At 43.8% G+C, this 144,179-nt stretch overlaps 2 protein-coding genes and 1 pseudogene across 7 annotated transcripts; 1 reads left to right on the forward strand and 2 right to left on the reverse strand.

Annotated features, from left to right (window-relative positions):
* Positions 1-46,324: 46,324 nt before the first annotated feature.
* Positions 46,325-67,039, reverse strand: LOC106567372 (pleckstrin homology domain-containing family N member 1). 2 transcript variants are annotated; one of them, XM_014136533.2, is made up of 16 exons: positions 66,796-67,039; positions 64,424-64,514; positions 63,608-63,769; positions 62,390-62,470; positions 61,351-61,441; positions 57,231-57,367; positions 56,451-56,600; positions 53,778-53,858; positions 53,327-53,402; positions 53,055-53,200; positions 52,342-52,560; positions 50,632-50,868; positions 49,791-49,964; positions 49,193-49,411; positions 48,399-48,459; positions 46,325-47,391 (listed from the first exon to the last, which is right to left on the reverse strand). In XM_014136533.2, the coding sequence occupies exons 1-16, from the start codon at positions 66,867-66,869 to the stop codon at positions 47,204-47,206; spliced, it is 2,187 nt and encodes a 728-aa protein (XP_013992008.1). In that variant the 5' UTR covers positions 66,870-67,039; the 3' UTR covers positions 46,325-47,203. The 2 variants fall into 2 exon arrangements, with proteins under 2 accessions (XP_013992008.1, XP_013992009.1); XM_014136534.2 differs by having other exon boundaries at positions 56,451-56,597; positions 66,796-67,014.
* Positions 67,040-73,294: 6,255 nt separating this feature from the next.
* Positions 73,295-110,275, reverse strand: LOC106567373 (kelch-like protein 17). Of its 5 annotated transcripts, none has more exons than XM_014136535.2 (13): positions 109,783-110,259; positions 98,445-98,709; positions 98,044-98,097; positions 95,884-96,005; positions 87,659-87,880; positions 80,526-80,642; positions 80,109-80,352; positions 79,631-79,775; positions 78,545-78,712; positions 77,872-77,960; positions 77,453-77,526; positions 76,942-77,123; positions 73,295-76,293 (listed from the first exon to the last, which is right to left on the reverse strand). In XM_014136535.2, the coding sequence occupies exons 2-13, from the start codon at positions 98,656-98,658 to the stop codon at positions 76,065-76,067; spliced, it is 1,860 nt and encodes a 619-aa protein (XP_013992010.1). In that variant the 5' UTR covers positions 98,659-98,709; positions 109,783-110,259; the 3' UTR covers positions 73,295-76,064. The 5 variants fall into 5 exon arrangements, with proteins under 5 accessions (XP_013992010.1, XP_013992011.1, XP_013992012.1 ...); XM_014136536.2 differs by having other exon boundaries at positions 80,139-80,352; positions 109,783-110,248; XM_014136539.2 differs by having other exon boundaries at positions 76,015-76,424; positions 109,783-110,275.
* Positions 110,276-133,722: 23,447 nt separating this feature from the next.
* LOC106567460 (nucleolar complex protein 2 homolog) overlaps positions 133,723-144,179 on the forward strand; it is a 52,712-nt pseudogene continuing 42,255 nt past the window's right edge.

Raw genomic sequence — 144,179 nt, forward strand, 5'->3', positions numbered from 1 at the left:
GTGATTGGTGGGTCGGGCTTGAGCCCTGTTTGACCCTGCTCTATATGATTGAGTTCTGGTTAGGCGCTGGGAGGGGGTTTCCCCAGGGAGATCCCCACTCAGGGCAACAAAGCAGACACCCACTCTCACCACCAGACTGTGACTCAAAGCCAGAGGGCAGGGATGGCAGAGAGAGATACACAGTCCGATTGACTCATGAGAGCTCCTAAGACAGATGCTGGGTGTGTAGTGTACTATGTGGTACTCTACTGCACTGCACACCTGGGTTCAAATAACATTGTTTCTATCAAATACTTGGAGCATTGGCTTGAGTCTGCCTGATGCCAGATGCCAGATGGGCTGGATTTGCACTACTGAGACGATCCCATTCATTCCATCCCGCCAGGCAAGCGCAATTAAGCGCAGCTGAAGTATTTGAAAGAAAACAAAATTTTATTTGAACCCAAGTCTGCTGTAGTGTACTAGATGTAGACAGACTGATTTAGTGGCTGGTTCAGACAGTGCTCCAGCCTATACGTCATTCTCTTTCCCAACTGTTAAGCAAAGCCATACAGTAGACTTCCTGAAAACATCACATAATGGTAATGTCTCAGAGTTTTGCCAGCCAGGCAGTTTTGCCCACACTCATGCCTAGGTGTTCAGTCGCAGAAGCCCTGATGTCGTCATGTCGGCGAATACATATCTAGGCTACACTCAGCTGGTTCACTGAAAACGTATGTATGTAGCCACTACCTACAACCATTAGTAATAACATGATTACCTCTGAAGAATATACAAAGCATTTAAACAAAAAAACTAGAAGAGAAAGTTAAGCAGTATATGAAGTATATATATATTTTAAAGGTTTTACCTACTAACACATGACTGATGTACCTGCATTTCTTGCACTCACATTTTTCTTGTCTTTCTAGCACATATTTTGCAGATAGTGGCTATTGTGAACAAGCTTACTACTTGAAATGATTGTGATATATGGTTGTTTTGCCTACCTTAGTTGAATGCACTGATTGTCTCTCGGGATAAGAGAATCTGCAATATGACAAAAATGTAAGTACAGTATATGTTACTTTTTGATGTTGTTACAATAATTTAACATAATCTGTCTTGTGTATTTGGTCCTTGAATCACACTGTTGGAATAACAGTTGGACAAGAATACCGAAACTCAGCATCTGCTCAAGATGATGTCATCAACAATAGACATTTGTCTGGTTTGAGGGCTTAGAATTTAGCCAACGATTTTGCATAACTCTTCTGTGTACAGTACAAGTGTCTGTCAGAGTGTGTGCATGTGTGAGGTCTTTTGAACATACAGTACTCAAACAGTCAGGACTCAAACAAAATTGATTTTCTCAAGTTTAAAGATTTGACTCGGGGGCGCTGGTGAGCAGCAACATGTGAAGACACGTTTTCTTGGTGCTCCTGTCCAGGGTGAACAACTTACTATTAATATTTGACCAACACTTTCCCTACCTTGTTCATTTTGTAACATTTAATTTGGCAATTTTTCTGTCATTTTTGGCCTTTTCATCGTAAAATGTCGAAACATACAACAGCCACGAGTCACAAAAGAGCAGGCCTCTACTAAAGCCTCGGGCTCACCGGACACGGACTCTGATCCCCCCGACCTAGCCAAGGTAATGGTGGCTATCATTAAGTCTGAACAGACGGTGCTGGCTAAGGTGGAGTCACTATCCACTGACCACAAATAGGCACTCTCGCCACTGAAGAAAACACAAAGATCGACTCTCGTTAAAGAAGACTTGGTGAAACAGGACACCCGTCTGAATAGCCTGGAAGGTGGCGCAAATACTTACTTCGACAAAGCGGTGACACTGGAAGAGCAAGTCACCCGGCTATCATCAGATGTCGTCAAACTTACTTCCAAGGTCGAGGACCTCGAGAACAGGCAGCGCCGGGGGAACGGTTGCATTTTCGGTGTGAGAGAGGGACTCGAGACCGTAGGTGGATCGTGGCCTACCCTGTTCATAGCCAACTGCTACAGAAAATTCTTGGCATCGATTACTCGCCCACCCTTGACAGTGCACTGAAGAATGAAGTGCCGCCCAGATCCATCGTAGTCAAATTTCACTACTTTCAGGAGGAGGTGGATGTCCCCCGTAAGGCATCACGACCGGCTCCCATCACACACGACGGCCAGAAGATTCGCATTTACCCGGACTACACAGCGGCAGTCATGAAGAAGAGGTCAGCCTCTGCCCCTGACCCTACACTAGCCATGCTAAAGCGGCTAAGAACTAACTAGTGAACTCATTTCTTGATTAGAAACATGCCTCCACCCTGATGCCAAAAAAGGACAATTCTTCCAAAACTTAACGTTAGGAACAATTTTTATTTTTTATTTAACTAGGCAAGTCAGTTAAGAACAAATTCTTATTTATAATGACAGCCTACACTGGCCAAACCGGGCCAATTGTTTCCCCGCTCTCTTTCCATGCCTTAATAAGATACCCTACTAACATACTGTGAGCATGTTTAATACCTACAAGTTTGTACTCCCAAAGGACCATGTGTATTATTTTTTATCAGGTATGAAGGTAAGACCCAGATGCAGACAACGTCAAATTAACAATAGTTTAATAATCCAACAGGGGCAGGCAATAGACAGGTCAAGGCACGCAGAGGTCAGTAAACCAGAGGTAGGGCAATGGTACCGGACAGCAGGCAGGCTCAGCAGAGGTCAATAATCCAAAGGTGGGGCAAAGGTACAGGTCGGCAGGCAGGCTCAGGATCAGGCAGAGTGGTCAGGCAGGCGGGCTCCGAGTCAGGACAGGCAAGGGTCAAAACCAGGAGGGTGAGAAAAAGAGAGACTGGGAACAGCAGGAGCTGAGAACAAAAACCCTGGTTGACTTGACAAACAAGGAAAACTGACAACAGCCAAACAGAGAACACAGGTATAAATACACAGGGGATAATGGAGAAGATGGGCGGCACCTGGAGGGGGGTGGAGACAATCACAAAGACAGGTGAAGCAGATCAAGGTGTGACAATTCTTTACTATTTGACTGGTTGGTATGCCTTTGTGCTTAGTGGCTGCTAGCACGGGACCGCAGGTTGTACAGCCGGTAATTAATACCGCAGGACGGGAATTAATTATCAAGCATTTGCCAGTCATTTTTCAGTGTTCTGGCTTGTTAGGATGTTTAACCCAGTGTTACATTTATACAAATATGCATATTGCATGAGATACATTAGAGAACTGAGGTGGTTCCCTCCAGAATCCCTTCGCTATGTGTGAACTTGATTATGTTCGCCCTGGATAGGTAGCCTAGTAGTTAGAGCGTTGAACTGACACGGTAAAAATGTCTCGTTCTTCCCCTGAACAAGGCCGTTAATTCACTGTTCCTAGGCCGTCATTGTAAATAAGAATTTGTTCTTAACTGACTTGCCTAGTGAAATAAAGGTAAAATAAAATAAATAAAAATAGAGCTCTACTGAGGTTCGGTTTAACATGGTAGTATTTTGCTCTAGTCTAGGAGAGGCAGATGCAGCCTTCCAACAGGGGGAAGGCCAGCATAGGGGTCCAAGGTTTTCTTCTGGGTATTTTGTTGTTTTTAGCTGTTTTTTCTTTACTTCATATTTTATTACTCTGACCGTTCAGCACACTGGCCATGTGATTGTACTAACATTAATTTCTAATTACTATGCCTAATTCACATACTCTAGGCTCCACTTGCTTTATCAGCTGGAACTTAGGGAATGAACCATATGGTCAAGAGTAGCCAAGTGTATGCTCATCTTAAGTCTTTAAGTCCGGACATTGTTTTTATCCAAGAGACCCATCTCCTGTCCAACGACCATGATAAACTAAAGAGAGGATGGTTAGACCAAATATTTCACTCCAACGTTGGTGCTAAGATGAGAGGGGCAGCCATCCTTATCAGAAAAGGCACCCCATTTGTCTCCTCCAAAGTAATTTCAGATACTAATGGCAGTTACAGTATATTATAGTGATGGGGAAATTGTATAGCGCACAAGTTGTTCTGGCTAACCTTTATTGTCCTCAATTTTTCTCAGACCTCATTGCAACACTTCCTGACCTTAACTCTCGTCATTTGATACTGGGTGGAGATTTCAATACATCTAAGTCTAGACAGATCCAGACCAATGTAATTTTTAAATCAGGTACAGGAATCAACTCATTTCGAGAATCCTATAACTTGTCTGATCCATGGAGGAAGAGCAATCCCGCTGCTTAACAGTATTAATTTTTTTCTCCAGTCCAGCACTCATACTCGAGGATAAACTTTTTCCTGCTGGAGAATAGAATTCTTCCTTTTGTAACTAATAGCCAATACCACAGCATCATTATCTCAGACCATAGCCCTGTCCAGCTATCTGCTTTCCGGACAGTACTGCGTCACAACGCGAGTGGCGACTTGACCCACTACAACTATCCTGTAATGCTCACATTGATGTATTTTTACAGATCAACTGCACCCCTGACATGTCTCATTCTACAGTGTGGGAGTCGTTAAAAGCATATCCAAGGGGCCAATTATTTCATACGCAGCGTATGACAATAAACAGTGCACTAAACGCTTATCGGAGCTATCTCAACTCATTCTAGATGTGGACAACAGATATGCCTCCTCTCCGACTCCTGAACTCTACAAAGAAAGACTGCTACACCAATTGGAATTTGACAATCTTTCCATTTTACTTTTTTTTTAAACATTTTAGTCATTTTTAGCAGACACTCTTATCCAGAGCGACTTACAGTAGTGAATACATACATATCATACATTTCATTTTTCATTTCATGCATTTAAAAAAAAAAAAATGTACTGGCCCCCCGTGGGAATCAAACCCACAACCCTGGCGTTGCACACACCATGCTCTACCAACTGAGCCACAACTTCTGTGTAAATTGAGGCAGACATTTTATGAACACGGAGAGAAAGCTGGCAAGTTGTTATCTCACCAGCTTTGCCAATCCGCTACTAGCAGCACCATACCTGAAATCTGTGTTGCAGCTGATTTAACTTCTACCAATCAACAATCAATTTAAGCAATTGTACTCTGCTCTTTACTCGTAAGAGGCTCATCCTGACACATCTCGTATGCATGTATTTCTAGACAATCTGGACATCCCCTGTCTCAAATCAGATGAACAAACCAACATGGATGCCTCAATAAGTGATGATGATCTACTCTGGCAATCCAGTCCATGCAGAGCGGTAAAGCTCCTGGGCCTGATGGCTTCCCTATTGAATTTTATAAAGATTTCTCCTCTAAAATATCCCCTATCCTCAGCCCAGTGTACAATGAAATCCTGTCTAGTCAGAAACTGCCCCAAACAGTTACACAGGTGACTATTTCAGATTTGCTTAAAAAGGACAAGAATCCCCTAGACTGTGGCTCATACCGCCCTACAAGCCTTTTGTGCTGCGATTATATAATTCTCAGTAAGGTCCTCTCGCACCGTTTAGAGACAGTGATGCCTAATATAATTAACTCTGACCAAGCCGGATTTATCTCATGTAGGTAATCTTTCTATAATATGTGGTGGCTATTTAATATTCTTTATTCTGACCACTCAACTCTACAGCCAGAGGTTGTCATCTCTCTTGATGCTGAGACGGCTTTCGAATCGGGTTGAGTGGGAATATCTATTTACAGTACTAGAGAGATATGGGTTTGGCCTGTCATTTCTTTCCTCAATCAAGATTTTGTACTCATCCCCAGTGGCTTCTGTTCACACCAACAATGTTACCTCCAGCTACACTTCCCTCTCCACAGGGGGGCCAGGCAGGGTTGCTGTTTATCCCCTTTCCTATTTGATATGGCTATTGCGCCTCTTGCTATCGCCCCGTGCGTGGAGGAGAGGATTAACCTCTCTTGGGTAGGGGGCAGTATTTTGACGTCCGGATGAAAAGCGTACCCGTAGTAAACTGCCTGCTACTCAGGCCCAGAAAGTAGGATGTGCATATTATTAGTAGATTTGGATAGAAAACACTCTGAAGTTTCTAAAACTGTTTGAATGATGTCTGTGAGTATAACAGAACTCATATGGCAGGTAAAAATCTGAGAAAAGAATCCAACCAGGAAGTGTGGAAATCTGAGGTTTGTAGTTTTTCAAGTGATTGCCTATCTAATATACAGTGTCTGTGGGGTCATTTTGCACTTCCTGAGGCTTCCACTAGATGTCAACAGTCTTTAGAACGTTGTTTCATGCTTCTACTGTGAATGGGGAAAGAATAAGAGCGCTTGGAATCAGATGACTGAGAAAATGACATGAGCTCAATCGCGCGCACTGCCGTGAGAGTTAGGTGTGTTCCTTTTCATTTCTGAAGACAAAGGATTCGTCCGGTTGGAATATTATGGAAGATTTATAATAAAAACATCCTAAAGAATGATTCTATAGATTGTTTGACATGTTTCTACGAACTGTAATATAACTTTTTTTACTTTTCGTCTGAACTTACTGCGCGAGCACAGTGCATTTGGATTACTCGACTGAACGTGCAAACAAAATGGAGATATTTGGACATAAAGATTAACTTTATCGAACAAAACAAACATTTATTGTCGAACTGGGATTCCTGGGAGGGCATTCCGATGAAGATCATCAAAGGTAAGTGAATATTTATAATGTTATTTCTGACTTCTGTTGACTCCAAAATGGCGGGTATCTGTATGGCTTGTTTTGATGTCTGAGCACTCTACTCATATTATTGCAAAGTTTGCTTTTGCCATAAAGCTTTTTTGAAATCTGACACAGCGGTTGCATTAAGGAGAAGTGTATCTATAATTCTTTGAATAACAGTTGTATATTTTATCAACGTTTATGATGAGTATTTCTGTCAATTCATATGCTCATTCACCGGATGTTTTGGGAGGCAAAACATTTCTGAACATTACACGCCAATGTAAAATGTTTTTTTGGGATATAAATATGAACTTTATCGAGCAAAACATACATGTATTGTGTAACATGAAGTCCTATGAGTGCCATCTGATGAAGATCATCAAAGGTTAGTGCTTAATTCTAGCTGTTGGTTTTTGTGACGCCTCTCCTTGCTTGGAAAATGGCTGTGTGGTTTTTATTGTCTAGGCGCTGTCCAAACATAATCTAATGTTATGCTTTCGCCGTAAAGCCTTTTTCAAATCGGACACTGTGGTTGGATTAACGAGAAGTGTATCTTTAAAATGGGATATAATAGTTGCATGTTTGAGAAATTTGAATTATGAGATTTTTGTTGTTTTGAATTTGGCGCCCTGCTATTTCACTGGCTGTTGGCGAGTGTGTCCCGCAGGTGGGATGCTAGCGTCCGGAATACTAAGGGGCGACATAACTCACAAGGTGTACTTATATGCAGACAATCTTCTTTCATACATCTTTAACCCTGTGGAGTCTATACCCTATCTCTTGGACATGCTATGTCACGTCCTGACCAGCAGAGGGAGTAATTGTATTAGTTTTGGTCAGGGCATGGCAGAGGTCTTTGTGTTTTGGTATGTGTGTCTACGTTCTGTCTAGCTGTGGTTTTCTATGTAGAGTTAATTGGGGTGGGACTCCCAATTGAAGGCAGGTGTGTTGAGTTGCCTTTGATTGGGAGTCCTATATTAGTAGAGTGTGTTTGTCTGTGTGTTTGTGGGTAATTGTTTTTGCACTGCGTTTGTATGCCTGCAAACTGTTCCTGGCATCGTGAGTATTGTTTTCCCTGTGGATGCTTTGCGTGTTTTTTCATTAAAGAACGATGAGTATCCACATTCCTGCTGCGCCTTGGTCTTCTCTCCACTACGACACATGTGACATGTTACAAGGTTTTGGGACATTAAACCTAACAGAAAGTTTGCTCCTCCCTATTAATCAGTTAGCAGAATTGGGTATGCCAATTTCCCATTTAAGGTGGAGCATCAGGTCTTTACTTATTTGGAGATAAAGGTCACACGCTCATTTTCATTTTTGTCTCTATTTAAACATAACTTCAAACACTCTTGGAGCGCACTAAGCAGGATTTCATAATGTAGTCATCTCTTCCCATTTCATTAGCAGGTCACATTAATTCTGTTAAGATGACTGTACTACCTAGGTTTTTGTACTCATTCCAAATGTTTCCCATTTTTTTGCCAAAATTGATGTTCAAACAACTGGATAGCTACATTTCCAACTTCATTTGGAATAAGTCAAATCCACGAATGAGAAAGGTGTATCTAGAGAGACCTAAGCCCCCAGGCCCATTTTTTTTCACTACTATTGGTCAGCAAATATATCTAAATGTGTCTATTGGGTTTCTACATTTGAAAACAAGGATGGTCTAACTTGGGCCATCATGGAGTTACAGTCAAGCCTTCCAACTTCTCCAGTCTTGCTCCCCATTGCTCATGAACCTAGGCACCCATGTTTTGAATCACATTGTCAAGAACTCCCATTAAAATCTGGTCCAAATTCTGAAATCTCTTTATCCTTAAACAAGCAAGTTGCATCTCTCCATTAACATCTAATCATCTCTTCCCAGCGTCGCAGATTGACACGGTCTGGTGTCTTTTTGTGACCTTTTTATTGATAACACATATAACAGAACATTCATCAACCTTCCTTGGCAAATGCAAAATCTGCAGGGGAGCAAGACATGGGTGGCGAGCTACCCGAAGATATATGGCAACACAGTATGCGGGTGGAGGCGGGTGGAGACAAGCACAAAGACAGGTGAATAATTAGTGCCCAAACTGTCATACTTGCTCATGAGGGAGCGACTCATGGCAGACAGCATGAGTCGCTCCCTCAGGGACAGCAGCATCCCCACAGGGGTAAGAGACAGTTTATTTATGTATTGCATAGTTTCACAGTATAAATAAAATGTGGAACGACATACAGGCTGCACTTTGGTCCGCTTCTCCTTTCGACAACCGTGACACAAATCCCCGTCGTTTGAGTGAAGAGAAGACGGAGAAAAGGTGGGCGGAGATCGGGCTGCCTTCTGAGAATTTGTAGGAAAGCGAGTAATACCCCACTGCCATCTGTTCTATTGGCAAACATGCAATCATTGTAAAATCAAATTGATGACCTACGAGCAAGATTAAACTACCAACTGAACATTAAAACTGTGATATCTTCTGTTTCACCGAGTTGTGGCTGAACAATGACATGAACATCATACAGCTGGCGGGTTTTACACTGTATCGGCAGGATATAACAGCAGCCTCTGGTAAGACAAGGGGTGGAGGTCTATGTATATTTGTAAACAACAGCTGGTGCACGATATCTAAGGAAGTCTCAAGGTTTCTCATGATAAGCTGTAGACCACACTATCTACCTAGCTTTCGTCGGTGTCTACATACCACCACAGACCAATGCTGGCACTAAGACGGCACTCAATGAGCTGTATACCGCCATAAGCAAACAGGAAAACGCTCATCCAGAGGTGGAGCTCCTAGTGGATAGGGACTTAAATGCAGGGAAATTTAAATCCGTTTGACCAAATTTCCACCAGCATGCTAAATTCAAATCGTACTACATCGGCTCCGCGCTCGTCGGATATGGCAGGGCTTGCAAACTATTACAGACTACAAAGGGAAGCACAGCCGAGAGCTGCCCAGTGACACGAACCTACCAGATGAGCTAAATTACTTCTATGCTCGCTTCGAGGCAAGTAACACTGAAACATGCATGAGAGGATCAGCTGTTCCAGACGATTGTGTGATCATGCTCTCTGCAGCCGATGCGAGTAAGAACTTTAAACAGGTCAACATTCACTAGGCCGCAGATGCAATCTCTATTGCACTCCACACTGCCCTTTCCCACCTGGACAAAAGGAACACCTATGTGAGAATGCTATTCATTGACTACAGCTCAGCGTTCAACACCATAGTGCCCTCAAAGCTCATTACTAAGCTAAGGACCCTGGGACTAAACTCCTCCCTCTGCAACTGGATCCTGGAGTTCCTGACGGGCCGCCCCCAGGTGGTAAGGGTAGATAACAACACGTCCGCCACGCTGATCCTCAACAAGGGGGCCCCTCAGGGGTGTGTGCTCAGTCCCTTCCTGTACTCCCTGTTCACTAATGACTGCACGGCCAGGCACGACTCTAACACCATCATTGTTTGCCGATGACACAACAGTCAACGACAACCGACAACGACGAGACCTGTGGTGCCAGGTCAACAACCTCTCCCTCAACGTGATCAAGACAAATTAGATGATTGTGGATTACAGGAAAATGAGGACCAAGCACACCCCCATTCTCATTGACAGGGCTGTAGTGGAGCAGGTTGAAAGCTTTCAGCTCCTTGGTGTCCACATCACCAACAAACTAACATGGTCCAAGCACACCAAGACAGTCGTGAAGAGGGCACGACAAAACCTATTCCCCCTCAGGAGACTGAAAAGATTTGGCATGGGTCCTCAGATCCTCAAAAGGTTTTACAGCTGCACCATCGAGAGCATCATGACTGGTTGCATCACTGCCTGGTATGGCAACTGCTCGGCCTCCGATCGCAAGGCACTACAGAGGGTAGTGCGTACGGCCCAGTACATCACTGAGGCCAAGCTTCATGCCATCCAGGACCTTTATAGCAGGCGGTGTCTGAGCAAGGCCCTAAAAATTGTCAAAGACTCCAGCCACCCTAGTCATGAACTGTTCTCTCTGCTACCGCATGGCAAGCGGCACCGGAGCGCAAAGTCTAGGCTTCTAAACAGCTTCTACCCCCAAGCCATAAGACTCCTGAACATCTAATGAAATGGCTACCCAGACTATTTGCATGCCACCCCTCTTTTACACTGCTTCTACTCTCTGTTATTATCTATGCATAGTCACTTTAATAACTCTACCAACATGTACAAATTACCTCAATTACCTCGACTAACAAGCGCCACCGCACATTGACTCTGTACCAGTACCCCCTGTATATTGCCTCGCTATTGTTATTTTACTGCTGCTCTTTAATTATTTGTTACTTTTATTTCTTATTCTTATTCTTATTTTGTATTTTTATTTTATTTTTTAAACTACATTGTTGGTTAGGGCTATTCCCCTTTTTTCTCCACTTCCTGCCTGAATGATGTGCCCAAAGCTCAGGCCCTGAAGCCAGGATATGCATATAATTGGTACCATTGGAAAGAAAACACTTTGAAGTGTGTGGAAATGTTAAAATAATGTAGGAGAATATAACACAATAGATATGGTAGGAGAAAAACCAACCAGCATTTTTTGTTGTTGAGAGAGACCATCCTCTTAGGAGAAAGGTCATATTGAAAATTAGCTCCCTGGATGCAATTCCTATGGCTTCCACAGGGTGCCAGCAGTCTATGTTCAAGGTTTCAGTCATGAAACTTCAAAAATGAAGTGGAAAAATATTTTGATGTTGTCACATCCTGACCAGTATTTAGGTATTATTTGTATTATATTTGGTCAGGGCGTGGCAGAGGTATGTTTGTTTTGTATGGTGGGGTTTTTTTGTGTGTGGTTTAGAGGGGTGTGTTATTTATGTGTTCCTGGGTTTTGGGTGGATGTTTCTGAATTAGTATGTTCTAGGTTAGTTTTTCTATGTGTAGGTTTGGGTGCTGGACTCTCAATTGGAGGCAGGTGTTTCTAGTTGCCTCTGATTGGGAGTCCAATAAGTAGGTGTGTGTTTGGTTTGTTATTTGTGGGTAGTTATCTTTTGCATTGCTGTCTGTTCAGCATGTCAAACTGTCATCTGTCGTGTTTATTGTTTTTTCCGTGTACATCATATTTAAATAAAATGATGTGGAGCACGCAACCCGCTGCGTATTGGTCTGACAGTGATTTCGAGATATCTTCAGATGAAGGTGAACATTATGACAGATGTGGGGCACCGTCCTCAAACAATCGCATGGCATGTTTTTCCTTTAATAGCTACTGTAAATCGGACAGTGCAGTTAGGTTAACAAGAATTTAAGCTTTCAGCCAATAACATCACATTTGCTCAGACCCACATGCTCCCACCATATTCATACCCATCCTATCCGTCTCACAATAACACCCCTTCCCATTTCTCATCTTTTAGATATCTCTAGTGCTTGTTACACTTTATGCCATATGGCTTGAAATTGCACAATTTTTCTACATTGAAACCAGTCTGTCTTTTTTTATTCTCCACTGCTTAACATTTTGGGAGTGAAATTAATATTTAATGACTTTGTAACCATTCTTTGCTTAATGCTTAGCCCTGCTACAGTACTGTAGTTCACTAACTAGAGTATATTGTCCATTGAAGTTGTCTCTGTCTCTTTTGATATCAGATTTAGAATGGATAATATGGTTTGTGATAGTTTGAAAGGGTTGGATCCACCTTAGTCCAGGAGTGTTTCCAATTCACATGACCTGACAAGAAAAAACCCAGCCCTATATTCTCTGGCTCCCAATTGTTGCAGCGGTCTAAGTCACTGCATCTCAGTGCTAGAAGCATCACTACAGACCCTGGTTCAATTCCAGGCTCTATCACAACCGGCTGTGATTGGGAGTACCATAGGGAGGTGCACAATTGGCCCAGTGTTGTCTGGGTTAGGGTTTGGCCGGGGAAGGGGAGTCATTGTAAGTAAGAATTTGTTCTTAATTGACTTGCCTAGTTAAATAAAAATAAATATTCATAGCACAGATGAAAAGTGAAGCTACAATAATCTTTCGTCATCATAGCCTATGAATAGTACTCCTCCAATGCATAGTGCCAACTGTAACATTTGGTGGAGGAGGAATAATGCTCTCCCTTAGTTCCAGTGAAGGTAAATCTTAACGCTACAGCATACAATGTGACATTCTAGACGATTCTGTGCTTCCAACTTTGTGGCAACAGTTTAGGGAAGGCCCTTTCCTGTTTCAAATTCACATGTATCAAATAAATAATTGTGTTTCTATCGCATTTTCAACTCTACTGATGGTTTTGTCAAAATAAATTATATAACCCACTGTTGTCTTGGCATGTGCACTCTAGCCAGCAGCTCACAGATACAGTGTGGGTAGGCTACCTACACGATGAGATTATTATGGAGCACAATCATTTTTATTTGTCAAATGGCAGCCAAGCATTGATCATCATGTCACCAGAATAAGACCCTCAATATTTATTGGAAAGGAGCATCAAGCCATCACTGTGCATTTTCACCACCCTGTGAAGTTCATCTCAACTTATTTCATCTGTACCCTAATAAACATTATTTCCCATAGTGGGAGGACCACACAAGATATAATTGCGTGACTCCGAGTTTACTTCGATATGATTGTTATAATATTTGCGCATTAAGGCATTTCCACCTCCATATCCCGTATCATTAATTTTACCTACACAAAAAGATCCCACCTTGTCTAGCATATATTGTTTTGTCGACATTTGGAAGGTTTACCTACAAATTTGCTGTTTCCATCAGGCATGTCATTACATTTTTTATTCGACATGTACTTTACTCGCATAAAATGGTTGGACAGAAACCTGGTTTATGATGTCCATCTAGCCTGGAGGAGGAAATTGTCCTAAAAAAGCTTTCCAGGAGCACGGACTCACTCAATGATGCACGACATCAACTCAATCAACAAGTTTGCTGACGACGCCATGGTTGTAGGCCTGATAACCAACAACGACGAGTCAGCCTATTGGGAGGAGGTAACTGGCATTGTGGTGTCAAGCCAACAACCTCTCCCTAAACGTCAGCAAAACAAAGGAGATGATTGTTGACTTCAGGAAGAAGAGGGAGGATTATGCCCCGATCTACATCAACGGGACTGCAGTAGAGAGAGTCACGAGTTTCAAGATCCTCGGCATCAACATCAATGAGGACTTGTCATGGACCAACAACACCACCACTCTTGTCAAGAGGGCACAGTGTCTCTCGCCCTGTGTCTCTCGCCCGGGTCCTCTCCAAATACTACCACTGCACCATCGAGAGTATCCTGACTGGTTGCATCATGGCCTGGTACGGGAATTGCTCCATCCATGACCGCAAGGCCTTCAGCGGGTGGTGAGGACGGTTCGTATTCTTAGCTTTTATAATTTCTTATGGTTGTTGATTTGTCGAGAAGGAACCTGCAAGTAAGCGTTTCATTGGACGATGTGTACAATGCTTATCCCGTACATATGACTAATACAATTTGAAACTTGATCAAGATTAAAATAAGAATGTTCCTCTGTGGCTAAATCATGCTATCTGGTGTGAAGGATTTTATTTATTTTGTATAGACATAATTTTGGCAAGTTGCCTGTGCCATTAAACCCCTACAACTCATCCAGAACGCCGCAGCCCGTCTGGTGTTCAACCTTCCCAAATTCTCTCACGTCACCCCGCTCCTCCGCACACTCCACTGGCTTCCAGTTGAAGCTCGCATCTGCTACAAGACCATGGTGCTTGCCTACGGAGCTGTGAGGGGAACGGCACCTCCGTACCTTCAGGCTCTGATCAGTCCCTACACCCAAAGAAGGGCACTCCGTTCATCCACCTCTGGCCTGCTCTCCTCCCTACCTCTGCGGAAGCACAGTTCCCGCTCAGCCCAGTCAAAACTGTTCGCTGCTCTGGCACCCCAATGGTGGAACAAGCTCCCTTACGACGCCAGGACAGCGGAGTCAATCACCACCTTCCGGAGACACCTGAAACCCCACCTCTTTAAGGAATACCTGGGATAGGATAAAGTAATCCTTCTAAAGCTATCTGAAGCTAGATAGCTTTAGAAAACCCTGAGTAAATCTACACTGAACAAAAATATAAACATAACATACAACCATTTTTAAGATTTTACTGAGTTACAGTTCATATTTGATTTTATATTTAACATTTATTTAACTAGGCAAGCCAGTTAAGAACAAATTCTTATTTACAATGATGGCCTACCCCGGCCAAACCCAGACGACACTGGGCCAATTGTGCACCACCCTATGGGGCTCCCAATCACTGCCAGATGTGATGCAGCCTGAATTCAAACCAGGGACTGCAGTGATGCCTCTTGCACTGAGAAGCGGTGCCTTAGACCGCTGCGCCGCTCGGGAGCCCCCTGAGTGTCTCAGCGGTGTAAGGAAATCAGTCAATTTAAATCAATTCATTAGGCCCTAATCTAAGGATTTCACAGGACTGGAAATACAGATATCCATCGATTGGTCACAGATACCTTTTTTAAAAAAGGTAGGGGCGTGGATCAGAAAACAAGTCAGTATTTGGTGTGACTACCATGCAGCGCAACAAATCTCCTTTGCATAGAGTTGATCAGGCTGTTGGTTGTGGACTGTGGAATTGTAATGCGATGCGTACTGGCGGCAGACAAGTCAGGCGAAGGAGAGCGAAAACTGATTTACAATGGTTGTGTTTAATAAACATAAACCACCGTCAACAGAACAATACAATAAATGGGTCAAACAAAACAAACAAACAAAACCCGGTAAATACCAGCATTCCGTGCACAAGCACTACAACAAACAATTACGGACAAGGACATGGGGGGGAACAGAGGGTTAAATACACAACATGTAATTGATGGAATTGGAACCAGGTGTGATGGAAGACAAGACAAAACCAATGGAAAATGAAAAGTGGATTGGCGATGGCTAGAAGGTCGGTGACGTCGACCGCCGAACGCCGCCCGAACAAGGAGAGGGACCAACTTCGGCGGACACCAGCCTCAGGGACGACCCGGAGGGCGAGGCGCAGGGCGATCCGGACGAAGAGGGTGGAACTCCTGCAGCATTGAAGGGTCCAACACGTCCTCGACCGGACCGTACCTCTCCCACTCCACGAGATACGGAAGGCCTCTCGCCCGACGCCTCGAATCCAGTATGGAACGAACAGAGTATGCCGGGGCCCCCCCCGATGTCCAGAGGGGGCGGAGGATCCTCCCGCACCTAAGACTTCTGGAGCGGGCCAGCCACCACCGGCCTGAAGAGAGACACATGGAACGAGGGGTTAATACGGTAATCGGGTGGAAGCTGTAACCTATTACAAACCTCGTTCACTCTCCTCAGGACTTTAACCTCTCTAGGGGATGTGGGACGAAATCGTCCCACACTATTCAACAGCCAGTGACAAATCAGAGCGCCAAATTTAAAACCACAAAATGTCATAATTCAAAGTTCTCAAACATAGGACTATTTTACACCATTTTATAGATACACTTTTCCTGAATCGAACCAAGTTGTCCGATTTCCAAAAGGTTTACAGCGAAAGCAAAACATTAGATTATGTTAGAAGAGTACATAGACACAAATAATCACACAGCCATTTTCCAAACCAAGCATATATGTCACATAAACCCAAACCACAGCTAAATGCAGCACTAACCTTTGATGATCTTCATCAGATGACACTCCTAGGACATTATGTTATACAATACATGAATTTTTTGTTCAATCAAGTTCATATTTATTTTAAAAACCAGCTTTTTACATTAGCATGTGATGTTCAGAACTAGCATACCCACCGAAAACTTCCAGTGAATTTACTAAATTACTCACGATAAACGTTGACAGAATACATAACAATTATTTTAAGAATTATAGATACAGAACTCCTTTATGCAATCGCGGTGTCAGATTTTAAAATAGCTTTTCGGCTAAAGCACATTTTGCAATATTCTGAGTACGTAGCCCGGCCATCACGGCTAGCTAATTTGACACCCACCATGTTTGGCCCTCACCAAACTCATATTTACTATAAGAAAAATTGGATTACCTTTGATGTTCTTCGTCAGAATGCACTCCCAGGACTTCTACTTCAACAACAAATGATGTTTTGGTTCCAAATAATCCATAGTTATATCCAAATACCGCCGTTTTGTTCGTGCGTTCAGGAAGCTATCCGAAGGGTGACGCGCAAGCGCATTTTGTGACAAAAATGTCAAAATATTCCATTACCGTACCTGGAAGCATGTCAAACGCTGTTTAACCTGTTATGGCTAGGGGGCAGTATTTTCACGGCCGGATAAAAAACATACCCGATTTAATCTGATTATTACTCCTGCCCAGAAACTAGAATATGCATATAATTATTAGCTTTGGATAGAAAACACTCCAAAGTTTCTAAAACTGTTTGAATGGTGTCTGTGAGTATAACAGAACTCATTTGGCAGGCCAAAACCTGAGAAGATTCCATGCAGGAAGTGCCCTGTCTGACAATTTCTTGGCCTTCTTGATTATCTCTATCCATTACAGGTGATCTCTGCTGTTACGTGACACTTCCATGGGCTCTCAGAAGGCGGCAAAAAGCTGAATCGTGGCTTTGCAGGCTCTGGCTGAAAAAAAGTAGCGCGTTTGGATAGTGGCCGGTAACAGTACTGTGAGACTCAGGCGCGTGCACGAGTGGACTCCATGTTTTATCTTTGAACGAAAACCACTGCTCCCGGTTGGAATATTATCGCTTTTTACGAGAAAAATGGCATAAAAATTGATTTTAAACAGCGGTTGACATGCTTCGAAGTACGGTAATGGAATATTTAGAATTTTTTTGTCACGAAATGCGTCATGCGCGTGACCCTTATTTACACTTCGGATAGTGTCTTGAACGCACAATGGATATAACTATGGATTATTTTGAACCAAACCAACATTTGTTATTGAAGTAGCAGTCCTGGGAGTGCATTCTGACAAAGAACACCAAAGGTAATAACATTTTTCTTATAGTAAATCTGACTTTGGTGAGTGCTAAACTTGCTGGGTGTCTAAATAGCTAGCCCGTGATGCCGGGCTATGTACTCAGAATATTGCAAAATGTGCTTTCACCGAAAAGCTATTTTAAAATCGGACACCTCGATTGCACAAAGGAGTTCTGTATCTATAATTCTTAAAATAATTGTTATGTTTTTTGTGAACGTTTATCGTGAGTAATTTAGTAAATTCACCGGAAGTGTTCGGTGGGAATGCTAGTTCTGAACGTCACATGCTAATGTAAAAAGCTGGTTTTTGATATAAATATGAACTTGATTGAACAAAACATGCATGTATTGTATAACATAATGTCCTAGGGTTGTCATCTGATGAAGATCATCAAAGGTTAGGGCTGCATTTAGCTGTGGTTTTGTTTTTTGTGACATTATATGCTAGCTTGAAAAATGGGTGTCTGATTATTTCTGGCTGGGTACGTTGCTGACATAATCTAATGTTTTGCTTTCGCTGTAAAGCCTTTTGGAAATCGGACAGTGTGGTTAGATAAAGGAGAGTCTTGTCTTTAAAATGCTGTGAAATAGTCATATGTTTGAAAAATTGAAGTTTTTGTATTTTTGAGGAATTTGTAATTCGCGCCACGCCTATCATTGGATATTGGAGCAGGTGTTCCGCTAGCGCAACGTCTAGATGTAAGAGGTTAAAATCAAATTTTATGCAATTTTTCTCGTAAAATAGCGATAATATTCCAACCGGGCAACGTTTTATTCATTCAAAGGCTGAAAGAAAAAATTTAGAATTCTCATGAACGCGCATCTCCAGTGTCACTGTTCCCAGGCATACCAGTAACAAAATCTCCTGCTGTTCCTCGCCCAGAGACAGCAGACACGTCATTCCACTTTCTGGCGCCTTCTGTGAGCCAATGGAAGCCTTAGAAAATGTCACGTTAACACAGAGATGCTGTATTTTCGATAGAGATGCAACAGAAGGACAAGAAATTGTCAGACAGTGCACTTCCTGTATGGAATCTTCTCAGGTTTTGGCCTGCCATATGAGTTCTGTTATACTCACAGACACCATTCAAAAAGTTTTAGAAACTTTAGAGTGTTTTCTATCCGAATCTACTAATTATATGCATATTCCCGTTTCTGGGCAAGAGTAGTAACCAGTTTAAATCGGGTACGTTTTTTATCCGGCCGTGCAAATACTGCCCCCTAGCCCCAACAGGTTAAATGTCCCCACAAACCGCGGATACCCTGATGAAGACAGCTTGGCTGTCAAAACGTTGGATATTCCATTTTTGCATCTGAGCTCCAAGAGTGTGCGGCTATCCCTTATTTTCAAGTTTTCTACTCCGCTAGCCAGCACCTCGCCTTAATAGGTGTGTGTTTCTTTTTCTTCTAGATCCCACAAACCGCAGACCCAGCTTCTGGCAGGGCAGGCGGAGGGGCAGGTTTCGGGTCGAGAGCCAAACCTGGTCTCACTGCGGTGGCGATCTGTGTTCTCCTTTTGGTGCGTCACGGCCTGCTGAAGGTGAACACGGACGGCTTCCCATGTCTCCTCCGTGCACCTGAACCAGTCGTCCACCGCAGGATCGTCGGTCTGACTCTGATGCCAATGCGCCAGAACCGGCTGGTACCCCAGTACGCACTGGAAGGGAGAGAGGTTAGTGGAGGAGTGGCGTAGCGAGATCTGTGCCATCTCGGCCCAGGGCACAAACGCCGCCCACTCCCCCAGCCAGTCCTGGCAATAGGACCGCAGAAACCTACCCACATCCTGGTTCACTCTCTCCACCTGCCCATTACTCTCGGGGTGAAACCCTGAAGTAAGGCTGATCGAGACCCCCCAGACGTTCCATGAACGCCTTCCAGACCCTAGACGTGAACTGGGGACCCCGATCAGACACTATATCCTCAGGCACCCCGTAGTGCCGGAAGACGTGTGTAAACAAGGCCTCCGCAGTCTGTAAGGCCATAGGAAGACCGGGCAGGGGGAGGAGACGACAGGACTTAGAGAAACAATCCACAATGGCCTGGATCGCGGTGTTACCCTGTGAGAGTGGAAGATCAGTCAGAAAATCCACCGACAGGTGCGACTAAGGCCGCTGTGGAACGGGTAAGGGGTGTAGGTTACTTCTGGGAAGGTGCCTAGGAGCATTATACTGGGCGCACACTGAGCAGGAGGAAACATAAACCCTCACGTCCTTAGCCAAGGCAGGCCACCAGTACCTCCTGCTCAAACAGCGCACTGTCCGACCGATCCCAGGATGACCAGAGGAGGGTGAAGTGTGGGCCCAATAGATCAACCGGTCACGAACTGCAGACGGGATGTACAGACGCCCAGCGGGACACTGGACGGGAGCGGGCTCTGCACGTAACGCCTGCTCTATGTCTGTGTCCAGCTCCCACACTACCAGGGCCACCAGGCAGGAGGCGGGGAGTATGGGAGTGGGATCCATGGGCCGCTCCTCTGTGTCATTCAGCCGGGACAATGCGTCTGCCCTCACGTTCTGGGAGCCTGATCTGTGGGAAAGGGTAAACACAAAACGGGTGAAAAACATGGCCCACCTTGCCTGGCGAGGGTTCAGTCTCCTCGCTGCCCGGATGTACTCCAGATTGCAGTGGTCAGTCCAGATGAGAAAAGGGTGTCTAGCCCCCTCCACCTAATGTCTCCACGCCTTCAAGGCCTTGATGACAGCCAACAGCTCCCAGTCCCCCACGTCATAGTTTCACTCCGCCGGGTTGAGCTTCTTCGAGAAGAAGGCACAGGGGCAGAGCTTCGGTGGCTTACCCGAGCGCTGAGAGAGCACAGCTCCTATCCCAGCCTCGGACGCGTCCACCTCCACTATGAACGCCAAAGAGGTATCCGGATGGGCCAGCACAGGAGCCGAGGTAAACAGGGCCCTCAGGTGACTAAAAGCCCTGTCCGCCTCAGCCAACCACTGCAAACACACAGGGCCCCCCTTCAGTAGTGAGGTAATGGGAGCCGCTACCTGACCAAAACCTCGGATAAACCTCCGGTAGTAGTTGGCAAACCCTAAGAACCACTGCACCTCCTTTACCGTGGTGGGAGTCGGCCAATTACACACAGCTGACATGCGGTCACTCTCCATCTCCACCCCTGAGGTGGAAATGCAATACCCTAGGAAGGAGACGGACTGCTGGAAAAACAAGCATTTCTCAGCCTTGACGTACAGGTCATGCTCCAACAAGCGACCAAGCACCCTGCGCACCAGGGACATGCTCGGCGCGTGTAGCGGAGTATATCAGAATGTCATCAATATGCACCACTACACCCTGCCCGTGCAGGTCCCTGAAAATCTCGTCTACAAAGGCTTGGAAGACTGATGGCACATTCATCAACCCGTACGGCATGACGAGGTATTCATAGTGCCCTGAGGTGGTACTGAAAGCCGTCTTCCACTCGTCTCTCTCTTGGATACGCACCAGGTTGTAAGCACTCCTGAGATCTAGTTTGGTGAAGAAGCGTGCCCCGTGCATTAACTCAATCGCTGTGGCTATGAGTGGTAGCGGGTAACTATACTTCACAGTGATCTGGTTCACACCCCGATAGTCAATACACGGGCGCAGACCTCCCTCCTTCTTCTTTACAAAAAATAAACTCGAGGAGACGGGTGAAGTGGAGGACCCAATGTACCCCTGACGCAGGGATTCGGAGACATATGTTTCCATAGCCTCCGTCTCCGCCTGTGAGAGGGGATACACGTGACTCCTGGGAAGTGCAGCGTCTACCAGGAGATTTATCACACAATCGCCCCGTCGAGGGGGTGGTAATTGAGTCGCCTTCTTTTTAGAGAAGGTGAGAGCCAAATCGGCATATTCAGGGGGAATGCGCACGGTGGAGACCTTGTCTAGAATTTCCACCGTAGTAGCACCAACGGAAACCCCTAAAAACCTCCCCGAGCACTCCCGCGACCACCCCGTGAGAGCCCTCTGTGGCCAAGAAACCGTAGGGTCATGACAAACTAATCAGGATAGGCCTAACACCACAGGAAACGCAGGAGAGTCAATAAGGAAGAGACTAATTCTCTCCTTGTGCCCCCCCCCCGCGTCACCATGCCCAGAGAAGCGATGGCCTCCCTGATCAAACCTGACCCTAATGGTCGACTATCTAAGGCGTGAACGGGGAAGGGCACAGCCACTGGAACAATGGGGATCCCTAAACTATGGACGAACGATCTATCGATAAAATTCCCAGCCGCGCCTGAATCGACGAGCGCCTTATGCTGGGAATGTGGGGAAAACTCAGAAAAAGTGACATAGACAAACATATGAGCAACAGAGGGCTCTGGGTGAGAATGGTGCCGGCTCACCTGGGGTGACGCCAGAGCGCCCTGCCTGCTGCCTTGATCCCCAGAGGAACCAACCCGGCACCGACCAGCAGTGTGACCTCTTCGGCCACAGATGGTGCACGAGCTGGAACACCCTCCAGTCTCCCTGCGCACCGCCCCTCCCAGCTCCATAGGTATCTGAGAGGGGGTGCGGGGGGATAGAACCACCAGACCCCGATCTGAATGTCCGCGGGTAGCCAGCAGGTTGTCCAGCCGGATGGAAAGGTCCACCAGCTGGTCGAATGTGAGGGTGGTGTCTCTGCAGGCCAACTCCCGATGGACGTCCTCGCACACTGCAGCGGTAATGGTCAATCAGGGCCCTGTCATTCCATCCCGCGCCGGCAGCCAGGGTCCTAAACTCCAGGGCGAACTCCTGGGCGCGCCTCGTCTCCTGCCTCAGATGGAAGAGGCGCTCATCCGCCGCTCTGCCCTCGGGCGGGTAGTCGAACTCCTCAAACTGGTCCAACGCCGCATCTCCCTCTCTCCACATGGCGTTGGCCCACTCCAGGGCTTTCCCGGTGAGGCACGAGACGAGGGCGGACACCCTCTCACGGCCTGATGGAGCCGGGTGGACGCTGGCCAGGTATAGGTCTAGTTGTAAAAGGAACCCCTGGCAGTTCGCAGCCTTCCCATCGTGTTCCTGGGGCAGGGAGAGACAAATCCCACTGGGACCAGGAGGAAGAGGGGAGCTCAGGGGAGACCCCGGTTGTGCTGGTGGAGGTGCTGGAAGAACTCCCTGTCTCTCCCAGCGGTCCATTGTCTGGACAACGCGGTCCATGGCGGTGCCAAGATGTTGGAGCATTGCTGCGTGCTCCCGGATGCGCTCCTCCACCCCTATGCCTGGGGTACCTGCTTCTGCTGACTCCATAGTTTTGGTCCATAATTATGTAATGCGATGCGTACTGGTGGCAGAGAAGTCAGGCGAAGGAGAGCGAAAACTGATTTACAACGGTTGTGTTTAATAAACATAAACCACCGTCAACAGAACAAAACAATAAATGGGTCAAACAAAACCCGGTAAATACCAGTATACTGTGCACAAGCACTACAACAAACAATTACGGACAAGGACATGGGGGGGAACAGAGGGTTAAATACACAACATGTAATTGATGGAATTGGAACCAGGTGTGATGGAAGACAAGACAAAGCCAATGGATAATGAAAAGTGGATCGGCGATGGCTAGAAGGTTGGTGACGTCGACCGCCGAACGCCGCCCGAACAAGGAGAGGGACCAATTTCGGCGGAAGTCGTGACAGGAATGTTGTCCGACTTCTTTTCAATGGCTGTACGAAGTTGCTGGAACACGCTGTTGTTCACGTCGATCCAGAGCATCCCAAACATGCTCAAAGGGTGACATGTCTGGCGAGTATGCAGGCCATGGAAGAACTGGGACATTTTCAGCTTCCAGGAATTATATAGAGATTTTAAAGAAATCCCATGCTTTTAAAACTCCCATGTTTGAGAAATATACCACAACATTTTTGCTCTGCTTCAGTGACATGTTTGAAAGATTTTCGTGATTGTGTGAGGTGATGGCGGCGGATGAATTGCACGACAATGGGCCTCAGGACCTCGTTGCAGTATCTCTGTGCATTCCAACTGCCATTGATAAAATGCAATTGTGTTCATTGTCCGTAGCTTATGCCTGCCTATACCTTAACCCCACCATTACCATGGGGCACTCTGTTCACAATGTTGACATCAGCAAACCACTCGTCCACACAACGCCATACACGCTGTCTGCCATCTGCCCGGTACAGTTGAAACCGGGATTCATCTGTGAAGAGCACACTTCTCCAGTGTGCCAGTGGCCAACGAAAGTAAGCATTTGCCCACAGAAGTCAGTTATGATGCCGAACTACAGTCAGGTCAAAACCCTGGTGAGGACTGGGAGCACACAGATGAGTTTCCTGAGACGGTTTGACGAACTGCCAAATTCTCTAAAATGACATTGGTAGAGAAATTAAAATGTTCTGGCAACAGCTCTGGTGGACATTCCTGCAGTCAGCATGCCAATTGCATGCTCCCTCAAAACTTGAGACATCTGTGGCATTGTGTTGTATGACAAAACTGACCTTTTATTGTCCCCAGCACAAGGTGCACCTCTGTAATGTGTTTTAATCAGCTTCTTGATATGCCACACCTTTCAGGTGGATGGATTATCTTGGCAAAGGTTAAAGGCTCACTAACACTGATGTATACAAATTTGTGCACAACATTTGAGAGAAATAAGCTTTTTGTGCGTATGGAACATTTTGGGATCTTTTATTTCAGCTCATGAAACATGGGACCAACACTTTACATGTTGCATTTATATTTTTGTTCAGTATAGTTGCTACAGTGACCATGTGCTACTTTGTTCACCTGTCTCCCCCACAAATTAAAGTCAATAAAACCATACCCAACATTAAATGGCATACTGGCCTATTTATGTGTGTTATGATCAATATTGGTTGAAATGTTAAACATATGAATTCTGATGTTAAATTCACAATCCTGACTTCATATTTCAGCCAAACTGCAGCCACGTCACTTTTTCTATAATGCCGAGGGATGGGGCTGGAGAAATGTAACCAGTCACAAATTCATAGACGGAGATATGGATGCAAGTACTGACAGTGCATGAGATCAACATTATTGTTCTAAACATATTGTTTAACACTGAACACTAAATTGTTGAAGTAAAAACCAAGGTTAAATGATGGGTTATGCGTTATGATGACAGTAGCCTACTAATGCTCAGTTATAGCACACGCATGTGCATTTATATTACATTGATCTTGAATTATAATGTCACCATTGAACAGCAGTAAATATTGCAGGCTGTACCTTAATTCCAAGGAACTGTTCAACTCATTTTGGCTTTTGGCTGATCTCGGTAAATCCATTCAGATTTTATGGCTCTTCTTCGCCATCTTGTGGTCACAATCGTGAAAGAGTTTAGGACTACTGCCCCAGCCAAAGGTGATTAAATCTTCACACTTGCAAAAGTATTGTAAGAATGGCCTATTCCATCCCACTGCCTAAAATAAAAAGTAGGTTACCTGGTTAAATAAGGGTAAAATAAAGCAAATAAGGATTGATTTACCCTATGGGCTACATCTCATGTTTACTCAATGTTGGTTCTTATCTAACCTACATCATAAATTAGATCCATGTTGTCAATTGATCCATGTTATCACTTTTATTACAAACATACCTTCTGCGAGTTCTGCTCATCACCGGCAGCTAAAATCAAATCAAACACTGTGTGTGTCACTCAACACTCTCTCTCCTCCTCCACTGACGATAATGTCTGCACGCGCTAGAGCGTCTAGTCTTTGAGTACCCCCAACAGCACATATTTTTATTGCACACCTGATTCAACTTGTCAACTAATTATCAGGCCCTCAATGAGTTGAATCAGTGTGCTGTTGGGGGTACTCAAGAAGTGTCGAGTGACACACACAGAATTTGATTTTGATTTTAGCTGCTGGTTATGAGGAGAACTCACAGGAGGTGCAGTACCAGTCAAAAGTTTGGACACACATACTCATTCAATGGTTTTTCTTTATCTTTGCTATTTTCTAAATTGTAGAATAATAGTGAAGACATCAAAACTATGAAATAACACATGGAATCATGTAGTAACCAAAAAAGTGTTAAATTAATCTAAATATATTTTAGATTTGAGATTCTTCAAAGAATCAATCTATGTATGTAACCTATTGATTCCTTCCATAAGCTTTCTCTATTCAAATCTTACCTTAACATTACAATTATTTCACAATACTAATGACGACGGATCAGCTCCTGGAGAGTTATTACCACCTATGGCTGCAAATGTTGAGGTGGCTTATTCTATTGCTTACCCAATAAAAATGCACTAAATCACTGATTTCGCACATCATTGCGCACATGTTAGGCTACACATCATAAAATATATTGCGAAAAATTACAGACAGTAGATTACAAGTAGTAAAGTAGAACTCAATTGATTGAACATAAAATGTATTTAAATAGGATTAAAATAGGCCTATAGCCTACTTTTTATTTGAATGCAGTTATCTCGGTTTTCATTTGAAGCATCTTTTTATACGTTGGTTGTTTGTATCGACTGCAAAGACAACTTTGTATTTGTAGTCAACTTTGTTCTGAAGTTATCAGTATCACAGAGAGAGATGAATATACCATGTGAGTCTATGTTTGGCGGCGATGTTCTGTGTCTAAAGTGACGTGGGAGGGCAAAGAAATCTTCTGACAGACTCAGCTGTGGTCTGAAGCAGGCGTTCGATTATGATCATTTTGAAGTGAAACTATAATAACGATGGTTTTGGGAAACAGCTCGGATATTTAACAATGCTCCTAAGAAGGTTCTAACGATATTCATGGATGTCAAAGTAAGCCAGCCTCCCCGTAAAAAATGACCAAAAACAACAAACAACAAAAAACATATTCAATAATTTTACTTTTGTCTCTCTGTGTTTCGTAATTTTCCTTCCTCCCTCGTCTAGAGGCTGATGGTATCTCACCAGAGAAAGAATCCTAGCCAGCAAAACAGCGCCCCTCTGTCTCTGTGTGTGTAGCGTATCTATCTGATGCTGTCTGGTCAAAAAGAGCATGACATTGTTGCCGCCCGTAGCATTGAATGCAAGGGAAGCCAGCAAGCATTTGGCCTCCCTTGATAAAAAATGTAATAAGTAAAATAATAGGCAATCAGCATTGAGCTAAACTGAGCGAGCTCAACTGTGAATGGTTCTGGCACACCAAACAAAAAAGTAAACGTAAGCCAGTTTGGATTTGGCGTCACACCAATCACATCACATCAAAAGCAAAACATAATTGACAGAAAAACTTGAATTGTTGCATCTCGTTGTGTCATTGTCCTCTGGTGGCTAGCTAGCTAGCTAAAATTGTTGCTTTCCTAAATTAGTCATGGATGGAGATAGGGATTTGGACTTGTGGTTTTACTTAATTCTTCGTACTGGCCAATAAATATATATAATGTTGATTCTGATCCAACCAACCATAAATTCATACATTGTGCCCCTGGCCAAAATGAAGGATGGAAATTCAATATGTAGCTAGATGTAGTAGGCTAATGTTAACTAGCTTGCTCATTGTTGCCCATGAAAATAAGTTAGGCTAGCAAGCAAGCATTTTAGCCAGGTAGCCTAGGACAACAAAAACTGAACTAACAGGTTATAGAGCAAACAAAGGAATGATCACAACACATAGGTTATAATATGGATTTTTTTCTGACTTGGCTTCCCCAGTGATTTTACTCACGCACCACTACTGTCTAACGATGAACTTAGCCTTAATTATGATGCTTTTTGGAAACTTTTTGCCTTGTTCACAAAGTCTCAAATGACAACAAAAACATAACGTCATATGAGTTGCACTCATCTTGCAAAAATTGTACAACTTATATTCGTCAAGAATTGAATAGGTATTAATAAATTAATTGAAATGACCAACCACTAATTGTTACAAAAACCTATTACTTGTGCCACGCAACTAAGAGCATTCTGCTTTGGCACTGCTTCAGTGCCTTAAAGTGACTGTTGCTGAACTTGAACAAACTTAATCCCCTAACAATAAAGCCCTCAAACACCCTGTGTAGCATTTGTAACACGTTCAGTGGTCAAAACAACAACCAAGACTCTGAAACTGCCTCTTTTGTCAAATGTTCTCAGAGCATGATCCAAACAAAGAATACAGTCCTCTCCCCAACTTGGTCATCATGAAAGCATTGCCGTTTGTGCCACCTGTGAGATGCTAAAGGTGACACCAACCAAGGCATACAGGCCAGTGCAGTAAAACCATACAAAACAGTCTCTGTGTAATCAACATCATGTCTCTCTGCCTGCTCTCTGAATGCCTCTGCTTACAAGGCTTTGTCTAATCAACACTGAAATTGCTGGAGCTGACACGGTGAAACAATTAGCACGAACCAACTGGGCATTAGTTACTGTTAAGCAGTCTAAACAGATTCCGATCTTAATCTCAAACTAACTTTGAGGGCCAAATCCTGTTGATGTCAACAGAATCCCACCCGCGTCAAAACGGCCTGCTGCTGTTGCCCCAGGTGCAGTAGTCACACACAGGCCCTGGCTTGTCTCTCTTTATGAAACCCGATGCATTGATAGATCCTTCTTGGGCACATGGCCCAGCCTGCAGTTTTTTAATTAGGCGGGATGCTTTCCCATAATTAGCCTTGGTGATAAAACTCACGGTGAATAATGTCCGTGGTGGCCGTGGAGAAATACAGCTTGTAAATGTGGAGTGTAGATGCAAGTGCTGAATGCTTTTTTAGATGCAAGTTCTGAATGCTTAACAAGTCTTTCCTCCATGAAAAGCAAACCCTGTGGATGAAAGTATTTAGAAATGTGGTGAAAAGCGTGAAGGTGCCTTGCATAAATGCTATACGTATGAAATCACTTATCTGAACAATTTTTTTACTGTCAATAGCCTAGTCATTACATTCATTTGCAACCAAGGCACATCAGCAGTCAGTTAAGCCCAGTTTAAGTGTTGATAATAAAGTCATGAATGATATGCCATCTTGATATCTGTCCCTTCAATTACATTTTGACAGTAGGGATGGCCCTGAAACCCCATTGTCCTCATTGAGTCCTCCTGGTAGCTGTAAACAAAGGCTCAAACCCACCACAGACAAAGCCTGACAGACCTTATGTTCCAAGTAACGTCAAGCTCATTTATTTTGACTTATCTAATTTATTATCGAGTTCCACAGGTGCTCGCACTCAAACCATATAACCCAAAGAGCCCAAGATAGGAAAAACAAAGGAGACCAAAATAAGAAAAACAAAGGAAACCAAGATAGAAAAAAACAAGGGATCCAATGTTGGAAAAACCAAGGAGACCAAGGTACAAAATAATTATCTTAATTTAATGCCATGCTCGAAAGACTACAAAAGAAGACATTGCTAAGTGCAGAAAATCTACTGACCATTTTGTTTAGCACTTTATTGCATTTTGCACTGTCACGTTCTGTATCCAGATGTCTCCCTTATGGAGGGATTAGATAGGGAGATTCTGGCTGCAACCTGGCTTGTGTCAGACTACACTTGCATCAATCGGGTCTCATTGTCTTCCCCTAGCCCCTCCGACACTCCAACTCCAATGACTGTTCATTGTGTCCAAGGGGAAAGATTTGGATCCTTTGTCGCCCTGTGACATCAAATCCAGTAATGCATCATCTGACTGACTGCCTCAGATGACCCTCTTCCGTGGGAGTATGGCTGTTGTCAGGAGCATCAACTGCTTCACAAGTATTTACTGCAGGAACATCGGGGACAGTTGTGGTATGCCTTGGCTGTTCCATACAGCCAATGTTAGAATTACTCATTCGACTATAAGGAAGATCTTTAAAGAACAAAAAAACATACATACAAAAGAGTGATTGTGACCGATACGGTAAACAACTAATACCACGAAGACATTGGTAGATCTTGTGAGTGCTTCTGAGTGTGGTGCCTATTTAAGGTTCTGAAATGTTATACCTCTGTTTGGAATGATGGCGAGCGCCAGGCTGGAGCATTAAATGTTTTACGTGATAAGAATCACCGAAGCACCGCTCTTTTATAATGAATAATAGGGCCTGGCACATTGCACTCTCATGACACAAGGACAGCCACCAGAGGACACATAGAGACAACCATTCCACTGCTGGGACTCCGGAGTACAACACTCTACTGTATATAGGACAGTGGCATTGTAGTAGGAGTTTTAACAGGTAGGACCCTATGGCTGCACACATGGACAATACACCTTTTGATACAGATGTATGGTGAATGCACACGTTTTTAAAGAGTTAGTAAATCTGTGACATGCATGAATTGCATGACAACTATAATTAAATCATTATTTCACAAATAACTATACTAATAACTATAGTTATTTAGTTGATTTAGTTTCCCCACCTAGACAGAGGGAGTTGAACATCAGGTGTGGGCTCACAGGACCCACAAAGCATATCATAATGCATTATTAGACATTATCTATAAAAGCTTTTTGGCAAAGCAGGTCTTAGATGCTCTCCTCAAACAAGTTTTTGCAATGCACTTGGCAAACGTAGCCAGTACTTAGTTGAGACGCATCATGAAGGCTAAACCGATGTCAACCAGAGATTAAGAGCTGAGATGTGTAGCCTAACCAAAGCAATAATCTACTGTATGCTTGTCTTTTGTTTCTATGACGAAAGACTTGCATCACTGATGGTAACTGTTGCTGGGCTTATATACTATATTGTCCTCTGTGCTGCAGGAAAGCTACACATGAATCATGACAGAATTAGGCATCAGCTGAGAGACATGGCATAAGTGGCTGGGAAATATCAACAGAAATACACAGTGTATCAGTAACAGCACTGTGACACACACTCCTGTTGGGGCATGTTATGTCTGCATCTAGGTGCAAAGATCAGATATTCATACATGGCAATTGTATATGTCAATCACAGTAACCTTTTCTGCCACATTTCTACAGTAATTTGTTGCAGTAGAACTTTTAAGAATCACTCTTATGTTAAACTAGTTTGAGACAAGTATCTGTATCTTCTCAGACATTACACCATGTTTGCAGTGACATTTAAAGCCATGTGTTGATTTATTTCATAGGTAGTGGTGAAACTGTTTTGAACTGTTCCTCACAATGGATGACTATGAACACAGTGTGCAAGTCTTCGAGCGTGACTCTGACTTCTTCTTCCAGGAGTGACTCTGACTTCTCCCCCCCCCACAAGATGGCTGGATGACTTCAGCATGAGTGACATCAATGATGCGGGAGGGTCCACTTTCTTAAACAGGGGTTTGCAAACTGACCTCAAGTCAGGTGCTTTGTAGGTTGTCTGCCGCATTGACATACCCTTGGATTATGAGGGGTCTCCCGTGGAACATTACCTCAGCAAGTAGGGCGTGGATAGCTTGGGGAATGTCCTCTCGGGTAGCGAGGATGAGGATGTGCACCTGGAGTTCATCAATAGGTTCTTTGAAAGGCTTAAAAGTCTCCCGGAGGCTGAACAGCTAATTGAGCACAGCCATGCAACAGTTGGAAAAAGCAGCAAGGCAGCACAGGGGGAGGTGTGTGGTGATGGACCACGAGCCAACGGCGGCTCTCTGCCAATAAACAACCCAGAGTTCAACTCCCTGTCTGCCCGTAGTGAGACAGCAACTAGCAAGTAAACCACAGAGCCAGACAACGCCAACTCCAACACAATAGATAAGCCTGACTCCAAGATGGCCCCTGAGCTCCCAGCCAATAATGCCTCTGAAGGCGAGATGGACAAATCAACCAATCTCAACGTAGAGTTGGTCATCAGACAGGAGGATTGGTCATTGGTGTCAGCAAATTAAGCAGGAAGGCAGAAGAGTATCAATCCTGTGACTTACTCAAAGCGGTATTGGAAATGACAGCCGACTCATTAAAGACACCTGGTTCTGGGAAAGTGCTGAACTCAGAATAAGCTGTATGTAAAAGTGTGGGTGACGAAAGACACAGAGATGTAATGTTAGATCAACCACTTCTTAAGAAAAGCTCTGACTCGTGCCTTAACCCTGATAGGGAGTCATCTAGTGATGCCACATGATAAATCAGCAGAAGGAAAATAAATACCTTGTCATATCACCAAAGAAAGAAGGATACGAGAGGCAGTTCCTAGTCAATCAGAGTAACTCTGAGGAGGAGAGATGTGCACAGGGAGCAGAAATGGATGCTCATGTACAACTATCAAGAGATTACACAGCAGTTTATGTGACTGAGGCAGTCTGTGAGCATATCAAATCCTAAGCTCTCCAAACAAAGAGTTATCAGTGTCCACCCACATATGCAGAAATACTCCAAGGGAGAACCAGAAACAATGTGCCACCTGGGCCGTCTGCAGTTGAACATTTATCGACTCCCCATCTAAGAGACTGTCAAAGTCCAAAGTTAACTGAGAATAATGAGTTGATTGAAAGACCAGTAAAGCAGGCTAACTGTAAACCAGCCGAGTCTAGCTTGCCTGCAAACAGTGAAGGCACTGATAGATCAAGCTCCCCACCAGGTCGAGCTGTTGACACCGGTTTGTCAACACCTAATTATTTTGTTAATGTGGCAACAAATTTACAGCCAAGCAGCTCATTAAAATTACAGGCATCAGCTGAATTGAAAGATTGTCCTGAGTTGCCAGTGTCGATGACCACCTGTGCTTGTAGTGAGTCTTCGTCATTCACAGAGGAAGGAAAGTTTGGCACAGACAACATCGCACAATATCAAAGAGAATCTGGCCCTCCACAACTGCAAGAATGAATAGAGAGACTCAAAACAGGGAGGCCTCATCTGAGGTTCTCAACACACCAGAATCAACAGAACATAACCCTGCAGTCGGAAAGAATCATTCATTTCAAAAGCTAGCAGTGCTGTTATTTATTCAAGCACATTGCAGCTGCCTCATGAAAACATAGTCCTTGAGATACACCAAGAAAATACAAATATAAAAATGGACTCATCCAAACTCTTGCTAGGAGTGGTCAACACTAACGCAACACTAAAACCTACCAAGACACCATTACCTAGCAAAATCAATTGTTTCAATGTGCCCTGCTGTTCAGAATCAGACAGTCAAAGAACATATGGGAACCAGACAGTAAAGCTGACTTTATTCTGCAACTGAGAATCCTGTATTAGCAATGTGTCTTTTCACTGTCTGTTACTCTGTTACTCCAAAGAGTGCTATGAACTCTCATCAGGCAGATTAAAAAAAAGATACTTGCATAAGTAATAATGTCACAGAAAACCACCCTGATCCCTCTACTCCAGAGAATGTTCCATTAACTCAATCAAATATTTCATTTCATTTCATTTCTAATTCCCCTGATTTGCAAATGGAAGGCAGACAAATTGTTGGGGTTCAGTCTTTTTATTTTATTTTATTTTATTTCAGCTTTATTTAACCAGGTAGGCCAGTTGAGAACAAGTTCTCATTTACAACTGCGACCTGGCCAAGATAAAGCAAAGCAGTGTGACACAAACAGCAACAAAGAGTTACACATAAACAAACGTACAGTCAATAACACAATAGAAAAATCTATGTACAGTATGTGCAAATGTAGAAGAGTAGAGAGGTAGCAATAAATAGGCCATAGAGGCGAAATAATAAAAATGTAGCATTAACACTGGAGTGATAGATGTGCAGATGATGATGTGCAAGTAGAGATACTAGGGTGCAAAAGAGCAAGAGGGTGAGTAATAATATGGGGACGAGGTAGTTGGGTGTGCTATTTACAGATTGGTTGTGTACAGGTACAGTGATCGGTAAGGTGCTCTGACAGCTGATGCTTAAAGTTAGAGAGGGAGTTATAAGACTCCAACTTCAGTGATTTGTGCAATTCATTCCAGTCATTGGCAGCAGAGAACTGGAAGGAAAGGCGGCCAAAGGAAGTGTTGGCTTTGGGGATGACCAGTGAAATATACCTGCTGGAGCACGTGCTATGGGTGGGTGTTGCTATGGTGACCAGTAAGCTGAGATAAGGCAGGGCTTTACCTAGCAAAGACTTATAGATGACCTGGAGCCAGTGGGTTTGGTGACGAATATGTAGTGAGGGCCAGCCAACGACAGCATACAGGTCGCAGTGGTGGGTAGTATATCGGGCTTTGATGACAAAACGGATGACAGACTACATCCAGTTTGTTGAGTAGAGTGTTGGAGGCTATTTTGTAAATTACATCGCAGAAGTCAAGGATGGGTAGGATAGTCAGTTTTTCGAGGGTATGTATGGCAGCATGAGTGAAGGAGGCTTTGTTGCGAAATAGGAAGCGATTCTAGATTTAATTTTGGATTGGAGATGCTTGATGTGAGTCTGGAAGGAGAGTTTTTACAGTCTAACCAGACCTAGGTGTCTGGTTAGACTGGGTATTTGTAGTTGTCCACATATTCTAGGTCAGAACCGACCAGAGTAGTGATGATAGTCGGGCGGGAGGGTGCGGGCAGCAATCAGTTGATGAGCATGCACTTAGTTTTACTAGAATTTAAAATCAGTGAAGGAGAAGCGGGGGGTGGCTTGGGCAAGTTGCTGCAGGGGGTGCTGAGATTTTTGGCCGGGGAACGGGTAGCCAGGTGGAAAGCATGGCCAGCCATAGAAAAATACTTACTGAAGTTATCGATTATCGTAGATTTATCGGTGTTGACAGTGTTTCCTATCTTCAGTGCAGCAGGCAGCTGGGAGGAAGTGCTCTTATTCTTCATGGACTTTACAGTGTCCCAAAACGTTTTGGAATTAGTACTACAGGAAACCAATTTCTGTTTGAAAAAGCTAGCCTTAGCTTTCCTAACTGACTGAGTATATTGGTTCCTGACTTCCCTGAAAAGTTGCATATCACGGGGGCTATTCGATGCTAATGCAGAACGCCACAGTATTTTTTTGTGCTGGTCAAGGACAGTCAAGTCTGGGGTGAACCAAGGGCTATATCTGTTCTTAGTTCTACATTTTTTTAAGGGGCCATGCTTATTTAAGATGGTGAGAAAAGCACTTTTGAAGAGCAACCAGGAGGAGGTCAATATCCTTCCAGGATACCCGGGCCAGGTCAATTAGAAAAGCCTGCTCGCTGAAGTGTTTTAGGGACCGTTTGACAGTGATGAGGGGTGGTCGTTTGACCGTGGACCCATTACGCAGGCAATGAGGCAGTAATCACTGAGATCCTGGTTGAAGACAGCCATCGGTGTATTTAGTGGGCAAATTGGTCAGGATGATATCTAAGAGGATGCCCATGGTTACGGATTTAGGGTTGTACCTGATCATTTCTGTGAGATTGAGGGCATCTAGCTTAGATTGTAGGACGGCCGGGGTGTTAAGCATGTCCCAGATTTCTGGGCGAGGAAGAATAGATTCAAGGCATAATATACAGACAAGGGTATGGTAGGATGTGAGTACAGTGGAGGTAAACCTAGGCATTGAGTGAAAATGAGAGAGGTTTTGTCTCTAGAGGCACCACAGCGATTCAGACAGCGAGCAGGGCTGGCAGGCTAGCAGATGGGCGTCGCAACGAGAGAGTCTGTTGAAACCCCCTCGAACGGCTACGTCGGCAGACCAGTCGGGATGGATCGGCGGGGCTCCGTGTCGGCAGCAAAGAGTCCAGGCCAATTGGCAAAAAAGGTATTGAAGCCCAGGAATCGTCTCATGGATCTCTTCGGCTAGCCGGGAGATGGGCCTAGCTCGAGGCTAGGTCCAGGCTAACTGGTGCTTGCTTCGGGACAGAAGTCTAACAAGGATCTACGATAGCACTTCAGATAAACTTAACAATGACTTAGATTTGCCAGTAAAGTTATTCGAAAGCTCTGGTATACCTGATATTCAAACCAGCTTCAATGGTCAGGAGGCAAAACTTTACCAAAACAAAGCAATGAGGGAGAAGGTGTTACGGCTGTCATAGTGAGGGGACCAAAGCGCAGCGTGTTAAGTGTTCATTATATTTATTAAACAATGACAACACTAGAACAAAGAAACAAACCGAAAAGCCAAACAGTTCCGTCAGGTAACGAAATACAAAACAGAAAATAACTACCCACAAAACACAGGTGGAAAAAGGCTGCCTAAGTATGATTCCTAATCAGAGACAACGATATACAGCTGCCTCTGATTAGGAACCATACTCGGCCCAACACAAAGAAATACAAAACATAGAATGCCCACCCCACACCCTCATCTAACAAAATAGAGAAATAAACCGTCTCTCTCAGGTCAGGGTGGGACAGTACCCCCCCCCCAAGGTGCGGACTCCCGGCCGCAAACCTGAACCTATAGGGGAGGGTCCAGGTGGGCATCTATACTTGGCGGCGGCTCTGGTTAGAGGCATAGCCCCCGCTGATCCCCCCGCTTCTGTGTCGCCGGAGGAACCAGACCGTGGATCATCGCCGGAGGCTCTGAACTGCCGACCGCCGCTGAAGACTCCGGGCTGCAAACCGCCGCTGAAGACTCCGGGCTGCAGACCACCGCTGAAGACTCCGGGCTGCAGACCGCCGCTGACGACTCCGGGCTGCAGGCCGTCTCAGGAGGTTCCGGGCTGCAGGCCGTCTCAGGAGGTTCCGGGCTGCAGGCCGTCTAAGGAGGTTCCGGGCTGCAGGCCGTCTCAGGAGGTTCCGGGCTGCAGGCCGTCTCAGGAGGCTCCGGGCTGCAGGCCGTCTCAGGAGGCTCTGTACTGGGCAGAGCCGCTGGAGGCTGCGGACTGGGGAGCGTCGCTGGAGGCTCCGGACTGGGGAGCGTCGCTGGAGGCTCCGGACTGGGGAGCGTCGCTGGAGGCTCCGGACTGGGGAGCGTCGCTGAAGGCTCCGGACAGGGGACCGTCGCTGCAGGCTCCGTGCCATGGATCATCACTACAGGTTCCGCGCCATGGATCATCACTGGAGGCTTCGTGCCATGGATCATCACTGGAAGCTCCGGGCCATGGATTATCACTGGAGGCTTCGTGCCATGGATCATCTCTACAGGCTCTGGGCCATGGATCATCACTGGAGGCTTCGTGCCATGGATCATCCCTACAGGCTCCGGGCCATGGATCATCACTGGAGGCTTCATGCCATGGATCATCCCTACTGGCTCCGGGCCATGGATCATCACTGGAGGCTTCATGCCATGGATTATCACTGGAGGCTCCGGACCATGGATTATCACTGGAGGCTTCGTGCCATGGATCATCACTGGAGGCTTCGGACCATAGATCATCCCTGGAGGCTTCCTACGTGGAACTGGAACCGGTCTCACCGGACTGGGGAGACGCACAGGAGACTGGGTGCGCAGAGCAGGCACAGGGTATACTGGGCCGTGGAGGCGCACTGGAGGTCTGGAGCTTAGGGCTGGCACAACCCGTCCTGGCTGGATGTTTAATTTAGCGTCGGCAAGGGCGGAGCGCTGGCACAGGACGAACTGGTTTGTGCTGGTGAATGGGGGGTACCGTGCGTAGAGCTGGCGCAGGATAACCTGGGCTGAAGAGACGCACTGGAGACCAGGAACGCTGAGCCGGCACACATGTTCCTGGCTGATGGCTAACTCTAGCACGGCAACGGTGAGGAGCTTGCACCGAGCGCACGGGCTGTGAGTGCACACTGGCGACACAGTGCGCATCACCGCATAACACGGTGCTTGCTCGGTCACTCGCTCCCCACGGTAAGCACGGGGAGTTGGCTCAGGTCACAAACCCGACTTCGCCAATCTCCCCATGTGCCCCCCCCCCCCCCAATTTTTTGGGCCGCTGCCTATCGGGCTTCCGTTGTTGCCGTGCTTGTTCCTCCCAGTATCGCCATTCCGCTTTCGTTGCCTCTATCTCATCTTGCGGACGGCGATACTCCCCAGGCCTTGTCCAGGGTCCTGCCCCATCCAGGATTTCCTCCCAGGTCCAGTCCTCCTGACCACGCTGCTTGGTCCTTTGGTGGTGGGTAGTTCTGTTACGGCTGTCGTAGAGAGGGAACCAAAGCGCAGCGTGGTAAGTGTTCATTATATTTATTAAACAATGAAAACACTAGCACAAAGAAACAAACCGAAAAGCCAAACAGTTCCATCAGGTAACGAAATACAAAACAGAAAATAACTACCCACAAAACACAGGTGGAAAAAGGCTGCCTAAGTATGATTCCTAATCAGAGATAACGATAGACAGCTGCCTCTGATTAGGAACCATACTCGGCCCAACACAAAGAAATACAAAACATAGAATGCCCACCCCACACCCTGACCTAACAAAATAGAGAAATAAACCGTCTCTCTCAGGTCAGGGCGTGACAGAAGGAAAGTTGATACAGAGGTCAAAACAGAGGACACTGTTACCACAGTCAAAACAGCAGAGTGTGAGGGAATTGAAAAAGCCCCTTGCGAAACACGTCCTGTGTACGCCATCTCCACTTTTTGGAATGAGTTGGAGAAGCTGACCCTTAATTACATTTTGCGACTGCGTATGTTCAGCGATGCCCAACAGTTCAGTGTTCTCCCCCAGCCACCAGAGAGCAAGGCAGCCGACACCTTCAATGCCTCAGACTCAGGCTACTTCACTCACCTGGACGACTCCAAATCTGACTGCTCCAGTGGCAACATCTTGATGAAGAATTCTCACAAAATCTAAGTGCTGATAATCCAAGCACTGATCCTATCACAAGCGATGAGTCACCCAACTCTATTGGTATCTTGTGGGAAAGCGAGCCAGACCCAGTTAGCATTGCGTCTGGTATATACCCTGAAAATGTAGCAATGCTAAGTTCTGCAAGTGACATCCCCCAACCATTCTTTTTAGGCAGTGCCCGACAGTATTATAAAACATTTTTGTTGCAAAAAACGCCATAGTGATTCAGTCCCTGAGTATGAGCATTTCTACTCTGAGTTCTACCCTGTAATGGAGGCGTCAGTCCAAAGCAAGGAGGAGCTGGTGTCCATCTTTTCTTGCGGCCGTTCAGCCAACAAGAATCTAGAGGCCTACGATCATTTATTCTCATCTGTCTCATCTGCGGACTGAGATGAGGAAGATAACCAAGTCCCCAGTCCGATCAGGGTGTTCACACAGTTTAACCGTAAGTCAAGTGAGACCGAAGGTACCATAGTGGGTCCGGACATATGTGAGGACTTTTTCACAGATGAGGGTCTGAGTGAGAACTTCTTCTGGAAAAAACGATTTCTCCCTAAGGAAAGTCTGGCTTAGGGGCTCCACCGGCAAAAGGCAGAGATCTGACTCCTGGTCTCTGGTTCCTGTGGACCAGATCAAGCGGTCATTTCTCAGAACCATCAGACTTCTATACACGCTGGGCATCCAAGACAAGCCTTTTCCTGATAAACTGCTGTACAACCTACAGGGCAGGATCTTCAAATAACTAGCAGAGCAGAGGAGGATATATCAGGAGCTGCAGATGGCTGTTGCTAATCCCCTGTACGGCCATTTTCTTCATTATTATCTCGTACACATTATTATGCACATTCACCACTGAGAGTCTTCGAGTAGGCTATTTCAATTTTTTAAAGGCATAACCCAACTGGGAAAACTGAAATATTTTCTTGACATCATGGCCAAGTTGTATACTGTCGTCCCCCCCCCCAATCATGAGACATCTTTAACTGGATGCAATCTGGTTGCCTTATGTCAACCAGAAAACCAGGTAAAAAACCGGAAATTACGTCTTCATGAAGTACCATGCCAACTTTTGCCAGCTGGGAAGAGGTAATTAGCAATAATCCATTACTCACTATCGTGATCTTAATTGACACCCTAAGTCCAGCTGTCAATGAACACTGACTAGACACACATAGTAGTGCTAAGCCAAATGCCAAAGGACTGATTGTACGTAATAACCCATCTTCACTAACAGTGGGTGACCTCTCAAGCTGCCCTGAGCCAAGCGTTATTCATGTTTGCCTTCGAAGGGCAAGTATGAATAGGCCCACATTGGTGGCCAAAAGAGCACCACTCCATCAAGCAAGCAGCTCTAAGAAGGAACTGTGACCTTGTCCATACATGTGATAAGCAACTTGTCTTTAACAAGCTAGTCAACAATGATTCAGATAGGCCTGAAGGTGAAGTTCAAAATCAAATACCTCAATAAGCAAAAAACATCCACAAACTGTCTTTGGGAGTCGACTACAGCCAAAGTAAGTGGAAAAGTCATGTTAGGTTGTGTATGGAGTGGAACATCGCTTAAAGCCAACAGAAATACTTGGGTGCCACAGAGCTGTCTCAGTGTCACACTGTAGATTGTTTGGAATCAGCCCAGGTATGTACCACAGTAGCTGGAACCTGATCAGGGCACAGTGTGAAAGAACAGGAAGTCCCCTACCTAATGTAATGAGAATTGCTCTGTCTGCAGCTGTTATGTGAGGTGAGGTCAATGATAATCACACTGATCTCCCCCTGGACATATTCCCTGTGTGAAGGTGTATTATCACAGTAAGCCCATTTTCTCTGTGCCCTGTGGGGACAATTGTACTCCTAAAACAGCCGAACAATGCCATATCCCCAAATGATCATTTTAATATTGGAGGAAAAGAGCAGACAAAAAAATACTCTCAGACCAGTTTCACCAGTGTTTACCATTTCATAGGTCCTCTCGATTTATCTATATTCTTATATTTACGTATCCACCATAGCTGCTGGAACAGTCCTGACGGTGTGAAAAATATATATTCAAGCCTGCACAGTACGGTTCTCGTTGGCACAATAATGTGAAAAGTAGAGAATGTTCAAACTTGAAGGGATACATTTCTTTTGACTGTTTACACAGTAACTTACAGTCTCCTCTGTAGAATTAGACGCCTCCCTTTTACCCCACAGTCAGTCAGACGTGTTGAAGTCAACTGACCCACAAGCTGGAGATGCCTGTAATAATACATTTTTAAGATTATTATTATGTTCTAGTCTAGTGTGTGTAAAATGTTTGTGAACAGCCTATTTGTTCTTCTTAGTTTATTATATGATTACATTATACAATATGTCTCAAATGTTGAATTCAATAAGAAGAAGATATCATTGGCATTGGCTCATGTGATATTTTTTACCACACAATGTTACACAGTTTTCCTGGCCAACATAAGCGCGCTGTCTGCCATCCGATACCTGCAGAGGAGAGGCAGGGAAAAAGCAACTTGAGAGAAGCCGTTACGTCAAACACCCTCCGTCTGATACAAAGACAATGAATCAGCCTACACCGCTACGACAGTGAGTCAACCTGCACAGCTACGACACTCCAAACCTGCTTTTTCCATGGAAAGGGATACTGAATACTGTATGTTTCGGACCCTCTGACATCATGTATCTGACATTTGTCCCCCAGGGTGAAATCTGTGGTGTCCTCTTGTAAAAATGTAAAGGCCCAAAATCTGTGTTTTGCTGTAACTGAAATGTTTGCACTATGACGTATGAATATGATAAGGGCTCATATTGCCCTAATCTTGAAGTTAGAAATTCATTTTATGGTCCATTGCATTGAAATGGTTGAGCTAGTGTGTATGATAATAGTATTTCTGTATGTATGCCATTTGAATAGTGTTTTGAGGTCAGTTGATGTCATTTGGCTATCAATTATTTTTTTGTAGATAAATATAGCCCGTAATAAGGGTTTAAATGACCAAATCCTTAGCCAAGAGATGTATGACTAGTTTTCATGCACATTTTTTCACTTGAGAAATTCTGCACCAAACATCATAATTAGATGTGCATTTACACGTCTAAGACTTCCTCTGCAAAAAATGTCCAAATTAATTACAGATTTCTTGATTTATGTGTTAGGACTATGACGTTGCGACAGTGGCTCAAGAGGGACAAACAACAGTAATATTGCCGCTTTTTTCAATTTTTTTAAGACATTCGCTTCGCCTAGCTGAGTTCTGCTAGGAGCAAAACAAACCTATGTCTGCGGACTCCTTTAGAAGGAGGTCATGAATATGGCATGTAAGTTTTGGGATTCAATGACAAATATTTGAAATTAAAGGTACTGAGGGAATATAATTGAGAATAACTTAGATGTTTGAATATTCAATCAACTTCATAGTATTTTTCTATATGAATTCATCACATATCCTCTTGCAAAACAAATGTGTATAAAGCACTCATTCAAACCAGATTTCTGTGGCTAGGAGACTAGGACTGTTCCAGTGTATATTTCTACACATTATGAAGGCTGTTCCATTTTGATTACCTCTATTAGATGACTCTGTCATTGTATGGTTTGTTCTGCATATGTATTACGTTTCAAACATATTTCTGAGTTGACGGCTGTTTGTCTAATGTATTCTGTCCGATTTTATACACCAGAGGGCAATATAGTATCATGTATAAACTACTTCCAAAATAATATCAATACTACCAGATTATAAACCACTATGATGTTAAAACAACACTTAAAAATTGCAATCCCAAACAACACAAAGAACACCTTTAACTCCTACTCCTCCTAAGTTTTTGTCACATGCACAAGTACAGTGAAATGCCTTTCTTGCTTGCTCTTTCCCAACAATGCAGTACTACTATAATTATTTTTGTTGAGTCAAGTAGATCAAAAATACATGAGAAATAGAAATAAGAAGAACACGAGAAAGTAAATAAGGGTCAGTTCCAGGGTCAGTGCCAATACCATATTTACATTGTGCAGGGATACTGGAGTGGTAGGGTTAGATATTTACACTGAACAAAAATATAAATACAACATGCAACAATTTTACTGAGTTACAGTTCATATAAGGAAATCAGTCAATTTAAATAAAATCATTAGGCCCTTATCTATGGATTTCACATGACTGGGAATACAGATATGCATCTGTTGGTGACAGATAAAAATGTAGGGGGCGTGGATCAGAAAACCAGTCAGTATCTGATGTGACCGTTTGCCTCATGCGGTGCGACACATCTCCTTCGAATAGATTTGATCAGGCTATTGATTGTGGCCTGTGGAATGTTGTCCCACTCCTCTCTAATGGCTGTGCAAAGTTGTTGGATATTGGCGGGAACACGTTGTCGTACACGTCGATCCAGAGCATCCCAGCGGCCATCAAAGGTGAACATTTGGCCACTGAAGTCGATTATGACACCGAGCTGCTGTCACATCAAGACCCTAGTGAGGATTACAAGCACGCAGATGAGCTTCCCTGAGACCGTTTCTGACTGTTTGTGCATAGATTTTCGGTTGTGCAAATGCAATTTCATCATCTGTCCAGGTGGCTAGTCTCAGACGATCCCGCAGGTGAGGAAGCTGGATGTGGAGGTCCTGGGCTGGTATGGTTACACATGGTCTGCGGTTGTGAGGCTGGTTGGACGTACTGCCAAATTCTCTGAAACAATGCTGGAGGTGGCTTATGGAAGAAATTAACATTAAATTATCTGGCAACAGCTCTGGTGGACATTCCTGCAGTCAGCATACCAATTGCATGCTCTCTCAGAACTTGAGACATCTGTGGCATTGTATTGTGTGACAAAACTACACATTTTAGAGTGGCCTTTTATTGTCCCCAGCTTAAGGTGCACCTGTGTTATGACCATACTGTTGAATCAGCTTCTTGATAAACCACAATGCTAGTCAACCCTATCTTCTGCATTTGACCACAGGTTCTCATTCACATCACATCCTATGTCATCTTGGGCAATACACATAGGAAAGAATCTTTTGGCATGCCTGGTCCATCCCTGGCAATCTTCTGCAAATATGTCCAGGCATCCAGCATTCTATGTGTCCAGGATGGACATTTGATCATGTGGATGTAGGTCATAAACCTTCCACCTCCATGAGGAAAATAATTCCTCTATGGGGTTGAGGAATGGAGGGTAAGGTGGGAGGAAAAACGTGACACCATCCTGGGATGGGCTGCAAACTACTCTGTGACTGCACGGGAGTGGTGAAATGCCACATTGTCCCATACAATTACAAACGTTGGCCGATTTCGCATCACTGCAACCCTTTCCTCACCTGGCACCACCCTTCCACAGAGGTTACCCAGGAATGAAATGAAACGCTCGGCCCAATTAGCGGTTTGTGTAACAGCAATCCATCAGAGGATATTGCTGTACACATTGTGATGTTGGCACCCCTCTGGCCCGGGACATCCACTGTGGCTCTTTTCCCAATCACATTCCTTCCTCGCTGCCAAATTTTGGCAAGGTTGAAACAAGCCTCATCACAAAGATGATTGTGTGGGGTGTTTGCCTGGCTTCAATCTCCATGACTCTCTAAAATAAATCCACAAGGCAACATAAGAGTTAGGCTATTACGGGAGTTTACATTATACCTAAAAACATGCCATTGTGTACCTCTGCCCTGTTTGGTTTTGTTCAAAACCAGTTGTGTATTTTATAGTCATCTTACCTGGACAAATTGTTTCCTGAGTTGCTTGACTCCATCAGAGTTCCTCTCAAAGGGGACAGTGTACAACTGCTTCATCCTGACTTGATGTTGTTTCAGGAATCTAGAAATAGTTGTTATGCTTACATTGTGAATATTTCCAAATGTAATGTTGTCTGCCAACAATCTCTGTGAGTTTTATGTCATTGTTTCTGATGACCATATCAACGATTGCAATTTCCTGCACAGCAGTGAAAATCATACCTCTCCCGCCTGTGGGAGGTGACCGTTGGGTCCTAAGCAGAAATACAAAAACAATTACACACAAGTGGGTTTGGAGGCTTTGCAGAATGCACATCTTACCTGTTGTTTTGCCAGACATTTCTCACAGATGCCACTGTTGAGCGTTGCAGATTTGGCTGCACTCTCAGACCAGCCTCCTTCATTGATAGACCATGATTTATTACATGATCAATTATAGTAGCCCTAATCTCATCTGGGACTACAGCTCTTGATCTTCTTCTCAGTCTTCTTCCACCACGCATGCGTACTCCTCTCCCTCTCCCAGCCACTCTTCTTCCTCTGTCAGCCACTTCTCTATCTCTGGCTGGGTCCATGTTTACATTACACTACAGCATTATTCCTAAGATGTCCCCTTTTGTATAGATGGTAATGAAATTGAAAGACTAACACCTAGGTAGGTGTTCAGCTACAATGGGAATCAGCTGTGGTTGGTCTAATTGTTTTGATAGTATTTCATTTTTTAGATTTGGAATATATTTCAATACGGTATTACTGTAGAAACGTAGTAAATTGCTGTCTTATTCAATTTTGTGTTATTTTAGGATTTTAACTTAAGTTTAACAGTTTTGAAAACAGTATGCAAACATATGCAAATTGTATTTCAGCCAAATTACTGCCACGCCACTTGTTCTATAACACTGTTCAGTGTATATGGGTAAGGTGACACTAGGCATTAGGATGTATAATAAACAGTGTATCAGCAGCATATATGATGATTGTGTGTGTGTGTGTGTGTGTGTGTGTGTGTGTGTGTGTGTGTGTGTGTGTGTGTGTGTGTGTGTGTGTGTGTGTGTGTGTGTGTGTGTGTGTGTGTGTGTGTGTGTGTGTGTGTTGGAGTGTGAGTGTGTAAAGTGTGCATAGATGGGCACACCATAAAGCGTGATTCCATTTCCAATACAATTAAGTTTTTCACCAGCAGACGGCGAGGTTGGGCCATGAGCGAGAACGAGAGAGAACAGCAGCGTCACAGATTTAAGGTCCTGGGTGAAATAACACGTCTACTGGAATGTGCTCTTTTTGCAAAGTTTATTTATTTAATTTTATGAAAAAGAGCCTGACTAATAAACATTTATTGAAATGGCTGTACTGCATTCCTCAGTACGGTTGAAAATATCAGATTTGAAGTCAATCTACCTTATACATCTATCTGATCCATTGTCTTCTTTTCGTTCAAAGGAGCTTGTCTGTTGTACAGTGGTACTCTACTATCATCGTAACCCGTATTCAAATGTAATTCTTTGACTTTTATTAATGAACCATTATAAATTCTTAGAAATGTTCATAAATGTTTAAAATGCTTTATTGATTATTATACATACTACATAACATGCTAATGAATTGTAATGCTTAAACACATTTATAAATCGTTTTCTAATGCTTGTTCATGAAAGTGTTACCTATGTACATAAGGTCTTAGTTTGTTTCAGGTCATAACTATACTGAACAAAAATATAAACGCAACATGTGAAGTGCTGGTCCCATGTTTCATGAGCTGAAATAAAATATCCCAGAAATGTTACATACGCAGCTTATTTCTCTCAAATTTGGTGCACTAATTTGTTTACATCCCTGTCAGTGAGCATTTCTCCTTTGCTAAAATAATCCAGCCACCTGACAGGTGTGGCATATCAAGAAGCTGAGTAAACAGCATGACCATTACACAGGTGCACCTCATGCTGGAAGCAATAAAAGTCCACTCTAAAATGTGCAGTTTTGTCACACAACACAATGCCACAGATGTCTGAAGTTTTGAGGGAGTGTGCAAATGGCATGCTGACTGAATGACTATCCACCATAACTGTTGCCAGATGTTCATTTCTCTACCATAAGCATCGTTTTAGAGAGTTTGGCAGTACGTCCAACTAGCCTCACATCCGCAGACCACGTGTAACTACGCCAGCCCAGGACCTCCACATCTGGCTTCTTTACCTGCGGGATTGTCTGAGACCAGCCACCGGGCCAGCTGGTGAAACTGAGGAATATTTCTGTCTGTAATAAAGCCCTGTTGTGGGCAAAAACTAATTCTGATTGGCTGGGCCTGGGCCTGGCTCCCCAGTGTGTGGTCCTGGCACCCAACTGGGTGGGCTTATGCTCTCCCAGGTCCACCCATGGCTGCGCCCCTGCCCAGTCATGTAAAATAAATATATTAGGGCCTAATGAATTTATTTCAATTGACTGATTTCCTTATATGATCTGTAACTCTGTAAAATTGTTGCATGTTGCGTTTATGTTTTTGTTCAGTTTACTTACTACTAAACATCACTAAAAATAATAAAAGTATAATCAAGAAAATATTATCAGTCCAAGTTGATATTAAAAGCATTTGGCAGGAATAAGAGAAATGTAATGTACTTTTTATTGTAAATAAACACCTCAAACAAAGTAGAAGAAACAAGCCACACAAAGAAGAGCAACATTTGGCAGAGGTAGTAGCACAATGCAGAAAGTCCTTTTAAGCCCTCAAAGTTTGCTTTGTGATTTCATAACATTGAATAAATAATACAGATGTTGCTATTTTTTAGCTTTGTGGAATGCTTTTTACAGCTTACAACCAAAGACAAGTCGTCTGAGGATAGAATATAATAATTATATAATATACTAATCAAAAAGTTAACACAATAAAAAGCATGGAAACAGGACGGTATTCAAGAAAATGTTCATAAATAGTACAAAAAGTCACAAAATGTAAAATATGAAGCCCAATGCAGTGCACAGTAGCCTACACACAGTAGTGGAAAAAAATACATTTTCAAGCGCCCAGGGTTAAAAACTATGTACATTTTGCACTTTCATTAATGCTACAATATCAGGCAGTGGTAGGCTGTTTCCTACCTTTTCATACTGTTATGTGGGAAAGTGATTTTGCTGAATCATGTTTATCTGCATTAACATACAGTACAGTAGTGCAGCTTAAATACAAATACCGTACTCTTATCACACCCACATAAAGCATTCTTCTGACTACTGAATATCTAACAAATACATTGTTTATGAGGTTTGTGGATGATATGGTGTGTCTCAGATGGCACCCTATTCCCTATACAGAGCATGACTTTTAAACAGAGCCCAGTGCACTAAATAGGGAATAGGGTGCCATTTGGGACACAAGCATAATATGCAGTAGTGAGCTTCCACAGTGGTTTTTTTATGTCTCTCTGATGGGGATCTGTTGTTTGCACACGTCCAGACGAGCGCAAGTCCATTGTTTGGTTTTATAACCATCTCTGCTGGTTGGTAGCCATGGCACCCAGGCCTCTGGCCCCGAAGTCTAATCCCGTCCGGTGTGGCGAAATTCCAGACATGGGCTGAATCATCCCAGTATTGCAGTCGTACTCCCAAATGTTGTCATAGTCCATTTGCTGGTCATCTGGCTCAGATGGTTCAAGGTACGAGTTGTGATCTGTGGGGGCAAGAGAAACGATTCCCAGGCTTTTAGTTTTATAGCAGTAGAAGAAGAAGAATAGAAGACCTCGCCCAGATTGGGAAACAGTTTTGGACCAGGTCCAATGTATATAACTCTCTCATGGTGTGTGTGAACTGCCTTATTCGGCTTAACATATAATCGTACTGTACTGTAAAACCAGTACTGTGGCATGCCTATACAACATCACCCACGTTTGTCCTCTGTTTTCCCCTGGGAATTGTGCAAAAACATACAGTTTGAAATTATCACCTGGAATGTCCTAATATCCAATTATATAGTGGGTTATATTTGGAGATAACCTCTTAAAACTCATCCTGTTTTTATATTAGATAAAAGGACCCATAGATATGAGCTAGAGAGAGTAGCCCTTGCCCAGTTGTGTGCTGTCAATCACAGCTAGTAGTAACCCAGTCTGGAACAGTGTTCTCTTACACTGGATTTCCCCCCCATGAGACACCTGCACACATGGCATTTAAAGCTGGCCTAAGCTCCATTTCATTGGCACATCTGTGCATTTCCTGCACTTTTCTCTCTGCAGAGATAGCCTGTCTGACTGCATGCTGACAGTGACAGACACACCCAGTCCAATAGTCTAACGTTCTATACTATACCGGCCTATACTGTATGTGTAAATATGCCCTGTTTTTCTTGGAAGTGGTAAAACTACAGTCCCCCTATGAATAGACTTCTGTGTCATTGAGGATTTTGAAGCAAATTGTTACCAACTAAGGGTGATTTTAGTGGGATTTAAGTGTGTGATTGACAATGTGACAATATCATAGAGAGGTGAGCATTCCTTTTTTTTGTCAGAAAGAAATGCTAAATACATAGTAAGCTAAAGGTAACCAACTTATTTGCTGTTTCAGTTTTAAAACATAGCATAACATAGTATAATTTTCTGGTCCTAACAGTACAAGGTGAAGAATGTTGTTCCATTGTGAGTGCAGTGTGCAAGTTTACATGAGCATGCTTGACATTCTTACCTGATGAGAAACCATATAGCATCTGGGTGGTGTTCATAGCAGGCATCACGGGGAAGACCCTCTGTTAAAAGATGAGGACACAAAGTTGCTTCACATGTACAAGAACAACAAATAGTACTTTAGAGAGGATTATTATAGAGTACAACAAATGGAGATTATACCCACAGTATTCCAAATAAATATGATTGATCCATAATGCATTAACTATGGCCGGAATTGAAACCTTACAGCGCTGTCAACAATGTGCCTTTTAAAGGCAATGTTCCTGTGTTTGTGGAGATTGCATTCAAGGTAAAGGCTGCAGATGTCGGCTTAATTCGAGAGCTTGGGAATACAAGGTTATATCTGCACAAAGATGATCCTGAGATAATTGGCTTTAAAGTTCCGAACCCTCATTGGTTTGAATGGTGTCAGCATTCTTTATCTTACATTCTTTTTATTTAACAACATGAATTGGGATATTTAGAGTACTACATACTGTAGGTAGATAACATTGTACAGAACAAGGCTATGTCAATAACTATAATTTTGACAAAAATGAAGATAAAACCTTATAGTCCCAAGCTCTCATTAGAAATTACCTTTGAATGTCAAGCGCTACAATGCTACAACACAGTATGGATTGAATCCCGGCCACATGCTTACCATACATACAACGTTAAATAAATATTGCATTTACAACTCCACACTGTAAGTCGCATTGGCCCGTATAAATAAAGTGTCTCAGAGTAGGAGGGATCTAGGATCATCATTCACGCTTTGTGAATGTGAGTCAATGAGTTTCAGTTTCTCACCTCCTCTTGCACTGCTTTGGGTGCAGGCAGCAGCCTCAGTCTGGAGACGGCCTTAGCTTTCTGGTCTGGCCCCTGAGGGCCCTCCATCTCCAGCCCCTGGCCCTGGGTGAGTACGAGACTCCTCCGGCAGCGCTTGCCTAGGGGAGGGGTGCGCAGCTGGAAGGAGGAGGGTAAGAGATGAGGGTCCTGCTGCTGCTGTGGTGGTCCTCTCACACACTGCTGTTGAGGGTCGGAGGAAGAGAGCATGAGAAAGCTATCAGGTCAAATTGGTAGTAGCAATAGAAGTAGAATGCAAGTAGTAAAGTACTTTGTGGTAAATGTTAAAAGGGCCACATAGATTTGATTGATTGAAAGGAATTGAATTGAACATGGAAAATGTTTTGAAATTAAATGTCCCAATTTACATTACTAGCATTTATTAACTGGATGAAGTATCTGTCCAATGACAGTCATGCATATAAATCCACTGAAGAGAAATGGATCTCAACCCTGCCAATGTGTCAATACTGAGACTAGAGTCTAGACACAAAACTTAAATTCCCGGGTGCGCTTGTGGTGTAAACTGAGACGTTTGAATCCAGTATCATGACCCACTTACCGCTGGCTGCTGCCTGAGCCGGCTCTCCTCCTCCTGGGCATAGATGTCGGGGGTGCAGGGCTCGTCATACAGGGGCGACAGGGGCTGCCGAGGGGCGCACATGTCCGAGTGCCGTTGGGGGGCAGAAAGCGACGCGTACTTCAGGGACGTCTGTGGAGTGCTCCAGCTGTTGGACTGATCACACAGGGATTTCCAGCGGTTATCATTATTATTCCGTCACTCACAGTCAGTCTTTGCTCTCAGCACAGTACATGAATGGCCATTCTCTTTACTAGCGCTCTCACGCTCAGGGACTAGCAGACGCTAATCATTTAAGCCACACTTAGTGCTGGGATTTAGGGTAGGGTTACCAAGCGGAGAGATGGGGCTAATCTCAGACATGATCTACAGAGGGGTCGGGGGAGTTGGAGGGTGTAGTCTACTAGCGTGACAACTGTCTGAGTTCGTGTGCAGTGTGTGACTCGTGGAGTGTATGCCGCTAGCCTGCTACACTGATCTGTCTTTAGTGTCTTTAGTGGGGCGGAGTAAAATAGGCTGCTCTCCCTGAGTGCTGTCTGATTTAGTTTAGGAACCCAATGATAGCCGAAGGTTACGGAAAGTTGTTTCCTGTCCAGCACTTATGGGGTAATATCTTCCCTAAGACATATCTACTGAATTAAGCTGGAGAGGTACTGTAACATATCGTTTTACACCGTTGGCAACTATCCTTCTGCTCCTTTAACTGACAGCCCTGTTGTTTTGTGGTAGACTGTTTCGGTTCTAGCACATATGATGAACAGCAAAGCATAGTCCCAGAGGGAATATTCCATAATCAAGTTAGCGACCAGGCTGAAGTTAGTACCTTGACGAGAGGGGCCATCTCCAGATACTGTTGGGTGCTGGCGCGGTCACAGTGCAGGCCTGAGTAGGGCATGTTGTACACCGGCCCCTCAGGGGTGAGGTAGGAGCAGCGCTGCGGGGAGGAGTAGCGCTGCGACAAAGGTCGGAGGTCGCGCTCAGGCCTGGTGTGGGATGACACGCTGTTGCTGCAGCTTCCCAGTCGAGCCATCTCGGTGGACGTGGGCCGACTGGAACTGTACTGTAAGGACACACAGACAGAGGGAAAAGGTCAAGTATGCTCAGTAACATCAAAACTAACAGGGGTGATGCGAATTAACACAAAAGGGTGGTGTCCCGGACCCAGACTAAGTCTCGTTCTGAACTAAAAAGCACCAAGATATTCTCCATTGAGCATGCTTTTTAGTCCAGGGCTTAATTTGGATCTGGGAAATCAGCCCAAAGAGTTCAAACAAATCTGTAATCTGGCGAACCTGTTATGACGCTATTGTTCCTATACCCGCCCTGAAAAGTAAAGTTGTATTCCTGCTTTGCTTGAATAGCACCCAAAGTCTAGCTGATGTTATTCGTTGCCAAAGTCTAAGCAAGGAAAGTTGAAGATTTCAAATCATCTTAATATGTACCGGGGAGGTGCAGTTCAGTAGCTACAAGTAGGCTACACACGACATGTTTTCTGGGCAGAGAGCTTTTCCCGCTATAAGCTAATTGGATGAGCGACCAGTCTGCAGGGTCCTTCGTTCTTTAGGGAGACCGATCAAGGTCTTGATCGCATACGGCACTTCTGTTGATTCTTGAGATCTTTCTGTTCTCAGGTAAACTGTTGATTGCTAAGGCAGCGAGTAAGTGCCCCTAATTTTTTTATGGTCAAATGTGTCTTTATGGTGAAAAAACAAATATGTTTTGATCTCGTTTTCGGGAGGCTTCAGGACTTCAGTGTTGGCTTGGGTTGTAACAGGAGAGGCATGGTCTAGACCTTGGTTAATAATTCACCTTTGGAAACGAAAAGTGCTCCTACTGCTCTGCCCAACTCCACCAAAACAAACAAGCTCTTTCATGATAGAGTCCTGTGGACATCAGATACATGCTTTATACCAGCTACGTAAATACCCCCACCACAGAGCAGAGCCTTACAACACCACATGCCGTAGTGTAAAAGTACATAAATTAACTTTACGTGGGCATACCAGTAGTACACACTCAAATTTAATCTAGTTTCTTAGTAGAAAACAGACCTCGGTCAAATACTTTTGAACACTGTTTTTGAGGTGTACTTCATTGAGCTTGGAGTTCGCAATTTCATGTTAATTTAATAGTTTTATTTTGCTAATTGTGGGCTGCTGTCTGTAATTGTTGCCTAATATCTCTCTAGGAGCTGATCCGTCGTCAGGATTGTGGAATAAGTCGAATGTTAAGGTAAGATTTGAATGGAGGAAGCTGATCCAAGATCAGCGCTTGCCTTTCTTTTGATCCTATCAGTATTGACACATGCTCCAATGATGCACTTGTGAACGCTCTCTTTACGTGGTGTTCTGGGAAGCACATGACAATTCTGGCCGTTATAGGAACAATGCATCGTTAAAACACTCGTAAGTTCCATCGCTATCAGGAAACCAGGCCCTGGACAACCTAAACCAATTGCAGCTTGAGTATCTGAATGTATTTGACCTATGTATTTGATCCAGGTCTGGTAGAAAGTGTTCAAATGCAGACTTACACACAGGGGTTCTGTGTACCCTGGGGACAGAGGGTTGTCCTCGTGTCTGGGGGGGAACTGGAGGTGGTGGGATCCAGACCCTGACCCCCGTCCACTGTGGGACTGGCCCAGCATCAGAGACTCACTCCGACCCTGGCTGTTCCGACCCTGGCTGTTCCGACCCTGGCTGTTCCGACTCTGGCTCTGGCTGTTCACACTCCACCTGTCAAACTCTGGAGCCTAGTTGGAATAATACAGCACGACGTGTTAACAAATGAAACCAATCAAACGTACAGTTGAACACAGGTAAAATTGAGGTGGAATATGGTTTGAGTTGCACATTAATGGATCATAAATAAGACAACGTGCTTGCACCAAACCAAAACAAGGTAACTTAGAATGGGTAAATTAATGCAAGATTCATAGCCTTGATATGGCAATAGCCTCCAATATAATGCTGTCCATAGGGGTTCCAATAGAATAGAATGAGGCTATAGTCAAATCAGGGCTACCAAACATATTGCTGCTCTCGGATCAGTTTTGCCTTTTAGATCATAATGAATATGAATAGGAGGAAACTGATCCTAAGATCCTAAGTGTCCTACTCTGAGACACTACATGGATAATTAAAGATAGAGTCCTTAGTTGCTCCATCCATTTTTGGACTCCAACTCTTATTGTTCTAATCTAGGATGGTCCTGAGCTAACGATGGGGGTTGGGGGGGGTGTCTCACCTCTCTTGGCGTGGGGGTGTAGATGATGTCATATACGGGGGGCGGGGGACTGAGCACGGGGACATCAGAGGCTTTGAAGTACTGGATCCAGTCGCAGAACTCACTCTTATCAAGACAGGACACCACGATAGGGTTTATCAGCTTGCCTGGGAAAGCAGAGCCAGTTAATGGATTCAGCCACTCATTGGAGTGTGCATGAGGCAATTTGCACTTAAGTGAACTTAATTTGCAATTTACATTTAAAAATTAGTGTAGCTCAGCGATCAAGTTACCTTCGATCATGAAGGTGTTGGGCTTGACGTCCTGGCAGGGTGTGGTCACAGTGATCATGTTGAGTGGAAGTTTCCCCTGCGATCACACACACACACACACACACACACACACACACACACACACACACACACTGTTACACACACTTCTGACACACAGACAGATCAGAGGGAGACGATAGCAAACATGACAAAGTATGTCCTTGAGTGTAATCAAGGTGTCATAGGCTATGAGTCACTCATACGAGCTAGAGGTGAGACTAGGTTCAGAGCTGTACATCTACTGTATGCTAAATATCTATACTGCAGCTAAGAGTAAGCCTGAGTACCAGTCTGTTTATGATTTCACTCCAACTCCTTGGCATGACAAGGATTTGACATGATGCCACAAACAGATCTGGGACCAGGCTAGCTAAGAGTCTATCCATGGTTCAGCGGGACGTTTTAAAATTACCTTGTAGAACAGGCCGTGGCACTCTTCTGATAGGATGATCAGAGTGGTGGGGTACATCACCAGTAGTCTGTCACTATGCTCCTATAGTGGACACAAAAGCAACAATCAACTCTCACTGCATTCAATAGCTAATTCAATGTTCAGTATCTTGCCATGGTGCGGATGTTTGTCTCTCAGGCTGATACAGAGAGACTCATCCATGCTTTCATTACAAGCAGTCTTGACTACTGTAATGCTCTCCTGTCTGGTCTACCCAAGAAAGCCATTGGTCAACTGCAAAACATACAGAATGCTGCAGCACGGGTACTGACCAAGACCAAACGGAGAGAACACACATTATACCGGTTTTAAGGTCTCTGCACTGACTGCCTGTGAGTTTTAGAAATAATTGTAAGATTCTTCTATTGGTTTTTAAATCAATCCACGATTGTGCACCCCAATACATGAGACATGCTTTAAGTTATGTACCCAGTAGGTCCCTCAGGTCCTCTGGCACTGGCCTTTTTAACTATTCCAAAGCCTAAGACCAAGAGGCATGGAGAGACAGCCTTTAGTTATTATGCCCCCAGCCTCTGGAATAGCCTGCCAGAGAACCTGAGGGGTGCCGAAACGGTGGACATACTTAAAAGAGATCTTACAATATAACTTTTTAGCTTTGCTTTTCCTTAGGGTGCTTTTTAGTAATTCCGTTTTTGTTATTCTTTAGTTTTTTTATCCTCTTATGTTTGTTGTGTAGTAAATATTTCAGTTTTTATTTTAATCGTTTTTTATTCGTTTTTTCCTGTGAAGCACATTGCTTTACATTCCATGTCTGAAATGTGCTGTGTAAATAAAGCTTGATTTGATTTGATTTAGATTGTATCTTGTGTTCAGTGTAAGATGAAGTGCTATGTCTTCGAGCTAATGTGTGTTCAGGTCAGAAGCAGTGTTGCTGTTACACAGTTCTACTGGGCTTTCTGTGTCAAATATTAAAGGCCCTTACAATGAAACAGTAGCTAAATGCAAGTGGGCTGTTATCTCCCCGACCGTGTGTGAGCGCGTGTGCTTGCATGTGTGCGTGCCTGACAGACAGCTGACGTTACAGCTGTGAGGTGAGTCAAGTTGTTGCTTTAGCCAAGCAACTGCCTTTCACACACCCAGTTTACGAGCCCTCAAACTCTTCTCCCGGAGACTTCAAGCAGCCTACTGCTATTTCCCACCAAACATTAATTTGCAGATTTACCCGCAGGCTACATGAGTAATGTTTTTTGATAGGATTAAGCCTAGTCAGCAATGGCCTTTATGTATTTCTTTGGCTGCTGTCCTGTTTGGCTAGCAGAGTAACATGTTTTGTAGGAGTCTCAGTAACTGTAGTAGACTCCTGTACTGCCCATACCCTTCTACAAGGTATGGGTCACAGCAGACAACACAGCCCACTCCTTATGCACTATGTAGTGTGTGTGTGTGTGTGTGTGTGTGTGTGTGTGTGTGTGTGTGTGTGTGTGTGTGTGTGTGTGTGTGTGTGTGTGTGTGTGTGTGTGTGTGTGTGTGTGTGTGTGTGTGTGTGTGTGTGTGTGTGTGTGTGTGTGTGTGTGTGTGTGTGTGTGTGTGTGTGTGGACGTGTTTTATTATACTTGTGGGGACCAGAAGTCTCCATAAAGAATAGTAAACGAACAAAAATTTTACTAGCCGTTAGTCCTCACAAGGTCAAATGCTATTTCTAGGGGGTTTAGGGTTAAGGTTAGAATTAGTGTTAGAATTGGGTTTAGGCTTAGGGGCTAGGGTTACGGTTAAGGTTAGGTTTTCAGGGTAAGGGTACGGGTTAGGGGTTAGGGGAAATAGGATTTTGAATGGGACTGAATTTGTGTCGCCACAAGGTTAGTTATACAAGACTGTGTGTGTGTGTGTGTGTGTGTGTGTGTGTGTGTGTGTGTGTGTGTGTGTGTGTGTGTGTGTGTGTGTGTGTGTGTGTGTGTGTGTGTGTGTGTGTGTGTGTGTGTGTGTGTGTGTGTGTGTACATTTTGTTAGTCCCCACAAGGTTAAATGCGATTTCTAGAGGGCTTAGGGTTACGGTTAGAATTAGTGTTAGAATTAGGTTTAGGGTTATGAGCTAGGGATAGTTTTAGGGTTAGGAGCTCGGGTTAAGGTTAGGTTTAGGTTAAGGTTAGGTTTTGGGGTTAAGGTTAGGGTTAGGGAAAATAGGGTTTTGAAGGGGACTGAATTGTGTGTCCCCATAATGTTAGTTATAGAATACTGTGTGTGAGACAGTGAGCTCTGCGGTAAATGCTATTGATTGATGATGTTATTTTTACTCATTCTCAGATCCCTGCTGTCAGTCTGATAATGGGTAGGAGTCATAACTGTCTACTGGACAACTCCACGAATCGTCTAGTTTCGCAAAACATCTTAGCAACAGTCAAGACCATGAATACACTATCTTATTCATCTATCTTAATATGTTTTCTTTTTTTATGCGCAAGTGGATTGTGCGCATTCAGGGTTCTTTGTTTTAGTGATATCTGAATATTAATGTCAAACTTCCAGAGAAGATGGACAAATGTTCACATTTTTTACTGACACGTCATGTTTTAGTGGCTATAATGTTTCAGTGGCAGGTTCTTACGTTTCAGTGACTGGTTGTAATGTTTCAGTAACATGACAGGTTATAACATTTCAGTGAGGTGGGTGTTGTACCTGGCATGGGAGGTGCTGAAGGTGGACTTTGGTCACATAGGTGATGGGCCCCAGACTCTCACGCTGAGAACCCTCCCACTCAAAGATGGGCTCTTTACTGATGGAGTTCCTCAGCTCCTCTCTCCCTTCCGTGCTCTCCTCTACTTTCTGCTAGAAACAGGTAGACATGTTTACATTAGCGAGGCATGGAAATAATCAACTTTACCCCACCAGTTATGAAGGATAAACATTAAACACATAGCAGAACTTCTCCACAGTATGAGCTATTACTGCCATAATTTTGGGGCTTTTCCTAATTTAATAGTGGCACAATCATACGTAAATAATATCGTATACAACTGTATAATGAAACAAATTGTTCCTACACCAGCTGTTACTATTGGAGGTGGTACAGAAGCAACATAGCATTCATTATTTTTTGCTTTTGTTTTCATTCTCAGAACATTGCATTGCTGAAACGTGCCCTTATACTTGTATTTCATCACCTATTTAATATATGTGATCAGCCTTTTCCACACACGTGGGTGTAGCCATACTATGACCCAGTGCAGATGTGAGTCTAGTGATGTGGTCGTGGTGCGGTCACAGTCAAGACCGCTCCCTGGGATCATGATGCCCTCAAGGAGAGACAGCCATGACTCAACACATCCTGTTGATGGATGACTTTTTAACATCAGGATCAACCCAGGGTGTAGCTCCTACGTTGGCCTACTTAACTGGTTTTCTTTCCTTCAATTCCATCTGACCTGCCATACAAATGAAACAGTATTATTTGATTACCTTAACCCTGGTGTAGGTCTCGAGAGGTGCAATGGGGGTGCCCCCGTTGATCTCGATGTGTTCTTTGAGCAGGCCAAACCACAGGTCCATCTCCTCCTGGTTGCAACAGTAGACAATGATGGGGTTCAGGCTGACACCTGCAGGGGTCAAAGATCATGGGGTCAGAGGTGTCAAAAGGGAAGTGGCTGGCCACCAATGCTTCCAACTGAAGCCCTACCCTATTTATTTACAAATAGAAAGCTCTACGTTATGCCAATGGCAGCTTGTCATCGCCGGTAAATCATGCTTTTGGGTTTCCCGCTATTTCAGAAAGAAACTATGTAAAAAAATATTTATAAATAAGTAGAGCTCCCTGTCATTACACATTCTGTCAAACTTCCACAAAATATCCCCTGTAGCGTCAAAACAGGTTCGGTTACGTGTGAAACCACTGACTTACAGTGCATTCGGAAAGTATTCAGACCCCTTGACTTTTTCCACATTTTGTTACGTTACAGCCTTATTCTAAAATGAATGAAATTGTAATATTTTCTCTCATAGATTTACACACAATACCCCATAATGTAAAGCAAATAAATGGTTTTCAGAATTTTTTGCAAATTTATAAAAATAATTTAACGGAAATATCACAGAACGATGGAGGCCACTGTGTTCTTGGGGACCTTCAATGCTGCAGAAATCTTTTGGTACCCTTCCCCAGATCTGTGCCTCGACATAATTCCTTCGACCTCATGTCTTGGTTTTTGCTCTGACATGCACTGTCAACTGTGGGACCTTATATAGACAGGTGTGTGCCTTTCCAAATCATGCCCAATCAATTGAATTTACCACAGGTGGACTCCCATCAAGTTGTAGAAACATCTCAAGTATGATCAATGGAAACAGGATGCACCTGAGCTCAATTTCGAGTCTCATAGCAAAGGGTCTGAATACTTATGTAAATAAGGTACTTCGGTTTTATTTTATACATTTACCAACATTTCTAAAAACCTATTTTCACTTTGTCGTTATGGGGTACATTGACGTGGGAAAAATGATTAAATTCATTTTAGAATAAGGCTGTAACGTAACATAATGTGGGAAATGTCAAGGGGTCTGAATACTTTCCGAATGCACTATACACGTAAACCATTACAGGAGAGCGTGTGTGACCTGCGCCAGTATTCATAAAGCATCTTAGATCATGACTGCTGATCTAGGATCAGTTCCCCCATGTCCATGTGATCTTATTCATTATGATCTAAAAGGTAAAACTGGTCCTAAATCACCACTTCTACTTTGAGATGCTTGACACATATGGCCCCTGCCCTCTTTAGCCTCCTAACAGCTCGCCTAGCGGAGACCTAAGCCCACCTTCCTCCGGACTGCCTTCCTTCCCAAGAGGAATGTAGCCTACAGATCCTGATGTTAAAAGAGCTGGAATCTCCCTTTATCAGCCCTACACATACCAAAGATAACAGGCGAGATAGCCTCTTTCATTCCATTCCCACGCCTTTGTCATTGTTAGCAGGGCAGGCCCCAGGCATAAGTGACATAAGCGATTGCTTAGGAACTGCTCTCAGCTTACTTTGGAGAGTTGGAATAGTAGAATACACAAAGTGCAAGTTCAAAATGTGGTTGTGCATTAGCTGTTTTTCTCTTGTTATGTCAGTTACTGACAATCACTCAATATCATTAACATGGCATTACTCATGGCAAAATCTTTAGAATATCGGGAAATTAGCTTTAAAACTGTACAAATTTCTCTCCACCCTATGGCAAAATGGGAATAATTGCAGGTATTGTGTTATAAAATTGCAACATTTTCTCTCCGCCCCATGGCAAAAAGTGTAGAACTGCAGGATATTTACTTTAAAACTTAAATATTTCTCTCAGCCGTCAAGAGGAGGCCACTAAAAGGTTTTTCCCCCTTCCACCAAATCTTGCCTTGGGCCCCCAAAAGGCTAGGGCTGGCCTTGATTGTCAGGAACGCTTGCCTTGCCAGCTGACTGTTCCCTAATCGGCAGCCTTGCTGCTCTTATTTGTAGATTTTCTTTCTATTCATTCCAGCTTTAATTTTTGCCCTTGAACATGACACTCCCTCGATTTAGGCATTTTTCCACGGGTCAAGTGAGGTCGGAGAAAGCCTGACAGAGGGTATGACAGGTTATTTCTGCAGTCTAGGCCTATTGTTCTGACCTGTCCACCTCATTAGTGGTCTGGCTGATGTTAATAAGTGAAATTAGCAAACTTATAGGAGTGCGAGAGTCCGGACTACGGGTAGCGCTGTTGACTCCGGACTTCTGAGCCCATTGTGTCCAGCTCCCACTTCCTTCCCTTCGCCACACTTTCCTGGCTGTGTTGCCCTCTCATCTGTCTCATCCCCCTCTCATTTCAAATGTATCTCTATCAGAATACAAAAAATATGAAAAAACAGACTTACTCAAGTTATGACTGTTGCGACATGACCCTAACTAAACCTTTGTAGGAACTTCCCGGGACTTTCTAGGGAGTGTACGTGTGCCTATCCATCATGCTAAGTCAACTCCTGTTGGGGCTTACAGTAAAGCTGATTCATCAGTGTAGCAATGAGGAAGATGTGAAAGATTTTCATTCCGCGATATCGCTGCTGAACACAATCTCTCACTTGACTCAGAGTTTCGTCATGCTAACTCTACATGTGTTTCCAGTCAAGTGCACTGCAGCCTCCCTCTAGGTAAATAAAGGCTCTCTCAGAACAGGGAAAACATCTGAAACACAATATTTAATTAAATCAGTTTGTTCCAAGAAGTATCTCTGAATGTGAAGTATGTTTGGCCATGCGTAACAAAGAAAACATTTTGGGAATTATAAAGAAATACAAATAAAGAGACTTCGAATTCTCCATGACTTGAGCTGACTTCATGTGTCTACAAAAAGTATCATATTAGTGTCATGTTGAATTCAGAGAAACAACGAAGATCCCATTATCAAACACACTTCAATCCCAAACCATTCCAATTCTAGCCCAGTTGCCAGGTATGTCTGTGCTTTAGCCAACTCCTTTGACCTTCATTGTCATGCCATAGAACAGACAATAGAGAAGCTGACTAAGGCATATCAGATATGGCAACCATGCTCAAATTAAGCTTACAACTATTTTTGGTCATCATTATCAAAGACACAGTGAAGTTGATAATGAAGTCCTTGAACATTTGGAGATCAGGGCAAAGCCTCTGATCTAGGATCAGTTTTGCCTTTAAGGTAGTAATTAATAAGATTACATGGACAGATCCTAGATCAGCACCTCTACTTTGAGATGTTTGTGGATACGGGCCCAGATCCCAAGAGTCCAAACTAGTAGGCGTTAATTAGGGTGCCCCTGGAATGTGCTATAGATTATATGTCTTCACAGGGCTGAGAGCGGGCCCTGGCCTTTCTTCCTCGACAGCTGAGAGAGTTCAGGGGCACCTGTTGTATAACAAGTGGGGCCTTCAAGAGAGGCTTGGCCCCCTGACCGAGAGCAGAGAGGGGCAACTCTAGTTAGTTTTGGTGGTTGAGGGGAGGTGAAAGGGGTCATGGCACTTTTGAATCACCGGAACGTCGGAACATAGGAAACGCCACCAGTTGAAAATAGCATGTGATGTTCGGCTTGGGATCGTGAAAGTGAATGTGGGCTCTGTCTGTCTTTGCTGAGAGAGAAACGAAACTTGAGAACCGTGCGCTTTACGTCATGTTTATGCACACGTCATCCATTGACAGCAATACAAGATTTCCGTGACAGTCGAGTTATGTGCTCGCATCTCAAGTAACTTTGAGACTGGTTGAAAGAAGACGGGCATTTAGACACTACAATATTGGTGTTTTTATGCAAATGTGAACCAACATTCCTATATTTTTGTCTCAATTGTTGAGAATAAAACCTTGTCTAGCACACCACTGAGTTACAGAGTAGCTTGAAGCTTGCCTGTGAATCATAAACAACTATAAACAGCCTACAAGACGATTCAATGACAACTCAACACAGACTGATTGGCTATAGTCAATAGAAAATATAAAACAGACAAGTGCAACATCTCAGCGCTCCATGCTGTCTCAGTTCTGAATACCACTAGCACATGAAGTTAATCGTTTTTTCCTTTCAAGTAAAAGGCCAACTCACCGTTGATCTGTAATGCAAATTCCTGGGGTTGGCTGTAGTTACAGTTTTGCTGCAGGTTGCAGATGGTGAGCTCTTTCAAAGGAAGAGTCCCCTGCACAGCACAAAACACAAGTCAAATCTTAGTCATTCAATCATTCCATTTCATCATACAGTATCATTGTCGGGACCATGGCAATATACTATATAGAAAGGATGGGGTACACTGTTTTTCAAGCGTACTGTACATCATAACTTCATTTTTGCCAAATTTGATATTTTTTTCCTTTCTCTGTAAACTTATGGAACATTAACATTTTCGAACCTATATGAATTGAAATCAGTCACTCCCCTTTATGTACTCTGAACATTTTATGACTCTAGGACCGAGAAAATGTTTACAAAATAGCTTCTGAAGTTTGGTGATTTTATGATCATAATTTGTTTCAGTTTTGGAGATTTTTTCATCCAATAGTGACGATATCGTAGTCCGGTCTTGTGTTTTCCTTTCGTAAAAGATTTCAATCTAATTACATTTCTAATTTCCGCAAATATCACTATTAGTTGGCTTGAAACTAAAGCCAGCCAGGTACATTTATGATTGTATCAGGCCTTACATTTGTCATCATTTACTCAATGACTAATATCCAATATCCAGCAGCTTCCCATCCTGTCACTGAGTCTGGTGCGAGTCTAGAGCTAACAAAACATAGACACTGTGCCACAGTGATTCATGACTGCTCATACTTTGTGAGACAGGTTTAGGAGACAGAATCATACTCACTATGTTTACCAACACATAAGCCGTTGGCAAGGAACGTATGTCTAGAGGCATAACAGAGATTGAAAACGATGTAGCCTTTACAATTTAGTCATTTAGCGGATGCTCTTATACAGAGGGACTTACAATCACTGCACGGAAACTACTGTGTCATAGTAAACATTTCCTCACCATTTCAGTGATTTGCGATCATCACTCATTCATTTACAACATTTTGACAGCAATATATCCATAAATAACATAATGGCAGCCTTTGAAAAACAGTTGGTTGGAAAGCCTCACCTGGTAGGTGAGTCCAGTGGTGTTGTTGGAGACAAAATGAAGGTGTGTCTGGAAAAGGTCCAGGTAGCAGTCATGCACATCCTGCAGAGAGAGAGAGGTCATAGCCGATATCGTCAAACCAATCTATGCAGGATTTAAGGTCTGGAACTTGAAGCGAGAACAGTATAACACCAGAATCCCATAATCTACTTTCAGCTTGTCTAATAACACCATCTGGAAAATCACGTTATGACTATATGTCTATTACGGTGGTCCTGAGGGGCAACATAGTCTTTGTTTCTACCCAGACCTCCGCACTCTTTTTCTCTGATGAGCAAAAGGAGTGGCGTCTTGACCCAGTGCAATTGATGTGTCCTAAATGGCACCCTATTCCTTATAAATTACACTACTTTTGACCAGAGCCTAACATCCTGTTGACAGGATGTTATCCTGTCAACAACATCCTGTGTTTCTAACGGGTTGGTCTTATTCTTAATGATCCAATAATGCTGTCAACGTTGATTGGACTGTCATTTTACACCTATAGGCAGTGGTGTGCTCGGACTTGGATTATAAGGACTTGTGTTATTATGGTTTGTCAAGATCGGTGTGGAAGAACTTGACTGGCCTGCACAGAGCCCTGACCTCAACCCCATCAAACACATTTGGGATGATATGGAACGCCGACTGCGAGCCAGGCCTAATCACCCAACATCAGTGCCCGGCCTCACTAATGCTCTTGTGGTTGAATAGAAGGAAGTCTCCGCAGCTATGTTCCAACATCTAGTGGAAAGCCTTCCCAGACGAGTGGAGGCTGTTATAGCAGCAAAGTGGGGACCAACTCCATATTAATGCCCATGATTTTGGATTGTTCAACGAGCAGGTGTTCACATACTTTTGGTCATGTAGTGTATATAAAGTGATATAAGTGTGTGTGTGTGTGTGTGTGTGTGTGTGTGTGTGTGTGTGTGTGTGTGTGTGTGTGTGTGTGTGTGCGTGCTCGCATGGCCTGGCCTCAGAGCCATACGAAACATACTTTACATATTTCTGAGCACCTCCAAGGGTATGATACCTACTAATGGTGTAGTTACTTCGGGCCTTATTGCTTAAACATAACCTACCGTAATGTAATATATCATACTAAATGGAGTGTCACTGATTTACGTACAGAATAATACGAATTGCCCTGAGACCAAGTTGGTGCGTGTGTGCATGTCTGTGTGTGTAGGTGTGTCTCACCTGGCAGTGGAGAAAACGGAAACGGACTTTAGAATGGTGGACCATTCTGCCGTAGTTCTTGACATTGATGCTGCTCTTCTTCCAGCCGTGGACCGGGTCGTAAGGGAACGGAGGGTCCCACTTAACGTTCTCGATCGTCTGCAGGTCTTTATGGGTCATTTCCTGCAACCGACAATCACGTCAATGAACATTAGACCACTGTACACAACAAAATAACGTAGCCCTTTCCTGTAGTCAAAAAACAAAAGTGCCCTCTTTGGCCCCATGGGTGGAATGTTATTAATATTTTTCATATTTACATCATTAATAAAGTGTTTTCTATGTCAAACAGTTTTGTAATATTTCAGTCTTCTGTGATGTATATAAAGTGTAATATTGGGATGCAAACTCAAAATGTAATACATTTTAACTCTACATCTGACATGGTCCAGGTGTCTCCTTATTCAAAAGCCCTTAACCATGTGTGTGAGGTTTGTACTTTTGTTTCAAAGTAGACTTGTTTAAGATGACCAAGAATCACTCTGTGTGACCTTGATTTAGCCCACTACAGTAAAAGGTTAAATAAGTTTGGTTGTTAAGACAAGACTAACATAGAGGTAATGTGTTTTCTTAAAGGGTTATTTGGTTGTCCCTGTAGGAGAACACTTTTCTGGTTCCAAAGGTACAGGGACAGAAGGGTAGCTCATTGTAGATAGATATATACTGTATACAGGTACGGACATAGTAAGTGTGTTGTCTGATATGGTGAGATGAGACAATATGACATGAAATATGTCTACGGTAGAGAGAGAGATGCATATTTTCAGCAGCCCTTACCTTCCTCGGGGTGACAGTGCAGAGGATATTGATGATGCTGTTGGACTTCTCCTGTCCTTCCTGGGGATAATTTTTACGGAACAAGCGGCTGCTGCTCGGGAGGAGAGGGAGGGAGGAGAGTGAGGGGAGGGAGGAGAGAAGCATGTGTTAGAACTTGCTCTCCCATGTTTACCATACAGGCATGTAGCCTAGCCTATCTGCTTGCTGTGCTACCAGTTGGGTTCCCAATGGCAGATAAAAACAATGAGTTCAAGACAAATGTGTTTCTTTCTGAAGAGTTCTCTTGTCTGGTTTTTGTTTTGAAAGTGTGTGGAGTGTAAAAGAACTGCTTGGTTTCGCATTGTAAATCTGGCCTTTTTTTCCTCTAAGTTCCCATTCCAATCCAACCTTTGCCCTTTTTTTTTCTTGACAGCTTAATGACGTCCGAACATGGTTTGCGTCTCATCGTATCATCTCAATTGACCAGGAACCCCCTTGTTTGTTCCGTTCAATATCACCAATTGAAATGAGCAGAACAATCGGGGCTTGTGTCTGAGATAGGCAGGGCATGAATAGATAAATCAGGCTTCAATGTCTTCCTTTGTCACGACTGACCCCTATCTGTTATCATTAGTGTCACGTCTTTATAACGAAGCTTTTCCGGTGCATTGATAACAGAGGGAGTCAACTTTTACAATCTCCCTCGAGTCTATCTCCCTGTGTCCAATCTGAATGTAGTTAGCATAACAACAAAGATATTGTTCGCGCTATGTGGGAATCAACTTCGGATCAGTATCTGATAACTGACTAACATGACTGGCAAGCATCAATCATCAAATAAAGAGATCACAATTTTGCAGGTTCCTGTTCTTTGAGTTCTGAACAGAACAATATGTTGTGTACACTGACTGTCTGACGCAGTCCAGAAATGTAAATTCGAAGAGGAATGCAGATAATCGATAGGTAGCTGCGAACCTAGCATTCTTTGTGTCACTGGATTGGCATTCACATTCACTCGCTTGGCTCTGTATGGAATACCTGAACTGAACCTGGCCTGTTTCCCTAACACACAGACAGCAGGACATAGAGGAAGTGAGAACACTGATGTTATTGTTCCAAGTTGAACAATCCATTCACCTGTGTGTGTGTGTGTGTGTGTGTGTGTGTGTGTGTGTGTGTGTGTGTGTGTGTGTGTGTGTGTGTGTGTGTGTGTGTGTGTGTGTGTGTGTGTGTGTGTGTGTGTGTATCTGTGTACACGTGCGTAGAGAGAGAGAGAGTGAGAGAGAGCCCACTCTGGAATGTTGATGTACTTGTAGAGTATATTGTTCCAAACAATGTCTTAAAATGAACAAAATCAAAAAGGGTAGTTTTGAGATATTCCTATTAAATAAATGAATGTGAAAATGTGTATTTCAGAATCTAGACATTCTCCATATTTTAGAGCACACTGCAAGGAGTATAATGACACCAATAAGTTGTGTGTATCATGTACGATTCCCAGATCATAAGGTCTTACAGGAGGCATGTATACAGTAGGTCTAAAAAGGGCCTAAAATGGACACACTGATCATGATGAAAAATAAATAATGGTTCGGGATACAAATGTAAAAAGCATGTCAAACATCCTTCCTCCCAATGAGGTTTCTATGTGAGAATTACCAGATCAATCTGAGATACCAAAAATATGTTCCGCTCCCGCAGGCGTGGAATCGCCCATAAGATAAATCCTTTCTCTGAGGGTCAGAAAGTCTTGATTTATTTATACTGATAGTTCATTAAAGTAGCATAGGAAAGTCTTGATTTATTTATACTGATAGCTCATTAAAGTAGCATAAGCTTACAGCACCGTTAATCAATACTTGAGCAGTCGTCCAACCCATACAAGATAATTCTTTCATGACCAGGATGTTGACACTTCATGTTCCGGCAGTGTTCCTATTCTATTCGAACCAGTCTATTCTATTCTAATGGGGCTTAGATCCTGATAAGAGAAAGCAACCATATTATCTGAGAACCGACACATCAGCTTAGATGCAAATAAGAGGCAAATGGTAACTGCAGTACACATACACTTTTAAACACAGTTGTAATTATGGTAAGTGTTCACACAGTCATAACAATATCACTGCTCATGTGCTCTCATGTACCTATGTGATCCTAACTCTGACCCCATAAACCTCACAACCTCCATTTAAACCATACAGCTCAAACGCTGTGAAATACCAGGATTCCCTCCAGCTGAAACAGCGAGTCTAAAATAACACACCACAACGAATGAGCCAGACATGTATGACATTTAGGCTCCGTCTTGAACAAACACCAGAAGTACAGTGAAAAGACAAAGTTGAGTGTTTTGTGAGGGATTTTGTGAGGGATTGTTATTCCATCCTTACCTGTTCCTGCGTATGAAACTCTTGCTGGAGAACCTGAAGTTGTGTTGAGGAACACATGACATGCTGCTCCCCATGTTGCTCTACTGTTGTTGGGGCGGTAACCTCCTCTGTAGACGTCCTGTATTTTATTCCCTGTGTGATGGTGAATGTGTAATCCAAATCGTGGTGTGCTCCTTGCTGAAGTCAGGCAGATACTGAGGGAGAAGTGGGCAGGGCGAGTGCTGTATAGACAGACTGGTGTGTGAGAAGGAGTGAGAGTGTGTGTGTGCAGGGGGAGGGGCTTTGAGTTGTGACAGGGTGTGTGTGTGTGTGTGTGTGTGTGTGTGTGTGTGTGTGTGTGTGTGTGTGTGTGTGTGTGTGTGTGTGTGTGTGTGTGTGTGTGTGTGTGTGTGTGTGTGTGTGTGTGTGTGCGTTTGTGGGGTGAGGGATTTCACACCATGCCTGGGATCCCTCTGTTAAAGCCATTCCACAACAAAGACGTGGCCCTGCGAAATGTGCCATTTCACACTTTTCACCAGCCAAATGGCCTCGTCTCAATGTTTGAAGGCCATCATGAGAAGATACAGGTCACTCTGAATGATGGTGGTGTCAGACTGGGGCATGTCTGAGCATGAAATTGCCTGTGGCGCAAAGGAGTGTTTATTATCGCCCCACATACTTTGAGCACAACAAATTCATTCTGAAATGTAAGTAATGTTAATTTATTTCACCTTTATTTAACCAGGTAGGCCAGTTGAGAACAAGTTCTCATTAACAACTGCGACCTGGCCAAGATAAAGCAAAACAGTGTGACAAACACAGAGTTACACATGGGATAAACAATCGTACAGTCAATAACACAATAGAAAAATGATGTGCAAGTAGAAGTAGAAATACTGGTGTGCAAAAGAGCTGAAAAACAAAAACAAATATGGGGATGAGGTAGGTAGTTGGTTGGTTGGATGGGCTATTTACAGATGGGCTACGTACAGGTGCAATGATCTGTAAGCTGCTCTGACAGCTGACGCTTAAAGTTAGTGGGGGAGATATAAATCTCCAACTTCAGTGATTTTTGCAATTCGTTCCAGTCATTGGCAGCAGAGAACTGGAAGGAAAGGCGGCCAAAGGAGATGTTGGCTTTGGGGATGACCAGTGAAATATACCTACTGGAACGCGTGCTACGGGTGGGTGTTGCTATGGTGACCAGTGAGCTGAGCAAAGACTTATAGATGACCTGGAGCCAGTGGGTTTGGTGACGAATATGTAGCGAGGACCAGCCAATGAGAGCACACGTCGCAGTGGTGGGTAGTATATGGGGCTTTGGTGACAAATCAGATGGCACTGTTATAGACTGCATCCAGTTTGCTGAGTAAAGTGTTAGAGGCTATTTCGTAAATGACATCACCGAAGTCAAGGATCTGTAGGATAGTCAGTTTTACGACGGTATGTTTGGCAGCATGAGTGAAGGAGGCTTTGTTTGCGAAATAGGAAGCCGATTCTAGATTTAACTTTGAATTTGAGATGCTTAATGTGAGTCTGGAAGGAGAGTTTACCATCTAGCCAGACACCTAGGTATTTATAGTTGTCCACATATTCTACGTCGGAACCGTCCAGACTAGTGATGCTAGTCGGGTGGGTGGGTGCGGGCAGCGATCGGTTGATGAGCATGCATTTCGTTTTACTAGTATTTAAGAGCAGTTGGAGGCCACAGAAGGAGTGTTGTATGCTGTTGAAGCTCGTTTTTTGGCCCAGCGTCGTCCGGGTTAGGGTTTGACCGGGGTAGGCCGTCATTGTAAATATTAATTTGTTCTTAACTGACTTGCCTAGTTAAATAAAGGTTAAATATATATATATATTTTTTTTTTAAATGTGCGCAGCCCTATGGGACTCCCAATCACGGCCGGTTGTGATACAGCCTGGAATCAAACCAGGGTCTGTAGTGACACCTCTAGCACTGAGATGCAGTGTCTTAAACTGCTGCGCCACTCTGGAGCAAAGGTTGTGATATTGGAACAGACAGGTAATTCTCTTGTGGTTGTTATATATAATAAATGGCAATAAAGACAGTCAAAAATAAATCATAAGGAATAAGGTTTTGAAGTGTCTGTCCTATATCTAGGAGATATAATAAAGCTCAGGATGTATTTTTGGAGACATATTTAACCCCTTATTTATGTTGGTACAAAACTACCTCCATACTTCTAGCTTAAATTGACAGATTTTGATGGGGATTTTTTATTATTATGTTGATTAGATTGAAGCACCCTTGTGTCAATAGGCTCTTGAGGATTTTAAGTCATTTAGCAAACGGTCTTATCCAGTAGTTACTTAAATACTGGACTGCCGTGGGAATCGAACCCACAACCTTGGTTTGCAAGCACCATGCTCTTCCAACTGAGCCACATGGGCAAAGAAAGGAAAGAAACGTGTTATTATAATCAGTGTTGGGAAAACTATATTTTTGAAATCATCACTTTAAACCAAAAATTAACTTAAATTAGTATATTACATGACATTTTACAAAATGAAGATATCATACTTGTACAGCAGACCATGAGAATATTATGTGATTACTGTATTTTACCTATGTGTCTCTAATATGTGTACACTGTTTAAGCCTTGTATGATTTTTGCATATGAAATATAATCCCACATTTAAATTAAATCCATCCTCACAATCCACTGCTGAAGCAGTTATCTGTCAGTGTGGAATAGGGGGATTTTACAGTTTCTGCAGGATGCAGTTTGCTATACACAAGCTCCTGTTGACCTAAAAGAACACATTAGACAAATAATATCCTGTTTGATTATGACATATAGTTTTATATATAGTAACACTGCTACTGTTTTATCAAAATAACCAGTCAGGTGAATTTCATTGTCATTCACACTAATGTGGAACAGAGGAAAAGTGAACAAAAAAGCGAAACAAACTATCTGCTATATAGTACTTCAGAACTAAGAGCGATGCAACTGTTTTCCGGATTTCATAAAAGCATAATTAGAGGTTATTATGAGTAGAGAGGGCACATCTTTGTAATACCGAAAAACCTAAAATCTTCCATTCAAAATTATACCCCAAAACAACATTTCTTAAATAGACGGTAATTGTTTCTCGGGTAAATCAGACAGTGAGTCAAACTAATGATCGCCTGTGGGTCATCCCACATCCCAAGGCTTTAATTCCAGTTTCTGTCCATGACTGGGCTTTAAATGTCATGGCAATGGATTCACCCCAGGCACAAATCAGTCATCATTCTAGTTAAACACACTATTGGGAATCTCCACTCTTCAAGATGGCAATCTAAAGCCTGTCTGAAAAGCCACATTTACCATAACAAGGTTATGTGCTGCTCAAGCAGAATCATTTAATCAAGGTGGAATGTGGAGTATAGCTGTAATTTGATAGAGACAAGCTGCCATGGTATGTTTCAGATGTAACATTGAGTGAGAAAAAAAACTTGAGGCTGTCCATGACTTTTCTGATGTAGCCTAATTGTATTGATTTATTTTATTTAACCCTTATTTTACCATGTAAGTTGACTGAGAACACATTCTCATTTTACAGGAAGGAGCTGGGGAATAGTTACAGGGGAGAGTGTGGATGAATGAGCCAATTGTAATGATGTTGCATACAATGACTGCCAAGCCACATAAGTACCCTAACACATAGTGCCCTCTATTCTCTTATTCCCTTATCTTAGTATGAATAAAAATGAATCATGTATGAATAACTGCAAAAAATAACTTGAAACTGTCAAACAAAAAATAAAGTAAAAAGGATTTTCTAAAGGACAATACAATTGATGAGGCAGTGGAGTTTGTAAAAGTGTTTCACATACATTACAGCCTTTTATAGTTATAACTCCCCCGGAGCAGACAAGCCAACCACGAGTTGGCAGGTATATACCAAAATCTGAAGCGATTTATTGACTGTGTAGTCTAGTGTGTGTGTGACAGATGAGTGAGTCTATCATAGGATGTCATGGAAAAATAAATGTGCGCGCAGCAACTGCACACCAAATGGTGACTCACCGCGCGCACTCCAGTCCCACGTGCATATCCCAGAAGGAAGCAGCGCTCCTTACGAAAACGGACAGTTTGGGAAAGTTCTCTGCCGTCACTCGTGTCTCTGTCGGGTTTCGGTTGCATTTCTGATGAAGTGCATAGCCTGTACTACACAAAGACGTGATTCCCGTGAAAAATAAAATAAAATCGGCAAGTGCCAAAAAGCATTCCAAACCCTGATAAACAGGCCTACATATTTTCTGTTCATGTAGGGCACTGGGCACACCTAACAGCTACCCAATCATCATATCAAACTTCTAAAACGAAACGTAAATAGTAGTATACAATCATTCAATTATGTCAGTTTTGTGAAGATAAATTACCTACTTAATGTGATATCTTTCAAGATGACAGTCATTAATTTCATGCTTGTTGGATGGGGATTTTTTTCTAGTAGGCCCTAAATGAGATACCATCTCTTTATTCCCAACAAGGATGGATTTACACAACTTGGTCCTATGATTATGTGTCATAGCATGCTCAATGGGTAGAGGCAATAGGCTGCTTTGCCACAATCAATACCACATTGTAATAATAACAAGCCATTCAGGTCTTTTTGGCCATGTAGTGTATGATCCATATCAAATCAAATTTTATTGGTCACATACACATGATTAGCAGATGTTATTGTGGGTGTAGCGAAATGTTTGTCTAGGCCTATAGTGGTAGTAAACATATGAAATAATCTACTTCACTTAATTTTGGCACCCAGGTATACTAACATTATGAAGATATGTGTTCACATAACCTTTTAGTCCACTAACTGAAGATGTGTCCCGGTCCCCACATATTGTGTCTCCCAATATGTTGTTTTGAGTTTAACTTTGGGCCTACCCGGGAAGCCACCCGCCTGTGTTTATTCAGACTCAGTGGGTGAGAGCAGGGGTGCTAAAGTCACACCAAGGACCTTTTAAAATGGAGTCTGGGTAAGAGGCCCCCCATCATCAGGTGTCAAAGAGTGAACCGTTCGGGCCAAAGTTCTCCCACACAGGAGAACAATAAAGGAATCTTAATTGGACTTCAGACTGTCTTTGAAGAGAAGATCAATCAGTTTAGGTGCTTATGAATCTATGAAGATGTTATAAGATATTTGAAAGGTTCCATGGCTCACTTCATACATGGCCCTCAAAAAAGTTCTAAAACAAAAACATGAACAAAGGGGGGTGGGCTCAAGGAAGGGGTGTGATGTATCAGTGTATGTATCATGGCAGGTAATACTGCATTTTGGATTATCCACATAAAACACGGAACAACAGATTTCCACAGATCAAGAATGTGAATCACAATGTTTTGTTGTGACAAGTCTAATGGACATTCACGCACACATGTTCCCCTTTCAGTTCTGAACCTATAATCAGGTTGCCATATCTTTTTTCAAGAATGATGACTGCATTCCTATTCCACACCTCAAATTACCTATATTACCACCAAGACCAAGTTCATAAACTAGTTTGACAAGGACTTTACATGAATTCCTATCAAACTGGTTTAACCCTCCTGAACCTAATCAGGCTGCTGCATCGTTTTTTAGAGAACATCAAATAACCAATATTACCTAAATAACAACATTTTCATAAACCAGTTAGACAAGGAGTTTACATTGATTTATTAGGATTTGTGATGTTTTCAGAAGAAAAAAGGCCCCTAAGCTTAGGCAACAGCCCCAAAAGCATATGGGTCCCACCCTTTCATGTTGTAGCACAGTTGACACTCCAACCTTTCCAGGGACGGTGGCTTCATCACCATAGACAGATAAGGGCTGTTTGGCCACCGACACCAGTACAGGAATGTCGGTGGGTGACAGTCACAGAGGGACCATGGAGGGGTGAAGGGGGTCTGGCTGTCTCTGATCCACTGTGTGACTGGCTACATAGCTGTGCCTGCGTTTATGGGCCCAGGCTGTAAACTCATTACCATCCACCTACCAGCACAGGGGACAGATGGACTACAGGGCAACCATTCATTTACACCCCCCCCCCAAAAAGACATGAGTAGGCTTCCATTTTACTCTTTACAGCATACTGTTGTAGTATACCAGTTCTTTCTGATGGCTCACAGTAAGCTTAATAAAAAAATGACCAACACTTGCACTTTCATATCAGTGTGTGCATTTATATTCACATTGTGTATGTGTTTTAGTGTATTTGAGTGAGTGTGATCTGTGCATTTTATGTGACCGAGGTCATGAGGGGTAAAGTGAGAGTGCTCAGCTGTCCACTCAGATTAGTGTGAAAGGAAAGCATGCTGGGACGATACTAAATGGATACTGTAGTGGGCATAGCAACACACATGCTGTTAGCAACGCAACCTTCAACTGAACTAGCGCCCATTGAGCAAAATTGGTTCAAAGACGTCTTTTAACGCCTTTTTAACAAAGAAGACATTTTTTCAACATATTGTGCTTAGTGGGCTGTGTGTTCAAAATATACTCCATAAACAACATGGGTCCTCACACCGGAAAACATGCATTTATTTATTTTCTATACAGTGTATTGCTCCATTTTCACAATAGTGCAAAATTACTTTACAAGTTTCCTCATAAATATAACAAACATAACATATTATAAATAAACAATGCATGTGACAATGTGTTAACAGAAAAAGCTACAGTCTCATTGACATTGCACAAATGTTTTAATGCAAGAAATTGGGTCATTTCTGATTTACATTTGAATCAACAAAATGGAAGCCAAGGTCTTGTGTGGTTGAGTGTGGATTTCACTCATGGTACATAAGGAGCTCACACAAACCCAGAAGGCTAAATGTGCAATGGAACGTTATAATGAGTTATTATTCTGGTTGTAAATGTGTTTTCTGGTTGTATGGTCAGATACCAGATTACAACTAGTTAAAGATGTCCTTTTCTGGTTGCTAAAAAGACATCCAATCACTATACAACCTTACCATGATATCACAAAAACATCAGTGCAACCACTTTTGCCCTTTGGGAACAAGACACTTCACCATTGCAGGAAATAATCTGTTTTAGACAAACAGAGCTTTGTTTTCTAAGGGGGCCTTTCTACAACTAACCGATATTGGGTTGTTTTGGAAAAACAAACTAGAACAACAAAATCCTTCTAAAAAAGTTTGACATCTTATCACACTGTGCTACATATTTATTGAACCTAGTTAACCATGACTGAGTCAAGAACTCAAATTAGGACCCGTTGTAGTCTATTGTAACCTTGGCTGACACAGCTCTTTCACCTCAGGTAAAGAGTCAGTATCAACTTTGTACAAATAGGTTCATTATTTTAACCCCTCCACCTTTGAACTTCCAAAGAATCCTGGTATTATCTTACGTGTTTCAGAGTATTCATTCAAGCTTAGAGTTATATTACATGTTGTCACACGTTTACTACATCAACCCTGCGGTGGTACATTTGTATCCTTTTCAACAATACATGGATGAGGTATGGGTGAAAGTACAAACTGAAGTGTACGTAAGACAAAATGACAGCACAGCACCATGGGTGTTCTACATTGACGTGACTGTCGTTAGTGTCAAGTGTTCAGATTGGTGTCATTTGTGTTAACTTGCTAACTTGAACTTTACACACTTAAGCCGTTTCAAAGCTGCCAGAAGCGTGATACCACTGTGTGTGTGTTTATGAATGATAATGATCTATACAGCAAATTAGGGTCTTCTAATTAGCTAGTGGACAAGCAAGCTTGCATACCATCGCCTTCCACACAACAATATTGGACATCAGTTGTCCTAACTATTAATGACATTGGTGGTGTCATGCACGTGGCAGTGACAAGGCAATAAAAAAACATTAAAAAAAATATACTTACATTTTCAGTCAAGGTACCAACACATAAAAGAATATCCATGAGGACCTGTAAATACATCAGCTACTTTCTCTCATGGTTACATGAACCACTGCATGAACACAAACAAACCTTTACATTTTAACTGTTTTCCGTTACAAATAATACAGAGACATTTCAGTTGACCGGGGTCCCATATGTGTTAAGCGTCTCAGAGTAGGTGTGCTGATCTAGAATCAGTTTAGGATTTTAAATCATTCAGAATAAGAGGGATGACCTGATCCGGGATCAGCATTCCTACTCTGAGATACTTTATGAATACGGCCCTGATATTGTCTTCAGTTTAAGACATCCTTATCAATCCTCTCTACACTCTGATACACTCAACTCTCAAGCACAAACTGAATGACTAACAGTTTTACACTTTGACATTCTCCCTGACACACTTCCATCCATGATATGCACAAAGTCAACGCAACAAAATAAAAACAATACGTCTCTCTTGAGTTGTAGCAGTGGTCCATTTGCTTTTCATAAAGCATCTTTGAAATTGTCTGAATATATTAGCGATAGATTGTTTTACATTTAATAAATAAGAAATAGAATTCAACGTAATAGTTTTTTATATAAAAAAAGGGATTTAAACAAATCTAGTTTCGAGTAGCGATAGATCTAGTATCAATAGATCTATTTTTCAGTGTGATGTTCCCCTAGGTACAGATCTAGGATCAGCTTCCCCTTCCCCAATCCTAACCTTAACCATTAGTGGGGAAAATGCTAAACTGACCCAAGATCAGCGTCTAGGGGTAACTTCACCCTCCTCCCCATGTGCGTCTGTGGGGTTGGACGGTAAACAACATTGGCCGTTACTGCCACCTAGTGTGAGACATTTAGCAGCACTATACATTTTATTCCTGCCGGCCAGGACACGATAAGCATGCATGGCAGAACCAGTCTATAGCTGCATTCCTTAGTTAAAATAATTAATTTCAATATATTTATATATATATTATTGCAAAAATGGTGATAACAAAAAAAATGACATTTAAAATACACATGATACACAAAGTGACTGTCTTCAGAGACAGTGTTTCAAGCGTTGGATTGCAAAGGGAAAGAGAGATGAAGGAAGGATGTTTTTTAGTTTTTTTAATCTTTATCCAAGGAAAACTCTACCGTGTTCTTCAAGAGACTAGGAGCTGGTATCTTTACGGTAATACAGCGAGACCTCAGGAAACGAGACCTCAAAAGATCCACCAGCAACCTCTCCTTCGCTCTTCCAACCTCTCACGCTTCTCATCACCTCTTCTCTGTTTAACTGCACCCCCTCCCTTCCCTCCCTCCCCACCTCACACAGAGCAGTTTCGTCTCTTGCTTGGGCCTGGCTGTGCGGGGGCAGCAGTGACCGAGGCGGGGGCTGAGGTCAGCCGGAGCCTAGCCCCGTGTCAAAGGCTGGTGGAGGAAACGGAGAGCGTGGGCGACGAGGGCGGCGGGAAGTTGAGCAGCTCCAGGACGGCCACGCCCACGCTGCTGCGTCGCGTGAACATGCAGGAGGCCGCCACCCACTTGTTGCTGCGCGGGTTGTACTTCTCAATGGAGTTGAGGCTGGAGCTGCCGTCGTTGCCGCCCACTGCGTACAGCCAGCCGTCCATGGCCACAAGGTCATGGGTACTTCTGGGAAAGGGGTGCAGCATAACATGCAGACTCAGTAAGGCAGGTCAAATTCAGGTAGGTCCCTCCCTGTTTCAGCCTGTTTGCTTCCGTTTGGTTGTAGTGAATACGACCTTGCTGTGACTAGATGGAGCCTGTTTTTAGATGAATATGAGCCACACAACAATGGTTTATTTATGGACTGGAGCATCCATTGTCATCAGGTTTCCCTGGTCAATTCCTTTCCTGTTGACTCTGTCTATTTCCCTGTGTGTGTGTGTGATCTTGTGTGTGTGATTGTGTTCATGTTTGTGTGTGGGTGTGCATGTTTGACTCTAATTCAATTTAAATCTCCCAATCCTGGTCTCTAAGGCCCACTGTTTGTGCAGGGTCCAGAAACCCTAATCATTAGGTGAGTAACGGCTGTAATGAAAACCTCATCACACTCTGAGACTACTTTCAAATACTCTTATATAACAGAATGGCATCAAGTATTGTGTACAACATAACACCTTAAAGGCACTTGTGGGATACATTCTAAATGCATTCACAGCCTTTATGTACATATAAAGGCATTTATGAGGAGCGAGAGAAGGCTCTATATATGCACTGGTAATGAAGTTATAGCCACAGGTGGTTGGTAGCGATTGTGACGTGGGTGGCGGTGCCCACCTGCGGATGTTCATGGGCGCCACGCCCTCCCAGGCATTGGTCTTGGGGTTGAACCGCTCCACTGAGTTCAGGCAGCTGGTGCCATCATTTCCCCCGGCAACGTAGAGCATGCCCTCCAGCACAGCCACCCCGGCACTGCTGCGCCGGCTCAGCATGTTGGCGATGGCCATCCACGCGTTGCTCTGTTCCGACCAATCATAGGTTGTTAGGAGTCACATGGTCAGTTGAGGGACTCATTAGTTTTGGTTCTACATTTTGATCTGGGCAGAAGTTCAGTTTATGGGCCGGTTTTAACTAGATTAAGCATATTAATGGACTGAAAATATAGCCTGGTGGGACCAGCCTAATCGCTACGTTCACCATTCTATTTAATAGGATGGTGAACACAGCGATCAAGTTGGTTCTACCAGGCTACTGAAAATCATGCTCAGTTGAGATTCTTCTATAGGCTTAATCTGGGTCCAGGAAACATGCTCAAATTGATAGAGATGTCATTGTTTTGTTGTTTTACCTGGGGTTCATATTTCTCCACTGTAGCTAGGTGTGAGGAGCTGTCATACCCTCCTACTGCATACAGACTACCATCTAGAGAGAGAGAGAGAGAGAGAGAGAGAGATGGTAGAGTGACAGAGAGGGAGAGAGAAAAGAGAGAAAAGTGAGAGATGGTAGAGTGACAGAGAGAGGGAGAGAGAAAAGCGAGAGAGGGAGAGAGAGATGGTAGCGTGACAGAGATGGTGGAGAGAGAACAGAAGAAAAAGATAAAAAGAGACTGAGAGCCACGTGATGACAAGCTCCAAATGCCAGATTACAGCTCGCAAATGTTTGATGAGGCCCATAACCAGGAACCCAGTAGGAAAATCACTCTAGCCTACATTATATCCGTGCTCAATAGATGACATAATCACACCAAGGTGGACATCACATGCTCACCCAGAGTGGCCACACGGACATATCTCCTTCGGGTGCTCATGGCAGCGATGGAGGTCCAGTTACTGGTCAGAGGGTCGTAGCGCTCTGCACTGTTGGGGTGGAGGGGGCACTCATTGCATACATGGATGGAGTACAACAATCTCAGCTCGGTATTTGTATATGTGAGTGAAAATCTGTTGAGACAACCAGCCTTCCCTGTAGCTCAGTTGGTAGAGCATGGTGTTTGCAACGCCAGGGTTGTGGGTTCGATTCCCACGGGGGGCCAGTACAAAAAAAAATAATGTATGAAATGTATGCATTCACTACTGTAAGTCGCTCTGGATAAGAGCGTCTGCTAAATGACTAAAATGTAAAAAATGTTGGATTTATTCACTGACATTCAAGGAAGTCTCCTTTAGACAGCGGGCTAGAGGTACATTCATATTTGTAACACTTTATGGAGGTACACATGCTAACGTTCTAACATTTATGACAGTGTCCCTTAGTTATTATGGAGGAGTCCAAGTCCTCAGAGTGGGTAGATAGTACAGTAAGTAGAAGATAGGAGAAGTTCCAAGTCAAAAGGCACGGGGCTAGATTTTAACCCAACCTCAACCCGGGCATATGTGTTCCCGCGGTCAGCAGCACTAACCGCTACACCACACATGCCTAGTGAGCAGCGACAGAAGTGAACCTGTTGAGGCAGGAAGCTCCGTCGTAACCGCCGGCCGCGTACAGGAGGCCGTGCAACACCGCCACACCCAGACAGCTCCGCCGCGTCCCCATGGAAACCTCGGGTTGCCAGGAGTTGGTGACCGGGTCGTAGGACTCCACTGTCGCTAGATCGGAAGTACCGTCATACCTGAGGGAGAGAGAGGCCAGTGAGTGGGCTTAGGGGTTGTGTACCGGACACTGGTGGCAGAGCCCATCCTCCTATGGTTGGTCTACGATGGGTCCCAAATGGCACCATATTCCCTATATAGTGCACTACTTTTGACCAGAGCCCTATGGCCCCCTTTTCCCCATAAGGTTCGGGTCAAAAACAGTGCACTATATTGGGAATAGGGTGCCATTTTGGACGTATCCTAGGCCAACCATAGGAGGATGGGCTCTGACAGTAGTGGTGTCTGGTACCTCTTCAGGTTTCGTTCTTTAATCTCATTAAGGGATTCTTCACAACTGTATTTTGTAAACAGTTTAAAACACAATAAACCTTCTTGAAATAAAATGGATTTTAAATAAGGTATCATCTGTTTATTTATTGGACAGGGGATATTTGTCATAGCTTGATTCCATTAGTAGCACCTGGATGAGACTCTGACATTCCAGACAGTGATAGTAGTGCGTCAGACACTACTTTGTTCTACCTTTCACTTGATGTACAAAAGCAAAAGGTATTTGTTCTGTTTCCCTCTCTTGGATAGAGGGGACGTGCTTTGGCATTTTGAATAATTACACTTTAAGGGCAACGCTCATGTTAGTCCTGCTGCCACAGGCAACTGTTTATCTTATCATACAAAATAATATAATTCAATGTGTTTGGTTAAATAAGATTACAACAAGTTATCTCCCATAATCCTAGTCTCACTTTTAAGACATTCATATAACCTAACCGAGCTAGCTAGCTAGCTAGCTAGCTAGCTAGCTAGCAAAACTACCACTAGCATACCAGTGTTAAACAGTCCTATTTCAGTTAGCTAGCACGACATTGGTTAAGACTTACTAACCACATCCAGACTATCTAGGGGTCAAAGGTTGGTCAGATGAGTTCATCTCTTACCCTCCCACTGCGTACAGCTTGTTTCCAATGGCCGCCACGCCCACCCGTGCCCGCCGGGTGGACATAGAGGCCACCATGTGCCAGCGGTCTGTCCGCGTGTCGTAGGCCTCGCAGTCGCCGTGGATGGCAAACAGACTGCCCCCACCTGGGCACAACACACACATACAACAACCACATAATCATCATGGCTACCAACATGCACAACCAGTGCTGAGGATGGTCCTATTTCAGTTATAATACGAACAAATATTCTACAGAACGTAGTCGCGAGCAGTAATATTCCAAACTCATTTTGGATAATTGCCAAATCACATCTATTTAAAATGTTATGTGTTTTGAATGTTACCCAGTATCTGTGAACCGGTTAGCCTTTAACCAAGGGCCAAATTCAGGATCCCTGTTTAAACAATGGAACTCTATAGGTAGAAACTACTTTATATAAGTATGTGTACGCGCATGTGTGAATGTGTGTATGTACCCTGGTGGGTAACCTCTGGGGCACACTGACCAACGGCGAAGAGCACGGGGCTGGCGCCCTCGCAGCGGCGAGGCCGGGTGCGGCTGTTGCTCAACACGCCCCTCTGCTCGGGCATCAGGTGGTACTTGAGGGCTTCGATGAGCAGGTCCTTGCACTCCGAGTGGTGGCGCACCAACTGCTCCGTGTCCACGTTGCTCATGAGGAAATCCCTCCGCAGTAGGGGCAGGCGTACACACTTCATCAGCTAGAGAGGGGAATGGGAGGTGGGAGGGGGCAGACACTTTTATCCAAAGCGACTTACAGTAGTGAGTGCATATATTTTCGTATAGGTGGCCAGCGGGAATGAAACCCACAATCCTGACATTGTAAGTGCCATGCTATGGCAACTGAGCTACACAGGTGCATATTTGATCTTACCCAGGGAACGTGCTGCCTGCGCCCGTCAATGTCGTGTTTGACCCAGCTCAGCACGGCCCGGTATACCTCCTCTTCCGACGGCACGTTCAGGTTGTCACTGGAGATCAGGTCCAATACCTTCACACAGAGAGGGGGGACAGAAAGGAAGGGGGAGAGAGAGGAGGGAGAGAATGGGTGTGGGGGAGAGAGAGAGCAGGTAGGCATAGAGAGAAGTAGAGAAAAAGAGGGCAAGAGAGAGTATCATTTTACACAAGAGTTACAAACACAACAGTCTCTACACCTCTTGACAGTTGCTAACGATTCTCTTACATCAATGAAAGAAGCTACTCCCCCAGAGAGGCGTTCATCCCACGTGGGATGCGTCACAAAAGTTGTCACGACAAGAAATTATAACATGAATTCATTCCCATTTATCTGAAAGGAATGTTTATTTTGGAACATCTTGAAAAAGGTCAGCTTGACTGAAATGTCCCCAAAAAATATGTGTGTGTGGAATCAATTTCCATGAAGAAAATGGTTTAGAATCATATTTCCATTAGCACCACAAAGACATTGTGGTGGTGTATGCTTGCTGAATCGCCGTGTCTCCAACCAGCCTCACTACTCACTGGACCCTTTGTAGCTCCCTCCAGTAACCACGAGCACAACCGTTCCTTGATTTTAACTGGCGGCTTTATTCTGTAGTTTTAGACAGAATTATCACCTTCCGTGAGAACTATAAAGTAAATGAAAATACAGTTAAGCACACTCTTACAACCTTCTTGTCTTACGAGCGACTTATTAGCTTGGTATAACTCTGAAGTGCTTACATACATAAACAGTTTAGCCGGAGCTATAACAGAATCAGATTAAACACATTAATAAAGGAAAAATACCTCATTGGCTGCTTATTACAGAAGGGAGGAAATCAAAACTTCACACTTATTATTCCTGGCATGAATTCACGCTTCATCCTTAATTATTAGTGAAATAATACCATCCTAACATACACACTTCAACCTTTACGAACTACACCCGAAGACATGAAAATGTAGCTAACACAGCGCGGGATTGCCTTCTCTCCAAAGGTGTGTTGCTACGATAATGATCCCCGTTACAACAGTTATTAACCACGTAGTTCCGCTTGTCTTACCATTTCTCCCGCATAGCGAACACGTAAACAATTCAAACAAAAAAACAACGACATAGACTTACAGGTTAATGGTCAGTTACACCCTTAAGATCACTCGGCTACGCATGCCTCTACTTAATGTCAAAATGCCTTATCCATTGCTGTTCTGGTTAGTGATTATTGTCTTATTTCACTGTAGAGCCACTAGCCCTGCTCATTATACCTTATCCAACCTCTCAGTTCCACCACCCACACATGCGATGACATCACCTGGTTTAAATGATGTTTCTAGAGACAATATCTCTCTCATCATCACTCAATGCCTAGGCCTACCTCCACTGTATTCACATCCTACCATACCATTGTCTGTACATTATGCCATGAATCTATTCTATCGCGCCCAGAAACCAGCTCCTTTTACTCTCTGTTCTGGATGTACTAGATGACCTTTTAGCCTTTAGCCGTATCATTACCCTACTCCTCCTCTGTTCCTCTGGTGATGTAGAGGTTAATCCAGGCCCTGCAGTGCCTAGCTCCACTCCTACTCCCCAGGTGCTCTCATTTGTTGACTTCTGTAACCGTAAAAGCCTTGGTTTCATGCATGTTAACATTAGAAGCCTTCTCCCGAAGTTTGTTTTATTCACTGCTTTAGCACACTCTGCCAACCCGGATGTCCTAGCCGTGTCTGAATCCTGGCTTAGGAAGACCACCAAAAACCCTGAAATCTCCATCCTTAACTATAACATTTTCCGACAAGATAGAATGGCCAAAGGGGGCGGTGTTGCAATCTACTGCAGAGATAGCCTGCAGAGTTCTGTCTTACTATCCAGGTCTGTACACAAACAATTCGAGCTTCTACTATTAAAAATCCACCTTTCCAGAAACAAGTCTCTCACTGTTATCGCTTGCTATAGACCACCCTCTGCCCCCAGCTGTGCTCTGGACACCATATGTGAACTGATTGCCCCCCATCTATCTTCAGAGCTCGTGCTGCTAGGTGACCTAAACTGGGACAACACCCCGGCCATCCTACAATCTAAGCTTGATGCCCTCAATCTCACACAAATTATCAATGAACCTACCAGGTACAACCCCAAAGCCGTAAACCCGGGCACCCTCATAGATATCATCCTAACCAACTTGCCCTCCAAATACACCTCTGCTGTTTTCAATCAAGATCTCAGCGATCACTGCTTCATTGCCTGCATCAGTAATGGGTCGGCAGTCAAACGACCACCCCTCATCACTGTCAAACGCTCCCTAAAACAGCGAGCAGGCCTTTCTAATCCACCTGGCCCGGGCATCCTATTCCTTTTCAGGGAAGTTAGGAATCAATATACACAGGCAGTTAGGAAAGCTAAGGCTAGCCTTTTTAAGCAGAAATTTGCATCCTGTACCACAAATTCAAAAAAGTTCTGGAACACTGTAAAGTCCATGGAGAATAAGAGCACCTCCTCCCAGCTGCCCACTGCACTGAGGCTAGGAAACACTGTCACCACCAATAAATCCACTATAATTGAGAATTTCAATAAGCATTTTTCTACGGCTGGCGATGCTTTCCACCTGGCTTCCCCTACCCCGGTCAACTGCCCTGCACCCCCCACAGCATCTCGCCCAAGTCGTTCTGACTTAGAATATGTGGATAACTACAAATACCTAGGTGTCTGGTTAGACTGTAAACTCTCCTTCCAGACTCACATTAAGCATCTCCAATCCAAAATTAAATCTAGAATCGGCATCCTATTTCGCAACAAAGCATCCTTCACTCACGCTGCCAAACATGCCCTCGTAAAAATGACCATCCTACCGATCCTCGACTTCGGCGATATCATTTACAAAATAGCCTCCAACACTCTACTCAACAAATTGGATGCAGTCTATCACAGTGCCATCCGTTTTGTCACCAAAGCCCCATATACTACCTACCACTGCGACCTGTACGCTCTCGTTGGCTGGCCCTCGCTTCATACTCGTCACCAAACCCACTGGCTCCAGGTCATCTACAAGTCTTTGCTAGGTAAAGCCCCACCTTATCTCAGCTCTCTGGTCACCATAGCAGCACCCACTCGTAGCACGCGCTCCAGCAGGTATATCTCACTGGTCACCCCCAAAGCCAATTAGTCCTTTTGCCACCGTTCCTTCCAGTTCTCTGCTTCCAATGACTGGAACGAACTGCAAAAATCACTGAAGCTGGAGACACATATCTCCCTCACTAGCTTTAAGCACCAGCTGTCAGAGCAGCTCACCGATCACTGCACCTGTAAATAGCCCATCCAACTACCTCATCCCCATACTGTATTTATTTATTTATTTATATTGTTCCTTTGCACCCCAGTATCTCTACTTGCACATTTACCATTCCAGTGTTTAATTGCTATATTGTAATTACTTCGCCACCATGGCCTATTTATTGCCTTACCTCCCTTATCTTACCTCATTTGCACACACTGTATAGACTTTTTCTACTGTATTATTGACTGTATGTTTGTTTATTCCATGTGTAACTCTGTGTTGTTATTTGTGTCGAACTGCTTGGCTTTATCTTGGCCAGGTCGCAGTTGTAAATTAGAAATTGTTCTCAACTGGCCTACCTGGTTAAATAATGGTGAAATAAAATAATAATAATAATTTCATATATGCTGTGTACCCAAATAACTGAAGCTAAATGGGGAAGGGCGTGTCCTGATATATTACAGCGTGACTATGTAGTGCGTGGGTGTACACTAGTGTGTGCGCGTGCGTGCGTCCGTGTGCGCCTCTTTTAGGGCGGTGCGCACTGCAGAGAGGGTGGCACAGCTCCTAGTCAGGAAGGGCAGGGCTGGAGTTGCCAGCTGCTGCTGAGATCAATAGAATAGCAGCAGTTTCAGATGAACAGCACCAGCTCATCCACATGAACTAGAGAGCCATAGAGCACAGAGCCAGCACAGTACAGAGCCAGCACAGTACAGAGCCAGCACAGTACAGCACAGAGCCAGCACAGTACAGAGCCAGCACAGTACAGCGCCAGCACATAGCCAGCACAGTACAGAGCCAGCACAGTACAGAGCCAGCACAGTACAGCACAGTACAGAGCCAGCACAGTACAGAGCCAGCACAGTATAGCACAGTACAGTACAGAGCCAGCACAGTGCAGCACAGTACAGAGCCAGCACAGTGCAGCACAGTACAGAGACAGCACAGTGCAGCACAGTACAGAGCCAGCACAGTACAGAGCCAGCACAGTACAGAGCCGCAGCAGCACAGTACAGAGCCAGCACAGTACAGAGCCAGCACAGTACAGAGCAGCACAGTACAGAGCAGCACAGCATGAACAGCCTCCTCTCCTCTAGTACTACTTTTGCCCCGCCCTGTAGCACCCTCAAGACAACACATAGGCTCCTGCAATACATACAGACACAGAGACATAAAAGGAATAGACAGCCAGACAGACAATGTGTCTGTGTCTGACATGTAAAGTGTACCAGTACAAGCATGTTTGAGAGAGCTAGCAGGGAACAGATACGAAATGTATATTTAAAAACATGTATAAACCAAATGTCTGTGTATGTGAGCGATAACGCCGTGTAGTAGATGACCATAAGGTCTAGTCAAAACTCCAGTTGCCAGTGTTCGTGTCTAAAACAAGAAAATGTGGGGGCGATTTTCATTGCTCGGTGAGCTCAAAAACACTTAGAGCAGGTAAATAAATCCTGCCCCTGTGCAGATCTGTGACTGGCACACTACAGCTGCAGAAGGAGAAAGGAAGAAAAAGAGAGGCAGAAAATAGAGAGCGATACAAAGAGAGAGAGAGAGAAAGAGAGGGACAAAGAGAGAGAGAGAAAGGAATACAAAGAGAAAGCAAAAGAGAGAGCAGAGTCACAGCTGGCTGCCCTACAGCTCTGTTTCGGATGTCACTAAGCCTACTCATTCTACTCTTGGCTAATGGATAGTGCCCAATTCATTTGAATTTGGCGAGTAACATTGAGATGGAAGAGAATTAAAGAGCAATCAAATAGTTAGTGTAGTGTTTCAGTCAGGAGGAAAGTCCTAACAGCTGGTGCTGTCACAGCTGTCACATAGCTTAACCTGTTCTGTCTCTGATATTGTCTCTAAACGTATGTTCACCAATGCACCTAGGCACGCTGTTAACCCCAACTCAGACCCTAAAAGAGACTATTGACTCCAACCCCTCAACTCTGACCAAAGGATTAAATGAGCGTTCACATCCGTCCACATGCTAGGTAGCTACATTCCCATTCACTTTTCATGGACACTGATTCCTTTTGATTTTTCAGTCTCTTGGCAACACATACACCATGGCCGTGTTCCAGGCTTGAAGACGCATGCCAGATCTTACAACGCCTTGATAGGTGTTTAACGTATCAGCTAAACATTATGATATAGGGCGATTCCGTGCCAGGATAGCCCAAAAAATTTGGGGTATCATATTGTTCTGGCAATTCTCACATAGAAACTTAATTGGGAGGAAGGATGTTTGACATGCTTTTTACATTTGTATCACAAAGCCTTTTTTTTTTAAATTCATGAGGAAGTGTTCATTTGAGGACCTTTTAGACCTGTACATGCCTCCTGTAAGACGCTATGATCCGGGAATCGTGCACGATACATGCAACATCTTGGTGTCATTACGCTCTAACATATGGACTATGTCTACAATCTGAAAAAAATAAATGCTTATATTACTATCTCAAAAGTACTTCTGAATTATTGATATATTTTATGTTAAATAAATGTAATTGTATTTTGACAGAACCTCGACATACTCCATATGTTTGAGCACAATATAGGGAGTACAATGACACCAAGATGTTGTCCGTTATGCTTGAGCAAGGCACGCAACCCTAAATTGCGTTTGTAAATCGTTCTGGATAAGACAACTAAAATGTAAATGTATCATGTACGGTTCCCGCATCATAGGGTCACTTTCATCAAGATTTTCTCCAAAATAGTTTGTGATAGAAAAAAAACGTTAAAGATCCTTCCTCCTAATGACGTTTCTATGTGAGAATTGCCAGAACGTTCGGATACAAAAAAATATTTTATCTGTATCCTTTCGTGGAATTACCCACTAGAAATCTGATTCCCGACTGCGCAGTTGATGATGTGGAAAGCAACCATTGGTCGATGCAATGCAACATCTGCAACATCTGCAATGTAAGCCTTCCCCGTAGCTCAGTCGGTAGAGCATGGTGTTTGCAACGCCAGGGTTGTGGGTTCGATTCCCACGGGGGGCCAAGTACGAATTTTTTTTTTGAAATGAATGAAATGTATGCATTCACTACTGTAAGTCGCTCTGGATAAGAGCGTCTGCTAAATGACTAAAATGTAAAAAAAATGTAAAATGTACTCGTTCTGGAACATGACCCATCTTTGGCAGTGCTCTGCCTAATTATCACTTCCAGGTCATACCCCTAAACTAGGTTGTCATTGGACAAGTCCAGACGATGAACAAGTGACTGCTATGCTGAGCTGCTATGAGAGAAAAACTAGACGGAGAGCATGATGAGTAAAACACCAAGAGACATTGATTGACAAGGAGCTGAGGATGGAGATATGTCTTCGTCTAATGAGTGTTCAAAAGGCAACTACACACTCTTGTCTTTGCTGCTTGCGCTATGAAGGACCTTGAGGGGGTTGAGGAAAGGATAGAACATGACCAGATGTTCTCCTCTTTTTGCAGGAAAGAGAGGGACAGTCAGAATGGAAGGAGACTAATGCTAAACTATTCTATCTCAGTACAGCTGAGCATCTTTGTCTGTCTTTACCAACAACTGTCAGACGAGTGGATAGCACTGTATATCACCTTGATTAATTAAGAGGTGAAAGGGTTTATACTCCGTGTGTGTCTAGAGATTGCAGGCTCCCAACATCAGCGCACAAGTCATAAGCCACAGTGCCACGATAACTTTAAACAACTCCAATGCAAAACAATTACAAAAATAAGATCCCATTGCTGTCACATCACGTCATGTCATTCTGTAAGGAAAGGCATATGACATGCTAGTTCAGTATTCTGTCTGACCTGTTTCAGCGGCAGCAGCATGAACTCCTCGGTCTTGGACACCTCCACAAAGTGCTGCAGGACGTACTTGTGCGCCGACTTGAGTAGGTCGCTGCAGGAATGTGTGTCTGCGAAGCCGCGGATGCCCAGGCAGTTAGAGGGGTCCAGCTGGCTGAGGAGGAACTTACAGCAGGCGTCCCTCACCCCGTTGAGCTGCAGCAGGCTGGCCGCTGGGAGTAAGGTCTAGAAGAAAAAGAGGACGATCGGGTGGAGCCATAGACGCCTGAGCGATGGAGCAAACGTAGCAGCTGCAGTTTTTGCACTCCCACTTTTTTTTAACAGAAAAGTATCATGATACATTGGGTAATTTCTCATTTTCAAATGATTAGTAATGTTTTGAGCTAGTCTGTATTAAAATACATAATCATTATATAATATATAAAATGGAAGTAACAGATTCATTTTGCACCCCCTCCCCTCGTTGCCTCAAGATGAATGGTTTTGCCCACTTGAAAGTGATGCTTCACTCCCTTGCTCCACTGTTTTGGCTCAGTGCAGTTAGAAAGCACTAGTTGCTCCACTGTGTTGGCTCAGTGCAGTTAGAAAGCACTAGTTGCTCCACTGTTTTGGCTCAGTGCAGTTAGAAATCACTAGTTGCTCCACTGTGTTGGTTCAGTGCAGTTAGAAAGCACTAGTTGCTCCACTGTGTTGGCTCAGTGCAGTTAGAAAGCACTAGTTGCTCCACTGTGTTGGTTCAGGGCAGTTAGAAAGCAAAAGTTGCTCCACTGTGTTGGTTCAGTGCAGTTAGAAAGCACTAGTTGCTCCACTGTTTTGGTTCAGTGCAGTTAGAAAGCACTAGTTGCTCCACTGTGTTGGCTCAGTGCAGTTAGAAAGCACGAGTTGCTCCACTGTTTTGGCTCAGTGCAGTAGAAAGCACTAGTTGCTCCACTGTTTGGCTCAATGCAGTTAGAAAGCACTAGTTGCTCCACTGTTTTGGCTCAGTGCAGTTAGAAAGCACTAGTTGCTCCACTGTGTTGGCTCAGTGCAGTTAGAAAGCACTAGTTGCTCCACTGTGTTGGCTCAGTGCAGTTAGAAAGCACTAGTTGCTCCACTGTGTTGGCTCAGTGCAGTTAGAAAGCACTAGCTGCTCCACTGTGTTGGCTCAGTGCAGTTAGAAAGCACTAGTTGCTCCACTGTGTTGGCTCAGTGCAGTTAGAAAGCACTAGTTGCTCCACTGTGTTGGCTCAGTGCAGTTAGAAAGCACTAGTTGCTCCACTGTGTTGGCTCAGTGCAGTTAGAAAGCACTAGTTGCTCCACTGTGTTGGCTCAGTGCAGTTAGAAAGCACTAGTTGCTCCACTGTGTTGGTTCAGTGCAGTTAGAAAGCACTAGTTGCTCCACTGTGTTGGTTCAGTGCAGTTAGAAAGCACTAGTTGCTCCACTGTGTTGGTTCAGTGCAGTTAGAAAGCACTAGTTGCTCCACTGTGTTGGTTCAGTGCAGTTAGAAAGCACTAGCTGCTCCACTGTGTTGGCTCAGTGCAGTTAGAAAGCACTAGCTGCTCCACTGTGTTGGCTCAGTGCAGTTAGAAAGCACTAGTTGCTCCACTGTGTTGGCTCAGTGCAGTTAGAAAGCACTAGTTGCTCCACTGTGTTGGCTCAGTGCAGTTAGAAAGCACTAGTTGCTCCACTGTGTTGGCTCAGTGCAGTTAGAAAGCACTAGTTGCTCCACTGTGTTGGTTCAGTGCAGTTAGAAAGCACTAGTTGCTCCACTGTGTTGGTTCAGTGCAGTTAGAAAGCACTAGTTGCTCCACTGTGTTGGTTCAGTGCAGTTAGAAAGCACTAGTTGCTCCACTGTTTTGGCTCAGTGCAGTTAGAAAGCACTAGTTGCTCCACTGTGTTGGCTCAGTGCAGTTAGAAAGCACTAGTTGCTCCACTGTTTTGGCTCAGTGCAGTAGAAAGCACTAGTTGCTCCACTGTTTGGCTCAATGCAGTTAGAAAGCACTAGTTGCTCCACTGTTTTGGCTCAGTGCAGTTAGAAAGCACTAGTTGCTCCACTGTGTTGGTTCAGTGCAGTTAGAAAGCACTAGCTGCTCCACTGTGTTGGCTCAGTGCAGTTAGAAAGCACTAGTTGCTCCACTGTGTTGGCTCAGTGCAGTTAGAAAGCACTAGTTGCTCCACTGTGTTGGCTCAGTGCAGTTAGAAAGCACTAGTTGCTCCACTGTGTTGGCTCAGTGCAGTTAGAAAGCACTAGTTGCTCCACTGTGTTGGCTCAGTGCAGTTAGAAAGCACTAGTTGCTCCACTGTGTTGGTTCAGTGCAGTTAGAAAGCACTAGTTGCTCCACTGTGTTGGTTCAGTGCAGTTAGAAAGCACTAGTTGCTCCACTGTGTTGGTTCAGTGCAGTTAGAAAGCACTAGTTGCTCCACTGTTTTGGCTCAGTGCAGTTAGAAAGCACTAGTTGCTCCACTGTGTTGGCTCAGTGCAGTTAGAAAGCACTAGTTGCTCCACTGTTTGGCTCAATGCAGTTAGAAAGCACTAGTTGCTCCACTGTTTTGGCTCAGTGCAGTTAGAAAGCACTAGTTGCTCCACTGTGTTGGTTCAGTGCAGTTAGAAAGCACTAGCTGCTCCACTGTGTTGGCTCAGTGCAGTTAGAAAGCACTAGTTGCTCCACTGTGTTGGCTCAGTGCAGTTAGAAAGCACTAGTTGCTCCACTGTGTTGGCTCAGTGCAGTTAGAAAGCACTAGTTGCTCCACTGTGTTGGCTCAGTGCAGTTAGAAAGCACTAGTTGCTCCACTGTGTTGGCTCAGTGCAGTTAGAAAGCACTAGTTGCTCCACTGTGTTGGTTCAGTGCAGTTAGAAAGCACTAGTTGCTCCACTGTGTTGGCTCAGTGCAGTTAGAAAGCACTAGTTGCTCCACTGTGTTGGCTCAGTGCAGTTAGAAAGCACTAGTTGCTCCACTGTTTTGGCTCAGTGCAGTTAGAAAGCACTAGTTGCTCCACTGTGTTGGCTCAGTGCAGTTAGAAAGCACTAGTTGCTCCACTGTGTTGGCTCAGTGCAGTTAGAAAGCACTAGTTGCTCCACTGTGTTGGCTCAATGCAGTTAGAAAGCACTAGTTGCTCCACTGTTTTGGCTCAGTGCAGTTAGAAAGCACTAGTTGCTCCACTGTGTTGGTTCAGTGCAGTTAGAAGGCACTAGCTGCTCCACTGTGTTGGCTCAGTGCAGTTAGAAAGCACTAGTTGCTCCACTGTGTTGGCTCAGTGCAGTTAGAAAGCACTAGTTGCTCCACTGTGTTGGCTCAGTGCAGTTAGAAAGCACTAGTTGCTCCACTGTGTTGGTTCAGTGCAGTTAGAAAGCACTAGTTGCTCCACTGTTTTGGCTCAGTGCAGTTAGAAGGCACTAGTTGCTCCACTGTTTTGGCTCAGTGCAGTTAGAAAGCACTAGTTGCTCCACTGTGTTGGTTCAGTGCAGTTAGAAAGCACTAGTTGCTCCACTGTGTTGGCTCAGTGCAGTTAGAAAGCACTAGTTGCTCCACTGTGTTGGTTCAGTGCAGTTAGAAAGCACTAGCTGCTCCACTGTGTTGGCTCAGTGCAGTTAGAAAGCACTAGTTGCTCCACTGTGTTGGCTCAGTGCAGTTAGAAAGCACTAGTTGCTCCACTGTGTTGGCTCAGTGCAGTTAGAAAGCACTAGTTGCTCCACTGTGTTGGCTCAGTGCAGTTAGAAAGCACTAGTTGCTCCACTGTGTTGGCTCAGTGCAGTTAGAAAGCACTAGTTGCTCCACTGTGTTGGTTCAGTGCAGTTAGAAAGCACTAGTTGCTCCACTGTGTTGGCTCAGTGCAGTTAGAAAGCACTAGTTGCTCCACTGTGTTGGTTAAGGGCAGTTAGAAAGCACTAGTTGCTCCACTGTGTTGGTTCAGTGCAGTTAGAAAGCACTAGTTGCTCCACTGTTTTGGTTCAGTGCAGTTAGAAAGCACTAGTTGCTCCACTGTGTTGGCTCAGTGCAGTTAGAAAGCACTAGTTGCTCCACTGTTTTGGCTCAGTGCAGTTAGAAAGCACTAGTTGCTCCACTGTGTTGGTTCAGTGCAGTTAGAAAGCACTAGTTGCTCCACTGTGTTGGTTCAGTGCAGTTAGAAAGCACTAGCTGCTCCACTGTGTTGGCTCAGTGCAGTTAGAAAGCACTAGTTGCTCCACTGTGTTGGCTCAGTGCAGTTAGAAAGCACTAGTTGCTCCACTGTGTTGGTTCAGTGCAGTTAGAAAGCACTAGTTGCTCCACTGTGTTGGTTCAGTGCAGTTAGAAAGCACTAGTTGCTCCACTGTTTTGGCTCAGTGCAGTTAGAAAGCACTAGTTGCTCCACTGTGTTGGCTCAGTGCAGTTAGAAAGCACTAGTTGCTCCACTGTGTTGGTTCAGTGCAGTTAGAAAGCACTAGTTGCTCCACTGTGTTGGTTCAGTGCAGTTAGAAAGCACTAGTTGCTCCACTGTGTTGGCTCAGTGCAGTTAGAAAGCACTAGTTGCTCCACTGTTTTGGCTCAGTGCAGTTAGAAAGCACTAGTTGCTCCACTGTTTTGGCTCAGTGCAGTTAGAAAGCACTAGTTGCTCCACTGTGTTGGTTCAGTGCAGTTAGAGAGCACTAGTTGCTCCACTGGTGTTAAAAATGAAAAGGCATATGCACATTTAAAAAAAAAAATCTATTCTGTTGTGCGTCTACATTTGTATCATTGTTTCATGTCAGGGTGTTGTTACATATCATTTGAGAGGCGGCACCACAAGCAAATTTTGTCATTTCACTTTGCCTGTAAGAACCTTGATGAGCACGAGCATGTCTGATAAGGCTTTGCTGTATCGCAGCCCCTGAAAGAACCTCAATTGCTGGAGTCCTCTCTCCTTCACAAAACTCATTGGAGGAGAAGGTCAGGGGGCGGGACCTCTGGCTTTCTCATCCAATGGGTTTTGAGAAGGAGGCGAGGAGAGAGGACATGAGGAGTTTACACTTGAGATTCTCCCATTGACTGAGTAGCCTTCCAGCAGCCTTTGCAGAAAACTGCATGTCCGGTAGCTTGCGGGCTGTCAATGAGTAGCTCACAAGTAGATACTAGAAATAATCAGTAGGCCTAATATTACATGATTAAATCTGTGAAATAACTTTTCTCCCCAAGCTGTTTACAGGTATTTAGCACCATTCTGCATTTTTGCCATCCATTTTCCCAACATAAATTGGTTTAAATCACATTGTTAAAATGTTGTTTTCATTCATTTCCAAAAGTAAACAGCCTGTCTGAGCCCCATGAGAGTACACCATGGCCGCTTCACGGTTACAACGTAGCCAAGCTGTGTTTATATGTGCCTATGCGCAAATTGAAAAAGCACAGGATAGTTATACCTTGATGAAACAGCTCTGCTTTGCTTGGTTGGTAATATCGACCAAATAAGTAATTTCTACCCTTGTTGCATCAAATATGTATGCTGCTGAGACAAGTTTTAAACATTTTCATGGTGACAGTAGCTAGGTTTCCATCCAATTGGCAACAGATTTTCATGCGAATATTCGAAAATATGCATGAAGAAAATGTGAATTTTTTTCACCAGTGGTGTGTTTCCACCAAATGGACTTGTTGCCGATAAAAATCAGTTCGTTATGACATAGAGCACACAAAATGTACTTTTTTGCTTAAATTTACATGTACTGAATAAAAATCTAAAGTTCAATGTGTTTCCATTGCATTTTTGACTACACCAATAGTTTTGTCAGAAAAACTGTTGGGTTAAATAGCAAATGTGCCAACTCTGGTCTTGGCACGTGTGCTCTAGCCAACAGCTCGAAGATAGTCTACAGTGTGGGTAGGCTAATCTACATGAGATTATTACTGATAAGAGCGAGAACAGCAGTCAAGCATTGATCCTGTCACCAGAATATAACCCTCAATATTTATTGGAAAGGAGCATCAAACTCATCACCTTGCACTTTCACCACCCTGTGAAGTTCAGAATTTATTTAAACTGTAACCTAATAAACTGCATGGTTTCCCAAACTGCATGGTTTCCCAAGTCATAGTGGGAGGACCACACATCATATCATCAAGTTTACTTCGACATGATGGTTATTATATCAATATTTGCGCATAAAGGTGTTTCCACCACCATTTCTCACAGAATACATTTTAACCAACACAAAAATATCCCACCATGTCAGACATACAAATGATCTTTAGGCATTTATAAACTTGTACCAAACCTTCCGGTTTCCATCAGCTTATATGGTATACCTTTATTCGCATAAAAACAACAGGGCCAAAAAGGCAGAACGGAAAAGTAATGTGCTTGCTGAGACTACACTTTGTTATTCCTCATTCTTTTCATGATTATTCTGTTTCTTCAATATTCGTTGTCAAACATGTATCCTACTCACTGTAGTGTGTTGTTTAAAAGGGCACTATAAAACTGAATGACAAATGAAAAATCATTGGAAAATAATTTAGTAGCCTAGTCCTGTAACTGTAAAACACTTTAAAAAAGGCAAGATTCTTAAGGTAGGCTACAGTAGAATGATTTTTGTTCAAAATGTGTGGTTAAGAACCAAAACACAATTACATTACGTATGCAGTGCTGTTCACTGTTTCTCTTAATCAAATCAGGCCTACACAATAACACAAATTGCATGCTGTATATGAGTAGCTGGCGAAAGTATTTTTTTTGTATGAAGTAGCTTTCATGAAAGAAAAAGGTTGGAGACCCGTGATCTAGCAAAACTGCTCAAATATGACCCCATATTACCTGAGCTACATTTTATTATTTATATTGCAGATTCGGTCCGCAATTTATGGATATATATAGCTGCCAAAACATGCAAATGTGATCATGATAAATTAATAATACATTTGCAATATTATTTTTATGTGAACATAATCTATGACCAAATTGAAAGGCAAAACTACAGTTTGCATTTTCAAGTTGACCGTTCTTGGTCAATGCCCTACCAGATAACACTGCCATATTGAGAAAGTAAATTGTTCAAAGACACATTTAAATTCACATTTGTAATTGTACTACATTATTGTGATCACATGACAAAAAGAAAATGAAAACTTAATGTCCAATTTAACAACGCTTTTTCTTAACCTACCAAGTACAAAATTCTTATTCTTATTGGGTAAAACAATATTATTCTTCTATATTATTTTTCGATTTCATTTCCTCATTGACAAGCGTTACCCGGACCACATTCTTAACAGTTTGACGTGTCAATCTATCACCGTGGGTGGGATTGTCAGGGGAGGAGCAGGATATTTGTGAGAGTCACAGGGTTGTTGGGTTTCAGACCTGTCAATTATTTATTGGGGGTGAGATTTTCAGGGAAGGTAGTAGATTAGTAATCTAGTCATTAAAACACTAAATGGTTGTGTTCTGTTCATAAATCTGGATTTCCCCTGTGAAGAAAGTGTAGAAATGCAGGTAAGAAATACTTTGACGAAGTAATGTAATCATCAGTATCAGTATGTTTTCGTGCAATACTTTTACGGTTTTTACTTTAGGTTACTAAATGTATTAGTTCCAGAGGTAAGTATACAAAGCTATTAAAACAAGAGTCAAATACTTCTCAAACCCTTTCAGATTTCGTGATCTCCACGAACATCAGAGTACAGAACTCTCACGTTATTACTTTGATAGCGGTCAGAGAAGTTTACAAACTTTGAGTGTTCGAGACCACCATTTAGAATAATGATGGTACATTAGGAGCTCATCCCAAATGGCCCTCTATTCCCTACATACTGACTACATAGTGCACTACATATGTAGTTTTATCTCAATCTCTTCATTCAAAGACTCAATCTGGACATTCTTACTGACAGTTGTGGCTGCTTTGCGTGACGTATTCTTGTCTCTACCTTCTTTCCCTTTGTGCTGTTGTCTGTGCCCAATAATGTTTGTACCATGTTGTGCTGCTACCATGTTGTTGTCATGTGTTGCTGCCTTGCTATGTTGTTGTCTTAGGTCTCTCTTTATGTAGTGTTGTGTTGTCTCTCTTGTTGTGATGTGTGTTATGTTCTATATTTCAATATTCTTTTTTAAAATCCTAGCCCCCGTCCCCACAGGAGGCCTTTTGCCTTTTGGTAGGCCGTCATTGTAAATACGAATTTGTTCTTAACTGACTTGCCTAGTTAAATAAAGGTTAAATACAAATAAATAAATAAAAGTAGGGAATAAAGTGCTATTTGAGACGCAGTCAAGGAAAAGAGCAGTAGTCTTGTCTTCTTACCTGCACGTTGCCTTCCCCAACCACGATTTCTGCCGTGTAGGCATACTGAACCAGCTGTTCCAACGCCTGGGGGTCAATGTCATGCAGGGTCACGTGGGTCTGGCGACTCTCCGACATCTCATCTGCATGACCACAGACAGACAACAGAATTTTCCAGTTTTCCAATCTGCAGTGTAAATGTGCCCGTGTCCGTGCGGACAAACCATATTAGAAACCAATTCAACATGTCAAGTCAGAGAAATCAAATCAGAGTTTATTTCAAGTGCATTTAACACATTTTAACTGAAAGAGTTGTGTGTGTGTGTGTGTGTGTGTGTGTGTGTGTGTGTGTGTGTGTGTGTGTGTGTGTGTGTGTGTGTATAATGTGGTATATATTCTTTTGCAGGGTTCCCCAACTGGCAGCCCATGGGCGAGGGGGACGGGAGGGGGGACGGGACATAAAAGACTGTAATAACACCAGCAACTCAGCTCAAAGAGATTTTAATTTTTGAAATCTGTTTCAAAGTATTCCCACATATGTGATCGCATACAAATGTAAGCAAGCTTTGAAATTACTATGTTATAGTCAAATGTTATATCCGTTTGGGCTTCTTGCGCTCAATTTGCATTCTAAAAATGTTTTGTAATTAAGTTCCGGCCCCATGACCATTGTTTCAAGAACAAAAATGTTCCAACAGGTCAAAAGAGCCAGCACACACGCACAACAGCGTTTGGTTATATTGATTAGATTGTTGGCTATACAGTGCATTCGGAAAGTATTCAGACCCCTTGACTTTTTCCACATTTAGTTACATTACAACCGTATTTTAAAATCACATTTACATACGTTTTCAGACCTTTGGCAGCGTTTACAGCCTCAAGGCTTGGCGCACCTATAGTTGGGGAGTTTCTCCCATTCTTCTCTGCAGATACTCTCAAGCTCTGTCAGGTTAGATGGGGAGCGTCGCTGCACAGCTATTTTCAGGTCTCTCTATAGATGTTTGATCGGGTTCAAGTCCGGGCTCTGGCTGGGCAACTCAAGGACATTCAGAAACTTGTCCCGAAGCCACACCTGTGTTGTCTTGGCTTTGCGCTTAGGGTTGTTGTCCTGTTGGAAGGTGAACCTTCGCCCCAGTCTGAGGTCCTGAGCACTCTGGAACAGGCTTTCATCAAGGATATCTCTGTAATTTACTCTGTTCATCTTGCCCTTGATCCTGATTAGTATTTCTTCCGCTGAAAAACATCCCCACAGCATGATGGTGCCACCCCCATGCTTCACCGTAGGGATGGTGCCATGTTTCCTCCAGACGTGACGCTTGGCATTCAGGCCAAAGAGTTCAATCTGGCATCATCAGACCTGACAATCTTGTTTCTCATGGTCTGAGAGTCCTTTAGGTGCCTTTTGGCAAACTCCAAGCATACTGTTGTGTCCTTTTTACTGAGGAGTGGCTTACGTCTGGCCACTATATGATAAAGGCCTGATTGGTGGAGTGCTGCACAGATGGTTTTCCTTCTGGAAGGTTCTCCCATCTCCACAGAGGACCTCTGGAGCTCTGTAAGAGTGACCATCGGGTTCTTTGTCACCTCCCTGACCAAGGACATTCTCCCCCGATTGGTCAGTTTGGCCGGGCGGCCAGCTCTAGGAAGAGTCTTGGTGGTTCCAAACTTCTTCCATTTAAGAATGTTCTTGGGGACCTTCAATGCTGCAGAATTTTTTTGGTACCCTTCCCCAGATCTGCGTCTCGACACAATCCTGTCTCGGAGCTCTACGGACAATTCCTTCGACCTCATGGCTTGGTTTTTACTCTGACATGCACTGTCAACTGTGGGACCTAATATAGACAGGTGTGTGATCAATGGAAACAGGATGCAGTTGAGCTCAATTTCAAGTCTCATAGCAAAGGGTCTGAATACTTATGCAAAGAAGATAAATTAATACATTTGCTAAAATAAACATAAAAACTGTTTTCGCTTTGTCATTATGGGGTATTGTGTGTATATTTATGTTTTTTTATTTTATTTAATCAATTTTAGAATAAGGCTGTAACGTATCAAAATGTGGCAAAAGGGAAGTGGTCTGAATACTTTCCGAAGGCACTGTATCAGCCGACTTAAATAGGCCTAGGTTTAGAGCATGGTCAGTTGAAAATAAGTCTAGTGGTGAGTCTTAAAGCCTCATACCCTCACAAGCTGCAGGAGGGAGGAGGAAAACTGGGACACACCTCACCTGGTGATCTATGACCCCAACAGGAAAGAACGCACACAGACAACAGAGAGGAAGAAAGGAAGTGGTCACTGATGAGGAAGGAAGCAAACAAATGAGGTGTTGCTCACAAGTTCAGGTGCCACTGCCACTCACACACACACAGTGAGCAAAATGTAGCGCAGTTCAATGTCTGAGCATTCAAGCAAAAACCAATAATCACCACAAACCCGTCACACCACTTTGTTCATGGTAAAGAGGGGGAGACGGTGTCTCAAAGTGAGTGACTAACACTAGTAGTGAACACTTGTGAGGGCATGGAGAAACAGAATAGCAGTCTCAGTAGCAGTGGGTGAGGACTCGGAGGAGGGATACTTACTTGTAAACATGGCGTGGAAGTAGGGACTGCAGGATGCCAGCACCACTTTGTGTGCCTTAATCTCTTTGTTGGAGACGTGCAGCACGATGTCGCAGAGCAAGCTGCGCTGGCGCATCCTGTTCATGGACACGAACGAGTCGTGGTAGTGGCGCTTGGAGTTGTGCGAGATGCTGTGGCCGTCACGGTTCAGCAGCTGCATGCCCCCCTCCATCATGGTGCCCGACTCCGCTGCAGCCGGCTCCTGCCTGGGCCTCACTCTGGGAGACTGCAACACACAAGGGGAGCCATTCCGGTTCTTTTAGGGTTCAACAAATTCTGCGAATTTTACCCAAATTCCCAGGTTTTCTAGAAATCCCAGAAGGAATTTTGCAGCCCTAGGTTCATTCCAATTAAATTGTCCCAATTCGATAAATCTCTGTTTTATGTCATATGTGACTGTTTGTGTCATCAAAATAAACATTACATCACCACTGCTGTAATAGGCATGACATGACATGTGTCATAACAGTCATAGTAGCTGATGTGAAAGATATGACAACTGACTGTACAATCATGACAGCCAGGTATACCAAAATGTAGGTTAGCTAGGCCAGCATGGTTAGCTTGTATAGCACTCTGTGCTAGCCAGTAATATCCACATCATAATACTGACATCAGCTGTCAAGACTGCTTAATTCTACTTTGCTTTAAGTCTGTCCATCAATGTCATTGAAGATGTTGAGGTAGGCTAGGTCCTAATCATGTATGTCAAATAAAAAGTACAATACAGGTCGAGTTAGTTTGACTATTTCATAATAGCAAGCTAGGACTGATGGTTTGGTTAGCTAAACTTGCAAGTCTGTGTGTTTGTTTACCAAAGCATCTACTGTCGACATCTAGTAAACTTGCTAGCTATGGATGAACACATTTCTAGTGGGAAATGTGTTAAATTCTAGTCATGGTATAAAAGGGATAGTCAACTCGTGGCTCTATGCGTTCTCTGGAAAAGAATGCAACTCCATGGAAGTTCAGTATTTCCATAGAACGCATAGCCTCTTGTGGATTATCCCTTATGTCATCTTGTTCAATGTTATCCTTGCTTATAAGGCAATCTTGATATCTTATGTATTGTAATAGAATAAGGTCTTAGCTGATTGACAGCTGCAGCTCCTGGCAGGGTGTGTGGGGTAGAGAAGGATGCGCACGCACACACACACCCTTCCTTTGGTCTCTCTCTCAACCAGTGAGTTCTCACGTTAAGAACACACTTTAGAATGGTGCATAAGCATCTAGATACCCTATACTGTACTCTGTAGAATTGTGTTATAATGAATATTTACATTCCTATCAACTGTGTGTGTTATGCCACAAGTGGCTAAAATGTAATTTAATCTGGTCCTTTTTCTACCAAATGTGGTATATTTTCTTAGTAGTGTTTTAGAATCTAAAGCATCTACAGCAGGCCTTATAAAAGTTTTATGAAGGCTTCATTAAAAGTCCCACTATGATATGTACTGCCATTTTAGCCTGAACAGCTGTTGATTCTTAGAATATCACTTTTAAATGCCTCATCAGCTTTATTCAGCTAACCAGCCCGGTCTAACCCCGTCATAACCCAAAATATAAGGTTGTTTTACTGTAATGGGTGTTAATGGTTGAGTGGATGTCTGAAGACATTGCACCAAGGTTCTGTAAAATGATTCAGGTGGAAATTATATTGTTGTCAATATAGCCTACCTTTCTGATAGGCTGGATGTTTGTTGATTGAAGGCTGTGTGTACACACATGCCATAAGTTTGTGCGTTCTGGGGGTGTAACCAGTCTGAAAGATAACCACTGTTAAAACGGTTAACCCTATCAGTCCTGTGACCCCAGAAAAAGATTTGGCTTTTCATTATCTGACTTTCATTTATATGTAAAGCCCTTATACTTATCCTGACAAGTGTTTTACCATGTTCTTTTCAGGACAACCAGGGCTACAAGCAGAACACAAAACAATTTGACAAAAACAGTTGCATTCATGAGTTTATTGACAAATGTCAATTTAAAAATAAGGTCCAACAAATCAAAAAACAGATAAAGATGAATTTATATGAATTCTGTAAGTACATAAGTTGTTTGCTCACTAAGAGCAACATCCAACTAGTCAGTGACAACTGTGCAGAGTTTGTGAAAGCAACTATGTGAGCTTATTACAGTACTATAGACACTATGTCCTGGGATTTCCTACCTTCTCCGTAGAAGCTTGTGAGCTCTGTGAGAGTCTCAGCTTTTAATACAGATTTTAATAGTTTGTAGTTCAAACCATTCGGACTCTACAGATATATTATTATATTTTTGTAAAAAGACCAGGCCCTGGGCCCCTTCGGGATCCACCCTTAACATCTTTTTGGCACACCGGACTTCTGTGACTCTGTATGCTTGTTCTGGGACCCTACTGGTAGTAACATCTTGACAGTAAAGCATTTCACCTGGCCAAGGTTGTACTTCAGTGTGTGTGAGGGGGTGGAGTACTACTATAACAGTGGAGTTATGTTACAACTGGATAACGGTAACACTATCTTACGTTGGTTCTGTGGTAACAGAGTGTACGTTTCATGCCCTGATAACCTAGGCCTAGCTTACACTTTAGGAATCCACTGTCCACTGGTTAATGTCTATGAGGCCTATGCCATAGATTACATAGACTCTATGGAGACTTTGTAGTATGTATCAATGTGAGATACATTACTTTTTGCTCCTTCAACAAATTAATTTTTTAACCATTGATAGAGAAGCATCTTAAAATGTCACCACTACTGCATAACAGGGCTTGTGTCCTCTCTCACTCACTCACACACACACACACACACACACACACACACACACACACACACACACACACACACACACACACACACACACACACACACACACACACAGCTAATTCAGACATGTTTTAATTCCCAGGGCAAATAGCTAGCATCGGGCAATTTTGCACATTGATAATTTCCAAATGTTGACATGACATTCATTCAAGTTCATATTTTCAACAGATACAAGGTTGCCAGCACCAATGAATAAGAATGCATTGTTGTCACTGCAGCGATGGGTCCTTAACTGACACACTGACTATTATCCGTAGCCATGCCACCGTCAGTGTCACTGAGGGGACACACAAACCTATTCACACACACATAACGATACCTTTCCTTTTTCTGACTCACTAGGCATTCTGGATGACTGCCAGACGTACTGCTTCAATTTCTGCAGACCATTTCCCCGCTGTGACCATCTTTGTTTGATTATCAACATGCATTTGGTCATTTCACCTTCCTCCTTGAGGTTGTTTCTATTCCTAAAGATGTGGTATTGCACCCCCAACCCCCACACCATCTATTTTGAATAACCGTATCATCAGCAAGAAAAGCAATGGCAGAAAATACAAATTACCAGTGATAAATGTTGCAGTTTCGTGGAACCAGGGAAGAACTGACGACTTGACGGTGGTAGGCCTGATCACCGACAACGAGACAGACCTGGTTGTGTGGTGCCAGGACAACAACCTCTCCCTCAACATCAGCATGACAAAGGAGCTGATCATGGAATACAGGAAATGGAGAGCCGAGCACGCTCCCATTCACATCAGTGGAGTAGGTCGAGAGCTTTAAGTTCCTCAGTGTCCACATCACTAAGGATCTATCATGGTCAACACACACCAACAGTCGTGAAGAGGGCACGAGAATTCCTCTTCGCCCCCAGGAGGCTGAAAAGATTTGGCATGGGCCCTCAGATCCTCAAAAAATTCTACAGCTGCACCATTGAGAGCCTCTTGCATCACTGCTTGGTATGGCAACTGCTTGGCAGCCGACCGCAAGGCACTACAGAGGGTAGTGCGTACGGCCCAGTACATCACTGGGGCAGAGTTCCCTGCCATCCAGGACCTCTATAACAGGCAGTGTCAGAGGAAGGCCATAAAAATTGTCAAAGACTGCAGATACTGTTCTCTCAGCTACCGCACAGCAAGAGGTACCGAAGCACCAAGTCTGGAAACAACCGGAACATGAAAAGCTTCTACCCTCAGGCAATAAGACTGCTAAATAGTTAATAAAATATTTAACCAAATAGCTAGCCAGACTATCTGCATTGACCCTTTACGCAAACTTTTTTGACTCATTAAATACACTGCTGCTACTGTTTATCGTCTATCCTGTTGCCTATGCACTCAATTACCTTGTACCCCTGCACATCAACTCGGTACTGGTACCCTGTGTATACAGGCAAGTTATCGTTACTCACTGTGTATTTATTATTACGTGTTATTACTTTTCTATTTTCTCTTACTCTGCATTGTTGGGAAGGGCCCGTGAGCAAGCATTTCACTGTTAGTCTACACCTGTTGTTTACGATTAAATTTGATTTGAACGACTGATCCCTCTCAATGAAGTCACGGAAGTTCAAGGCAGACCGTGGAATTGCAGGCATTGTTAGCAGAAAACAGGTTCCCCCATTATAGTGATGGAAAAATGGCGATATTCATGGTCAATCTTCATGTCAATATATTTTTTTTAAGACAATCATGGTACCAATAATTGCTTCTAATAGACCAGAAAGACATACGTCTTTGAACCAATATGGCCAAAAGTATCTGGACACCTGCTCGTCGAACATCTCATTCCAAAATCATGGGCATTAATATGGAGTTGGTCCCCCTTTGCTGCTATAACAGTCTCCACTCGTCTGAAAAGTCTTTCCATTAGATGTTATAACATTGCTGCGGGGACTTGCTTCCATTTAGCCACAAGAGCATTAGTGAGGTCGGTCACTGATGTTGGACGATAAGGCCTGGCTCGTGGTCGGCGTTCCAATTAATCCCAAAGGTGTTCGATGGGGTTAAGATCAGGGATCTGTGCAGACCAGTCAAGTTCTTCCACACCGATCTCGACAAACCATTTCTGTACGGACCTCGTTTTGTGCATGGGTCATTGTAATGCTGAAACAGGAAACGGCCTCCCCAATTTTTTTCCACAAAGTTGGAAGCATAGAATTGTCTAGAATGTCATTGTATGCTGTAGCATTAAGATTTCCCTTCACTGGAACTAAAGGGGCCCAAACAATGAAAAACAGCCCCAGACCATTATTCATCCGCCACCAAACTTTACAGTTGGCACTATGCATTGGGGCAGGTAGCGTTCTCCCGTCATACCCAGATTTATCCGTTGGACTGCCAGATGGTGAAGCGTGATTCAGCACTTCAGATAACACGTTTCTACTGCATCCAATGGCAGCCTGCTTTACACCATTCCAGCCGACACTTGGCATTTCGCATGGTGATCTTAGGCTTGTGTGCAGCTGCTCGGCCATGGAAACCCATTTCATGAAGCTCCCGACAAACAGTTATTGTGCTGACATTGTGCTTCCAGAGGCAGTTTGGAACTCGGTAGCGAGTGTTGCAACCGAGGACAGACGATTTTTACGCGCTTCAGCACTCGGCGGTCCCGTTCTGTGAGCTTGCGTGGCCTACCATGTCACAGCTAAGCCGTTGTTGCTCCTAGACATTTCCACTTCACAATAACTGCACTTACAGTTGACCAGGGCAGCTCTAGCAGGGCATAAATTTCATGAACTGACTTGTTGGAAAGGTGGCATCCTATGACGGTGCCACGTTGAAAGTCACTGATTTCTTCAGCATGAGCCATTCTACTGCCAATGTTTGTCTATGGAGATTGCATGGCGGCGTACTCGATTTCATACGCCTATCAGCAATGGGTGTGGCTGAAATAGTCATGTAGAGTACTTAACAAGAGGGGGCAGCAATGAGCTAGCCTGCAACGTATTTTCCTGGAGTAGCTCAAACTCTCCATGAGACGCCATCTTAACCGACTTAATTTGGCTTCAATTCACTATTGAGTCTTCACATAGGATTTAATGGTGTCACGTGAAGCATCCAATTTGATAATTGCTACGGTCTGTCTCGGTCCATATTTGTGTAAAGCATATGATATATGAAGAAAGCCTCCGTTCAATCCTCTGCAGGGGTGCAGTGCTGTCGGAGCGCAGGCTCCTTCCCTTTTGACTCGAGAATACACTGAGCTTGTAAAACTATTTCTGGAAAATTAATTCTGATACATTCTAAATAAATTATATTTAATTACCACTTAAATTCAATGAAAAACTATAGAATGACAAATAAATATGTATAGCAGCCTAGAGGTAGGTAAATGGGGTGGTTTCTTCCGTCTTCTCTCTGGCGGTGGCAAGAATGAACTATTAGGCTACCTGTGTGCACTGCAAAGGCCAGTCAGAGTCTCGACCACTTTGGCCAATCAGAACGGTGGAAAAAAAGTAATTCACTGTGTGTCTGCCTCGAGGATGTTCATAAAACTCCATAGACCCTCTTGCACAGTGGAACCCTGAACAATATGTGACCACTTCTTAGGGCGACACCGTTTTGCTGAAGACTCCCAAACCAGAGTGGCCAAAGGGAGACACAAGGACCAGAGCTCCGAGACAGGATTGTGTCGGGGCACAGATCTGGGGAAGGGTACCAAAAAATGTCTGCAGCATTGAAATAACCCAAGAACACAGTAGCCTCCATCATTCTTAAAATGGAAGAAGTTTGGAATCAACAAGACTCTTCCCTGAGTTGGCCGCCCTGCCACACTGAGCAATCTGGGGAGAAGGGCCTTGGTCAGGTAGGAGACAAAGAACCCGATGGTCACTCTGACAGAGCTCCAAAGTTCCTCTATGGAGATGGGAGAAACTTCCAGAAGGACAACCATCTCTGCAGCACTCCACCAATCAGGCCTTTATGGTAGAGCGGCCAGACAGAAGCCACTCCATAGTAAAAGGAAAATGACAGCCCGCTTGGAGTTTGCCAAAAGGCACCTAAAGGACTCTCAGACCATAAGAAACAAGATTCTCTTGTATGATGAAACCAAGATTGAACTCTTTGGCCTGAATAGCAAGCTTCACGTCTGGAGGAAACCTGGCCCCATCCCTACAGTGAAGCATGGTTGTGGGAGCATCATGCTGTGGGGATGTTCTTCAGCGGTGAGACTAGCCATGATCAAGGGAAAGATGAACGGCACAAAGTACAGAGAGATCCTTGATGAAAACCTTCTCCAGAGCGCTCAAGACCTCAGACTGGGGCGAGGGTTGTTGTGGAATATTCCATTCAAACAATCATCTTTATTCAATATTGATTAAATATTGCAATAATGAAACCGTCGACTCAACATTCTTGACTGTCGGGCCGAGAGCCTACCATTCACAGACAATGCACAGTTTATATAGCTGATACCAGAATGCTTGGTTCCACCCATCCCATATAGATTGGGGGGCACCATAAGCCACGTTGGGTTCATCCTCTGGTCATCTGCCTCTGGTGCTGTTTCCCAGATGCCAGGATAATTATGAATACTGAGGCCTTTGTTCTGTTCCTCCAGGCTCTCTCTATCTCGGTGACACCCACCACATCTGATCTATGGAATGCCAGCTGTAGGTTTTTCATCACCAAGCCATCACTTAATCAGTTGCCAGCCCAAGCTCCATAAAGACTCCTCTCAGTTAACTCAGAAAGGAGAGAGACAGTCCTAAGAACCTTACTCTATTAAATAAAACAACCATTTGGTGCATAAATATGGCATAATCTTGTAATCCTGCTACCACAAGGTTAAACTTCCAACAGGACAACAACCCTAAGCACAGAGCCAAGAATGCAGGGGTGGCTTCGGGACAAGTCTCTGAATGTCCTTGAGCCCGGACTTGAACCCGATCTAACATCTCTGGACAGATCTGAAAATAGCTGTGCAGCGACACTCCCCATCCAACCTGACAGAGCTTGACAGGATCTGCAGAGAAGGGAGAAACTCCCCAAATACAGGCTTGTAGCGTTATACCCAAGAAGATTTGAGATTGCCAAGGTGCTTCAACAAAGTACTGAGTAAAGGGTCTGAATACTTACAGTACCAGTCAAAAGTTTGGACACACCTACTCATTCAAGGGTTTTTCTTTATTTTTACTATTTTCTACATTGTAGAATAATAGTGAAGACATCAACTATTATATAACACATATGGAATCATGTAGTAACCAAAAAAGTGTTAAACAAATCATAATATATTTTATATTTCATATTCTTCAAAGTAGCCACCCTTTGCCTTGATGACAGCTTTGCGCACTCTTGGCATTCTCTCAAACAGCTTCAAGAGGTAGTCACCTGGAATGCATTTCAATTAACAGATGTGCCTTGTTAAAAGTTCATTTGTGGAATTTCTTTCCTTCTTAATGCATTTTAGCCAATCAGTTGTGATAAGGTAGAAGATAGCCCTATTTGGTAAAAGACCAAGTCCATATTTTGGTTGAATTGCTGCAAAGAAACCACTACTAAAGGACACCAATAATAATAAGACACTTGCTTGGGCCAGGAAACACAAGCAATGGACATTAAACCTGTGGAAATCTGTCCCTTGGTCTGATGAGTCCAAATTTGAGATTTTTGGTTCCAACTGCAGTGTCTTCGTGAGATGCAGAGTAAGTGAACGGATGATCTCCGCATGTGTGGTTCCCACTGTGAAGCATGGAGGAGGTGTAATGGTGCTTTGCTGGTGACATTGTCTGTAATTTATTTAGAATTCAAGGCGCACTTAACCAGCACGGCTACCACAGCCTTCTGCAGCGATACGCCATTCCATCTTGTTTGCGCTTAGTGGGACTGTCATTGGTTTTTCAACAGGACAATGACCCAACACACCTCCAGGTGGTGTACGGGCTATTTGACCAAGAAGGAAAGTGGTGGAGTACTGCATCAGATGACCTGGCCTCCACAATCACCTGACCTCAACCCAATTGAGATGGTTTGGGATGAGTTGGACCACAGAGTGAAGGAAAAGCAGCCAACAAGTGCTCAGCATGTAGGAACTCCGTCAAAACGGTTGGAAAAGCATTCCTCATGAGGCTGGTTGAGAGAATGCCAAGAGTGTGCAAAGCTGTCATCAAGGCAAAGGATGGCTACTTTGAAGAATATCAAATATATTATATATTTTGATTTGTTTAACACTTTTTTGGTTATTACATGATTCCATATGTTATTTAATGTCTTCACTATTATTCCACAATGTAGAAAATAGTTTAAAAAAAATAAGAAAAACCCTTGAATGAGTAGGTGTGTCCACACTTTTGACTGGTGCTGTATGTAAATGTGATATTAAATTATTATTTTTTATAAACTTGCAAAATATTCTATAAACATGTTTTGCTTTGTCATTATGGGGTATTGTGTGTAGATTGATGAGGGGAAAAAAAACAATTTAATCAATTTTAGAATAAGGCTGTAACTTAACAAAATGTGGAAAAAGTCAAGGGGTCTGAATACTTTCCGAATGCAACGTATACTGTAACCATGTGTTCAAGATAATCAAATCAAAGTGTATTTATGATACAGCGTGTAAGCTATACAATGAAAGACCTACTCGCAATAAAGCTTTACTTGTAAACAGTGCAATGATATTAAGCTATATGTATTTACATTAGGCTATAGCCTACAAATAGCTATACCATGCAGTCATAGGCCTATTGCAAATGATTGTTGTTTGATCCTGAACTAGCCAAATGGAAGAGCTATCCTTCAGCACCACAAGTTGGTTCAACTTCTTTAATTGACATCATTGCACGATCCTGGCACTATACTTTCAGAACCTTTTACTTAAAATATCCTTTTAAAATTACATTTCATCAAGATCTGTTGCCTATGCCTATAATAGTCATACTCATCATTTATTACAAATAGACGATTTTCCCTTCTCACAACGGTGCTCGTTTAGTAAAGTTAGATAAAATAATCAATGTCTTGCAAGATCACAATTATGAATGTGCATGTTACATAACCAAATATAATACCAACATAGGGCTATAACATTCCTGCTACACCAAAAACACCTCATTTTCTAATGAGATTTTACAATGGTTAGCTGAAACCGAATAGTCATATTTTCTTCTCATGCACCAAAACTCCACAGATCGTGGCACTAGGCAGGATATACACTTTGATTGAAACAAAATACAAGAAAGGCTAATAGTTTAACACCATCTTCTCTAATTCACTCAGGAAACAGTCATTAAAGAAGAACTAAATGCCTATTCCCATTAAAATGATTGAGGTCAATAAAATATTCAGAATGGAGATACGTTTGGACGTGTCACCGGTAAAACATTAATAATGATAATTCATGATTGACAGTGATGATGGCCTATTTTGAAATTAGGTAACCTATGCCTAACTTGATGTTGGAGATTATTACAAATATTTAGACAATAGCCTGTGTGTGGGCATAGGCAGACGTTGCAAGTGGAGGATGCATTTTTTCTAATTATTAAATTGGCTAGATCTGTCGGTACACACTGAGTGATAAAGTCGCTTTAAAAAATAAAAAAAAGTCTCCCTCACCTAAAAAAAAATAGCACTACACCACTGATCCTCTATGATGATGTTGACTGCATGAGCAACGACATCAAATTTAAGGTGGATCTGCAGCAGTGATGAGATCCTCATCGTTGCGGCGTGAATAAAATTAGATACTGACAGGAATAGGTCATGTTTTTTTTTGCTGTAATTGTGATATCGACTAAAACGCGCTTATGACATTCCTAAATTATAATTAGCTATCGACTATGTGCAAGATGCTATCTCTACACCACCTTTAAACCGCTGGCTCGTCTGGTCTGGCCACTCAAGAACGTGCTAGACATTATCGCAAAACAGGGCACTCCAACTCTGTTCCTGGAGAGTTATCCTCCTGAATGGTTTCGCTCCAACCCCAGGTGCAACTAACCTGATTCGTCTGTCTTATCAACCAGCTAATGATTAGAATCAGGTGCCCTCGATTAGGGTTGGAGTGAAAACCTACACTACAGGACGTTAGCACTCCTGCAACAGGGTTGGAGAGCCCTGTCCCAAAACATAACCTGCAGCAAATGATCCTCATCTCTCTAGACTAGACAGACAAATGATAGAGAACTCAGAACTATATTTCGCCGCTCTATTTAAGATTACGTTCCCACAGAGAAGCTGTTCTATAGCTAGAAATAAGTGACTACGTCTGGTTTCCAACGAGATTAACATAGTGCAATTTTGAATTTCCAGAATGGCTATTTAGCTAGCGACAATCTTCCATATGTTTAGCTAAACGTTTCCCTTTTTAATCTGTGGCTAAAACATAACTGTCATTGATTTTGCTACTATAGCTAACTAACCGTTAGCTAGCTAGCTATATTTTTACTACATAGACACCGGCAGCCGTGACAAATGACATGGCGATGTCGGGATTTAGCTAGCTAAAGTTAGCTAGCTAGCTACTGTACAGTAGAACTCAAGACTCACCAGCCGTCGTCTGTGTCGCAAGGACAGCACAAATGTATTTCTAGTTGTAACCTTTTCCAGTTTCTTGATATGTTATAGTCCAAGTTCAGAATGTAAGCTATTTGATTTATCAGTATTTTGAATTGTTAATCACCACGTCAACATTACATGATGTCGCATCAAAACAATGCTTGTATCGCTCGCTCCACACAAGTGACACTGACAAATACTTAGTTTCTCCTTCTTTCAGACTGCATTTTAAAACAGTTTTTATATCTTGCAAAACCACAAAGTGAACTAATACATGTTCTGCTATTGCACATGATACCGATTGAAAAGCTGAATACAAAATCCATTTAGATGAACTACAGTCTCTGCTAAGTCTATTGGATTTGCAAAAACCTTTCAAATTGAACGTCACCCATAACATCAACGCTTTAGATTGGTGAAGTTCGAGGTCGTTTTGTTTTGTAGTCACGGTGGGCGAATTATCAGTCTCACAATACCGATGTTCGCGAGTGGATCAAAACAGTAATGTATCATGAGTAAATTGTGACTGACGGATCTACAAATAATAATGAGTTGTTATTTATGATGCAAGGTTATTTGTAGATAATTTGGCTGCAATGTCGAACAAGCCCACAGACTGGAAAAGGATTTAAAGGGGCAATCTGCATACATTTTTGGATTTAGAAATGTATTATACAGTATGTACCCATTGAATCTTGAAGAATGTAACTTAGAAATGCCTCATGAGCTTAGATCAACTGTAGTACCCCATCAGAACCCAAAATATAAACTTGTTTTACTCCAATGTTTTATAAACAGTCAATCTAAACAAACACTATATAGCCTCAAAACATGGTTAAAACTGTAATGTTGATATCCCAGATGGTCAGTCCTTGCAACCATAGCGCTATCTATGAATTTAAGAGTGGTTACATTTCTCCAGCCCCATCACTCAGCTTTTTACCAAAACAGGGGCGGGGACTTTGTTATTGTTCCCCGTCAGTCAGTAACTCGATATAATATACTATGGAAAGTCAACGACCAATCATATTCACATGAAGAAAACTGAAATCACACCCATCAGGAAAAATGGATGCCAAGCCCGCCCTCGGAAGCCCCTCTTTCCTCGCTATAATACCAGAGCTCGCATTCATTTCTGCTTGGCAGAAGAAAGGACGTGTCATGCAATTTACAAACTTTTCAAGCACACGAAGACTACGAGATTCGGCTCTGACTTAGGTGTCTGTTAGTGGGGAGACAGTACACGTCCCTATGGATGTTGCGAGTTTTGGGTCTTGGTATTGGTTTTTGTGTTTGCTAAAATCTAACTACACTGAACAAAAATAGAACAGAAATATAAATGCAATATGTAAAGTGTTGGTCCCATGATTCATGAGCTGAAATAAAGCCTTCCCTGTAGCTCAGTTGGTAGAGCATGGTGTTTGCAACGCCAGGGTTGTGGGTTCGATTCCCACGGGGGGCCAGCACAGAAAAAGAAATGTATGAAATGTATGCATTCACTACTGTAAGTCGCTCTGGATAAGAGCGTCTGCTAAATGACTAAAATGTATAAAAGAGCCCAGAAATGTTCAATACACACAAAAAGCTTATTTCTCTCAAACTTGGTGCATAGATTTGCTTACATCCCTGTTAGTGAGCATTTCTTCTTTGCCAAGATAATCCATCCACCTGATAGGTGTGGCATAACAAGAAACTGATTCAACAGCATGATCATTAAACAGCTGCACCTTGTGCTGGGGACAATAAAAGACCACTCTAAAATGTGCAGTCTTGTCACACAACACAATGCCACAGATGTCTCAAGTTTTGAGGAAGCATTCAATTGGCATGCTGACTGCAGGAATGTCCACTAGAGCTGTTGCCAGAGAATTGAATGTTAATTTCTCTACCATAAGCCGCTTCCAACATCGTTTTTGAGAATTTGCTACTACGTCCAACCGGCCTTACAACCACAGACCACATGTATGGAATCGTGTGGGCGAGCGGTTTCCGGATGTCAACGTTGTGAACAGAGCCTGATCAGCTCTATGTGAAGGAGATGTGTGAGGTAAATGATGGTCACACCAAATACTGATTGGTTTTCTGATCCACACCCCTATCGAGAGTGCGGTATCGTCCATTTGTGGGCATAACAAACACAGTTCCTTCCCCACATTCAGACACACGGTTGGTTGTCAAAAGTGGTGGATATGAAAACAACAACGACAATAAAAATGAATTATCCCAGTCCTCAGGTTGGCACCTTCAGGAGATAATGTATGGGAGACTGGCATCGTTGATGAGGACAGTGACGAGAAGGTATGGTCTGCAATTCGCTGTGCATCCTCCTTTTCGTAGCTAAATGTGAACCTCCTCTGTTAGTCATAAACACATGATTCAGCCGAGTCCAGAACGAGACCCAGTAACTGAATGCGCTGAGCCGGAGTCAAACAAAATTTCTTGTGATTCACTATGAACCCCAGAGACTGAATATGGGAAACCAGCGTGGCAGTGTGGAGCTCCATCTGTTCCCTCGACTCTGCTATGACCAGCCAATTGTCCAGATAGGCCAATACTCTGATCCCCTGGCATCGCACCGGTGCCAAAGCCGCCTCCACCACCATAGAAAAGGTGCAGGGTGAAAGGGAGAACCTGAAAGGCAGGACCAGAAACACATTTGGCCACACACTCTAAATGAAACCTCCGAAAATTTCTGTAGGGAGGATGTATAGCCACATGAAAATATGCATCCTTCAGATCTATGGACGTGAATCAATCGCTGGGACGCACAGACTGCACAGACTGGGGGGGGGAAGGGGGGGCCAGTGCCCCTGTGACAACAATTTTGGACCCCCTTGTGGCCCCCCCTAAATGTGGAGTATGAAATAACTTTTACATAACACATTTTTGCTATTTTTTTTTTTTTTTTTACATCCGTTATTAGACAGTGGCAACGGGGAACAGTAATGATTATGAAAATGGTATTTTGCCTGCTAATGCCTGCAATGCAGTGAAGAAAACGATATGACAACAATAACGTCTAATGTAACTGGCCCCTCTAACAGTACAACTGGCCCCAGCTTGGCCCCCCAGTTGAAATGGTCTAGAACCGCCACTGCTGCAATAGCCAGCGAAGTGTGAGCATTTTAAACTTGCAAGCTGTGAGGTGTTTGTTTAAAACACTCAAATTCAGGATAGGATGCAATGCAACATTCCATTGCTCTTGGGAACAAAGAAGAACCGGCTGTACCAACCGCTCTGTACTTCTGACACGGGACCACCCAAATAGCCTGCTTTTGAAGGAGACAGGAAATAAAATCGGATTAGCTAACACTTGCCATTGGAACACAGGAGTGATGGTTACTCATAATGGGCCTCTATATGCCTATGTAGATACTCCATAAAAAATCTGCCATTTCCAGCTATAATAGTAATTTACAACATTAACAATGTCTACACTGTATTTGTAAACATTTTGATGTTATTTTAATGGGCAAAAAAAAGAAGACATTTCTAAGTGACCCCAAACTTTTGAACGGTGTTGTAGGTATGCTTGTTAAAAGGCCATTGTAGGTAAGTATGTGTCACGTCCAAACCAGTAAAGGGGTGTATTTATTATTGTAGTTTGGTCAGGACGTGACAGAGGGTATTTGTTTTCATGGTTTTGTGTATGTGTTTAGATCGAGGGATATTTTGTGTAGAGTGTTTCTGGGGTTTATTGGCGTAAGTGTCGATGTAGAGGGGGTAGTTGATTTAGGTGGTTCGGGTTGTGTGTATATTGTAGAGGGGTATTTGATTTATGTGTTCTGGGGTGTTGGGTATGTTCTTGTGTTTGTATTTCTGTGTTGGCCTGGTATGACTCTCAATCAGGAACAGCTGTACATCGTTGTTTCTGATTGAGAGTCATACTTAGGGAGCCTGTTTTCACCTGTCACTTTGTGGGAGGTTATTTCCGTGTTTAGCCTTACAGGACTGTCTATCGTTGTTTTGTATACGTTTTTGGTTTCCCGTCTTTATCCTAATAAAAGAAGATGAGTATATATTTTCCCGCTGCGTCTTGGTCTCAACCCTACGACTGCCGTGACAGTATGGATGTTTTTAAAGGCCACTGCAGATAAGTATACAGTTGATGTCGGAAGTTTACATACACCTTAGCCAAATACATTTAAACTCGGTTTTTCACAATTCCTATCATTTAATCCCAGTACAAATTCCCTGTCAGATCAGTTAGGATCACCACTTTATTTGAAGAATGTTAAATGTCAGAATAAGAGAGAATGATTGATTTATTTCAGCTTTTATTTCTTTCATCACATTCCCAGTGGGTCAGAAGTTTACAAACTCAATTAGTATTTGGTAGCATTGCCTTTAAATTGTTTAACTTGGGTCAAACGTTTTGGGTAGCCTTCCACAAGCTTCCCACAATAAGTTGGATGAATTTTGTCCCAGTCATCTTGACAGAGCTGGTGTAATGGAGTCAGGTATGTAAGGCCTCCTTGCTCACACACACTTTTTCAGTTCTGCCCACAAATTTTCTATAGGATTGAGGTCAGGGCTTTGTGATGGCCATTCCAATACTGTGACTGTTGTCCTTAAGCCATTATGCCACAACTTTGGAAGTATGCTTGGGGTCACTGTCCATTTGGAAGACCCATTTTCAACCAAGCTTTAACTTCCTGACTGATGTTTTGAGATGTTGCTTCAATATATCCACATAATTTTCCCCCTCATGATGCCATGTATTTTGTGAAGCGCACCAGTCCCTCCTGCAGCAAAGCACCCCCACAACATGATGCTGCCACCCCCGTGATTTACGGTTGGGATGGTGTTCTTCGGCTTGCAAGCCTCCCCTTTTTTCCTCCAAACATAACGATGGTAATTATGACCAAACAGTTCTATTTTTGTTTTATCAGACCAGAGGACATTTCTCCAAAAAGTACGATCTTTGTCCAGTTGCAAACCATAGTCTGGCTTCTTTTATGGTGGTTTTGGAGCAGTGGTTTCTTCCTTGCTGAGCGGCCTTTCAGGTTATGTCAATATAGGACTCGTTTTATTGTGGATATGGATACTTTTGTACCTGTTTCCTCCAGCACCTTCACAAGGTTCTTTGCTGTTGTTCTGGGATTGATTTGTGCTTTTTGCACAAAAGTACGTTCATTTCTAGGAGACAAAAAGCATCTCCTTCCGGAGCGGTATGACGGCTGCGTGGTCCCATGGTGTTTATACTTGCGTACTATTGTTTGTACAGATGAACGTGGTACCTTTAGGCGTTTGGAAATTGCTCCCAAGGATGAACCAGACTTGTGGAGGTCTACAATTTCTTTTCTGTGGTCTTGGCTGATTTCTTTTGATTTTCCCATGATGTCAAGCAAAGAAGTACTGAGTTTGAAGGTAGGCCTTGAAATGCATTACATTACATTTTAGTCATTTAGCAGACGCTCTTATCCAGAGCGACTTACAAATTGGTGCGTTCACCTTATAATATCCAGTGGAACAACCACTTTACAATAGTGCATCTAAATCTTTTAAGGGGGGGGTTAGAAGGATTACTTTATCCTATCCCAGGTATTCCTTGAAGAGGTGGGGTTTCAGGTGTCTCCGGAAGGTGGTGATTGACTCTGCTGTCCTGGCGTCGTGAGGGAGCTTGTTCCACCATTGGGGTGCCAGAGCAGCGAACAGTTTTGACTGGGCTGAGCGGGAACTGTGCTTCCTCAGAGGTAGGGAGGCGAGCAGGCCAGAGGTGGATGAACGGAGTGCCCTTGTTTGGGTGTAGGGCCTGATCAGAGCCTGAAGGTACGGAGGTGCCGTTCCCCTCACAGCTCCGTAGGCAAGCACCATGGTCTTGTAGCGGATGCGAGCTTCGACTGGAAGCCAGTGGAGAGAGCGGAGGAGCGGGGTGACGTGAGAGAACTTGGGAAGGTTGAACACCAGACGGGCTGCGGCGTTCTGGATGAGTTGTAGGGGTTTAATGGCACAGGCAGGGAGCCCAGCCAACAGCGAGTTGCAATAATCCAGACGGGAGATGACAAGTGCCTGGATTAGGACCTGCGCCGCTTCCTGTGTGAGGCAGGGTCGTACTCTGCGAATGTTGTAGAGCATGAACCTACAGGATCGGGTCACCGCCTTGATGTTGGTGGAGAACGACAAGGTGTTGTCCAGAGTCACGCCAAGGCTCTTAGCACTCTGGGAGGAGGACACAAGGGAGTTGTCAACCGTGATGGCGAGATCATGGAACGGGCAGTCCTTCCCCGGGAGGAAGAGCAGCTCCGTCTTGCCGAGGTTCAGCTTGAGGTGGTGATCCGTCATCCACACTGATATGTCTGCCAGACATGCAGAGATGCGATTCGCCACCTGGTTGTCAGAAGGGGGAAAGGAGAAGATTAATTGTGTGTCATCTGCATAGCAATGATATGAGAGACCATGTGAGGATATGACAGAGCCAAGTGACTTGGTGTATAGCGAGAATAGGAGTGGGCCAAGAACAGAGCCCTGGGGGACACCAGTGGTGAGAGCACGTGGTGCGGAGACAGATTCTCGCCACGCCACCTGGTAGGAGCGACCTGTCAGGTAGGACGCAATCCAAGCGTGCGCGGTGCCGGAGATGCCCAGCTCGGAGAGGGTGGAGAGGAGGATCTGATGGTTCACGGTATCAAAGGCAGCAGATAGGTCTAGAAGGATGAGAGCAGAGGAGAGAGAGTTAGCTTTAGCAGTGCGGAGAGCCTCCGTGACACAGAGAAGAGCAGTCTCAGTTGAATGCCCAGTCTTGAAACCTGACTGATTAGGATCAAGAAGGTCATTCTGAGAGAGATAGCAAGAGAGCTGGCCAAGGACGGCGCGTTCAAGAGTTTTGGAGAGAAAGGAAAGAAGGGATACTGGTCTGTAGTTGTTGACATCGGAGGGATCGAGTGTAGGTTTTTTTCAGAAGGGGTGCAACTCTCGCTCTCTTGAAGACGGAAGGGACGTAGCCAGCGGTCAAGGATGAGTTGATGAGCGAGGTGAGGTAGGGGAGAAGGTCTCCGGAAATGGTCTGGAGAAGAGAGGAGGGGATAGGGTCAAGTGGGCAGGTTGTTGGGCGGCCGGCCGTCACAAGACGCGAGATTTCATCTGGAGAGAGAGGGGAGAAAGAGGTCAAAGCACAGGGTAGGGCAGTGTGAGCAGGACCAGCAGTGTCGTTTGACTTAGCAACGAGGATCGGATGTCGTCAACCTTCTTTTCAAAATGGTTGACGAAGTCATCCGCAGAGAGGGAGGGGGAGGGGGAGGAGGATTCAGGAGGGAGGAGAAGGTAGCAAAGAGCTTCCTAGGGTTAGAGGCAGATGCTTGGAGTTTAGAGTGGTAGAAAGTGGCTTTAGCAGCAGAGACAGAAGAGGAAAATGTAGAGAGGAGGGAGTGAAAGGATGCCAGGTCCGCAGGGAGGCGAGTTTTCCTCCATTTCCGCTCGGCTGCCCGGAGCCCTGTTCTGTGAGCTCGCAGTGAGTCGTCGAGCCACGGAGCAGGAGGGGAGGACCGAGCCGGCCTGGAGGATAGGGGACAGAGGAAATCAAAGGATTCAGAGGGAGGAGAGGAGGGTTGAGGAGGCAGAATCAGGAGATAGGTTGGAGAAGGTTTGAGCAGAGGGAAGAGATGATAGGATGGAAGAGGAGAGAGTAGCGGGAGAGAGAGAGCGAAGGTTAGGACGGCGCAATACCATCCGAGTAGGGGGAGAGTGAGAAGTGTTGGATGAGAGCGAGAGGGAAAAGGATACAAGGTAGTGGTCGGAGACTTGGAGGGGAGTTGCAATGAGATTAGTGGAAGAACAGCATCTAGTAAAGATGAGGTCAAGCGTATTGCCTGCCTTGTGAGTAGGGGGGGAAGGTGAGAGGGTGAGGTCGAAAGAGGAGAGGAGTGGAAAGAAGGAGGCAGAGAGGAATGAGTCGAAGGTAGACGTGGGGAGGTTAAAGTCACCCAGAACTGTGAGAGGTGAGCCATCCTCAGGAAAGGAACTTATCAAGGCGTCAAGCTCATTGATGAACTCTCCAAGGGAACCTGGAGGGCGATGAATGATAAGGATGTTAAGCTTGAAAGGGCTGGTAACTGTGACAGCATGGAATTCAAATGAGGAGATAGACAGATGGGTCAGGGGAGAAAGAGAGAATGTCCACTTGGGAGAGATGAGGATTCCAGTGCCACCACCCCGCTGGCTCGATGCTCTAGGGGTATGCGAGAACACGTAGTCAGACGAGGAGAGAGCAGTAGGAGTAGCAGTGTTATCTGTGGTAATCCATGTTTCCGTCAGCGCCAGGAAGTCTAGGGACTGGAGGGTAGCATAGGCATCCACATAGGCATCCACAGGCACACCTACAATTGACTCAAATTATGCAAATTAGCCTATCAGAAGCTTCTAAAGCCATGACATCATTTTTGGGAATTTTCCAAGCTGTTTAAAGGTCAGTTAACTTAGTGTATGTACATTTCTGACCCACTGGAATTGTGATACAGTGAATTATAAGTGAAATAATCTGTCTGTAAACAATTGTTGGAAAAATTACTTGTGTCATGCACAAAGTAGATGTCCTAACCGACTTGCCAAAACTAGTTTGTTAACAAGAAATTTGTGGAGTGGTTGAAAAACGATTTTTAATGAATCCAACCTGTGTATGTAAACTTCCGACTTCAACTGTACATGTTTAAAAAGGCATGCAATTAAAAGGCTGCTCAGGATAAGTATTCATGTTTTTAAAAGTCCACTCCAGGAATGTATACACGTTTTAAAAAGCCTCTATGTATTTGTTTTTTATGTAAAACCTTCTTAATAGCTGGCAGCCTCTATGGTTCTTCATAGGTGGTTTGAAATAATTTTTGATAGTAAAAATGTATGTCAGCCTCCGGTGTTAAGAGTTATGTGAAAAAAGAAATCGCCTTAAATTGATCAAAATCAGTATTATAACCGGGAAGACGGGGCTTCCGAGGGTGGGCTTGGCATCCGTTGGCCCATTGGGGCCCATTGGGCGTGATTTCAGTTTTCAGGTGGATATGATTGTTTGTTGACTCCCCATAGTGTAGTTAAGCAATAAGGCACAAGAGGGTGTGGTATATTGCCAATATACTAAGGTGAAGGGATGTTCTTATGCACGATGCAGTGCGGAGGTGCCTTATTGCTTCTATAAACTGGTTACAATGTAATTAGAGCAGTAAAAATACATGTTTTGTCATACCCGGGATATACCACGGTCGTCAGCCAATCAGCATTCAGGGCTCGAACCACCCAGTTTATACCTTGTTTGCTCCTTCAGGGAACATTAGTTATATTCATCAGTGTACGTTTCATCTGCTGATTGCCCCTTTAAAGCCGTAAGAACCACTTTCATATGATACAAACACTGGGGCCATACTTTCCATCATAAGCAACCATTTAAATGTAGACAATGGGCTCATTTGAGTGGTAAGGCTGAAGCTCCGACTGTAGACTAAAGTCGAGGAGTGTACTCGGGAGGTGCATTTGAGACAGCCAAAAGTCTGACATTAATGTGATTTTCCAACAGCAAGGCTCAGCTCAACATGGTAGGGTTGTTATTGTTTAAAAAATATTTTCTTTATAATGTCGAAATAAACATGCCTCCAACCCCCATATAACACACTCCCAAACTAAAATCAAATGTGTGTACACTGTACAATCAATTAGTGAGAGAGTAGCAAATATCACATGAATTTGTGTATACCAACTCTAGCCTATACATGAGTGGTGGCAAAGTTGGTTCCTCTTTCAGTCAGGTCTTTGGTCACGTTCGTGTAGGTCAAACAAAAACAACCTAATGATTGTGTGACAATAGAGCCCACAATGCAGCCGATACTGCAGAATGAAGTTCGTGAAGAGCGACTACAGAAACTTAGCTGACTGCAGTCAATATGTCATGACCTTTGATCACATGATTATTGTAAACTTCATGTCGTCGACATGTAGATGCAAGTCTGACTATTTTTATAATTTTTTTCCCCCCCAGAATGCAAAACACTTACGCCCATAATTATCACCCGTGTGGTCACTGAACCACCTCTGTTACCCTTTGACCTTGTCTTCAGCGTAGGCCACACAGATATTTTGTATCCAAAAATGTGGTTTTGAGCCATCGGCTTGTCCACCTTTGTACATATGAGTCCCTCGTTGCATATGGGTCACACACCAGTCTCCTGCGCACTGGAACTAAGTGGTCGTGTTCCCCTGTTCAGGCGTTGCTGACGCATGTCAGATCTTACAACGCCTGGATAGGTATTTTACATATTAGCTAGCCACATCATTTGTTATAGAAATCAGGTGCCTGACAACACAGTCGATGACGTGGCACATAACCATTGGTTGATCCATGCAATGCCTGAACAGGGGAACACGACCAGTGTCTTTAGGCGTTCCTCAACAACCAATGGGCGAACTCTGCCTGTACAGGCTGGGTTCATAACCCAAAAAAGTGACCCTGTGGTCAAGTATAATTAAGCCGCCCACAGAAGTAGAGTCTAGGGGCGTACCAATCTTGTCATACTCGTATTTGTAATCATATTAGTTTTATCACACTTGATACTCGTAATCGGATTCATGCCACGTTCAAAACAACTGGGAACTCGAAAAAATACGAAGTCAAATCATGACGTCAGTGATCTTCAGGTCGGAAAGTCGGAGCTCTAGAAAGAGGCCTGAGTTCCTGAGTTGGAATTCTGAGTAGGATGGCCATTCAAATAGATTTTTCCTAGTCAGAGATTCCCCCCCCCCCCCCCAAGTTCCCAGTTGTTTTGAATGCAACTCATGATCGCCAAATCAGAAGTGCGTTGTTAATGCCAGTAAAGCCTATACCTCAAGTGCGCATAATTTTTTTGTTTCAATACCCCATACTGTAGGTGGCGGCAATACACCAATAGGTGTAGTTTGCCATAACTTTAAAGAAGATGATGACAGAGTGCATATTAGAGCACATTATGTTCCTTCACTCATTCTCACATTGTTAATGCACATGAGTCTCTTACTTAGTCCTATTCATCACTCCCCCAGTTAGGGGGAGTGATGAGCTCTACAGCAGAGTCTCACAACTCAATCGCTGGTTGAAAACTGTGTTCTGCCCCTCCCATAAGATAGAATTTGTAGATAATTGGCCCTCTTTCTGTGACTCACCCACAAACAGGACCAAGCCTGGCCTGTTGAGGAGTGACGGACTCCATCCTAGCTGGAGGGGTGCTCTCATCTTATCTACGAACATAGACAGGGCTCTAACTCCTCTAGCTCCACAATGAAATAGGGTGCAGGCCAGGCAGCAGGCTGTTAGTCAGCCTGCCAGCTTAGTGGAGTCTGCCACTAGCACAGTCAGCGTAGTCAGCTCAGCTTTCCCCATTGAGACCGTGTCTGTGCCTCGATCTAGGTTGGGCAAAATTAAAAATGGCGGTGTTCGCTTTAGCAATCTCACTAGTATAAAGACCTCCTCCATTCCTGCCATTATTGAAAGAGATTGTGATACCTCACATCTCAAAATTGGGTTACTTAATGTTAGATCCCTCACTTCCCAGGCAGTTATAGTCAATGAACTAATCACTGATCATACTCTTGATGTGATTGGCCTGACTGAAACATGGCTTAAACCTGATGAATTTACTGTGTTAAATGAGGCCTCACCCCCTGGTTACACTAGTGACCATACCCCCCGTGCATCCGGCAAAGGCGGAGGTGTTGCTAACATTTACGATAGCAAATTTCAATTTACAAAAAAAAAACAATGACGTTTTCGTCTTTTGAGCTTCTAGTCATGAAATCTATGCAGCCTACTCACTCACTTTTTATAGCTACTGTTTACAGGCCTCCTGGGCCATATGCAGTGTTCCTCACTGTTCCCTGAATTCCTATCGGATCTTGTAGTCATAGCAGATAATATTCAAATTTTTGGTGACTTTAACATTCACATGGAAAAGTCCACAGACCCACTCCAAAAGGCTTTCGGCGCCATCATCGACTCAGTGGGTTTTGTCCAACATGTCTCTGGACCTACTCACTGCCACAGTCATACTCTGGACCTAGTTTTGTCCCATGGAATAAATGTTGTGGATCTTAATGTTTTTCCTCATAATCCTGGATTATCGGACCACCATTTTATTGCGTTTGCAATTGCAACAAATAATCTGCTCAGACCCCAACCAAGGAGCATTAAAAGTCGTGCTATAAATTCTCAGACGACCCAAAGATTCCTTGATGCCCTTCCAGACTCCCTCTGCCTACCCAAGGACGTCAGAGGACAAATATCAGTTAACCACCTAACCGAGGAACTCAATTTAACCTTGCGCAATACCCTAGATGCAGTTGCACCCCTAACAATTAAAAACATCTGTCATAAGAAACTAGCTCCCTGGTATACAGAAAATGCACGAGCTCTGAAGCAAGCTTCCAGAAAATTGGAACGGAAATGGCGCCACACCAAACTGGAAGTCTTCCGACTAGCTTGGAAAGACAGTACCGTGCAGTATCGAAGAGCCCTCACTGCTGCTCGATCATCCTATTTTTCCAACTTAATTGAGGAAAATAAGAACAATCCGAAATTTCTTTTTGATACTGTCGCAAAGCTAACTAAAAAGCAGCATTCGCAAAAGGAGGATGGCTTTCACTTCAGCAGTAATAAATGTATGAACTTCTTTGAGGAAAAGATCATGATCATTAGAAAGCAAATTACGGACTCCTATTTAAATCTGGGTATTCCTCCAAAGCTCCATTGTCCTGAGTCTGCACAACTCTGCCAGGACCTAGGATCAAGGGAGATACTAAAGTGTTTTAGTACTATATCTCTTGACACAATGATGAAAATAATCATGGCCTCCAAACCCTCAAGCTGCATACTGGACCCTATTCCAACTAAACTACTGAAAGAGCTGCTTCCTGTACTTGGCCCTCCTATGTTGAACATAATAAACGTCTCTCTATCCACCGGATGTGTACCAAGCTCACTAAAAGTGGCAGTAATAAAGCCTCTCTTGAAAAAGCCAAATCTTGACCCAGAAATTATAAAAAACTATCGGCCTATATCGAATCATCCATTCCGCTCAAACATTTTTGAAAAAGCTGTTGCGCAGCAACTCACTGCCTTCCTGAAGACAAACAATGTATACGAAACGCTTCAGTCTGGTTTTAGACCCCATCATAGCACTGAGACTGCACTTGTGAAGGTGGTAAATGACCTTTTAATGACGTCAGACCGAGGCTCTGCATCTGTCCTCGTGCTCCTAGATCTTAGTGCCGCTTTTGATACCATCGATCACTACATTCTTTTGGAGAGATTGGAAACCCAAATTGGTCTACATGGACAAGTTCTGGCCTGGTTTAGATCTTATCTGTCGGAAAGATATCAGTTTGTCTCTGTGAATGGTTTGTCCTCTGACAAATCAATTGTAAATTTCGGTGTTCCTCAAGGTTCCGTTTTAGGACCACTATTGTTTTCACTATATATTTTACCTCTTGGGGATGTCATTTGAAAACTTAATGTTAAATTTCACTGCTATGCGGATGACACACAGCTGTACATTTCAATGAAACATGGTGAAGCCCCAAAATTGCCCTCGCTAGAAGCCTGTGTTTCAGACATAAAGAAGTGGATGGCTGCAAACTTTCTACTTTTAAACTCAGACAAAACAGAGATGCTTGTTCTAGGTCCCAAGAAACAAAGATCTTCTGTTGAATCTGACAATTAATCTGGATGGTTGTACAGTCGTCTCAAATAAAACTGTGAAGGACCTCGGCGTTACTCTGGACCCTGGTCTCTCTTTTGAAGAACATATCAAGACTGTTTCAAGGACAGCTTTTTTCCATTTACGTAACATTGCAAAAATCAGAAACTTTCTGTCCAAAAATGACGCAGAAATATTAATCCATGCTTTTGTTACTTCTAGGCTGGACTACTGCAATGCTCTACTTTCCGGCTACCCGGATAAAGCACTAAATAAACTTCAGTTAGTGCTAAATACGGCTGCTAGAATCCTGACTAGAACCAAAAAATGTGATCATATTACTCCAGTGCTAGCCTCCCTACACTGGCTTCCTGTTGAGGCAAGGGCTGATTTCAAGGTTTTACTGCTAACCTACAAAGCATTACATGGGCTTGCTCCTACCTATCTTTCCGATTTGGTCCTGCCATACATACCTCCACGTACGCTACGGTCACAAGACGCAGGCCTCCTAATTGTCCCTAGAATTTCTAAGCAAACGGCTGGAGGTAGGGCTTTCTCCTATAGAGCTCCATTTTTATGGAATGGTCTGCCTACCCATGTGAGAGACGCAGACTCAGTCTTTACTGAAGACTTATCTCTTCAGTAGGTCCTATGATTAAGTATAGTCTGGCCCAGGAGTGTGAAGGTGAACGGAAAGGCTGGAGCAACGAACCGCACTTGCTGTCTCTGCCTTGCCGGTTCCCCTCTCTCCACTGGGATTCTCTGCCTCTAACCCTATTACAGGGGCTGAGTCACTGGTCACTGGCGTACTGGTGTTCTTCCATGCCGTCCATGGGAGGGGTGCGTCACTTGAGTGGGCTGAGTCACTGACGTGGTCTTCCTGTCTGGGTTGGCGCCCCCCCCTTGGGTTGTGCCGTGGCGGAGATCTTTGTGGGCTATACTCGGCCTTGTCTTAGGAAGGTAAGTTGGTGGTTGGAGACATCCCTCTAGTGGTGTGGGGGCTGTGCTTTGGCAAGTGGGTGGGGTTATATCCTGCCTGTTTGGCCCTGTCTGGGGGTTTCATCGGATGGGGCCACAGTGTCTCCTGATCCCTCCTGTCTCAGCCTCCAGTATTTATGCTGCAGTAGTTTATGTGTCGGGGGGCTAGGGTCAGTCTGTTACATCTGGAGTATTTGTCTTGTCTTATCCGGTGTCCTGTGTGAATTTAAATATGCTCTCTCTAATTCTCTCTTTCTCTCTTTCTTTCTCTCGGAGGACCTGAGCCCTAGGACCATGCCCCAGGACTACCTGGCATGATGACTCCTTGCTGTCCCCAGTGTACCTGGCCGTGCTGCTGCTCCAGTTTCAACTGTTCTGCCTGCGGCTATGGAACCCTGACCTGTTCACCGGATGTGCTTGTTGCACCCTCGACAACTACTATGATGATTATTATTATTTGACCATGCTGGTCATTTATGAACATTTTAACATCTTGACCATGTTCTGCTATAATACCCACCCGGCACAGCCAGAAGAGGACTGGCCACCCCTTATAGCCTGGTTCCTCTCTAGGTTTCTTCCTAGGTTTTTGGCCTTTCTAGGGAGTTTTTCCTAGGGAGTTTTTCCTAGCCACCGTGCTTCTTTCACATGCATTGCTTGCTGTTTGGGGTTTTAGGCTGGGTTTCTGTACAGCACTTTGAGATATCAGCTGATGTACGAAGGACTATATAAATACATTTGATTTGATCAACGACATAGGCTAATGGATTGCTGGCTACTACTGGCTGCATTTATTCCAGACACAGATTTAGGTGATAGTAGGCTAATACACTTGCCCAATATATATTGTTTCACTTTTGAGAGGAGCAAAACTTTTCTCTCAACACTTATGCCATAACATTTGTACAATCTACATTTGTCATTTTATTTTCTTATGATCAGTGGCTCGGTAAACATGGCTCAAATAATAACAGAAGGCAAGCATGGTTTTGGATCAAGACATAACGACAGACGTCATCAGCAATGGAATAATTACATTGTATTCAGACCCCTTTTTCCACACTTTGTTACAGTCTTATTCTAAAATGGATTAAATATTTAAAAAAAAATCCTCATCAATCTACACACAATACCCCATAATGACAAAATGAAAACAGGTCTTTAGAAATGTTAGTAAATGTATTAAAAATAAAACAAGTGATTTACATTAGTATTCACGACCCTCTGCTATAAGATTTGAAATTGAGCTCAGGTGCATCCTGTTTCCTTTGATCAGCCTTGAGATGGTTCTATAACTTGATTGGTGTCCACCTGTGGTAAATTCAATTGATTGGACATGATTTGGAAAGGCAAACACTTGTCTATATAAAGTCCCACAGTTGACAGTGCATGTTAGAGCAAAAACCAAGCCATGAGGTCAAAGGAATTGTCCGTAGTGCTCCGAGACAGGATTGTGTCGAGCTACAGATCTGGGGAAGGGTATCAAAAAATGTCTGCAGCATTGAAGGTCCCCAAGAACACAGCGGCCTCCATCATTCTTAGATGTAAGAAGTTTGGAACCACCAAGACTCTTCCTACTGCTGGCTGCCCGGCCAAACTGAGCAGAAGTGCTTTGGTCATGGAGGTGACCAAGAACCCGAAGGTCACTCTGACAGAGCTCCAGAGTTCCTCTGTGGAGATGGGAGAACCTTCTAGAAGGACAACCATCTCTGTAGCATTCCACCAATCAGGCCTTTATGGTAGAGTCGCCAGATGGAAGCCACTTCTCAGTATAAATACACTGCACAGCTTGCTTGGAGCTTGCCAAAAAGGCACCTAACGGACTCAGACCATGAGAAACAAGATTGTCAGGTCTGATGATGCCAAGACTGAACACTTTGGCTCAGTGAAGTTATCCTCGCCAGCTGAGTTATTATTGAAAGGTTTTAAAACAGGGGTGTCAATAATTTTGACCCCTACCTTTTTATGAGACAAAAATGACTTTTTAAACAATCTTTCTCTGAGCAATTGTATTAGTATAAAATAATGGAATTTCCAAATTGTTTGTAGCATTCAATATAGCTCAGTATTCAATTTAGTAATTTTTGCTCATGTTTATCAAGGTTGTCACTAATTTCATACCCCAATGAATATAGTGAGTTGATGCAAATCCATTTTCTGTTTCTAATATGTATGCCTATGCTTTATTTAACAATTTAGGATGAAAATGTCACTCTACACTTGCAATTATATATACACTGCTCAAAAAATAAAGGGAACACTAAAATAACACATCCTAGATCTGAATGAATGAAATAATCTTATTAAATACTTTTTTCTTTACATAGTTGAATGTGCTGACAACAAAATCACACAAAAATAATCAATGGAAATCCAATTTATCAACCCATGGAGGTCTGGATTTGGAGTCACACTCAAAATTAAAGTGGAAAACCACACTACAGGCTGATCCAACTTTGATGTAATGTCCTTAAAACAAGTCAAAATGAAGCTCAGTAGTGTGTGTGGCCTCCACGTGCCTGTATGACATCCCTACAATGCCTGGGCATGCTCCTGATGAGGTGGCGGATGGTCTCCTGAGGGATCTCCTCCCAGACCTGGACTAAAGCATCCGCCAACTCCTGGACAGTCTGTGGTGCAACGTGGCGTTGGTGGATGGAGCGAGACATGATGTCCCAGATGTGCTCAATTGGATTCAGGTCTGGGGAACGGGCGGGCCAGTCCATCGCATCAATGCCTTCCTCTTGCAGGAACTGCTGACACACTCCAGCCACATGAGGTCTAGCATTGTCTTGCATTAGGAGGAACCCAGGGCCAACCGCACCAGCATATGGTCTCACAAGGGGTCTGAGGATCTCATCTCTGTACCTAATGGCAGTCAGGCTACCTCTGGCGAGCACATGGAGGGCTGTGTGGCCCCCCAAAGAAATGCCACCCCACACCATGACTGACCCACCGCCAAACCGGTCATGCTGGAGGATGTTGCAGGCAGCAGAACGTTCTCCACGGCGTCTCCAGACTGTCACATCTGTCACATGTGCTCAGTGTGAACCTGCTTTCATCTGTGAAGAGCACAGGGCGCCAGTGGTGAATTTGCCAATCTTGGTGTTCTCTGGCAAATGCCAAACATCCTGCAGGGTGTTGGGCTGTAAGCACAACCCCCACCTGTGGACGTCGGGCCCTCATACCACCCTCATGGAGTCTGTCTCTGACCGTTTGAGCAGACACATGCCCATTTGTGGCCTGCTGGAGGTCATTTTGCAGGGCTCTGGCAGTGCTCCTCCTGCTCCTCCTTGCACAAAGGCGGAGGTAGCGGTCCTGCTGCTGGGTTGTTGCCCTCCTACGGCCTCCTCCACGTCTCCTGATGTACTGGCCTGTCTCCTGGTAGCGCCTCCATGCTCTGGACACTACGCTGACAGACACAGCAAACCTTCTTGCCACAGCTCGCATTGATGTGCCATCCTGGATGAGCTGCACTACCTGAGCCACTTGTGTGGGTTGTAGACTCCGTCTCATGCTACCACTAGAGTGAAAGCACCGCCAGCATTCAAAAGTGACCAAAACATCAGCCAGGAAGCATAGGAACTGAGAAGTGGTCTGTGGTTACCACCTGCAGAACCACTCCTTTATTGGGGGTGTCTTGCTTATTGCCTATAATTTCCACCTGTTGTCTATTCCATTTGCACAACAGCATGTGAAATTTATTGTCAATCAGTGTTGCTTCCTAAGTGGACAGTTTGATTTCACAGAAGTGTGATTGACTTGGAGTTACATTGTGTTGTTTTTAAGTGTTCCCTTTATTTTTTTGAGCAGTATATATTTTGTAATTTGACAGGTCCATGGTTTAACCCAGCTTGTCTTCAGTTATTTATTTATGTGATTTGTGTCTCTAGGCATGCACTGATTTTCGCATTGCCTGTATGCCCTTATTAACGTTCTTCAGAATCATGTTAACTTGAATCTTTTGTGTGACCCTAGGAGGCCAGCTCTGATGATAATGTTGAGGAGGAACAAGGAGAGTCTGCCAAGAAATCCAAGAAGACAGTGGAAGTTATCAAAGTCACAGAGAAAATGGTTGAGTGGAGAGCTGCAATCAAGGTAACATTTATCTACAGACTGTCCACCAAGCATAGACTTCCACCTTTACCTCTACCAAACTTTAGGTGTAGTAATGAGAACAGACATGATCCCACACGGATGCAGGTTGCATGATGACCCTTATCACTAGGCAACTTTTAGAGCATTGTTTTCTCCATGATAGAATGGTACTTTATTTATCCCATCTTCCACCTCAAACATCTGGGCTACCTACCTGTAGCATAACATATTGAAAACATAATGTAATATGGAGTGAAGGGGCTTCTTCTTGGGTGTTAAGAGTTGTAGCATGTATATAGTGTACTACAATACCAGGGCTTTTGCCCTTCATTCTCATCCTTATGTCAGCCAATTTTTTTCCCTCCCCTCCCTGTCTTTGTCTTTAGGATGAGCCTACCCCTCACATCTTCAGAGAGGTCACACAGGCCTTCAAGGCTACCATGGCGACCACCAAATGAAAGGGGGGGTGGGGATACCTGTGTTGACACAAACTGGCTGACAGTTCAGATAGGGAACTTAACCCATGAGTGTGCATGATCCCCTCTTTAGTAACATCAACAGAATTTAGGCCTGTACTCGTCCAAAAACGACGATAGTATTGTCTGTTTCTTTGTTTTCTTTCCAACAGTGTTCAACACCTTGGTCCTGTTCTGTATCCAAGACGTATACGTGGCTCTGCAGAGGATGCTGAACCTAAAGCCAGATAAAGACCAGAAGTAAAAACGAGCAAGGCTGCTGGCCCAGACTGCATCCCTAGCTGCGTCCTCAGAGCATGCGCAGCCGAGCTGGCTTGTGTGTTTACGGACATATTCAATCGATCCCTATCCCAGTCTTTTGTCCCCACATGCTTCAAGATGGCTACCATTGTTCCTGTACCCAAGAAGGCAAAGACAACTGAACTAAATGACTACCACCCCGTAGCACTCACTTCTGTCATCATGAAGTGCTTTGAGAGACTAGTCAAGGATCATATCACCTCCACCTTACCGGCCACCCTAGACCCACTTCAGTTTGCATACAGCCTCAACAGGGCCACAGACGATGCAATTGTCATCACACTGCACATTGCCCTATCCCATCTGGACAAAATAAATACCTATGTAAGAATGCTGTTCATTGACTACAGCTCAGCATTCAATACCATAGTACCCTCCAAGCTCATCAAGCTGGAGGCCTTGGGTCTCAAACCTGCCCTGTGCAATTTGGGTCCTGGACTTTATGACGGGCTGCCCCCAGGTGGTGAAGACAGGAAACAACATCTCCACTTCGCTGACCCTCAACACTGGGGCCCCACAAGGGTGTGTGCTCAGCCCCCTGCTGTACTCCCTGTTCACCCACGAAGCATGGCCATGCACGCCTCCAACTCAATCAAGTTTGCAGACGACACAACAGTAGTAGGCTTGATTACCAACAAGGACAAAACAGCCTACAGGGAGGAGGTGAGGGCACTCTGAGTGTGATGTCACGAAAACAACCTCACACTCAACAAAACAAAGGAGATGATCGCGGACTTCAGGAAACAGCAGAGGGAGCACCCCCCTATCCACATCGAAGTGACAGCAGTGGAGAAGGTGAAAAGTTTAAAGTTCTTCTGCGCACACCTCACAGCAAACTGAAATGGTCCACCCACACAGACAGTGTGGTGAAGAAGGCGCAACAGCGCCTCTTCAACCTCAGGAGGCTGAAGAAATTTGGCATGTCACCCAAAACCCTGACAAACTTTTACAGATGCACAATCAAGAGCATCCTGTCGGGCTGTATCACAGCCTGGTACGGCAACTGCACCCCCCCTCAACCGCAAGGCTCTCCAGAGGGTGGTGCGGTCTGCACAACGCATCACCGGAGGCAAACGACCTGCCCTCCAGAACACCTACAGCATCCGACGTCACAGGAAGGCAAAAAATATCAAGGACAACAACCACCCAAGCCACTGCCTGTTCACACCGCCACCTTCCAGAAGGCGAAGTCAGTACAGGTGCATCAAAGCTGGGACCGAGAAGCTGTTTTTCAGTCCTGTTTCTCAAGGCCATCAGACTGCTAAAAAGCAATCACTAACTCAGAGGCTGCTGCCTAGATTGAGATCCAATCACTGGTCACTTTAATACATGGATCACTAGTTACTTTAAACAATGCCACTTTAAATAATGCCACTTTAATGATGTTTACATATCTTACATTACTCCTATCACATGTATATACTGTATTTTATACCATCTATTGCAACTGTCATGACGTTGGCCTGATGGGGGAGGTTTATGACCCCCATAAATACCTTTCCCCTTTTCTCTCTCCCTACTCTACAGAGTGACTCTTGGAAAGTCCTTTGTTAACATAGAGAGTCTTATAACATCAAAAGGGTGGGGAAAGGAACCATATTTCGGTAATCCAACCAGCTGAAAATATGCGTTGGTACTTAAAGAATATGATGCCAGATCAGTTGTCATCTGAGACATTATTACTAATGATAGGATGACATAAACTGTATCTAGGAAAGTCTACACATTATAAGCAATTTAGCTTCTTAATGAGAGAATGTTTTGTCATAGAGTAAACTCTGCCAACTCAGTGGCTCCACCCATGAGAACAGACAGTGGTTGTAAACTATGAAACACGGCCCTCTCTCCCAATCCTATATAAGCCCCTTGATGAAAATGTAACTTTCTGTTCCAAGGACGTGTGGACTTGAGGTCCCCACATTGAAAGGACAAAGACCACCTACAGAACGTAGCCAACCTTAGAGAACCTAACGAAATTAGCATCGAATTTCAATGTGAAGGTGACGACCTACACGCCGGAAGGATGAATTTCGACTATACCAGCCAGAATATAGCATGAGCATATAGCATGGCAACTTGGTATGAACTTTGAACCCTTATTCACTAAAGAAGTGATACCTCCTAGCTGTTGCGTTAGCGCAGCAACTGTAGACGTGGGCTAGGAGAGGATGGACAGAGTATTCTGTTCTACCACATGACGACGGTACTACCAAGTATCCAGTTTACCACCAGAGACATTCTTCAAAGGACAAACCGGCCTTCCATCGACGACCAATCTACCGAAGCGCATTATGGGCCATAAAGTACGGAAATAGTGTCCTCTGCATGTATACTTCATATTTTGGCGAATTTAGTACGATATCTGGGAACTTTTGGCATACTAACTATATCCATACTATGACCAATAAGCATACTATATACTCAATTCACATCACAAATAGTATGGTTAGTGCAGTTAGTATGAGTATTCGAACACAGCTAGGGTTTATGTGAAATGTTACAAAACACAGCTGGACAAGATGGAAACGTACACAGAGACAGTGTGTACCGAGGAAGAGAGGCCATGGACAGACAGCTGAAACGTCACTGCTTGACATGTATGATAATGGAACGACTGAACAAATGAACAACGAAACAGCACAGCAAGTAAGTGAAATAAATAGGTTTTGATGTTTTACTGGTAATGGGGACATATATAAATGCCATCAAAATAACTTTTTGGTCGGTGTGGTGTGTGGGTAACCTTTATTTAACTAGGCAAGTCAGTTAAGAACAAATTCTTATTTACAACGACGGCCTACCCTGGCCAAACCCGACGTCGCTGGGCCAATTGTGCACCACCCTATGGGACTCCCAATCACCGCCGGATGTGATGCAGCCTGGATTCGACCAGGGACAGTAGTGACTCCTCTTGCACTGAGATGCAGTGCCTTAGACCACTGTGTGTGTGTGTGTGTGAACTATTTAACTGTACTAGAATGCTTAAGTCCACAAAAATGTTAAATATCATGTATCTGCTTTTTGTCAAGGAAAATATCGGATATTGGTATCTGCCAAAAATGTCATATTGGTGCATCCCTACTACACACACATCACAGACTCTTATTATAATGCTCAATTCATACACCTGCTCCCCACCCCCCCTTTCTCACATTTACATTACATTTACGTCATTTAGCAGATGCTCTTATCCAGAGCGACTTACAAATTGGTGCATTCACCTTATGATATCCAGTGGAACAACCACTTTACAATAGTGCATCTAAATCTTTTAGGGGGGGGGGTTAGAAGGATTACTTTATCCTATCCTAGGTATTCCTTAAAGAGGTGGGGTTTCAGGTGTCTCCGGAAGGTTGTGTTTGACTCCGCTGTCCTGGCGTCGTGAGGGAGCTTGTTCCACCATTGGGGTGCCAGAGCAGCGAACAGTTTTGACTGGGCTGAGCGGGAACTGTGCTTCCTCAGAGGTAGGGAGGCGAGCAGGCCAGAGGTGGATGAACCCTTGTTTGGGTGTAGGGCCTGATCAGAGCCTGAAGGTACGGAGGTGCCGTTCCCCTCACAGCTCCGTAGGCAAGCACCATGGTCTTGTAGCGGATGCGAGCTTCAACTGGAAGCCAGTGGAGAGAGCGGAGGAGCGGGGTGACGTGAGAGAACTTGGGAAGGTTGAACACCAGACGGGCTGCGGCGTTCTGGATGAGTTGTAGGGGTTTAATGGCACAGGCAAGGAGCCCAGCCAACAGCGAGTTGCAGTAATCCAGACGGGAGATGACAAATGCCTGGATTAGGACCTGCGCCGCTTCCTGTGTGAGGCAGGGTCGTACTCTGCGAATGTTGTAGAGCATGAACCTACAGGATCGGGTCACCGCCTTGATGTTAGTGGAGAACGACAGGGTGTTGTCCAGGGTCACGCCAAGGTTCTTAGCACTCTGGGAGGAGGACACAATGGAGTTGTCAACCGTGATGGTGAGATCATGGAACGGGCAGTCCTTCCCGGGAGGAAGAGCAGCTCCGTCTTGCCGAGGTTCAGCTTGAGGTGGTGATCCGTCATCCACACTGATATGTCTGCCAGACATGCAGAGATGCGATTCGCCACCTGGTTATCAGAAGGGGGAAAGGAGAAGATTAATTGTGTGTCGTCTGCATAGCAATGAAAGGAGAGACCATGTGAGGATATGACAGAGCCAAGTGACTTGGTGTATAGCGAGAATAGGAGAGGGCCTAGAACACAGCCCTGGGGGACACCAGTGGTGAGAGCACGTGGTGCGGAGACAGATTCTCGCCACGCCACCTGGTAGGAGCGACCTGTCAGGTAGGACGCAATCCAGGCATGAGCCGCGCCGGAGATGCCCAACTCGGAGAGGGTGGAGAGGAGGATCTGATGGTTCACAGTATCAAAGGCAGCAGATAGGTCTAGAAGGATGAGAGCAGAGGAGAGAGAGTTAGCTTTAGCAGTGCGGAGAGCCTCCGTGACACAGAGAAGAGCAGTCTCAGTTGAATGACCAGTCTTGAAACCTGACTGATTTGGATCAAGAAGGTCATTCTGAGAGAGATAGGAGGAAAGCTGGCCAAGGACGGCATGTTCAAGAGTTTTGGAGAGAAAAGAAAGAAGGGATACTGGTCTGTAGTTGTTGACATCGGAGGGATCGAGTGTAGGTTTTTTCAGAAGGGGTGCAACTCTCGCTCTCTTGAAGACGGAAGGGACGTAGCCAGCGGTCAAGGATGAGTTGATGAGCGAGGTGAGGTAAGGGAGAAGGTCTCCAGAAATGGTCTGGAGAAGAGAGGAGGGGATAGGGTCAAGCGGGCAGGTTGTTAGGCGGCCGGCCGTCACAAGACGCGAGATTTCATCTGGAGAGAGAGAGGAGAAAGAGGTCAAAGCACAGGGTAGGGCAGTGTGAGCAGGACCAGTGGTGTCGTTTGACTTAGCAAACGAGGATCGGATGTCGTCGACCTTCTTTTCAAAATGGTTGACGAAGTCATCAGCAGAGAGGGAGGAGGGGGGGAGGGGGAGGAGGATTCAGGAGGGAGGAGAAGGTGGCAAAGAGCTTCCTAGGGTTAGAGGCAAATGCTTGGAATTTAGAGTGGTAGAAGTTGGCTTTAGCAGCAGAGACAGAAGAGGAAAATGTAGAGAGGAGGGAGTGAAAGGATGCCAGGTCCGCAGGGAGGCGAGTTTTCCTCCATTTCCGCTCGGCTGCCCGGAGCCCTGTTCTGTGAGCTCGCAATGAGTCATCGAGCCACGGAGCAGGAGGGGAGGACCGAGCCGGCCTGGAGGATAGGGGACATAGAGAGTCAAAGGATGCAGAAAGGGAGGAGAGGAAGGTTGAGGAGGCAGAATCAGGAGATAGGTTGGAGAAGGTTTGAGCAGAGGGAAGAGATGATAGGATGGAAGAGGAGAGAGTAGCGGGAGAGAGAGAGCGAAGGTTGGGACGGCACAATACCATCCGAGTACGGGCAGAGTGAGAAATGTTGGATGAGAGGGAGAGGGAAAAGGATACAAGGTAGTGGTCGGAGACTTGGAGGGGAGTTGCAATGAGATTAGTGGAAGAACAGCATCTAGTAAAGATGAGGTCAAGCGTATTGCCTGCCTTGAGAGTAGGGGGGGAAGGTGAGAGGGTGAGGTCAAAAGAGGAGAGGAGTGGAAAGAAGGAGGCAGAGAGGAATGAGTCAAAGGTAGACGTGGGGAGGTTAAAGTCACCCAGAACTGTGAGAGGTGAGCCATCCTCAGGAAAGGAACTTATCAAGGCGTCAAGCTCATTGATGAACTCTCCAAGGGAACCTGGAGGGCGATAAATGATAAGGATGTTAACCTCTCTAGGGTAGGTGGCACCAAATCGTCCCACCTATGTAACAGCCAGTGTAATCCCGTGGCGCGTTATTCAAATACCTCAAAAATGCAAAAACTTCAATTTTTCAAACATATGACTATTTTACACCATTTTAAAGACAAGACTCTCGTTAATCTAACCACAATGTCCGATTTAAAAAAGGCGTTACAACGAAAGCAAAACATTAGATTATGTCAGCAGAGTACCCAGCCAGAAATAATCAGACACCCATTTTTCAAGCTAGCATATAATGTCACATAAACCCAAACCACAGCTAAATGCAGCACTAACCTTTGATGATCTTCATCAGATGACAACCCTAGGTCATTATGTTATACAATACATGCATGTTTTGTTCAATCAAGTTCATATTTATATCAAAAACCAGCTTTTTACATTAGCATGTGACTAGCATGTGACTAGCATTCCCACCGAACACTGCTGGTGAATTTACTAAATTATTCACGATAAACGTTCACAAAAAGCATAACAATTATTTTAAGAATTATAGATACAGAACTCCTCTATGCACTCGATATGTCCGATTTTAAAATAGCTTTTCGGTGAAAGCACATTTTGCAATATTCTCAGTAGATAGCCCGGCATCACAGGGCTAGCTATTTAGACACCCAGCAAGTTTAGCACTCAGCAAAGTCACATTTACTATAAGAAAAATGTTATTACCTTTGCTGTCTTCGTCAGAATGCACTCCCAGGACTTCTACTTCAATAACAAATGTTGGTTTGGTTCAAAATAATCCATAGTTATATCCAAACAGCGGCGTTTTGTTCGATGCGTTCAAGACACTATCCGAAAGGGTAAATAAGGGTGACGAGCATGGCGCAATTCGTGACAAAAAATTCTAAATATTCCATTACCGTACTTCGAAGCATGTCAACCGCTGTTTAAAATCAATTTTTATGCCATTTTTCTCATAAAAAGCGATAATATTCCGACCGGGAATCTGCGTTTAGGTAAACAGACGAAAGAAAATAAAGCATTCGGTCGACTCGGGCACGCGCCTAAGCCCATAGTACTCTGATCGGCCACTTGCCAAAAGCGATAATGTGTTTCAGCCAGAGGCTGCCTCGATATCGTTCAGCTTTTTCCCGGGCTCTGAGAGCCTATGGGAGCCGTAGGAAGTGTCACGTTAGAGCAAAGATCCTCAGTCTTCAATAAAAAGAGCCAAGATAAAACACAACTTGTCAGACAGGCCACTTCCTGCATGGAATCTTCTCAGGTTTTGGCCTGCCATTTGAGTTCTGTTATACTCACAGACACCATTCAAACAGTTTTAGAAACTTTAGGGTGTTTTCTATCCAAAGCCAATAATTATATGCATATTCTAGTTACTGGGCAGGAGTAGTAACCAGATTAAATCGGGTACGTTTTTTATCCGGCCGTGTCAATACTGCCCCCTAGCCCTAACAGGTTAAGCTTGAAAGGACTGGTAACTGTGACAGCATGTAATTCAAAGGAGGCGATAGACAGATGGGTCAGGGGAGAAAGAGAGAATGTCCACTTGGGAGAGATGAGGATCCCAGTGCCACCACCCCGCTGACCAGAAGCTCTTGGGGTGTGCGAGAACACGTGGGCAGACGAGGAGAGAGCAGTAGGAGTAGCAGTGTTATCTGTGGTAATCCATGTTTCCGTCAGCGCCAAGAAGTCGAGGGACTAGAGGGTAGCATAGGCTGAGATGAACTCTGCCTTGTTGGCCGCAGACCGGCAGTTCCAGAGGCTGCCGGAGACCTGGAACTCCACGTGGGTCGTGCGCGCTGGGACCACCAGGTTAGAGTGGCATGTGTAAATATTGGACTATAAATTGTGCCTTCCTGCATTATACTTATTCTAGAATAGATTCTATTCTACTGCCATTTATTTTATGTTAGGATTATTATCGTTCATTATTTCTTATTGTTGCATTGTCTAGAAGAAACCTGCGAGTAAGCATTCTGTACATACGACTAATACAACTTGAAACTGAAATGGTAGTAAGTAAATGAGATGAAGCTGCCTCACTGTACCTGCGTTCTGTCTCCAGTTCCTCCACCTTGTTCTTGTGGAACTGCAGTTCAGTCTCAGTGACGCTCAGCTCCACTGTCAAAACATCAACCTGGCTGTCACTCTGGCCCCCATGTAGGGCTGGGCGATATATCGTATTTTATTATAAACTGGTATTGATGCACCAACCTGTTTGGGTATTTACTTTACCTTGTATAACACTATTTCAGTGCTTGGTTTGTTAAATGTGTTTTGCCACTCCGGCGCATGTATTAAGGTCCGTTTGTTTGTTTACTCCATTTGCTACTTGAGTTGTCTCTCCTTCCACATACACCAAGCCCCGTCTCCTGTCAGTTTTTGCTCTACCACAAGTCACAACAACCACTCGCAGTGACAGTCTGCATGGTCAATATAAACTCAGCAAAAAAGAAACGTCCCTTTTTCAGGACCCTGTCTTTCAAAGATAATTCGTAAAAATCCAAATAACTTCACAGATCTTCATTATAAAGGGTTTAAACACTGTTTCCCATGCTTGTTCAATGAACCATAAACAATTAATGAATATGCACCTGTGGAACGGTCGTTAAGACAACTTACAGATGGTAGGCAATTAAGGTCACAGTTATGACAACTTAGGACACTAAAGAGGGCTTTCTACCTTCTGAAAAACACCAAGAGAAAGATGCCCGGGATCCCTGCTAATCTGCGTGAACGTGCCTTAGGCATGCTGCAAGGAGGCATGAGGACTGCAGATGTGGCCAGGGCAATAAATTGCAATGTCCGTACTGTGAGACGCCTAAGACAGCGCAAAAGGGAGACAGGATGGACAGCTGATTGTCCTCACAGTGGCAGAGCATGTGTAACAACACCTGCACAGGATCGGTACATCCGAACATCACACTATGCACTGGGGAAGATAGCGTTCTCCTGGCATACGCCAAACCAAGATTTGTCTGTTGGACTGCCAGATGGTGAAGCGTAATTCATCACTCCAGAGAACGCGTTTTCACTGCTCCAGAGTCCAATAGCAGTGAGCTTTATACCACTCCAGCTGACACTTGGCATTGTGCATAGTGATCTTAGGCTTGTGTGCGGCTGTTCTTGTGCTGACATTGCTTCCAGTAGTGAGTGTTGCAACCAAGGACAGACGATTTTTACACGTTACGCGCTTCAGCACTCAGCCGTCCCGTTCTGTGAGCTTGTGTGGCCTACCACTTTGCGGCTGAGCTGTTGTTGCTCCTAGATGTTTCCACTTCACAATAACAGCATTTACAGTTGACCGGGGCAGCTCTAGCAGGGCAGAAATTTGATGAACTGACTTGTTGGAAAGGTGGCATCCTATGACGGTGCCATGTTGAAAGTCGCTGAGCTCTTCAGTAAGGCTGTTCTGCTGCCAAAGTTTGTTTATGGAAATTGCATGGCGGTGTGGCTGAAATAGCCGAATCCACTAATTTGAAGGGGTGTCAATATACTTTTGTGTATATATAGTGTATCTTGATTATTGCCTAGTCATATGGTCAGGTGCTGCAAAGAAGGACATAAAAAAAAAATGATGCTGGCCCAGAACAGACTGGCGCGTGTTGCTCTTCACTGTGATCAGAGGTCTATATCAATACTATGCATGCCAGTCTCTCTTGGCTAAAAGTCCCTTCTTAATTTTATAAGTAACGATGTGTTAAATTCAGAATTGTTTTCATAGTCAATTTCCACACAGCTCTGACACACACCTACCCCACCAGACATGGCACCAGAGTTCTGGAATTCAAAAAACTTCTAGAGCCATGATTGCATGGAGCTCCTATTCATTTGAAGGTAGCCTAGTGGTTAGAGCATTGGGCCAGTAACTGAAAGGTTGCTGGATCAAATCCCAGAGCTGACAAGCGAAACATCTGTCATTCTGTCCCTGAGCAAAGCAGTGAACAGCAAACCTGGTTTAAAAAAACTGAAAGCAACACCTCCCCTATTTGACTGAGATATATTGTGTGTATGTATTGGTTTGTAGGCTGTGACATTTAAAATGTATGTAGTTATGTCCTTAAGCTTTTCTTTTCTTATTAATATTCTGTATTATGCAATGTTTTGTGTGGATCCTAAGAAGAATATCTGCTAATGGGGATCCTAATCAAATAGCAACATTTGGAGAACATAGTCAAGGACAATCTGTTTTGTCACCAAACAATATTGTGCAGCCGTATTCATTGACCTGGCCAAGGCTTTCGACTCTGTCAATCACCACATCCTCATCGGCAGACTCAACAGCCTTGGTTTCTCAAATGATTGCCTCGCCTGGTTCACCAACTACTTCTCCGACAGAGATCAGTGTGTCAAATCTGAGGGCCTGTTGTCCGGGCCTCTGGCAGTCTCTATGGGGGTGCCACGGGGTTCAATTCTTGGACCGACTCTCTTCTCTGTATATATCAATGATGTCGCTCTTGCTGCTGGTGAGTCTCTGATCCACCTCTACGCAGACGACACCATTCTGTATACTTCTGGCCTTTCTTTGGACACTGTGTGTCACGGCTCCTCCTCTGCAGTGCAGGGGCGGTTCCTCCTGCAGGCAGAGGAGGGTCATTAGTGATTGGAGCTGGCGTGATTGGAGCCACCTGGGCTCAGGGTATAAAACTGCTCCACTAACCTCTCTCTCTCTCTCTCCCTGCTCCTCCAGGTATGATCCTGTTTTGTTTGTTCCTTTGTAATTTTACGTAGTTTCCACTCAGTCATGTTCATGCCAAATCTCACAACTGACCCGAGACCTTGTCACCTCTAGAATGAATAATTCATTTATTAATTGTTAATTAATTAACGTGTGTGCATGTACTATAACAGTTAACTGTAGCAGTCTTTCTGAAAGGACTGGAAAAGACAAGCATCTGCATGCTTTTTGGAGATGGCTTTAAGAGGACCTTTTTTCATTTGTTCATTTGTAAAACTATAGCTAGACCTAACATCTGTGGCTCAGTTGGTAGAGCATGGTGTTTGCAACGCCAGCATGGTGTGTGCAACACCAGGGGGGGCCAGTACAAAAAAGAAATGCATGAAATGTATGTATTCACTACTGTAAGTCGCTCTGGATAAGAGCGTCTGCTAAATGACTCAAATGTAAATGTAAATGTTCACACACACATATTCACGCACTTTACATACACCCTACATTATGACATTTCCACACCTCATTCCTTTTTCCTTTGTTTAAAGTTAATAGTTTTGTTTACAATAAAGAACCTTTTGAATTGGCCTATACCTGTTGTTGATGTCCCCTCATTTTTGCCACAGGCTATGAGCCGGCCTGTGACAAGTGGGGGCTCGTCTGGGATTTAAAGTTAATTGTACTTTAGTCTTTAGTATTTTAACAACCCTCCAGACGAGCTTCAATGCCATACAACTCTCCTTCTGTGGCCTCCAACTGCTCTTAAATACAAGTAAAACTAAATGCATGCTCTTCAACCGATCGCTGCCTGCACCTGCCCGCCCATCTAGCATCTCTACTCTGGACGGTTCTGACTTAGAATATGTGGACAACTACAAATACCTAGGTGTCTGGTTAGACTGTAAACTCTCCCTCCAGATTCACATAAAACATCTCCAATCCAAAGTTAAATCTAGAATTGGCTTCCTATTTTGTAACAAAGCATCCTTCACTCATGCTGCCAAACATACCATTTTACCGATCCTCGACTTTGGCGATGTCATTTACAAAATAACCTCCAACACCCTATTCAACAAATTGGATGCAGTCTATCACAGTGCCATCCGTTTTGTCACCAAAGCCCCATATACTACCCACCACTGCGACCTGTACGCTCTCGTTGGCTGGCCCTTGCTCCATACTCGTCGCCAAACCCACTGGCTCCAGGTCATCTACAAGACCCTGCTAGGTAAAGTCCCGCCTTATCTCTGCTCGCTGGTCACCATAGCTGCACCCACCCGTAGCACGCGTTCCAGCAGGTATATCTCACTTGTCACCCCCAAAGCCAATTCCTCCTTTGGCCGCCTCTCCTTCCAGTTCTCTGCTGCCAATGACTGGAACGAACTACAAAAATCTCTGAAACTGGAAACAATTATCTCCCTCACTAGCTTTAAGCACCAGCTTTCAGAGCAGCTCACAGATCACTGCACCTGTAAATAGCCCATCTATAAATAGCCCCAACAACTACTCTTCCCCTATTGTATTTATTTATTTTGCTCCTTTGCACCCCAGTATTTCTACTTTGCACACTCACCTACTGTCAAATCTACCATTACAGTGTTTTAATTGCTATATTGTATTTACTTCGCCACCATTGCCTATTTATTGCCTTTACCTTCCTTATCTCACCTCATTTGCTCACATTGTATATAGACTTATTTTTCTACTGTATTATTGACTGTATGTTTGTTTTACTCCATGTGTAACTCTGTGTTGTTATATGTGTCGAGCTGCTTTGCTTTATCTTGGTCAGGTCGCAGTTGTAAATGAGAACTTGTACTCAACTTGCCTACCTGGTTAAATAAAGGTGAAATAAAAATAAATAAAATAAAAATGTGTGACGTAAAAGTAAACAGGTTAATGATTATGACGTATGATATAGGACACTAGGAAGTACAGATAGTGATATTAAGGAATAATGTCATTTATAAAGATTTTATTGCGTGGTCAAAGTGACATATTAACATAGGAGCCAAGGGTTCCACTTTTATTTCAGACTACTGGGACAAATCATTAGAAAAGCAGTGATCTCAAAAAGCTTGTTACAATATTTTTATTACAAACTACGAATGGAATGTAGATCGGTGCTGATGTTAATTTAAGGTGTCTGTGTCCTTGTGTGTCTCTGTGTGTGATTGCTGCAGGAGACATACCAGTCGGTGTATAACTGGCAGTTTGTCCACTGCCTGTACCAGACATGCCACAAGAGGTCTCTTCACAGTCCCCAAGTCCAGAACAGACTATGGGAAGCGCACAGTACTACATAGAGCCATGAAAACATGGAACTCTTTTCCACATCAAGTTACTGATGTAAGCCGTAAAATTGTATATAAAAAAAAAAAAGATTAAAAAACACCTTATGGAACAGCGGGGACTGTGAAGAAACACAAACATAGGAACAGACACATGCACACAGACACACACACCATAACATGCGCACTATACACACACATACACATGGATTTAGAACTGTAGATGTGTGGTAGTGGTGGAGTAGGGGCCTGAGGGCACACAGTGTGTTGTAATGTTTTGAACATTTTTATAAACTTTTTTGCTGGACCCCAGGAAGAGTAGCTACTGCCTTGGCAGCAGCTAATGGGGATCCATAATAAATACAAATACCTGTGGCGTCGTTTCTCAGCACGCTGCACCCCAGCGACGTCCTGCAGCCCCTCATCTACCCACTGTGCCAGGTCATAGTGGGCATCATCAAGTGGGTACACACACACACACACACACACACACACACACACACACACACACACACACACACACACACACACACACACACACACACGAAATTATGTTTGGCCCGCTATAGAATTTCTTAATCTCTATGTGGCACTCGAGCCAAAATGCATTGCCCACCCCTGCCCTAAAATCAAGTTTTACTTCACACTTCCACCAGAAGGTGGTAGTGTTAACCACTGAATCTGTGTCTGTCTTGCTGTGCAGGCTGGTCCCCACGTCATGCTACTACCCTCAGAGGATCCACTGTGTGTGCGACCTCACCCTCCTCTCTGGCAGCACACACACCTTTGTGCCCGTTCTGCCCTTCCTACTGGAGGTAAGAGCCAAATCCACCCATCACCATCCCGAACCTACCTTCTATACCAGGTATTCCCAAACTGTGGTACACAATGCCGTCGGGGTACGCCAAATAAAAATGTGATTCACATTTAACTTTTTTTTTAAGTATATATAATTTTTTTTCACATTTTCAAACAGTCCATTAATATTTTCCAATGGACTATACATTAGGGTAAGTTTTTTTTCTCTCGCCTGAGTAGCTTCGTTTCACTTCCAAAATAAAATTAAACCATCTAGTGTTTTTTTTCTCCTTTCTTTTTTTGAACCTTTATTTAACTAGGCAAGTCAGTCAAGAACAAATTCTTATTTACAATGACGGCCTACCAAAAGGCAAAAGACTTCCTACTGGGACGGGGGCTGGGATTAAAAATAAATACAATATAAATGTAGGACAAAACACACATCATGACAAGAGAGACAACACAACACTAAAAAACTGAGACCTAAGACTACAACATAGCAAGGCAGCAACACATGACAACACAGCATGGTAGCAACACAACATGGTAGCAGCACAAAACATGGTACAAATATTATTGGGCATAGACAACAGCACAAAGGGCAAGAAGGTAGAGACAACAATACATCACACAAAGCTGCCACAACTGTCAGTAAGAATATCCATGATTGAGTCTTTGAATGAAGAGATTGAGATAAAACCGTCCAGCTTGATTGTTTATTGCAGCTCGTTCCAGTCGCTAGCTGCAGCGAACTGAAAAGAGGAGCAACCCAGGGATGTGTGTGCTTTGGGGACCTTTAACAGAATGTGACTTGCAGAACGGGTGTTGTATGTGGAGGATGAGGGCTGCAGCAGATATCTCAGATAGGGGGGAGTGAGGCCTAAGAGGGTTTTATAAATAAGCATCAACCAGTGTTCAGTGAAATAACAACACAATATCAAATACAGGTAGACTAGTCAAATAATTAACATCCAATCACATTAACCGCTACTCTCTCGCGGGAATTCCACTAACGGTCTGTATGTAGCCAAACGTAGCTGCTGCTTATGTTGGTATCTGTACTGATGGCACAAAAGCCATGACAGGGAGACAGAGTGGAGTGGTAACATTCGTGCAAGCAGTTGCTCCCGATGCCACTTGGGTACACTGCAGCATCCACCGAGAGGCTCTTGCTGCCAAAGGAATGCCTGACAGCTTGAAAGACGTTTTGGACACTACAGTGAAAATGGTTAACTTTGTTAAAGCAAGGCCCCTGAACTCTCGTGTATTTTCTGCGCTATGCGATGATATGGGCAGCGACCATGTAACGCTTTTACAACATCCAGAAGCGCACTGCT

This window comes from Salmo salar, chromosome ssa13 (assembly GCF_905237065.1).
Source record: "Salmo salar chromosome ssa13, Ssal_v3.1, whole genome shotgun sequence".
NCBI classification, from domain to species: domain Eukaryota; kingdom Metazoa; phylum Chordata; class Actinopteri; order Salmoniformes; family Salmonidae; genus Salmo; species Salmo salar.

Excerpts from the sequence above, each read along its gene's own strand:
- LOC106567372 (XM_014136533.2), bottom strand. The coding sequence starts at position 66,869 with ATGGGGAGCAGCATGTCATGTGTTCCTCAACACAACTTCAGGTTCTCC. Across the intron at positions 57,368-61,350 it reads ATTTGCATTACAGATCAACG|GTGTCAGCCTGAACCCCATC; the intron begins GTGAGTTGGCCT and ends TGACCCCTGCAG. Across the intron at positions 49,412-49,790 it reads GGCTCAGGCAGCAGCCAGCG|CAGTGTGTGAGAGGACCACC; the intron begins GTAAGTGGGTCA and ends GACCCTCAACAG.
- LOC106567373 (XM_014136535.2), bottom strand. The coding sequence starts at position 98,658 with ATGATGGAGGGGGGCATGCAGCTGCTGAACCGTGACGGCCACAGCATC. Across the intron at positions 79,776-80,108 it reads CCCAGAGGTTACCCACCAGG|GTGGGGGCAGTCTGTTTGCC; the intron begins GTACATACACAC and ends TGTTGTGCCCAG. Across the intron at positions 76,294-76,941 it reads GCGCCCATGAACATCCGCAG|AAGTACCCATGACCTTGTGG; the intron begins GTGGGCACCGCC and ends CCCCTTTCCCAG.